Raw genomic sequence first — 106,794 nt, forward strand, 5'->3', positions numbered from 1 at the left:
AACCTAACTAGCATAGGCAGGTGCAATTAGTCAGTCGTCTTATTCTGTAGTAACTCAGCAATAACGGGAGCTGTGGAGAAGCCAGGCTTAACCTCCTATCTTTCATGTGCTTTTCAATGCTGCTGTTGCTAGACCATGCCTGTGTATCGTAGTCCCACCAGTGGGACTCACCACTGCACACTAGTGTTCCTCCTCCCCTTGTAGCGGTTTGTGTCGGTGCTGTTCATGTAACCCATTGAACCCCAAATTTGGTCATTGTTTAAGCCCATGGAAATTGCCACTTGGCATGCAAATAGATGACCTGATTCGGGCTAGGTGAAAGATGATCGGCGTGTTTGGTGTGGCAGTATCAAAGGATTTATGCCGAGTGGCAGAAGTCCAGGAGATTCCTTGTTCAAACAATCAGAGGCCCATATGTCAACCGCTCTATTTTGGGCCCCTTTAAGCCCGTGGCAGAGTCATCCCACACACAGGGAGCAAGGTGCCCAGCATCTGCTCTCACCATTTTGGACACCGCTCGTCTTTTAATAGCCGTGCCTGCATTTATAGAGCTCCAACCAAACAGAGGTAAATGGCAGGTGCAGAGCGGGAGTGGTGGCACTTCACACTGGGTTTATTTTTAACCCAGCGGGAGGTTGTTGTCTGCACGGCCGTAGAGTAGACACGTGGATCACTTCTTCTTGACCTCATGTTGACACTCTGGCCGCTGCAGAGTAACACCCTTCCCACCGGCCAAGAGGCAGGCAGGCATCTGCGAGGAGACGTCCGGGTGCCCGAGCATGCACATGTGAATAGCTATGCAAGAAACAAAGTGTCAGCACGCTCCTAAGGGTAACAGCAACCCAACAGCGTGTCAGTACAAGGTGTGATTTGCAGTGGGAGAGAGTGATCTCATGCTCCCTTCTCCCTGTGTGTAGTCGGTTAGGAGTAATACTGTAGTCCCGTCCAGCAGGGCCGTGCCTCTCCATAGGAGAGAGAGAGTGTTGGAGTTGAATGCTTATACTACTGAAGGATTTTATGTGATGTGATAAATTGTGGCGCTGTCACAATAATATGATACTGTGATCAAAGGAATCCCTGACATTGCAGTAGGGTAGAGTTGCCGCCATGCTTGCGATATCAATGGCTAGCACTGATCCAGCGGCCGGCATGCTTTTTATACAGCAGCCTGATAGGCCACGTAATGGAGGACGACTTCCCACTCCAGCACCCAATCACCCCAACTTGAACTAGCCGCTGTCCAGTTAACAAGCTCCACAGTAGAGGGTGACAATATAACTTGAGTTATTTTATTGTTGTGCAATGCAACAGGGACCAATTCTGACTGGAACCATGCTAAAAGCATGCTTTTACTTAGATTTGGGAGAATGTGTATGCTATTAAGTGACATATTCTAAATCCCTCTGATCAGAAACATGTATCTTGTATAGCAGATGAACTATATTTGATTTGCTCCTCTGAAAAAAATACTTCTGTGCTTGTTTCAATAAAAGTGCAGCATAAAAGAAAACTTTTGCAGAAAATCTTTACAAATAGAATTTTGTAGTGGCCCGAGATGATCAGCCATAAGAATCTCCCTTTTTTTTCTTTTTACCTTGCAATATGGCACTGTGTTAAGTAAAAAAAAGAACATGTCTTACATTACAAGCTGTGTCTAAGTGTGTAAATATATCAGCGTCAATACAGTAGGTTGCCGAAATACCATTGAAAATAAAGTATGCAGCGCCCTGCTGACTACTACCTCATTATCATATTGTCAATATTTCTCTTATTCAACACGTTCTGCTATTTATCATCCTCACATGTCTGTGACATACCTGAGCCATCCATGTTTTCATCAAAAAACTGTCTCCCTCAGTGCTTCTGCCAAAATATTTGTAATTGTAGTTACTGATCTTCACTTCCCACTCATTCTTCATAGATCTGTTTGTAAAGGTAAAGCATGCTTCACGTTGACCACACGACTTGGCCATCAGTGGGTGTGACCCCCATTTTGGTTACTAAGCGGGTATGTGTTTTTATGAACATCAATGTGTCAGAATTGGTCCCTTGATGATAAATTGCAGACAGGGGCAGGTAACTGATTTCCTGCTTCTGTGCTATGAGTATTTATGGTGTGAAATATATCATTTGGCAATGGTGTACATTGATATCTCTGATCGTCGAATCACCAATATCTGTGTAACTTTTACGTTTTGATTTTCAAAAAGGTAAAGGATCAATGAATTAAATACTACCTGAACTCTGTGATTATTTTGTGTTCCAACTAAAAAGTCTGTTGTAAACCAAGCTGATGAAAGATGAGAAGTTTTATAAATCACATTCAACCAGTACAAGTCAATAATGTGTAAGGTAACAGCTTTTAAACAAGATGCAAGCGGCTCTATGAGGCTGCTAATGTTAGCATGCTAACACAATGACAATGCTAACATGCTGACGATTAGTAGGTACAATTGTACCTAAGATTTGCTAAGTAGCACATAATACAACTGAGGTTGATGGAAATGGCATTAGTTTCAAAGGTATTTGGTCATAAACCAAGGTATTGGACACATTGAAATGTTAAAGGAAGCATCAAAGTCACATGAATGTCTGTAGCCAACCAAATATTCTGGCAATCCATCAAATAGCATTTAGACGTGTAAAAAAAACTACAAACGTCGACCTCATAGTGGTGGTAGAGATAAAGACAAGGGATCACCAAAGTCATTTGGATACATCATCTGGATAACATGAATGTCTGTACACAATTTTGCGCCAATAACCGATAGTAAAGATGTTTTACCTGCTGGTGAAGCTACAGAAAAAGTCAGAGATCACCAAAGTAATTTTAATACATCATCTGGGCACCATGCATCACTGTACAAAATGTCCTGCCAATCCATCCAATGGTTGAATCAAAATGATGGGCCAAACATTGCCATCCTTCAAAAAATAAACACCTATTATTGTAGTGTAGTAAAAAGCAAGAGAAATACAGAACTATAGCACTAAAAACATGTTCTCTTTACGGTGTTAAGTATCGTGTTTCTACTCAGTCATACACCCAGTAGAGCAACCCTTACTCTAACCCTGCCCTCTGCTCAGTGTATTTACCCATTCTACTATGGCCAGTCACGCACACACACTGACTGGGAGTTTAGCGATGGGACAGAACAAAGAGCAGACCAGAGCTCCCAACAGACTACAGATGGGTGCCAGTAAGCGAGGTGAGTCACGCAGGCCTTCGACCATCCAGCCATCACCCGCAGCCTCTGCAGGCCCAGGAGCTGTTGAAAATGGATCCGTCACAGGAAACAGGCAGAGAGACATGCTAACGCTGATGGAGGTGGGGGGGGGGGGGGAAGCGAGGGGCTGTCGCTCCATTATTTCAGGAAGCTGATATTCCAGGGAGTTAAAGTATTCCCTTCTCTATATAATTATAAGAGCCAATTTCCCTTTTTGAAATAATGTCTTGCTAACCAATTAATTGTAATAATCCTCTTTGTGGAAACAATGGCATCACAAGACAAGATGACTTGAGGATGAAAAAGAAAGGAAAAAGGAAGCCCACACAAATAAAATGTAGAGCACGGTCGCTGTGTTTTTAAAAGCAATGTGCTGCTCGTTTCTCATGCAAATCATCCGGTTGGACCAGATATTGCCATCAATACGTTTCCCACAGATACAGTAGCAAGGCAATCATTTACCTCCATTGGCAGGTCAAAACACCTTTCATTAGAGTTACGAGGCATCTCATCAAGATGCGGCCCCGCTCGCAGCTGTATGACTGCTGTGTATTGCTTAAGTGTGTTTCATTATTCCCAAAGCAACGTTGATGATGGTGAGGGAAAGGATTACACGTCAGGGTGAGTGATTGGGTTTGAACAGAGCTGCTGCATACACTTTGTATCAACCCAGGGCTCAAATTACACTTAGGTTGAAAACGGAGCACGCAAATGCCCAGGAGAGCTTGTGGCACAGAAATGAAGAGTGGGCCACCATCTCTCCCTCTGTCTCTCTCTCTCTCTGTTCCCTTCACACACACACACACACACACACACACAAACTTTTCATCTCTTTCCTTTGTCAAATTTTCTTTTGACCCCTCCTCCCTCTCCCTTCCCCCCCCCCCACGCTCTCCTCCTTGTTTTTGAGGCACAACCACCCTTTATGGGCATTCTTATTGTTCCACTGATTCTGTTATGTGTATTTATTGCTCCATTTGTGAAATTGGAGGCACCGGCCGACAAGCCTATTACTATTCAATAACAGGAGCTGGGCATTTTCACAACCATGGGCTATCAATGTCCCAGACAGAAACATTACGTCACATCAATTTCAAACAACAGACAGATTGCTATATTGTTGTTGTGCATATTATATTGGAGGGGAAATTTCACCCATGTCCACAGAGCAAACTGTGAGTGCCAGCAGTCAACAACACGTCTGATCTTCAACAAAAGGACAATGCAACCGGCTCAAAGAGTAGATTTATTTCCTACTAGATCCTGGTTACTGCTGTCCCGTACCTGTCCCACTAGCAGTATCTGAGCCATGCATCCTCACACCTCTGACCCTGCCCAAGACTGTTTGGCTGATCAATAGGCTGTCAAAGTGCCTAGCAGGCACACAGGCCGGGGCCATCTGAGATTTCGCCCTCTCATTGTCCATCTTCACTGTTTTAAGTGCATTTATCAAGTTACACGCCTGCTCTGCTCACCACTTAATGCATGGCTGTGCTGCTGTCCTAAAAAAAACTGTAACCATCAACGAACCTTTGTTCCAGTTTGTCAAATTGCTCTGGTTACATTTTTCATCAGACCATTATGCAATCCTACAGTGAAAGGCGAGCCGTTCGGTATAAGTATCGTTTAAACATCCATTCATCTATCAATCTCCTACAGGTGTCAAACAAAAATCTGAGCAAACAAAAAAAAACAAGTTAAGTTTCTGGGCCAAACTGTGGTTCTGGTGCTTCAGGAGGAGCTGCATGAAAAAACTTTGCTGTTTCAGCTGATAAGAAATTCAGCAAACCCACAAAATCCCCTGAGAACAGGTCCCAAAGGATACAGAGAGAAGCGCACCAGCGGGGCGCCGCCACACAGGACGCCTGTTGGGCTGAGACCACACTGACCCTCCAGCGATGCGGAGGAAATACTGCTTTTAGCTAAAAAAATCACTTGTTCCCTAACGCTTGAACATCGTAAGAACATGAGCGCTGTGAGAGAGCGGGCAGGTAATAAACTGTATACACACAATGCACACACACAAGATAACTGCATGTGAAGGGTTTTCTTCCTTCATTTCAGATTTATTTGCCCAACTGTATCTTTATCTGTGCTGCTCACTGATATGAAGCTGTGGGGGGAGCAGAAATATTTCCAACTATCTGCTGAATGTATCTCCCTCCACCCAAGGAAAACACTGTTGTGGGATGTGGGGGGGCCTCTTTTCCCCTACTGTTTTATTGCCTCTGCCATGTATTCACGCGTTCTTATGGGCTTTTCCAATTTAACCACTGGTTTGGAAATAATGAAGGGAGATAAGGAACATTGATAAGCATGGATACGTCCATCAAATGGAGAAAAACTCACACTGGGTGCTGTGTGTGTGCTCACTTCACAGGCGTTTAACACAATTACCCTGTTATTACTGAGGGTCGGGGCTACGTTTTGAATTATATTGAGACATTTGCTTCATCTCAGTGTACAGGTGTGATTGCTCATATTTTCTGGGCATGTTTAGATTTAAAATAAATCTGAAAACAGATATTAGAATTGCTTTTATTTTGTATATTTGGCATTACTTTTCCCTTTTTTCTTAATTAATTCTACATTTATTCATTTGAAAAATACCCTAACCAAGACTTCAGGATCTGTGAGCTGTTATTTAAAGACACGTTTTGTCACGTGTCATTTGCTGTCTATCTGCACTATAGCTTGTTGGTCCCGTGGATCCCGGGATTTCCTGAGGTTCAAAGGAGCAGCGAGGAAATGGTCAGGCTCAACTCCGGAGGGAAGCCACGGATGGGCCTGACCTTTTCGGCATGTCAAGCAAAGGTTAGAAATCTCCACTGGCCTTAAAGCAAATGCACTTGTTTGCCATAATGGAGGAGGCCCCTGCCTTTTTTCAGCTAGAGACCAGGTCTGGTCCCGAGAGAGTTCCTTCTGATGGAATTCTCTCTGCGCGCACACACACACACACACACACACACACACACACACACACACACACACACACACACACACACACACACACACACACACACACACACTCACAGTACTGTCTTCATTGCTGCCTGCTTTGCCGTATAATTAAGTTCAAGTAAGTGTCAGGCTTTCTTGTATCAAACAAACTAAACTCCAACATGTTTCATAACAATAAATCACACGGCGCATTTCAGGTCATAAAACACACTTTATTGTGATCATCCTTGTTTCCATTTTCCTGCCATTTGCATTTCAGAGAGAGATGAACAGGGAGTCAAACAGTCAACAGCACGACGAGACCGCACGCGATGTGAGAAATAGATCCGTGATCAACCACGTAAGACCCCGGCGAGGAAATCACCCATCCCTTATCCTCTTACGAGATATCCTGTAGAAATCTCATAAATATTGGCAAGACACTCTGTCTGGGGCCTATAGACGTATTGTACATCATATAACACATATGACCGCTCGTAATTCACACATTTATATTCATAAACGTGATTTTGTATTTAAAATATGACTCATAAAGCATGATATATGGAAATTGACAGATCATATGTGATTCCTGAATTAAATATCGTATAGATCACATGTTTTATGTCCTTTGCTCTGCTCTCTCCTCGCCTGAGAAAGGAGCCTTGACCATGCAGGTAATTTACAGTGTTATGGGATGAGTGCAAAACATGCTGTAAATAAATAAGAGTCGACTCATTTCATTTTAGGACGTGGGGAGGTTAGCCAACCCCCCCTACACCCCACCCCGCTGCCCCTTTTGAAACTGTGATGTCCCATCACTGGGTGCATCTGTATATCACCCGGAGAATGGGGCAGCAAGCGACACTATGCAGTCCATTTGCTAATTTCAATATGGTGTCCGTCTGTGTGGGTATGGCCTTGGGCACAGTAGCAACCCCCCTCTTAGTTCACCCCCCCCTCGTCTCTCCCCTGTGTCCCTTTGACCTTGCACTCAATCACAAACACGCATACACACATATTGACTCCATAAGAAACTAAACACAAATCACATCTGCTTTCCAGCCCTTGATATGCGTCCACAAACACACACAGGAGAACTCTCAGATACATTTTATCTTACACAAATCATACAAATGTATTCATTTCGGTGTCCAGTCGTCTCCCTTTGTAGTGTGCCCTCACATTGTCAGTCCACGCCAGACACAAAGGTTGCCTCTGTGGATGCCTGACAAGCATCAATACCTTCAGTGTACAGCTGCGGGACTCTTCTTATTGTCTTTGTGCAGTAAAAGCTCACATATCGGCAGGCATTTTGGGATACTTTTCAGTGGAATTAACACTGTCAATGAGCATAGTCAGAGGATGGATTATTTTAGAAATCCCAATAACGACACCCGGTGTGTGTACACGTGTGTGTGCTTGTGTGTTCTATAGCTCGTCTCTCAGCCCCAGCAGCACAGAGATACACTGCATATGGCCGCGTTTGAATGGCTGTGATTTGCTCAATAACTCTCTACAGTGATATGGCTATGATCATTGCCCAGCTGTACAGTGTAATATCAAATGAGCAAATTAAGTGCTCCTTTGTTCTAATATTGTTCTCCTGTGTCACCCGCCCACCTTCAGCTAAACTGTTTATCCGGAACCTTCCCTCAAACTTTGAGGAACTATTAAAAGAAAATGTGTAATCATTTGAAAAAACAAAGAAGAAGCAACTTTATTTATTCCACATGCTGCACTCTTTGATCATATAACACTGTCATTGTTTGGTCCTTACTGCCCAGCAGCTCTGACTGACGGCTGTTTAAAGGTTTACTGGCCCATGAATCGTGATTAAAACATCTCCCGTGAAAATGTTTTACGGTTGTTGCAGTTTGTGCCTATCCCCAACCCTCTAACACCTCCGTGTCTGCATGCCTCCTCTCCCCCTCCCTAATCATTTCATCTGTGTGTGCGTGTGTGTGTCTGTGTGTGTGTGTGTGTGTGTGTGTGTGTGTGTGTGTGTGTGTGTGTGAGGGATAGGTGTTAGAGCAGAAGCAGAGGGAATATTACACAATCCTCTGTGCATTATTGTAATTAGATTTCCCAGGATAGCTCAATTAAGTCATACTGCTCCGGGGACCCGGTGGTTTGTGGTTTGACACTCGCTCACAAGGGGTCCGGTGTGTTAAGTAAGGCAGAGAAACACAAAATTAAAATGGTCACTATATCATTTTAAGACAAAGTTAGATTTGTCTCAACATTTCTCCCTCGACAAGGGGGCCTTTTTCTGCTTACACAGAGGGCAGCTAAAGGTAGAGCCCATACTGCAGCTCAGCTCTGTTGCTGTTGAAGAATGAAGGACAGCGCACACAGTTACCAGAGGACAGCCTTGTAATGTAATGTATATTCTAATGAGAAGAGCTCCATCTATGGACCACCTGTTGAACTGCATTCATGATAAAAAGCTTTAAATCCATCTGAGAGGAAGCTCTAGTGTGTTAAAGAAAATGCTTGTGGGTGGTAAATAATATCTATTTTTAGTAGCCATAGGATGGACACTCAGTATAACTGTAGAGGTCAGCTTTAAAGGGCTGTCCTGGCTTCCTGTGATTATTTATTTGTATGAATGGCAACAAAACGTGAATATGTTTGGAGGAATTGCATGTCATGTGTGGTGACAAAGGGAGATTCAGCACTTTTGATGATATGTGGTTACATTACTGGTCTCAAGGCTGGCGCCGAGTTTGAATGCTCCAGTAACATTTCCTTTTATTTATATCTGCAGACCTTGGCTGAAATAAATGAGTTGAGACAAGTGTGAGGGGCCGATGTTACGAACAATTTCTTCCTGACATCGGGAAACGAGTATGTGCAAGACATTCAACTCTTTCACTGCCAGTGGCTGACAGGCCGTCCCGGCGCGGCAGCGGGAGGCCTCTTAAAAAGATTCAATGTCGGCATCAACGTGAAAGTCGTTGTGTCATTATCTTAAATCTTAACTATCCAGCAGGATGGAAGTGTGAGAGACAACCATATCTGTCAGGGGTCGGCAGGAGATGTTTTATTCTCTGTGTACAGTGAGTGCCCCTCTCATACACCGAGATTAGAAGTCCCAACCGAGGAAGTCGCTCTGCAAGGGTCATTCTGCAGCCTCCCTTCAATTTACTGCCACTTTTAATATTCTGTCATAGTTAAACATTTTATTGCCCTCTTTTATGACCATATCCTTATGTCCCGTGCTTATGAACTTTTCTATGCAAATCACTCACTTGAATCAAAAATGGAGTCCTGTGCTCTTTGTTTTCAAGCAGCTGAGGCGTCAAGAAAATCAGCTGCCGGCTTCTGTATTTCTTGTCATCTAACACTTCTGATGCATTTTTAAGCTACTGCAAACCTTCCATCCCTTGTTTCTCAGTGTGTGTGTGTGGTCCGGTGGATGGAAGGGCACAGCTGTCCAGACAAAACAACTGAAGGAACAGTCTCAGACATGTGGAATTCAAAATGACGTCAACTCGCCGCTGTGTTATGCACCAAAAACTATTCAGAACAGAGGAAGTTTCTCCGTGTATGTTAGAAAGTGGGCGAGTCAGCTGTGAGAACAAACAGCAAATCCTGAGCTGAATGTAATGATACTCTCTTGTGTTTTTTGTAGCGCTGCACATGGACTCACAGGGGACTAGTTTCTGTGAGCTCAACATTTGTACTTACTTCACCTCGCTGTATTTTCACACTCTTCTTTCTCCCTGCCGACTGCCCCGCTCTTGTTTTCTCTTCCTCTGAGGCTTGACAGGCCAGCGGGCGTTGGCGGAGAGAAAAAAAAGAGAGGAGAGGAGAGGAGAGGAGAGGAGAGGAGAGGAGAGGAGAGGAGGATGAGACGGAGATTTACGACTGTATGGACCTGCCACTTTGAGGATGGAGTTTATGAATACATTTAGATTTTGTCCTCTGACGCTGCTGTCCTGTGCGCTATAGGTTACACTGCTCTATGCAAAGACACAGAAAGCCATGCCTTTTTTAATCTGCTGCAGTATGGATCATCCAGCCGGCCAAGTGGGGGAGGAGGGAACAGCAGAGGCTGCTGGGAGACTGACCAGTGGCCAGCAGGACTGGACTATTGTCCTGATGCCATGGTGACTGGAACCAATCAATATTACATTAGTATGATCGCACTATATGGATGCAACTAGCTTGGCGTCTGAGTCTCTGCCACACACACGGACATATGGGCTTTTAATGATAGTTATTTGATTAGTAAAGGTGCATCGAGGAGAGGGCAGACCTGACCGGGGTGATGTGTGGATGTGCAGGGGGCCTCTAAGTGCTCATGAATGGCCCTAATGAGGGAAGAAAATGGAGACATAAAGAGAGAATGGGTACACTTTTCACTTTAGTCTGACATACCGTTGCTGCCCCCCGAAGCCCTTGAGGGGGCATTTGGAGTGGGTGCGACCATGCTTCAAATCCTCCTCCTCCTCTTCGGACTAATTGTTCAGGATATTGACCTTGGGAAGGAGGAGAGAACGAGGCGAGGGAGGGGAAATCGGGTGAGGGGTTGAGGTGGCTCACAGTTCACGCCGGTTGTTTGACCTACAGAGAATTTATTCCTTCCTCATAGCGGCCAACACTCATACACAGTTTACAGTCTGTATGCTGTTATGTGGCCATTTTGGAAGGAAGAAGGATCGACAAGGAGAGTAGCGCAAGAGGCATCAATGAACGTGGCATCATAACTGCTGGAATCAATCACTCCAATTTCAGGCCTCATTTTCACCCCATGTCATTGATTTGGAGCACACACAGCACTATTGGATCCATGCGGGAGAAAGCGGGGGTGTCTCACACACACACGCACACACACACACACACACACACACACACACACACACACACACACACACACACACACACACACACACACACACACAAACAAACATTCCCATCCCTTGTCCCTTGCCCTGACCCTGATCTGTGTTAGACAAGTTCACCATCCTGTTCTTCCTCAAGTCCCAGTCAATGGGTGTCAATAAGCTGGACGACAGGGGCTAGAAAGGGAGTCGATGAGGGGCTGATAAGCAGCGAGAGGCTGCTTTGTTTTAGTAATGACGGCTTAAACGAACGCCCACTGGCCCTTCCGTTAACCCACAGCGCCACCTCGAACAACAAGCTTTCATCAATAAAAGGGACAGGCACATAGTGTGTACTAGAGCTGTGGGATGTGTGTGGATAATGCTGAGTGTCAGGAAAAATACTTCCTAAAAATGTAAATGACGCTTGTTGATTGTTGACGTTTGTTTTGTGCACTTTGAGTATTTGCTGTGTACAACTTCACTTCACAGAATCTTCTTAGCATTAGAGGCTCTGCAGGGTTTCATTTCTCAACACTGAGTATTGTGAAGAAATTAGAAATCTATAGGTTTTGCGGCAGTAAAACTTCCTTTTTTTATTTTTCAAGCTGATTAATTGCCAGCTTAATGGCATTTTATAATGTTACATTAACACTTTAACGATTTAATACTCTTGGTTCTGCAATGTAATATCCAAAGTTCATTAGGAGTAAATCATAGCTCATTACTGACGGCACTGTGGTTATTGAAATTGTAATTCTGATTTATATCTCAACAAGATTACGTAGTATCGCAGAAAATCAGGGATGCACCAAATGTTTTATCTGAGGTGACTACACATGAGGTTTTGGTCTCCAAAGTCAAAGTCAGTGCTTGTTTTGTGTCTGTTCCCTCATCCTCCTCGCTGCAGGAAGTCATGACTGTACGTTCATACCGTCAGCACAAACTAAAATAGTCCAATTCTCACTGCTCTGCATGCTTCCCTGTTTTTAACCGATAGTTTACAGGTTACTTGATGCGACAGCTCTGCTATAATTCACCTGGTTTGATCTTATGCCACTCTCCTATTTCAAAAAAAGCTCCCATCATGCAGTTTTTCCCTAACTGTTATTGGAAAGATATTACTGGCACTCCAATGTCATATCACAAGACCTGCATTGTCATTTTAATCTTTTAATTGACTCCTGCTCACAGTGTTAATTTTACAATATGTAGACAGGGGTTACAGGCTAAACAAAACACTACAATCACTACAGTATAAAAGAGAATGTGATATATTTATTACATTAATATGTGAGGTGGTAGAAAATAAAAGAGTCATGTTTTCAATGGCTCATTGCCCCTGTTAACATTTGAGCATAAAGGCTGTTCCATCATTGCTTTGACCACTTGCTGTACCGTATGACTGCAAACAATAGCCTTTTTACTAGAAAGCCCTCCTCCTCTCCTATGACAGGCTTTTATGGCGTGACAGTTGCACTATACCTCCACAATTACTTTTCAATTAGCGCGATGAACATTTCCAACACTGCGGCGCAATTATTTTATAGCCCAGTGTCTTAGCCCATTAATGGTGCTAGCAACAGCACGGGAAGTGATAAACCATCTGGCCAGGCTCCCAAAGAGATAGAGCACACTTAATGGAGTGAAAAAGTAAAAGCAATTAATGTCACATTAATATAATGATAATAATGCCTTCCCTTACAGCTCTGGCAGGCAGTGCAGGGGACTGGGACAAGGCTTTCATAAGCACCGCTAAGCTGAGGAGAGGAACTCTGCTGGGACTCTGCACAGGCCCCCAAACAGCCTGCAGGACGGTGGAAAACAAGCTCACTGCTCGTGCTGCTGCAATGTGAATGGAAACATTACTCCAGCCAGGGAGCAAAAGACTGAATGGTGAATGAATCGGATATGGGAGGAAGTGGTCGATTCTGTCAGACAACTAATGTGTGTGCACCTGGATTCAGAAAATGGGCGGTGGGTTTAAATACTGATTCATAACTGCAACGTTACAAAGGGATCCCACAATGTGTTCAGATATGTCAAAGATAGCATGTCCTTGTAGTGTAATGACTTATGTAAGCATGTGTGCCTGCAAATATGGATGCACGATATATATTGGGAAAAATGGCAATTTATATTGACATTGTAATATAGATTGGAAATGTATAGTTATTCCTATATACATAGCCAAAATATTTTCATTGACAAGCACATCATCTTCATACTGCGATGGCAGTATCATATGCACCTTTAAAGTTGGTTTGCGATCCACCAATAAACACAGAGGAGAACAACAACAAGCGCAGCACTCCGACTAGAGAGACATGACGAGACATGACGTCGCTGGTGTGGACGCTTTTCACAATGTCAGAGAAAGACAACACGACTGCAATACAAGATTTTTGGTGCACTTTACTAAAGAAATAAATAAACATTTGTAGAGTCAGAACTGTTTTTGTTGTGTTAACAATAGTGATGTCAGTTAGATTTGGTTAGGTCAGAACTATGGAATATTAAATCATACATCTTTGCTCACTTAGCCTTTCTTACCCTCAGCCAAGTGTGCAATAACTACAGGTTATGAATTCAACACAAAAATGTGAAATTTATCTATAATCTTATCAGGATCAGCCATGAGAAGAAGGTAATTGTCGGCTATCGGCTGGAAATAATCCATATTGTGCATCTCTACCTGCAAATGCATGCGTATCGATGAACTGCGTAAATAAGTAAGAAAGTATGTATGAGTATGTCTGTGTGTACACATGCTCAGCAACATTTCTGTGTGTTTCATTTTATTTGAGCCTGTGTGTGTGTGTGTGTGTGTGTGTGTGTGTGTGTGTGTGTGTGTGTGTGTGTGTGTGTGTGTGTGGCAGCGCCTGTCTCAGGAGTAGCTCCCCTGTCCTATCTCCTGACCCCTCTGTGTTCCCGCCGCCCTGCTCTGTTTGTGTTAATTCCTCTACATCTCCAGGGTGGCTTACATTAGAATATCTTAACCACTGGGCTGCATTAGCATAGCGTGATGGATGCCGCTGAATCTCCATGCCAGATAATGTCCACATTTTGCATTTTAAACTAAGCTACGCTATGGACGTGCTATCCATTTTCACAGGGGGAAATTAGGTCCTGGTGGGAGAGCGCCTGGCACTCTGTCATCCCAAGCAAAGCTCCTTGCCCAGGTTTTATGACACCTCTGGGGCACCATACAGAGACAGGTTGAGGGTCATTGTCTAGCACTGGTCAGCTGTGATGTCACATAAACACTTAGTAAACTTGGGTGTCAGTTTACCGCACTTGTTTTTTAAAAGCTCGCCAAAGTTGGGGATGGAGCACTTTCCATATTCATGCGTTTCTGTGAGTCCACCTGTCCGCCAGTCTTTCTGCAACACACGTTCTATTCCTTGTCATGGAGTTACTTTCGAGTGAAGCGTGTTAAATCATGCATAATTTCCATTTTAATCCGTATAGTCAGGCAGACGACTTGTGTGCATATGTCTCAGTGCAGCCAGACTGCCTTGGCTGTGAGGGAGTGTTGATTTCCGTTACAAGGCTGTCGCGGCCCCCGGCAGTTGATCAATAGGAATAAATCAGTGGGCTCCTTTATGTGACATGAGATAGTTGTACATTTATAAGCCTCTTTATGAGATAAGATCTCAACACTTGAGCTTGCATCATACACACTGACACACACTTACGCGCAGAGAGCTAGGTCCTGGATGCTTATTAAGCAACAGAATAACAGCGTGTCTGTATACTTCGCCTGAGGTGGGATGTTCCTCAATAAATATTCACATACAGGTTATTATTTTTTATCCTTATTGGCAGGGATAACTGTACTCAGATGGGGGTATAACCAAGTGCAAACCTTTAAATCTGATTGTAGGAAACAAATGAAAATGACAAGGCTATTGTATATGAAAGCACTGTGTTGTGTTACAGTAAAAGAGCCGGAAGGTTTGCAGTATATAAACACTTTCTGTATCTGTAGAATTTTAGGCTCATTGATTTGTCGCCTCCTTGCTTTCTCTTCACACAAGCATGAAAGGCATCGCTGTGCAGCCTAGTAATTCTGTAATGTTCTGCTAATTACGTTTGACTAATTATGATTCTTTTATGTGGCAATATAAGCTGGGAGTTTCCCCCCTTATTACGATATAGGTCTTCGCTCTGCTTCATTGATCATGATTTGATACCAAGGCCTCCGTTTTCTGTTTATTTTCTAATTAAATATTAGCTTTAACCACTTTGGGGGGAGATAATTAAACTATTACACCATTGACCGCTCCAGAATGTGATCAAGTGAAACTCAAGCTTTAATTTGATGCTTGGACATTAGTGGGCTTTTTTTTTTTCCAGGTTAGGAAAACCAGGCAGGATGCTTTCAACACCAAGCACATTGACTGAGCTCAAATTACATCCGCCTTTAAGTAGTGGATTGATTGGGGAAGGGGAGGCTGTCTTTACGAGCTAAGTGTTTCTGAATAGAGCTGCAGCACATACCTCCTCTTCTGTCCTTTCACGTGGCCCATAAAGAGAGCTCCCCTGGAATGGAGTGTGGAGTATGTGAAAAACAGGAGGGATAATTTAACAACACACGTGTAGATGAAAAGGAGGGGGCCGGGTGCGGTGTGGCAAAGACAGGATGTCTCAACAGAGCGAAAAAGAGAGGAGTGTGCAGAGAAAGGTGTGTGTGTGTGTGTGTGTGTGAGTGTGTGTGTGTGGGGGGGGGGGGGGGGGGTTGGAGGTGGAAAGCAAAGTGCCACTGCGCTCTCTTTCTCTTTCTCCACACATGATGGATAGCAACAGTGGGGAGAACAAAACCAAGCATTCCTCATGCTGTCACCACAATGAAACAGGGACATAACAGGATTTGGTCACAATGCGAGCGGAGCACTTCAGAGAGATGCCAGGCCATCATGCCACTTCTACTGGAAGTCAAAGACTCCATCCATCACGCATAACATCCCCTTAGCATTTGACTGGGGATAGCGCTGCTGTCTTCCCTGGGACTTCCTGCTCTAACACACCAGTCTGCGTGATGAATTTATTGCACCGGCTATTGTTTTGCTGTTGTTGTTATTCCGTTGAGTACAGGGTTGCGAGTGGGGCCGTAGAGCATTTAATATAATGTATGTATTCGGAAAGAAAACATATTTGGTTATTTCCTCAGGGTGGCATGAACAAATTGTTTGACATTTTAGAAAATACACTCATTTTCTTTCTTACTGCGAGTCAGATGAGAAGATCAATAACACTCTCATATTGAAGTGAAAAATAGAGCCTTGTTTAAAAAATACAGGAATCTTTGATTTTTGATTATCTTATTTAAGATTCTTTGTTAAGAAGACAAATTTTTCTGTTTCTTAACAAATTGTAATGCTAAGTGCTTCCAGCAGTGCCATTTTGTTTTTTTGTTTTTTATATCGGCCCATGCCTAAAGCCAACAGCTGTTTAGCTTAGCGCACAGACTGGAAACAGTTAGCTTGGCTTTGTCAAAAGAAAAAGAAAATATTCAAGTCATTTTTTCAACCTCAGTTTTTGTACAAGAAACAAACAAGAATTAGTATTACGTATTCATTTGTAATCTTAAGAGGTCCTGGTGGGCGGATGCCAGGCTAGCTGTTTCTCCCTGTGCCCAGTCTTTATGCTAAGCTAAGCTAACAGGCTGCTTAGGATAACCAGAGCGATCTTCTCATCTAAATATTTACTAAATGTATTTTCAAAAATGTAAAACTATTCCTTTAAAGCAGACATCAGATGTCAAAAGTTGCACATTCAATTTTTATTATATAAATTGTATATATATATATATATATATATATATATATATATATAAGTGAATTATTTCTTGATAATCTTTTATTGACCTTCAAAATAAAGAGTATATTGAGCCCCTCACTTTTTTCAGTACATCTTATTGTATTTGTTGTATGACTCCTTTCTATTGATGAGTCCAGTCTACTTCCAGGAAGCGCAGTGCAAGCAGTTGTTTTACTCTCCTTCCAGAGCTAAAATATCAACTCTATCTATAGTGGTGGGCTGTGTTCCTGTCTGTAATGGGAAGCCCCCCCCAGTTGCACTACACAAAACATGGACTACGGGGGAGGACAGCATTTACAATCAGGCTATTGAATGGCTGGCACCAGGTGATAAACATGGTTGTGTAATGCTCTTGTATGTGATAATGTGAATATTGTGCTATGAGGAGCGGGGGGGTGGAGTGGGGCGACGACTAGAAAATGAGGGATTGGAGGAGGGGAGTGTTAAAGGGGGAGTTGCATTCTCAAAATTAAAAGTTGTAGCCTATTAGTTTGTGTTTGGTAGCTGAGCACGCGCCCATGCCTAACACGGCTGCTAATAGGAAAAGATGTGTGGAAGTGTATGATTTATGGTTGCACGCAGGCAGGGGTGGAATAATTTGGTGCAGAACGGGTACTTACTGAACGGCAACAACTCGGCTACTTATCCGTACTTTCTGGTGATAAATTAGCTCTTGTTTAAAGTAGCCGGAGACCCATTTTTCATTTTGATTACTACACTTGATATCTCTTTCTTTCTTACTCTCTCTTTGTCAGCAGTGGTTCTTAGCATTTTTTGTGTATGGTTTGGTATATGCGTTTGTGTGTAGTCAGCCCTGCCTCTGGTCCAGTGTTAACCCATCATTGACTGGCCACTGCAGCACACTCCCATGTAAAAACAAGGTAACGTTGTTAATTGTGAGGAGACCCAATATGGCCAGAGTGACATGGCTTTTCTCATTGACCGTGAGTTGTCCTGCTGCCAGCTGGATGCAGGGCTCCTGTCAATCAGCGGCCGACCCCTGCCGGGACCTTCCCCTGCTCAGACAAGGTTCCCATTGATCCCTCCGTCGCCCCTCTGACAGGAAGCAGCCTCAGTGGGGGAAATAAGCAGGTGAAATATTAAGTTATAAGTCAGCTTCCAATCAATAAACAGAGCGGGGAGCGGGAAGGGGCAGGGCCAAGTCCCCACAGCGATAGCCCTACTAGCCGGGGGGTAATGCGATTGAGGTCTGTGGATCACCCCAAAGACCTACAGGCGGAGCCGAAACCATCTCTCCGATCCCTGACTGGGGCCACAACACCAATTCCACTGCCAAGTCCTGCAGCACTAGCTGGCACACGCTCTTATTGTCCTCTATTTGGCACTCATGCCAGCCATGCCAGTGCCCAGGCAGAGCTGGACACTCTACAGACGGCATAAATAAAACATATGAAAGCTGTAATGAGAAAAGAGCTGCAGGGCCAACAGAGCCGGAGCGCCCATTGATATACACAGATAGACAGCTCCAAAAGGAGTCCAATACAACTACAGTAACACAGGGCTATAGAGCCAACAGCTCCACCCTTAGTTCTCACTGAGAGCTGCAGTGTGACATTGATCACACGTCTGCATTTGTCTCAACTCCATTGTCCTGTGTAGTTTGTTTGAATCAGTGAGTCTCTGGCCCTGGGGTTGGATAGCTTGGCAGGTGTCAGCGGTTATCTTGGCCTGTCTTCTGTGGACAGGACAAGTGAGGAGGTGGTGCCGAGCCCCTGTCAGCCCCCTCCCTGTTAGGCCTGGAGGGGGCAGGGGCGTGGGGGCAGCAGGGCAACTCGGCGAAGGCCCTTTTTTCCTGCAGGGCTGCATCTCCAGGGCCTGCTCCTCCAGCCCCCTCTCGACTCCCCTCCACGCTCGTGCTGCTGACTGACAGCTATCTTCCAGCTGCGGGACACGCACCCCACCAACCCACCGCTGATAAAATGTTAATGTAATTAACAGATAATGGCTGTTGTTTTTAGCTGTCAATACTCGGACTGGGAAGGGATAAAGGATAGGAGCTGCACAAAGTCACATTCAGATATCTGCCAGCCATTGTAGAATTCAATTATTTGGGCAACACTACCCCCACCTGTCTTTAGCTACTAACCTCCACATCCCCATCACAGCCCCCTCCACCTTGCCCTTATTGCAAAGAAGCACACATCTGATTGTCTTCATGGGATATTGACAGCATTTCTTCCGGCCTGCTGTTTGAGCCAGCTGTGGAGGGAAGACAAGCTTTCTGGCCAGCCATGATGAACTTTTTTCATATTCAGTCATGTCTTCCTACTTGCTGCTTTAAGATCATAAATCATGTAACTGAGGCAGGCAGCCATAAGGCTCCTCTCACCTCGGACAGCGCGTCGGACACAGACGCACCCAGCCAGCCAGCCGGCCCGCCAGAAGACAAATGTATTTATATTTGTAACCAAAAACACAACGCATATCAGGACATGGCCAGTGCTGCTTTGGACATCGGCTGCCTGACTATTCTGGTATTTTAATAAGTATCAAGCCCAAACAAGATTAGGCGCTTCCAGTTTACGAAATGTCAGTGAAGGCAGCGCTATCACTCATAATAAATGGGCTTATGCAAACACTGGGGTTTTTGCCATGCATAAGAGCTTGTTTGGTGTGCACCACGGTGATGCTGTATGCTGATATGCAATTATTCTAAAGAGTATCAAAGTTCAGGTGTGAGTCTACCATCTTGTTGTAGCAGTGGGGGGATGCTCTGAGCAGCTACAGATTACCACAGGAATATTCCATGAATAAAAAGGAAAAGACTTGGGACGATAAGGGGCAGCCTGAGAGTATGATAAAATACATTCCATAATGGATGGTTTCTCTGTGTATTCATATTTTGTTTTTGGTCCGGCTCTATAGCTGATATGAGTGATTGTTCCGCGGCCCTACCCTCAGCTGGATTTAGGTTTATTGATGTCACACTGGAACTTTGATCAGTCCATCTCAAGTGTTTGTGCTCCTGCTCCCTAATTAACCCAGTTTGTATGTGCTAATGACACCTAATTATCATTTGTGTAACAAGATTGCGCTCATTGCCATAATGAGAAAAACTCCTTCAAATGTTGCACCGCTTACAAGCGGGTTTCTGCCGTTATTAGCGGAGTGTTTATGCAATCACATCTAATTGAAGTGTTAATTAAATCAGGAATACCATTTTGCTAAACAAAGACGCTAAGTAGTGGGAGTTGTGCTAAAAGCTTGAACATCCGCTTCCCCAAAGCACAACCATCACTGTAGGTACCCTTCAAACCACAACGCCCTCACCCGACCCCCCCCCCCCCCAGCAGCATCCACACCAGAGGAAGAAGAGCCAATCAGAGCTGATTGGCTCTTTGACTGGCTAGTGAAATCAGGCCCCTCCCTCCCACTGCTTCAATGTTAATTGCCATGCACAAGAAGGTGGGAGGGCCGCTGGCTCTTGACCTTGTCCACCCGTCAATATTCACGCAGCTCTGGACGAGGGCGATCTCAGGTGACCAGATACACACAGGACAAAAGGAATTATCAGTAGTCAGCAGGCAGAGAGACAGAACATACTGTGTAAGCATATGTACTAGATTGACAGGTTTGGATTTTTTCTTGGATAAACAGTGTTGGGGATGTAACTAAACGAGTAGTTTAACTACATTTTGCATTAGCCTGCTGATAGTTTAACTACAATCATATTTGTATTGTGATTCAAGTAGTGAAATTATATCTTTGTTGCCATTTCTTTTTTAAATAATGAAACTACAAACTTCTTTGGGCCATTAAAGTAAAGGAATGATTTTTTCAATGTTGCCATTGCTTCTTTACTGTAATTAAACCACTTAGATTGTTCTGACAAGTAAAAACATAGCCCATTGTTTAGACCAGTGTTTGAGCTGTTTATTCCTGTCTGAAAAGGTGAAAGTTGAAGACTGTTTCAGATGTTAGGATTACAAGTCTGAAGATACAAAACTAACGAGTAAGACAAAAGGGCCCTTTTTTTTGTTTTCACACACACTCAAGTCGGTCTAAAAAGGTGAAAGTTAAATCATTTTTAGTGGGGTATTTCATTATTTTGGTTCATGTATGACCTGTGAACAAGTGGGCACTTTCTGAAATAAACTCTTTTTTTTCCCCTTCCTTTACTTTAGTAAACTATATTTCTCCCTAGTCTAGTTTTGCTGTAGTTCAACTTCTTCCAGAATGAATTAATTGGCACCTTGTATCTTCACCAACACTGTGGATATTGCTCGTATAATGACATATATTATGACTTCTTTGCGCTGAAAGAAGCTTGACGCACTTGTTTTTGTAGACTGAGCGGGAACTTGACTCGCATGAGAACACTGATGCCTGCTTCTTTCAAATAATTGCTGAAGTCAGAGTAAGGCAGATTATAGGTTATGAATTGATATGATATATTATCATATTATAAATGTTATGAGTCATCGTAAAATCCTTTTCTTACCAAATAGAGGCATAAAATAATATGTGTTTTGAAGATACTGACTGGTGGGTTTGCAACCTTCCTCTAAAGGAAGAATGTTTGTATTTGTAGCAAGTAGAAACATGAGTACAGGGACCAATGCAAAGATGATATTATCAGCTAAATGTATGGTAGCATTAAAACACAAACACAGAAATCAATTTGAAGATACAGATGTTGTGTTTGTCAAAAACATATTTAACGAGAATCTATTTTTATTTGTGGTATAACACATATATATAACACATATATATATAGCACTGGTGTGTTCAGTGGGTAAATCTTGAGATGCACTAAACAAACTATTACTGGAGCTCGTTTTGATCAGCGTGTCCGACTAAAAGTACCTAATCACTGAAATGTTGTTGTGAATTGGCCAGATTAACAAAAATTGTCAAAATGCAAGGGTCAATCACAAGGCTAGGTTGAATGAATGAATGTAAATTTAAAAGTCAAACTCTGAATTCTTCCATTAACTTAAATATCAACCATTTGTCTTTCATTTTACAACAAATTGATGTGTGTTGCATCTCCATTATTAGTTTTTTTGTTGCTGCAAACAAAAATTAAAAATGAACAGCTAATATGTTCCCGATATCGCCCTGTCTGCCCACATAATATGTAAAAACAGAATGAACGGTAAGTGTAACTGCTGCATTCAGTTTGCATACTCATTCACGGCTCTGCTCTCACCTTTCTCTGCCTCGGTAGGATGATACATTTCTCTCCTCTGTCTTTACGTTCCTTTCCTCCTCCTCTCAATCTCATTTCATACCCCAGTCATTACGTCTCTCCCCTTCCATCCTGCTCCTGAACAGGACCCATTGGCCCTGATTAATCTGCTGCATTTGACTTAATGAGAGGTCATTCACATATCTGATCACAATGGCTACAGGAATCAATGATAGATGGCCACTTGGCAGAAATACTGAGGTGCTGAAAAAACCAAGTGAATCTGTTAAGACTATATTAGATATCCCTCTTCTGCACTGTGTACCTGAGTGTGTTGTATTAGCTTGTGTAAAATATCTATTTCTAACCTTTAAAAAGCTCTGAGATTGCTTCTTTTCATTTCTGTGGTATTATTGTCAGCGCCTGCAACTCAACTGTGCTATTTAGATTCTCAGTTCAACACTCTGTAGTTGGATAAGGTGAGCGTTGTAACTGAAATGTGTGTATGTGTGTGTTAAGACTAGATACACAATAGGTCATTCAATAATATAGCATCTTGATACACGCATCTAGAAAGAGAAAGATATGGCCGGTGCGCACGCACGCAGAAAAAACCTTCTGTTCGGAGATTATGAATTGATTTCTTCCGCCCTATAAAGCCCATGTCTTCCTCACTGGAGGCAGTAATGTGTCCACTTGACCTTTCTTGGTGGGCTCCTTTCTGGTGAATTGACTTCTAAGTGTTTGGCCCTGGCCTTTTCAGCACCGTGGGTGTCCTCCGTCTGCAGTGTGGCCAGGCTGGCAGACATCAGCAGCCTGTCAGCACATCGCGCTCGCCGTACGAATGCAAACGCGCTCCCTCTCGCGTGCGCAAACACAACTGCTGAGACATGACAGAAAAGGCCTCAATGCAGAACAGTGTGTCCATCTAAGGCTATGACAATGCATTCAGTTTTACAGTCTTGCCGTGTAGGCAGATGGAAAACAAGATGTTGCATGAGAGTACCTTGTGACATTTTACTTAATTGACCTATACAGCATGTATGTAGCCTATTAAACTGTACTGTAGATATAGTTCTACACAGCAGCCTGTCAGTGATCCATTCCACCACATTATGCAGAGCGAGACACGTGTATAGAGTATTTGCTGCCATCGAATTTCCTGGTCTTTGTCCAAGTGCCATCTCAGGTCCATGGAGTGTGGTGGCAATGAGACTGGTCAGTGACACCGAGGTCCCGGGCATCTGAACTAGCATCTGTTGCAGACGGGAGCTGCACAGCGGCCTCCCTGTCCTCGCTGTTGGCCCGACACCATCCTGCACTATCCACTGTCTGTCACACCCGGCGCCCTGCAAAGTTAATTGTGAACTGGAGTACCGCGTTGGGGCCCTCTCGCTAAGCAGCCCCTAATGACAGGCAGAGAGACAGCTACACATGTTCGCTGGCTCTCCCTCTGGAGGAGGCTACAGATAGCGCTCCGGCACAGACACTGACCTGTCACAAAGCTGTCAGCAGCCAGCCTGTCAGCCATGCAGCCCAGCACGCAGCCCAGCTATCCCAGGTGCTCGGCTGACAATCTCCACACCCTGTTCTGTCGGCTGCTCTGCCAAGCCTGCTGCCGCTAAGATTCATTAAGGCTTTATTCAAAGCGGCCTTGGCCACTTCATTATGAACACACCTAAGAGTTTGTGGGACACACATAAACAGCACTTTCCATGCTTTGAATTGCTGTCCTGAGTCTTCCAGAGTCGATGTTGTTCAGTCATCTTGTACTCCGGTGTTACATTTCCAGAAAACTCTCACTATGCTGTTCCACTTGGTCTCCCTTGTTAAGATGACTCCTGAGGTGTGCGTTTTGTGTTTATGAAGGATTCTCCTGGTAGTGTAATGGAGCTCAGCACAGACGTATGGAACACATGTGCTAATATCTCCTCATAGGAGCCCAAATGAGCCATTACAGGAGCTAATCTGACAGGCATACTGCATTCAGTTCCCCATCTGCCAGCCGCGGTGCTGAGAGCCACGGTGTGTTCCTCCTGAGTGCAGAGCCGGGATGGATGGGCCAGATGGAAAACACCCTACTTTAGCAGCAAGCCACTGACCATGGATGCAAAGAGACTCAGGGAAGATGATGACTGAGAGCATGGTCACACTACGGATGAATCACCTGGTGAAGTTTGTAAGACCATCCAATTCAGCACGGAAGTTGTTCTGTGAATTACTTTTTCAGAAAGCTCTGGTACCCTATCTACTCGGGTATGTTGGCCCTCGGCCTTTTCCCCTTCCATACAGTTTCTCGGTTTCTACCACACTCTTAACCCATGGAGAACAAGAGGGGAAAACGTGGATGGAACAAAGGGGCAATATAGGCTGCCGCCTACCTCTTGGGGAAGAAGACATATAACATTAATGGTATCCGTTAACATCTCCTTAACCCCAATCCCCCTTGCTTGCCGAGCACCTCCCATCCCCTTCTTTTCCCCCTGCAGCCAACCGCAACCCACTCACAACCCCACCACGGTCCCCTCTACCTCCACCCCCTCAGGCTCTGCTCCCTGGGGGCCTGTTTGTTTCCCTGCCAGGGGCACAGGCGGCGGAACACTGATGAGGTGCTCAGGCCACCGTGAAATGTGCCATAACCTGCCAGCGCAGGGGCCTGGTGAGATTGCCGTATTTACTTTTTAATCTGGCCGCCTTAATACATGCGATAAAAACTTTGTCACATTAGATGGTGACAGATGGGCCCGGAGATGTTATTACTGGTCGGGGGAGGCAGAGGGGAGAGGGTGTTGGGAGGTGCGGGTGTGGGCTGGGGAGCACAGGGCGGCGAGGTGGATGAGAGGGAGAGAGGCAATGCCCCCAATCACGATAATTTTTCATCACCCCAATTACATTGTTGAGTGCGTCTCGGCGGTGGCATGTGCACACCCAGTCCTGCTGCTGGGTAAAGAGCGAGGCAGAGAGACATAAATAAAGATAAAATGAGGTGCCCTAGGTCTTCTATCCCGCTGACTACTCCTCTGCCATCTCTCCAAACTGATGGAGGCCCCGTTTAAATGAAGGGTAAATCTTATTTAGATAAGAGAACTGAACTGCTGCCCGGGAACGAGAGCATCATTGTTTGTTACTGATGGCTGGAGAGGTGGAGAAGAGGAGGAGGAGGAGGAGGAAGGGGGACTCGGGGAGAGTGGCTGGTTTTTGCATGTTCTTATGCTATAAGAGAGATTGAATGTTGTTTGTGTGTTTGTGTGTTTGCAGGAGCGCAGGCATACAGACCACATGCAGAGAATATCTGTCACTATACAGATAGACAGGTATGGTTTTTGTTTTCTTAGTGTGCATTTATGAACTGAGTCCCATGGTAATAAAATCACATCGTAGTATATCCATCCTAATGTCGTTTCCTATCTCGGAGCTCTTTGGTCGTGTATTGCATGGAATACAATATCAAAATATAGCTGTTGTTTATACCTTTTCTTTATAGCTGAACATCAAAATGTGTGTGTGTGTGTTTGTTGCACAAACACAGCACTCTCAGCTGCCTCAAGCAGCACAAGTTTAGCAATTGTTTTCCTTTTTTAATTGTTGTGGAAATGAAATAAGAGTGTTTGTGACATGAGCGTTGTAGGTAATGAGAGCCTGAGAGCAGCTGGGAGGCTACGGGCCTGCGTGCGCATCATTAGGAGCCCAGAGGCTCCCAGGCTCCACGCTAGCGTAAGCCACTAATGAAAAGAATGTAGTCACAGATCTCATTTTTCAGGCAATTCTTGTGTAAACTGGAGATTTTCCAGTGTATGCACAGTGGAACAGGGGGCCCCACATAAATCACACAGGCTGGCTGCCTCCAGTGAAAGAAAGAGGGGGTTTCGAGCACATGCTAACCACGCAGGCATATGCTGCAGGAAACTGGAAATCTGCAGTGGCACAGCTAGAGAGAGCCACTCTCAGCACCTACACCTGTCTACACCCCCACCCACTTCTCCCCATCTCTTCTAGCTCTCTATCCATCTCCACTGTGCTGTCCAACAGCCCAACCCCCATCCTCCCCCCACTCTAACATCCCCTCCTACCCGCAGGCAAACCAACCAGCAATGCCTGCATGCAAGCCATTGAAATGGGTCATTTTTTAATTAAATACAATATTAATTACTGCGAGCATCATTACCGATATGTGAGATTTGACTAATTAGTGTAATAGTTTTGGAGTCACGCTCATTAAATATGAAAATTACAGCAGTAGAAAAGATTGGTTCCGTGATCAATCTTGTATGGACAGAGAGGAAATGATTTAGAGAATAGCTTTTATTGTACAATTAACTCCATTACAACCTGCCAGACAAGAATAAAGAGAGCAGGGAATTTGGTCGATGTTAAGAGTTTCACACAAGTGCTGCCTTCGGCTGCTGGCTCTCCCTCACTTCAAATGCAATCTTTTGCCTGTAACTAGATGAGACACTTGCCAAAGCATACAATACCCTCCAGAGAAGCCGTAGCCTCATCACCCACTCAATTAGGACAGCTGCTAAATGGAAGACTTGTTGATCTCTTCTAGTTGACACCCTCAGAGTTCATTCTACTTTAGTTTGGCAGCTTTGCACTAATAGAAAAGCAGGTCATTGTCAGTTGACAGGGCAAGATTGTTCTAGTGAGCTCATTTTGAGCTTCATCTGAGCTCAGAAGCTGTCACTGGAAATGACAAGTTGACCCTCCAGTACTGATTTATTTTACCATATCAAACACAGGAATAGAGCACTGATATAAGAGAGTATTTAGTTTTCACAGTTTGAAAAAGGCAAAAGGGAGAATTGAAGTATTCCAACAGACATTATTGTACAAAATGAAAATGTCCTCATGCTAGAAATAGAGTATGGATGGTCTCCAAGGTGGCCAGTGGGCACTGAGCTTCACTGTTGTTTGTGTGTATCAGGGTCTCTCTCCACTGCTCTGGTAAACACATTGCATAGGAACACAGCCAGTGCATAAGAGCTGAACAGAGCTCCTCTATGTCCTCACCATGTGTACGACTAAACACTGAGCGACAGAAATTGGCCCCTTTGCTGGAGTGGGTTTTGTGTGTTTAGCATATCAAAGCTGTGAAAATAACCATGTTTGCGTTGCCTCTTCTCTTTCCAGGTGGTCTATCATATCTGGGCCCTCAGACCGGATGGCACGCACTGTGTGTGTTGATCACTGTGGCATCTGGGTAAGGGGAACACCCCTGGCTGGCACGGCAAGTGTGTTAGTTTTAATACAAGTGATGGCAGCCATGACAAAGCAAACAAGACGCAAACCTCATTCAAATTAGGCTTCTTTTTTTTACACAAATGTGAAAATGGTGATAGACAAATCAGGTACAGTCATGAGCATGCCCTTGTAATTATTATTTCATAAATTATTAAAACAACAGATGAATTACCATTTGTATTAATTAATAAAATAATATTTGTAATGCATTGATCCCTCTTTATTAATACCACTTAAATTGTAAATGGATCATTCATAATCACTCTTTACAGGGATTGAAATATTAGTATTGTTAAGTGTACATTTGTAACAATGCTCTTTATTTGCATCACTTCAGATCCATCCTGTCATGAAACTCTCCATTGTTTATGACCTTGTGCCTTGAATGTCTTTGTGAACCTCTGCTTGTATACGTATGTACCATAAACATTTTCCCCTCTTTGAATATATGCAATAATCCTATCTCCAGCCACATGAATACCGGCCCTCCATATTATTGTAATGCTAACCTCCAGACTGCATGCCTGATAGCCAATACTTTATCACAGCTTTGCCTTTTTTATGGGTCTGGTGTCTCTTTAAAATGATTGCCCCTGTTTTGATCTGATTAATTTTGTGTGAGCACAAACAATTACTTTTCATCTTTATCTGCTCAAGGAATCACCCCTTTTTATGGGTATCATTTATTACAGGTGGACAGCTACTTGTTTATTAGAATTTCAAGCAGCCTATCGCAGCTGAGATCTCCCGCGGTCTATATTTACATTTCAACTTCAGCTAAACAGGCATGACAAACACACATAGCACAGGGCCAGCCACGACCACACTTCATTTTCATATTGCCTCCTCCCAGGCCAGACGGACTGGACTTAATGCAAAAGTTCCTGACATGGTGGCAGAAGGTGCTGAGCAGGAGGGAGAAGAGAAAAAGAGAGATGCAGACAGAGAAACTGAGTGAGCGAGGAAGCAAGAGAGAGAGACAGAGAGAGAGAAGGGGATGGTTAGAGCAGGTTGACTAAGTATGTATTTGAGCTTTCAGGTGAGTGTCCATCATTCAGGGAAAGAGGATGGGATCATGGCCTCTGAAATCCATCCATGGCAAGGGGGTCTTCACAGTGAATATAAATATATGTGTGTGTGCCACGGCCAGGGCCACTCTTGACAAGCCAACAGCTGTTAATTATGAATTGGCCTGCAGAGAGGGAGACAGGCTGGTGAATATGCAGAGCTGAAGGTGCGCGCAGAGCCCATGCAACACAAGTGTCAGACCCCCACTGCACCCGGAGTGGCAGAGGTTGACCTGGGTGTCAATCACTAGCACCAGCCAAGCAAAAGGACAGGGATTGCTTGGAATTGACCCAAAAAACTGCAGTTTGACTCATATGGAAATTAACTTTTTTTTGATGGTAGCACAAAAAAGTGACGTATGATCATCTCTTCCTGACAATGATTGGGATATTGAAAATAAAGCTTAAGGGTTTGTTGCGAGGGTTTTTTATTCCCCGTGCTTACTTGATGTGTTAACCTGGTTCAGGTTAGCCATGGCCCCAGTGAACATGACTTGGAACCACAGTTCATCACAATAAAATACAGTAAAAAATAAAGGTTTCATCAATGTCAGTAAGATACATCCTCTGGCCATCATTAATGCCTGTACAAAACATCATGGTAATCCATCTACTCAGTTTTGAGGTATTCAGTCTGAACCAAAGCATTGGACCGACTGACCATTAAATTATTTGCGCCATGCTGCTGTTCATATAACTTAACGAAGACTAACAACCACAAAGCACGATTAGAAAACCTACAGGGACCGATTTAGCTAATATACAATATTACCTGTGATATCAAAGAAGACTTTTATGCTACAAAATACATACATTAACATTTCAACGAATACACATCACAACAAGGTGCCCTTATGGCCAAACCATATAAAATGTTATATAGACAGCACTTGCAGCCTATGCAGACAACTTCCTGTGTGTATCCTTGCTAGAATTAACCAGCAAAGACACAAAATTCAGACAATTAAACAAAAATGACCGACACTAAATAAAAGGTCTTTGAATACCGCAGCGGGTGCAACAAACAATATTAAGCCACATAAATTAAACAACTGACACTTCTTAGAATCAACAGCGGAATAAAACATCGCCACAGCAGACAACACAGAGTAGAATATAAACAACGCAGCAGCTGGAGCCACAAACCCACATATTATCTTCTCCTCTGGGGAGCAAGTTTGTTGTTGTAGCCTACTCACCTGTCTGCGATTCTTGTTCACCGGGAAGTCCTCCTCAATCTGCTCCAGGTTCAAAATATTTGCTTGATTATTCTCAAAGTAATACATCCAGTCCACCCAGACTGTCCCTGTATTCAGTCCCAGTTTCTTTCTCCCAGTGCGAGCTGATCCTGAAAGGTCACAACTGTGAAAGAGATGTCACAAACAGCAGAAGGTAAAAGTTCCTCAGTAAACGCAGAAGTCATCGCTGGAGGATCCACCATGAGCATGTTAGCATTAGCATGTAAGACCAAGCACACACCTGTTGGGTGTGTTTGATTTGGATAACCTAGCAATTAAACCATGATTAAGGTAGGCTTAAGGTATAAGCAAAGTTCTTTTTTTTAAACAATACCAAGGTACAATAATGCTAAACTTAAGACATGATCATGCAATTACTTATTATAAGCTACTGACTACTGCCCGGTCCAGATGTGACCACATCCACCACAACTAGCCCCTTTTCACTATCGTTGAGCCAGTGGCCTTAAGCCACAAGAGCAAAACCCATCTGTGTTTCCACTTTCGCACCGATATGTTTTTCCCTAACATTCCGCTTCGGTGAAAACCCGTAAACCTCACACACCCTGCCCATTTCACGTGAGTAGGGAGTCGGAAGCAGAAACTCAAGTTCAGCTCTCAAACTATCATGCAATGTACCAACAACCTACTGCAGAAGCTTTTACGAAAAAACAAGCAGCTGCTTGTTGCTGTTGCTGTCCTGCGCTTGGTGGAGAGTGTTGGAGGCTCGACAGTTATGTCAAAATGTATGTTGGCTGCACGGCGCAAGCAATCCAGGGATCCAGCGAAAACACAAACAAATGGTCATTTCTTATCATAATAAAATACTGTTGAATATTAATAATATTCATAAATAAAGCTGAGTTAGTGCTTAACTAACATATCCAATTGTAAGAGATATGAGTCTGTATTCAGATCCTTTACTTAAGTAAAAGTATTAATACCACACTGGGAAAATAATATACAAGTAAAGTCCTGAACACCTTTGTGTCACAGGAGTTCTGCCCTCCTGCGGCCGCAGACACACCAGCAGCTTCATCTCTGCTGCAGCTGCTGACTGTCGTTCCATCGGCTCCTTTCTCCCTCTCTCCCCCGTCTCTTCTCTCCTCTTATCCTCTCCCTCTCTCTCCCATCTCTCCCTCTCTCTCTCTATCTCTCCTCTCTCTCTCTCTCTCTCTCTCTCCTCTCTCTCTCTCTCTCTCTCTCTCTCTCTCTCTCTCTCTCTCTCCCTCTCTCTCTCTCTCTCTCTCTCTCTCTTTTTTTTTTTCGTTTTATGAACAGTCTGAACCCCACCCCCCTATCTTATCTGGGGGACATTGAACAAACAGAAACTAGATTTTCCACAAAATGCCTTCTGCTTTAAGATATAGAGTCTGACTTGTGTTTTTTTCTATTAGAAGAAAAAGATTCCAGCTGAATTAGCATGTGAAAAAACAATACAAACTGCAACATGAAGGAGGAATGACTACTGAATAACACTTACGTGGAAGTCATTGGCTTTATTGTAGTGCATGTTCAGTGCCCGGAACAGCTCCGAGTCCCTGCTGACTGTCATGTCTTTGACATCACTGATGCCATCAACGATGGACTGGCGGGCAAACTTCTCCATCTGGATGTAGTAGAACTCCCTGAAGTTACTGAACCACTTGATCAGCTGAGAGGTGATGCAACGGTTGAACTGGAGAGAAAGAAAAAAGAAACCCGTCTTTAGACCATTCATATGTTTACAGCAGACGGGCAACCGAAGCCTCTACATTGACAATAATTTGCAGCTGAAGTGTCCTTGAGCAAAACAATGAATCCTCTAGCAGCACCAGAAGTGCTTTTCTGACCTTTGATCTCTCTGTGAAGAAGGCAAATGAAAGCAGAGATCCTCCTTTTCGGGCTAAATTAAAAGTGTAATTTTAGAATTCAATTTTGGACTTCAATGAGAGCATGCAGAAATTAAAAAATATGAATCTCTATGCTTTTCAATTAAAAATTAAATGGCCGTCTGACGCTTTGACATTAGCCACCCTTTCCATAATTGACTGAAAACCAGCATTTGGTACCTGTAGGGCAAAATGCCACCAAATGGTCTGTCAATCTGCACGACATTAATTGCTCTGAGCTTTTCCCACCGATGTCCGGGGTGAAAAAACATCTGTCAGGGCTCTGTATTTCTAAACTCAGTCTTGACATTAGTCTTGTTATTCTATCTCCTCATCCAGAAAGACAGAAAAAAATGCCTAAGGGCTGGGCAGGCATCAAAGACGCTTCTTCTCTCTGGTGTGGTGGGTGAGAAAGCGGCAGCATAAGGACAGAAGGAAGCTTCCCTCTCATTGACTCGGGCTGATAGGATGGAATCAGACACTGGGATTAGGAGCTCTTTTGTTCAGTGCCACTTCCCACCACAGGATTGTAAGCAAGGAGGAGACGTTCGCAGGGCTGCAGCACAGCATCCTCCCCCCTGACCCCGGGGGTCAGAGCAGATTGAGAGGCAGGGGCCCGCACTGGCTCAGAGATCCAGGGCCGTGGTGGAAGGAGAGAAGATAGGAGAGGAGATGGAAGAGAAACTCAAGAGAAAATTGCAAGGGAGGCGTAGAGAGTACGTATTAGTGTGAGCTTGAAACATAAGCAGGAAGGATGTACTGTTCCTATTAGAAAAGACTAAAAAGAAGGAAGCAGTGATTAAAAGGATGAATGAGAAAAGCTAACGACAGGAGACAGATAAGGAGACAAGAGAGAAGACAAAAAGAGGAGATAGAAGAGGAGGCATGACACGAGCCCAAGGCCAAAATACACAGGATGTTGTGTTTAGAGCCAGCTCATCGCCGCCTGGTTGCTGCCGCACAAGTCTCTAATACCAACTCTCTGTTGACACTCAATAGCAATGCCTTGCCTACAGAGTCCTTTGTCACTCCATTTGCTGACTGGAGTGGCTTTTTTAAAGAGAGAATGCCCCTGTATCTCCCTCTGCCCCCAGGACATACTAGCAGCTCAGTGGCTTTGTTATTTAAACCCTCTGCGTTTTTGTTTCTCTCCTCCGACACACTGCTGATTTTTCTGTCCCAAACACACACTGACAAGTAGATACCGGGGAGTTAAACGCAGGACAAACAATCCTGCAGGTTTGTTTGACACGTTAAATGAAAAAAAGTGAGATTTTTTTTTTTAAATGAATTACCTTGACATCAGGGAAGAAGGTTTTCAGCACATTGGAGCTGGGGTAGCGGGTGTAGAAGAACATTAGCTTTGCCTTCTTCAGATGACTCGGGGTGAGACCCTCCTGGATGTTCACATTTACGTTAAGGCAAAGAAACTTGACAATTAAATACAACACGCAGCATACAGTCCTGTGCAAAGTGATAGCAGACCAGAGTATTGTGTTGCCTCAATCTTCAGCTAAATTGAATTTCCCTAAAGAACAGCTCGGCATTAACCAGGGAGTCAATAATGACCCTAACATGTGCTTATTGGCAAAACAGAATTACGAATTAGATTAGGGATTTTTAATTAGAGAGCAAAGCACTTCATGCCTGGCAGTTAAGACGGCTTGTTTTGAAATGTTTTGAAAAAAGGAGCTGATTTTCTGATATAATTAAGTTGATTTAAAAGACGACATATGGTGTTATATATATTTTCATCTACAAAGAATACGCACAAATTGGAAAAACGTTACAGATAATATGTTTTCTAAATTGTTTCTTAGGTTATGTGGTAGGCTTATATTAAAAAATTTGGAATGTTGTAAAAAATGTTTAAAACATTATTACATCCTTTATTGCCAATATTAAGAAATTCAATACCTTTTCAAGCTTACCCCCTGTGGCAATACAGAGGCTCAGGAACATTTCCTCTGTAGTCCACCACCACGCCTTAGGTCATAATATTTCCTTATCAGGTCACCACGCCATACATTTATTAGGGGAACCCTTCCTTTGAAATACGGAAGTTGGGATGAAAGATTTATGTGGTATTGTTCAAAGAGAAGCAGAGCTCTTTGCTCTGTAAAGATAAAGCAAATCCTGAGAGGCACTACGTAATATTCCTCTCTTATGCCGTGCGACAAGAGAATCAACAACACTTCTGTCACTATGTTAGAATCATTACTTATAAAGAGCGATAGCAAAGTAAGTGTTTATTTCAATTAACTTAAGCAAAGAATGAAGAAATGTAGATATTATTTGAATCCTATTGATTGTGGATGACAGCAAACACATAATAAAAAAAAAAAACAATCAACATATTTTTCTCTGAATCGAAAAACTTATCCCAGAGGGATTTTCTTTGAGTTCCTATGAGAATAACAAACTGTCATCTCGCACTCTATTTCAATCATGTACATTCTGACAAAGGTATCCAACAACAAATGCTCAAGACAAGAGCTCAAGTGTTATGGTTGGGAGGCACTTTTGGTTTCCACCAGCACTCAGATGTGACCTTTTAGATGCACCCCTATCACTCTGATGATGGAGAAATAGATCCTGCACCTTTTCAAGTCTTAAAAAAATGACGCTTCCTGAAACAGAAACCGATGCTTTCTCTGCCTTTGAAAAATTGGCTTTTGTTCCTGGCAGTTCTTATCAAAGCCTTGTATTCCTTTTTATTTGTCTTTTTCTAAACTTAAAGTCATTACTCTGCTCAGATTAAAGAAGACGCTGTAATTTTCTATGGGGTTAGCAAGATCAAAGAAAAAATTCTCCTTGAAGTTTGTTACTGGAACTGCCCATGCTGCAATGAACCTCAACCAGCCATTGTTCAAATGGAAGAGCTGAAATACAGGGAGTTTGTATAAGATAAAAAGATAAATACAGCATGTATAAAATATTACGAAACATACCCTGCTGAAGTGGGAATATGTAGAATAATATGATGTGACTTCAAGGTTTTCACTGCAAATTCTGTGCAAGTAGATTTTTTTTTGTCTTATGTCAAAAGATTTATAATAAAATGTAATCATTCTATTATAGATATTTTGTATTTAAACAGAATTTTTTTTTTTTACATCACTGCACTTTAAACCTACAAACAAACATCTGACTATTGTCTCTATTTTTTTATCATCATTATTAAACAATATAGCTCTAAATCCTGCATCAAGACAAAAAAAACAATGAAATATTTCTTTTTAGGTGAAAGGATATGTTGAGTGACATGTAGGGGTTTCGTTCCGCCATGCTCTGCAGTTCACCGCACTCGATCTTGACGTGAGGGAGACACATATTGTCGACTGTCACTGCCCCCAGGGTGGAGGCACGAGCGTGGTGGCCGAGGTGGCTGGATGTCACCTTGGACCTCATGGCGATGGTGTCCCAGGGCAGATCTACTGAGTCTGGGGACGTCCTGTCCATTGAGGGGGGCATGCAAGGGAGACCCCCGAAACTGGAATGTGGCCCGTACTTAAGAAGATGCTCTAGGATCTGACTGTCGTGCAGAGGGGTGCTGTAACTGAACTGAAATGGTGTCTGGTGCACGGGATAGGGCCTCTTCACTGTTGGCGTGACTGAGCTCAGAGGGGTCATGGCTGGCTTGCGGACCACCAATGAGAGCGCCTCCGTCTGGTCCTGTGGGCTTTGAGCCTCGACGCTTTCATAATACTCCAAAGAGCGGGGCTTCACTGCAGCCTCCTCAGCCTGGGGCTGTTCCTGGGTGGAGCCGGCCTGCTGGCTCTTCCTGTCTGCACCCACGCTGATCTGCATCTCGGGAGACGAGCACATGCGCTGCTGAGGGGACAGATCCAGCCCTGTGGAGGACACCTTCTTGAACACTCTGTCCACACAGTCATTCACAGCCCTGGAGAGCTCCTGCTTCAGGGTCTCCTGCAGGTTCTGATTTTCTCTCTGGTGCACCAGATACCCAACTACTTTCATTCGGTCCTTACACTCTGCAGTCACTCTGCTATTCTTCCTTTCATAATCATCTTCTGTGCTTGCGTAGCGTGACTCTGTGCTTTCTCCCAGAGTGTCGTGCTCAACAACTTCTGTCTCATCTCTGTCATTGTGTTCAGGGTCCTCCTGGTTGTAAACTTGAAGGAACTTTTCCTGGAGCTGACGCAGCAGCCTCTGCATGCTGTGGAGCTGCTCTTTCAGCTTGTGACACTCCTCATCCTTGTTGTTGCAGTTATCACTATTTTTGCTGCTTCCAGGTCTTCTGTTCGCTGGTCCTCCAACACTGTGTTCCTGATGCTGAGGCAACCGCTGCTTACGTTTGTTCTCCCTGTATGCTTCTCTGGCCTCTCTGGTGTCTCTGGCATCTGTGTCAGACCTCTCGCTGTCTCCATGCTGCCTGCTGTTGGGAGAGCCCGCCATGACCCTGATAATGTTCTCCACTCTGGCCCTCTTGGCCTGCAGGTGGTCAGTCATGGGATGCTCCCCCTCCATGCTGGCTCCCGTGGAAACGTGAGCGCTGGGGGAGGCAGCTTCCACCGTGCTGTCCTTTGAGGAGACACTGCACTGGTCCTCCTGACCGGAGTCAGCGGCAGTCGAGCTGGAAAGGTAGAAATGGCTTTCATCTAGTGCCCTTTTATTGTGGATTGTCTTGCGGAGGAGCTGAGAGATGATGGAACCGCTGGAGTACGAGGCCAGAGGCTCGTCATACATATTTCTGCGGAAGCAAGGCAACATGACATCAGGTTTGTCATCCTCGAGGCAGCCTTCACTGGAGTTGTGCATGTTCTGGTCGGACAGACTGAGGTTCATGCTCACTGAGAAAACTGTCTGGGGTTTCGGCTACACACGTTGCAGAATCAGAGTTATTTAATATGCAAGAATCTGAAAAGACAGAACAATGGAACACAGTTAAGACAATTGATAATGAAAAAATAAAAAATGTAAATACGAAAAAATGTGCTATAGCCCTTTATTGTTCTAAAACCCTGTATGTGCATTCTGATATTGTTTATTTACTTTTACATTTTAAAGAAAGAATGTCTGCATCTTAATGTTTTTTTGTGCCTCTGCCTGTTGTTGAACAGTGACATTTAATTTAAACAGTTATGATAATAGCATGTAATGTCTCTTTATGCTTTGGTATAACAAAGATAAATTATATTCATTTGTTAAATGATTAAACTGTACATTAATCTAAATACAACTTTCGTAGGTAATTCCGACATTTTGTTAAGAAAACCTGAAATTACACTTGTGATTTCAAAATGATGACATTAACAAGCAAATGTAGAATTACGGTTACATAGGATAGAAAATCAAAGAACCCTACGCTATTTCGAAGATCCTCAGTACTGTGAAAAAAGAAGAAAATATCCTTGATCTTATGCAATAAGAGAGTGCGTTCTTTTGTATCATTTCATCTTGGGGTTGTAATAATGGATGACACAAAAGATAAAAAGAACAACTGCATTACACCCATGAATGGTAAATTACAGCTTTTGGAAGCAATAGACCACGCACAAGAAACGGCTCTGTGTATACATTATTTACAAAAGAAAATATCGTGAAAACCTCTTTATTTTTTTTCTGGTTTTCATCTTAAGGAATGATCAAGAGATGATCTTCAGTGTTAACTGATTCTATGCTGGCTTTAATCTCTTTAAGTGTTTATTTTATTTTTATTTTTGTGCTGTAGTACATTAACTCACACAATAGGCTGCAAGTGCATGTTAAATTAATTAATTAAATACTTCTGTATGAACGTATTGACTTGAAAAAAACATTGTACTTTTTACTTCTAGACAGTAGATCAGACGCACTTTTGTTTCTATTTCCTACTTTTAATATCATTAAACATTCTATCAGAAAGATCAAACTCCCTTATGTAAGAAAAACTCTGTTATCCCACAAAACAGAGTTGTTCGAGATAATCTAACTATCCTATAATTTGTGGACAGTATGATTCATTGTAATGGTTTCTTTACTCTTTACTGTTTTAAATTCCCCTGCAATATAACAGGCTGTAGACCTTCTGTTTGTGGATAAATGGTGAAATAGCTGACGCTCACTGCCTGAATAAGAACATAAAATGGAATTATTATTTTTTAAACTAATTTGAATATGAAACTATATAAACTATACATAGTCTCAATACGAAAACAATTATATTTCTATGTATAAATAAATAAATAAATTAACAGTCAATAAACACTTTATAATTAAATTAAAAAACTCACCAAACATGTGATTATAGTTGTCAGCTGTACTGTAAAAGCATGCGTGAGAGTGTCAAAAGCACTTCTCGTGTAAAACCACTAAACTCAAGCTCAAGTGATGAGGCGGGGTGAGCTGCAGGCATGCACTTTGTCACCCTCAAGGCTGCAGTTTCACCACGGTGCACAGAGACAGAGTGAGCGGCTGTGATGGGACCTTACCTGTTGCGCCGGGACGTGCTGCCGAGCTGATGGCCTGCGCAGACTGTGAGTTGGACAGTAGGAGTGAGAGAGAGTCGAGCCATCAGACGGAGCTGGGGCGTGGCTATGTGAAAGCACATCACCCACATAATGTCAAGAGGAAGAAAGTATGTGTAAGGTGTTGGAAGGAATAGGTGGCTGAAGCCTTTTGAATTACTAAAAAATAACAATGGTAATTTGGAGATACGATTCAAATGCCAATAATTCTGATATTCATCTGTAGCTGTAAAATGTGCATGCATACATGATGTAAGCATACATAAATCAAAAAAGGATACTCTATCGCTATTCGTCAATCACTCAATCATTTGATATGTCTCCAAAGGGCAATTGGTGGACCAGAAGTGAAGAAAAAAACACAACAAAAAACAAAGAAAACTGAATGAAATTAGTGAAAACTAAAGTACACACGTTAAATAAGTTAATACAATAAATTAATTATGAATGAAAATATAAATCATAAACTTAATAAAAAGATAATATCCTCACTACACTCTACAGGACTACTGTCCACACTATATTTGGAGGTAATAGCCTACTCAAAGATGATTTATTCAGTCTAAAAAGTCATCTTAACTTAAATGTTCGCTTTCTATTCCATTCCTACCACCTTTATATACATTAAATGCTCGCACCTGTATGCATTCCCTGATCTTATTTTATATTATCTTACTTATATTCTATTCCACTCTCTAGTTTAACGTTGTTATATGTCTGTAAAGGTGGTTGCAGGTGTAACGTATTTACACTTTATTTGTGGATTATTATTATTATTAAGCAGAGACAGTAGTGTAGAGGGGGTCAGAAGGGACCACAGTGAGGACTCCCCCCTCCTCCCCCCCCCCCCCTCCACTTGGAGCACATGGTTTATCCCACACTACTTCCTTGCTTCTTGCTCGTCCGGCTTGTCGGTGTGACCGGAGTTCCCTTCCGCTGACAGCCTGCTGTCACACAGCTATCATGTTATCCCATTCCCGGTGTCTCACCAGGAAGTTTGGCCGTTCCTTCTCTGTCATCCACCAGGTAGGCAACACGCAGGTACAACGTTGTCGTTGCCACTCGCGACAGGACTCTGCGCTGTATGGGCTGAAGGCAGCTCCTGTGTGTTCAGCTCTACCAGAGCTAGCATTAGCATTAGCATTAGCTGTAGGCCACGGTCAAGCCGTAACATTGCAAGCCAAGGACAGTATGACACTTCCCTTCTCAAGTCCTTGCTGCAGTCTGTATTAAAGTTAACAGCAGTGCCCTCTGTGTTGAGTTGGTCTCGCAGTTTGGCATAAATGTTGAAAGTGTTTGACCTACGCAGGAAGTGTACTGTCTTTGTTCAGTTACGCAAACTCCTCCAATAATGTTTTGGTAGCTAGTAAAACATGCTAGCCACACTAAGCTAAACTAACGGGTAGATTGGCTAGGTGCTAGCTATCATGCTGAGGTCATATTGTGATTTATGAGCGAAAACAACGCTCCGTTATCTGACTTTCTGTAAGTATTATGTTAAGGGCTTTTTTGTTTAGTTTAACTTTCTGTAAGTAAGCAAAGTCTAATATCAGCAAACACCTGGCGAATGTCTAATTATCAGCTTGTCAGTAAGATCAGTAGTAGATCATTAGTATTTAATGCAGCTGTTAGCTGCGCAAATATAAATCTATTTAATGCACAAACTGGTGCACTTCTTATGCAAATCCATACAACCTGTTTGCCAGATAAATGTATTGATTGTGTCAAAGGTCATCGTCTAGCTAGCGCAACGAAGTAACCTTTGACCGACAGCACTGACTTGTCTCTCTGTTGTTGAAACCATTGTTGTCACAACTGTTATTTATGATCATTGTTACACATCATTGGCTAGTGATTGACCTTGAAGTCAGTGTTTCAATGTTCCAGACACGGTTGAGTTGTTTTTCTGCTCAGATCACATAAACAAATAGCAGATGTTTTGTAATGCTTATCTGTATTTTGTCACAGGGGAGTAATGCATTAGCTCGTCGGTCCACGGCAGGTATGTGTGGTTACTGTTCAAGCATGAAGTCTTAAATGCCAAACTTTGTATTGGGGAAAGTCCTACTGCAAGAAGTTATTAACATAATGCCCTTGTCCATTTTCTTACAGCTCTACCAGCTAGCCATTCTATCACTTTGAACAACCATGTGTAAGTACATTAACTCTTAGGGATGAGCACATTTACTGTCAATAATTAAATACACCATTCACACCGTAGATGTGATAAACAACGTTCAGCTTACTGAAAGCATGTACATTGCATATGCTCTATACGCACAAGCCAAATCTGAATCATAAACTTTGTTGCACTCTTTGAAGTCCATTGAAGTCGTTTTTGTTTTTTTGTTATGGCTTCTGATTTTAATAAACATTTTCTGTGCCGTTGTTTTTTTTTCCTCCAGAAAATCTGATCCCCGGTCCAGCGTCTTCCAAATCCAGTACTTCAGGACGTCTGTAGCCCACAGTATGTTGGAGCCATCATGCCTTTCATTTCTAAACTTATCTGAATATGAATCACGACCACTGATGTGTGGAGTGAAGTAATGTATCTCCTTTGACTTTTTTTCTCCAGGAGATGAAGTTGTCACAGTCAAGACCCCTGCGTTTGCAGAATCTGTAACAGAGGGAGACGTGAGGTGGGAGAAAGGTAACTCCTTTTATTAATAACGCACATTAGTTGCTTCTGACCCTGTAAAGGATAAGCGGTGATAGATAATGGATGGCTCAACAGTTGCTTGTTATTCAGATACCAGCCAAATCACAACCAAACTAAACAAACAACAAAGTTAGTCAATTTGCGCTCCGATACTAAAATAGAGATTTCTCCTTACAGCTGTTGGAGATAGCGTCTCGGAGGATGAGGTGGTGTGTGAAATTGAGACTGATAAGGTAAAACGTTAGTTAATGTCATAAAAATTCACCATGTTTGTTCTTTTCCCAAAATAGCATTACATTTAACCTTTTTAAAAATTCCTACTTGTTGGTGCTGGTGTGAGAGACAAGAAAAAATGGCAAATCCCTACTAGTGTGTCATTTTTTCCTGACCTGTGAATATTTAAGTTGACACTTGACTACATACAGTCGTTACTTTGGCTCCGTCCAAATCACAACATATATTCTATTTTTTTAACTTTTGAATATTTTGACTCTTGTTTTTTTTCCCCTGCCATCAGACATCAGTGCAGGTTCCCTCTCCTGCTTCTGGGGTGATCGTGGAGCTTCTGGTCCCTGATGGAGGGAAGGTCGAGGGAGGAACTGCGCTCTTCACACTTCGAAAAGGAGGTTGGTGGTTTATTGTATTTTCACTGAAAGTTTTACTATAAAAAAAGAAATAGTATTATTACAACAATACTTTAACCCTCTAAGACCTGCGAGATCGCTGGCGGCCGACTTTACTGTCTTTAACAGACTATAGCAAACACATTTAAGCAAGAGTGAAGACACTGATATCATATGAAAGTAGAAATACTAAGTAATCTATGATACCATGTTATGTTAGCTTGTCACAAACAATGGTGTATTTGAATATTTCTGCATGCTAGGGTCACTAAACAGTGTTGGAATTGCATGAGTTTGATATGACTGGAAAGCTGAGACTCTTGTGGATCCAATGAGCCCAACTGTTTTCATCTGTGATGATGTTAGTCCCCATAGTAGCCATTTCATGTAATGAGAGCATATTTTGAAACTTGACCTCACTATGAAACGAGCTGTTGTGATCTCTAGTATAATGACGGCCTCATGAAACTTTACAACTACAAACTAGAGACTGAGGGCTTTCACAGGATGTATGAACATTAACAAAAAGGGGGATTCTGAGCAGTTTCCAGAACCGAAGTGCTCGTCATTCGATCGCAACAAAACAAATGCAATTCTTGCAGAAATCTCCAATTGTCAAAAGTTTATGAATGCAAATCAGAGCACACCTTTTTCTATGGTGTTCCTCGAGGTATTGGTGTCTTAATGTGGTATTTGAGGACTTTGTGACCATTTTTTAAAATCAATTCTCAAGCGGTGAAATATGTTTAGAATTGGCACCAAATCTCTGTCACAAATGGTATCAACACAAACATTTCTGCAACAACTTATGAGACATAACATAATAGCGTTGATCATAATGTCCTGAGCCCATATACACTCTAAACTGCCTAACTAAAATGAAATGTTGTGTCTCTGAGGGTTGAAGTCTGTCTTACACTAACTGTCCACTTCTGTGTCTTTAGCTGTTGCTCCCAAAGCTGCAGAAGCTCCAGAAGCCGCTGCAGCCCCTCCACCACCTTCTGCTGCTCCCCCTCCACCGCCTCCCCCCTCAGCTGTGGGCCCCATTCCCACCACTATGCCCCCTGTGCCACCTGTGCCAGCACATGCTATGGACACCAAACCAGGTTAGTTGTCGTGAGACAGACGGTCTGTGTCATGTGAGAACTGGTTTGCTTGACATCTGCTCTTGACCTCTAGCTTACATGATTAATCATCGTAGGCAGTGGCTTTCACCAGTTCCACTAAACCGACGTCCAGAGATACTAACCGCTTCTTTATGTCTTTCTAATAGTTTCAGCCATCAAGCTCACCGCCGCTCCTGCTGCACCGGCGGCTCAAGCTGATGGAGCGACTAAAGGAGCCAGGACAGAGAGCAGGGTACAACACCTAAATAACATTTAGACTTTTAGAGTAAGAGTTGACAACTGTTTTCTGAATCTGATCATTTTTGGGGTTTTTTTCGTTTTAGGTTAAGATGAACCGCATGCGATTGAGAATTGCCCAGAGACTGAAGGAAGCACAAAACACCTGCGCTATGTTGACCACGTTTAATGAGGTCGACATGAGGTAGGAAATTCTATATCAGTTGACCTAAAATATTAAGCCCTCAATGCTATTTTAGCGATCAGGTATGAAATGTGCCCCGTTGCTTGAAATTGAATTGAAATCTGCTTAAATATCTATAAACATGTTTGTAAGTGTGCATGCGTGTAAAGGGTACACACACACTGCCTGTTAAAAGCCAAAACAACACTCACACAAATGGTTATAGATTGGAATCTGCCCAATAGGAAAAGCTTTTTGAAACCCGATATCCTCTTAAACTCTGGAATGTAAATATTTGGTCGTAATGCCATCTAAAACGAAGATAAGAATTGTTAAAACGGGTTTTATTAATTTACAAGGAAATGTTATTGTCTGCACTTGCCCCCTGTGCTGAAGAGGACACTTTGAGGATTTCTTTTCCCCGCAAATGTGTGGTGTCAGCTTTCGGCTATTCAGGGTTTTCTATGTATCCTAATTAGATTGACATTGACGGTCTGGAGGAAGACTTCCCATGCTAGGGCTCATCTGGAGCCGAAGGAGCTAGTCAGAGCAGGAGGCTGGAGCATCTGTAGGGCCCACAGAGACCTGCGCTCTGAGTGGAAGAGCTGCTTCAACCGATATGGGCTTTTATGACAGCCCAATAAGATTTACAGGCTCTAGAAAGTGAAGATTTTTATCGCTTCTTCTCTCCTTTCTCGGAGAGTCTGTGTCTTGGGAGGGGCTAATTATGTTAGCGGAGAAACCCTAGAGCTTCAACAGGGTTAGAGACAGGAAAACAAACAATTAAAAAGAGAGATACACGAGAAAAATGAGCAATGATGAAACGATTAGCAGGCCAATTTCGATAGCTTTAATTCACCAACATTCTTTTATAGCCATAAAAAGGCATCGTGTTTATTTTCCTTAAAGAGACTTCAGATTGTTTTTCAAAACATTGTTAAAATGTTAAAAAGTATCTCTGTTTATTTTTCTATCCTGTTATTAAATGTGTTTCTGTTTCAAACTAAACGGGTCTTATTTTAATAAATAAACTTTTATTTTTTTACGAAAAATATAATTAGTTCTATACTCTGCTTCTTAAACTAAAACTTAAAAATGATTTGAATACAAACACATCAGCTGTGTGACACGATAGTCATTCTTAAAGCACCTTTTGTATGTTCCATGTTTGGTATGAATGTGTATTCATTTTCTCTTTTCTCTTATAGAATTTCTGCCTTTTTTAATTTTCATAACTATAATCACATTCAGATGTCATTATATGCTTGCTGTCTTAATGCCAAATTGTTAGTTGATTTATGAATTTTCTTTTTCCATCTTCCTGCAGCAACCTCTCAGAGTTGAGGAAGACTTACAAAGATGCCTTTCTGAAAAAGCACAATGTCAAGTTGGGATTCATGTCTGCATTTGTGAAGGCTGCTGCCTACGCTCTGGCTGACCAACCTTCTGTCAATGCCGGTATAGATAAAACCTTAAAGGAGTGAGAAACCTCACTTTGTGGTGTCAGTTTGACTGTGTCTTTGCACGTATGGGTACAAGTCACTGCAAGAGTGTGTGGTGAAGAAAATGATTTAAGTTTCAGTATATGTCACTGGCAAACCTCAAAGCCAACACTAACTTATTTACTGCCTTTAGACCACCCTGACCTACTTAGACCCCAGTAAGCAAGGGGGAGGGGGAGGGAGGGTGGTCTGTTTGGCTGCCAATTACAAATCTGAAATAGTGTGTGGGTTTCACCTTCAGCTTTTTACTTTCATGTAGCAGAAACTGGCACACGTGAAAAGGAAATGAATCTTGGTGAAGAATGTAGTGATAACATGTATTATAAATATATTTCTTCTGTGTTTTCAGTAATTGATGACACAACCAAAGAGATTGTGTACAGGGACTACGTCGACATAAGTGTGGCTGTAGCCACCCCAAAGGTGAGACAAGTGCATTATATTGTAATGCTAAGTGCTTCACTCGTCTCTAATGTGAAGGGAGAAAATTGAGTCATATAACTTCTCTCTCAGGGTCTGGTGGTTCCTGTAATCCGAAGCGTTGAGGGAATGAATTTTACTGATATTGAGAAGGCCATCAATTTGATGGGAGAAAAGGTAATACTTTATATTGTGTATTATGACACATTTTGTTTGTTTTTTCCACTTGTGAAAGGTTTTCATTTAAAGATTTCCTCATTATGCGATTGATCTAATTGTGGATGTTTGTTCGTAGGCTCGTAAGAATGAGCTGGCTGTCGAGGACATGGACGGAGGAACCTTCACTATCAGCAATGGTGGCGTGTTTGGGTCCATGTTCGGCACACCTATAATCAATCCACCACAGTCTGCCATTTTAGGCATGCATGGCATCTTTGACAGGCCCGTAGCAATCGGTGGCAAGGTTTGTTTTCTCAATGTTAAACATAAAATACACAATAAGACAACTTATTTAGCAATAAAATAGTCTCATTGAAAATAAATGGTGAAAGTGATTTAAATAATAACTTCAGTAGATCATGGAATAATTAAATTGATACATTTGCTGTATTTAATTTTAGGCAATGGGCTTGGTTTGTCAAATCTCTCGTACATTACAGCTGTGTGCCTTCACTAGTGTGAGTATTTCTAATGTTGCCTCCTTGTCTCTTGTTTAGGTGGAGATCCGTCCCATGATGTATGTTGCCCTGACCTACGACCATCGTCTTATTGATGGAAGAGAGGCCGTCACTTTCCTGCGCAAGATCAAGTCAGTGGTGGAGGACCCCAGGATGATGCTCCTTGACATGTAAACAAACCACCAGACACAAACAGTGGCTGTACTCGCCCGGTGAACATTACCCTAACTGCAGTTGTTGTATTGTTTAACTATAAAAAGAGATTTTTGGAGAACATTTGAGTAGTACGATGGACATTTGTAAGGCTGGCAGTGATGAAGAGTTTGGTGCTGTTGTGGAGAAATGTCTGGGTGCTGGTCTCGAGATCAAAAAAAAGGATACTCCATCTATTCGTATGCACCATATCATTGTCTACGTGCAACTGAAAAAATCTCAACTCCTTGTGAGATGAATGACAAAGGTAGAAAAACTAACTGGTATAATGTAATTACTTTCGGTGAGAGAAGAACAACGAGCACTTATTGGGCCAGAAACCAAGAAACACTATGTTCTAAAAATGTCCAAAGAGAAGAAATCCTCTGAGAATATATGCCATGTGTTTCACAACTAATAAGGACACTTCTCCTTATGCTGTTTAAGACTATTTAGGAAAAAATAAAGGTTTAAACAATAAAAGTTGCAATACTCTACTGTAGTTTGTGTTTTTTGTTTTAGTTTTTTTCGTATTGAGAGCGGAGCTAAATGTACAAGAGTAGTCCCGGGCGGTTCATCTACAGCTAATGCACAGATGAGTGACAGATTACAATAAGAAGAAACATTAAGTTAGTTTAACTTCCTTAGTAAGGTGCTGGTATGTGATAACTGCTTATCCTGCAGTATACCTTGATTTCAGGTGTTTTCTTGAACTTGAACTTGTTTGTATGTAAGTTGCTTTTGGAATAATGGATGAAAACTAATAAAGTGGTGAGAAGTTTTGCTACCTTAAATGAAAGTCCCACCCTGCAGTGATCAACTTAAAAAGGGTCTTTGAGTCACAGTCTGTCCTCTTTAGGACCATGCATAGCCTATTGAGCAATTATAACACACATTTCATAACAGTGAATGAAATGCCAGGGATAGAGAAGAGGTAACAATTTATTGCCTAATATCCTTGTTTTTCTACAATATTTATATACATTTGCAATTGTAATTGTCAGACTTTTGTCTAATGTGATGTCAGTGTTCATGCATGGTCATAATATGCATGGTTACTATCAAACTTAAATTTACCAAAATTGCATCAAAGGTATCTAAAAGGACAATCGTATATGAAGTTAAAATAGTTGCTTCATGTTTTGTAGGGGACATGGTTCACCAGTCTTGTTCATGTTTCAGGTTTTATTGTCATTTTTCTTTGGGAAGCACAAAGTGCAAAGAAAACCCGCCTTCTGGTGCTGCATCCACACGAGGGTGGGATTCCGTGTTCAGCTTCAATTCCAGCACGGGACCACAGGGTCAGGTGAAGCAGCTGCATCTGCTAGCAGCTCAGAGCTTTCCAGGAGACACTGCTGAAGAAGGGATGACACTTGATGTCACTCACGCCTCCACCTCCAGAACCCAAGCGATAGCCAGCATCAAACTGAAGCAACTGTGAAGCAGCATCATGTAAAGTGGAGATACTGTAAGATTAAATCAATCTGTGTGGGCATTGCAAATGTATAACACTGAGCATGATATTTAGAACAGAAGCCTGAAATCTAACCTCAGTGAGCAGAGATGCAGCTGCAGCGCTCAGGTGGTCGGGGATGAGCAGCTGGGTGTGTGAGTGGATTCCTGCCGGGTGGAGCTGCCACAGTGGCTGGAGGCACAGTGAACAGAGTGTGTGAGAAAACCTGACCCATGACACTTTGCAGGAATGGTCCAAAATCATAAAGTTGCAGGCTTTATTTTGTAAGACTGAATGTGCTTGTAGATCATTTGCTTACCATTCCTGTTAGGAGTTCAAACAACAAAGCCCCAAGACTCCACCAATCGCAAGCCTCCGTAGCCCTGGACACGCCCCCGATTTCTGTCAACATACAAGGAGCTGAGTTTAGTTGTATTCATGCACAACAATTATGGAAAGGTTGTTGCGATCTTCATATTCCCATATAATGTGCAGTACTTGTGACATCTTATTCAGAGTAAAGTGGACTGACTTAATGTTGCCACTAGGTGGCAGGTTACACCACGTAACAAGGATCCGCCAGTGATGGAAAAAGTATTCAGATCCTTTACTTAAGTACAAGTACTGATACCACACAGTGATACTCCACTAAAAGTCCTGCTTAAGTAAACGCATGTAAGTATTATCAGCTAAATGTACTTAAAGTATAAAATGTTAAACTATTCATTGTGCAGTAAAATGTTCCCATTAGTGTTTTACTATTACATTTGACTTTGGATTAATATTATTGCTGCATTAATTTAGTTGCATTTTACTGCTGTAGATGTTTATGGTTGTGGAAGATGGTATGGTTTATGGAACTCCTTTTATATACTGTTGGATAGTTAAATATACAGCAATGCTATTCTATAAGATCATCATATGTTTGTAGCGTTGCTGTCCTTTGACAACCACGTGTCTCTTAAAAGTCAACAGCCCTGTTTGTTAGCTTTGTAATGCATTCTGCAAGTGACCCAAGAGCGTTTTTAAATAGTGTATTTATCTTAGTAAGAGGAGAATTTGCTCAAACCATCAAGGAATACTTCATCCTTCAGTTTATCACAAACATTTCAAATGACCACATCTGGAGATACATGGTTTTCACTGGACAGGAAGTGGGTATGATATGTTTTATTTTGAAAAGTTACTAAAGCTGTCAGACAAGTAAAAAGTACATTATTTCCCTCTGGAATCTATTGTAGTAGAAGTATAAAGCTGCATACAATGGGATTGCCCAAGTAAAGTACAAGTACCTCAAATATGTAATTAAGTACAGTACTTGAGTAAATGTACTTATTTACATTCCACCACTGGTTTCAGTTACACTAATGCATCTTTACCTGGAGCGCAGTACATCTGATCCATGGCTTTGGAGCTGATCTCTGACTGAACTTCACTCCACTGTCCGAAAAATGTCAAACACACCTTCCCTGTGAAAACATTACGTTTGATCAAAAGTTTCACAGTTTTCCACGAGCAATCTTTCACAGGTATTTGTTGAACTCACCGTTGCTGGTGAGCAGAACATTTCTAGGGTTGAGGTCCCGACACAGGATGCCTTGCTGATGTAGACTCTCCAAAGCCAGCAGAATCTGAGCCCCCCAGACGCGCACCTCTGCCTCTGAAAGCCCCCAGCAGGTCTGCATGGCCTTATCTGTAGAGCCGGAGGACTTCACAGGGAACCGAGGCAGGTGGCACCATCCATCCACCTCTATGATCTGGTCTTCCCCCTGTCCCTCTGAGCATTCGGATTTAAGGAACGCATCCACATCCTCGGCTCCAGTAGGGCCGGAGGAGAACCAGCTCACAAACGATGGCTCTTTTCCAGATGCCAATTTCTCCCCAGGACTCAGCAATTCACAGGCCTCCTCAACACCTTCACTGAAAGGTGTTTCCCCAGTAAATGTCCCCTGTTTTGCTGCAAAACTGTGGCAGAGAGAAGCAGATGAAGACCAGGAGCTTTCTGAGGTGATCCTTGTGTCTGTGTGGTCAGAAAATACTGCTCTGTCTGTGCTCCTGATGACCACCATGCCATTTCTTTCCTCTGCGGTGGGACTGCTGCTGTCCTGCTTTAAGTCTGTAACCATATCTGCAGAATTACCACTCAAAACAGGTACTTGGTGGGAGACAATATTATCCCATGATGCCTTGCCACGGATCTGGGTTTGGCAATGGAGAGGAAGATGCAAGATGGCAGGGGAGGAACTCAAACCGTTATTTTCACCGTTTCCCGCTTTTATACATGAGGTCTGATATGTATGAGGTGGTGTTTGTACCGGCGTGCTATTTAGATGACAGTCTGTCACTGCATAAGGGTTTATTTGCTCACAGTTCTGTGCTGGATCCGCAGCTTTCCAAGCCAATTCAAACTCCGAGCTGCACTCTGTCAGTCCCAATCCAGGTTTCTTTTTTTGGAGTTCTGACATGACACCGAGAGCTTGACTGACTCGAGTGCAGGAGAGAGGAAGAGCAGGCTGTTCCTGAGTTTCACTGGATTGCAAACACAAACTAGGAGCTGGTGTATGGATGCGGGTGTTGACCTGTGTCCTCGTCGTGCCCGAATTCAGAGTCAGCCGATCGAGCTTGGTATAAAACGATGCTGCTGAGCGTGTGTTCTGCAGACAACCCGTCTCCTCGATGTAGGAGTGAGTCCCGCAGCTCTCCAGTCGCTGCTGAGTCTCATCCCATGAAGTGGGGAAGTCCGTGTCTGGGCTCTCATCGCTTAATTTCTCTGGTATCACTCCTGTGCTCCCTCTGCTGTTGTGCTGGTGGTCTGTGCTGATAGTGGGTGAGGTGTAGCTGGTCTTCAGCTTGATGCTGTGCTGGCCAGAAGTGATGCATTCTGGGTGTTCCTTGGCCTTTTCGTTCCTCAGCTTGTGCAGCTTGGAGAAGAGCTTCCCACCTAGGACAATGGGGGGAGAAACACTAGATCAGATATACGAGCAAGTGCACTTCTTTAGGGTAGACACATTTAACTAATAGATATTAAAATTAAACTTTCCTTAAATTCTTCAAAATTGTTGTCATATTAGACTCAAAGGTTTTTACAGAGGTATTTTTGGATATCCCTTGTCATCCCTCCATAAATTACTGTCAACAACCATAAAACAAAAGAAAGAAATTGCCATGTTTTTAGGAATAAAATGTGATAGAAATCAGGCTTTGACTGATATATGAACAAACCCCTCTGTATAAACCTTCATAATACAGATAGGAATGAAGCTGGAAAGTTTGGTGTATGAACGAGCTACTGAAATAGAGATTTCTGGCTCAGAGTAGAGAAAACTACTCATTTTGAAAAAATAACGGACTTTAAAAATATGTATTGTAAAATGCCATACATTTTGCAAGACTGGTAAATATGGTCAAATTCTTTTACTAATGAATGTTATTATTACATTTCCCCAGTTGATGACTTACATTAAAACACTTATTTTTGTAAGACAAGTTTTCTGAACTGTTATATTTAGATATGTAAATGAGAAAATATCTAATGCTAACATTTAGTGAATTCAGGGGAAATCTACAGACACAAATAGACAAAGTGTAGTAAAAATATCACATCCTAACTGTTCCACTAGTCTGAAAGAAGACTCTCACAATTGACCAGTGTATGAAAAAACAAGGTTTTAGTCTGTAGTGTCTAAGCTTCAGAAATCCATCCACAACTGCCCCAACAGCACTGAGGACAGAGCTAACAGCTCACCTTTGACATGCTCGAGATGCAGGTACACAGCATCCTCACTGACGTAATATCTTAGCAGCTTAACCATGTATGGCACCCCTTGAGGAATGATGGTTGGCTGGTCCCTGCTCTCCCAGCTCGACTTGACCAGACTCTGCAAGAACACACACACATACACACACACATAATGACTGATCTTCTTAGAAAATGCACGTAATAATATGGAAAAAACTAGATTTGACATCAGACATGGTTAAAGAGGAAAAAGGACTGCTTGGAATGCCCCTTTAGAGTTCAGAGCCTGTCTGTTACCATGTCTCTCTGGCCACTGAAATGTGAGGTGCACTTACACTGGCTAAAAGGGGGAGAGCTCTCAGGCAGATCAATGCTGGATGAAACTCAGGGGGGACAGGAGGGAAAGAGCTCCCATCGACTGGCCTGCCACATAATACATGGACTGGCTTGCTACCAGACGACAACCCCCAAAACATGTCCGCTACCAGTGGATAGATGTTGATGATAATGATTTAAATGTAACAGAGGAATGCCCAATATTGTTTTACTCTTGACTGCACTTCTGATTCCCTTCAGTGTATACTGAACACTCACCTTTACAACAAATGTCTCCTTATTGACCATACTTTGCACAATCAGGACCTTTGGGATGACAAATAACATCAAGGAGCATCAATACACAAAGCACACACTGATATGGAAACACAAAGTGTTGAGTGCTACAGTCTTACCTTATCAGTCACTCCCACCACCTTACACATCTCCAGGTCTTCCACCGGCGAACTCAAGTGTCTGATTGGACGGAATCTTAGACTGCTGTAACCCTGGTGATAGAATCACACAGGATGTTAGCTGCAGAACAATGAAGCACATTGAAAGCGAGACATTTCTTCCCCACAGTGTTTGAGATGAATAAGGCTTATTAGTGTGAGACTGACAGACACTAAATGTTTCAATGAACAAGCTAGGAGTGCTTACGCAATATCAGGATTAAGTGATCACTGAAAATGCCTCGACCCTACACTGGAATTCACTGTGCATTTAGAGAAAATGAGTGACAATAGGATTTACTTTTTGTAAATGATAGTGTAAAGAATGATTGTCTTACCCCTAAGTGAGAGCTTCCCTTCCCTAAGTTATCCTGCAGATGTGTTATGAAGATTTCTTCAGCTCTCTTCAGATACTGGGTTGTCTTCCTCTTCACAGCCTCCCGACGTTCCTTGTTTGGGTCCACTGTAAGACAGTTAAGCTCTATCAGACACCAATAAAGAAAAAAAGAAAAAAACTGTAGCCATGTGAGTTGATTAAATCTAATAGACAACACCCTGTCCTGACAAGGGATTAAGGGTTGGTTACACACAGCTAACTACTCACACTGTGGGGGGAAATCTGTGTTGAACCTTTGATTTGTGACTTCCTGTTTTTATAACGGTCCACATGTTCCCATCACATGTCTTGTGTAAACACGCCTCTTCAAATTACTCATTATCACATAGCTTTAAATACTTGTGTAAAAGACCAAATGTTGTCCACTTACACTGAACCCCATTCAGCAGCAAGTCCACCCCGTTCTTATAGTAACTGAAAGCTGCCTCATAGTCCTCATTGACCTCACTGTCCAGTGCCATGTGGATCTGCTTGGCCGCCTCCACCAGGTAATCTCTCTTTGCCATCGCTGCCTTGTTTTGGACCCGTCAAGGACCGGATGAGCCTGAGCACAGCATGAAAAGTTAGAAATGACTGTTGACTCAGACATGGTGGAAAGTCCAGTTATTAATAAGCTGTCATGTTAAATTAGAAACTGAAACTGAATCTTAAGCTGTTGGAAATGGAGCATACTTGAGTGTACTTGGTACTCACCTTTGCTCCCTTGTCTTATCAACAGAAGAACACATCTCGGTCTTTTGTCCCTGGGCTCTGTGTGTGTCTGTCCCCAGTGACTCCAAGGCTCAGGTCTTTGCGGCAGAGCATGATCATCTGAGCCAGTGGAAACAAAGAGTTAACCTCCAGACCAGCACAGGAAGTGAGTACAAGCTTGTGTCTACTATTTCTGATGAATGGAAAGAAGCAGAGTGGCAAACGTCCAAGATGACAGGGAGATGACTCAGAGTGGCACATTGTCGTAGGTCTTCAGGTAAATTACGGAGCCGTGTATCTCCCACAGGATGGTGGAAACCTAAAGATTACACTGGTGAGGGTGTCGACATCCAAATCTGACTATACTATCCCAATAATATATGCTATAGTGTAGACACGCTGATGTGGTCTAAAAACACCAACCTACACACTTGTGTAAATCACATGAAGTGGATTATTTCCAAAAGGAAAATACATTCTTTGCTGACACAAATGTTATGAATAAAATTATCAAATATTATGAAATTAATCTTTGTTACATTATACAAATGTATTGAAATGTATTAACAGTTAGACTGGGAAGGCTAATGGTGACTGAAAAACCTCCTTTTGATGTAAAACATAATGTATTTTACCACTGAATTGGCCTACAGACTGAAACACAAATATCACACACACCCCATCCTGGTTACAGTCATGGAGGCGACAGCATCTAAGCAGTGTTATGAAACACACAAAGCCATCTTCAGTCTCCTCCATCATCAACTTCTCAACATGCACTTTCATAGCCGATGAGTTAGCAATCTACCATGATAAATAAATGAAAAAATAGCACGGAAAACAGGCAAAAACACACTGTACTGTACCTGATGTGAGGCGAGCATGCCCTGGACCCTCCACCACCCCAGCAGCAGCATCAGCAGCGGCGGCAGCGGCTCGTGTCTTTAGCAGCCTGAACCCACTCCTCTCAAGAGCACGGGAGGAGGAGAGAGCTTAGGCGAGGCTGCCGATTGGCTGAGCATGATGTCACTCTAAGGTACCATTTCACACAAGGCGCTCACTTCCCCCCCTCTCATCCCGACAGATGCTGGACGATTTAAAGAGACAGTACTGTTTTTGTGTGCACTGACTGAAAGCCATTTTCAACCTTGACTTTTACTTCCAAAATGGATTGTGTTTAGCTTTTATTGTTGCCTGTTTGACAAATCCCCTATGCAAATTGCTCGATTTATAAAATAATTACAGTATTTCTTTGATGTCTCTCATCCACTGTGAATGGAGGGATCACCCTTCCCAGAATCCATAATCTGCTGGGTCTTGGTGCTCAGTACCAGATGGAGCCAGGCTCCAGTCACAGCACAAAGGAGAGTAGTTTCCCCCCAAGGGAAGGCTGATTTACATGGTGGGGGGGGGGGGGGGGCTCCAGCATCCAGCATCCAGCAGGATGGTAGGAGAGGAGGGAGGCCTGAGATGTATCAGATGCTGTAACCTTATCCAAAAAGCAGGAAGGAGGGGTCTGATTTAGTGATTACTTTACACCCTTTGGGATGAAAGCTAACAATATAGTCATACTTCCTCTATAAATGCTTAATATAATTAAAATATTCCCCCAATGTTTTCCTTCTCTGCGACAAATGTAAGTTCCAAGAAGCCACTGTAACATACAGTTGTGGGCTCTGCCCCATAGACAGCCGAAATATAGGTTTATCTTTTTTTGTGAAGTGAAGCAATTAAACTTTTTTTTTTTAAACATGGTAACCATTTGTATTTATTTTCTTGAACAACAAACAAATTAAACAAAATTTTCATGGAGTGCTGCGGGGAAAGGGTGGTGTGACGGGTTCATCCCCCCTCCCCCCTTTGTCCTTCCTTTCTTTTTCTTTTTGTTTTACATCATTTTTGGGAAACATTGTAATAATTAAAGCCGTTCCATATTCTGTAATCATTTTAAAGATATTTGTACAAATGCTTCCAATTAAAATGTCTTCAGATCTCCTGGCCTGATGGAGTACATAACTCCACACACCATAAAAGTATTCCCTGCTAGAGGCTTGAACGTCGATTAATCCTCAATACTTAATGATTTCTCATCTAACTTGGTGACAACAATTGTACCCTTCGCCTCCTCTGTGGCATACATTACCCACAATCTTTTCTCATCAGCTTAAAAGTCCAGATACTGGTTTGGTGATTAAGTGTAGGTGAATCTCTTGCTTGCTTTAGTGCTTTAACTGGCAGCCTGGTAATACATAGCATTACAGTGGACAACGTGATTGTTACCACTGCCTTCGTACCCTTGTTGCAGGCCGTGGTGTGTGAAGGAGGATGTCTGAATGAGTTTGTCGCAATCAGAGTACAAGTAGAAGTCATACACCGAGGGACTGCTGTATACCAGCTTCAAACAGGTTTGGAGTCTTTTCCCCAGTCGCCATATTGGTATCCTGGCTTCAAATGAGCATTCAGTTGGATGACTGTTGGCTTGCTTACGCTCAGGATTCCTGTGTGATTGCAGTTGTCTGGGAAGAAAATAAAAACAATCACTATCGCATGCAACCTGCTGATCAGCTACTACAAAAAAAGCACAGGCTGATGAGCCTTACCAATATCTGGCTTGATGAAGTCCTGCTCCTTCTGTCACTCCTCCAGCTTCTTCTGCAGCTTAGCTAACTCAATGCGGGTCACCTCCAGGTTGCCCTTGTCAAACCTCTCCAGTTGGTTCGCGATGAGGGTTGTGAATCTGGCTCAAACAAACACAGAGTTGCCATCTAATCAATAAAAGGATAGAAGTGGTGAAGTTGATTCTTGGACTTGTCTTCTTACCTCAGTGTAAAATCTGTCAAACACGGGTGAGTTGAAGTCGAGGGAGTCTTTGAGCTGAGACACCAGAGCCTCAAACTCTCTAAACTCAATCCTGAGCAGCTTAGTTTGATGTAGTTGTCAGGACTGCTCTCCAGCTTGGCCACTTTCACAGTCAGGTCCATCAGTTCCTCTAAGAAGATATCCAGTTGGCCTTCGTAGTGGACAAGCTGAAAAACACACACTCATCAGTTTTTCTATTGTAATACAAATTTGTCACATGTAATACAGTGTTTGTATGTGAAGTGAGGAGACTATTCTTCCTGATTATACTTTATCTCATCCCACAGTATGTACTTCTATATGTATGTATGTAGTATGTGGGTGAGGCCGTCTTCCTATTTTTGTGTCACATAGGGAACTATGTGACACAAAAATAGGAAAACGGCCTCACCCACCTTATGATGCTGAGTGCAAACATGTGGCCTGAAATGACACAAAGCTTACAAGCTCACTATACAACCGACAAGCAACAGAAAACAATAACTGCATGTTGACCCAGACGCTCTGTTTTGTGTGGCACATGGACATAAGCTCTGGCAACCTTTACCCTTGGATCCATTATTTAATTTGATTTCAAATCCTTATCAACCTACTATCCAATGACAACTGTACTCCTATTTTAGATTGATAAGTGTGCTGTCTAGACTGTTTTACTCCAATCAACCTTAACCAACTAACTTCGCTGCGGAGTTGCCAGTTTTGGCGGTCTATCAGCACTACAATGGCAAATGTGCTCTTGGACGGGTAGATACATGGTGGGCTAGTATATAAATAAATAAACTTAAGGTCATAAAAATATGTTATCATAAGCATGTTTATGAATATGGACATTTGCTAAAAAAAATGGTATATCTCTAAATTGGAGGATACTATGACCAACCTGGCACTTCATACTTCATACCTGCGTTAGTTTGGCTCCGGTTGACTCGTTTTACCATTTCATGCTAGTTAGCGCGTGTTTCTACAGACGTAAAACGGATCGATTTCTTATTAAAAAAAAGTTGTACACTAGGGGGACATTAAGATTTGGCTTTGGAGCATCCAACCACCGCAAATCGAGAGGAAGATGCTGGAGATGGGGTTTGTGGACAGACTGCTCCCGTTATAAAAGAAAAGTACGAGCCATACAAGACGAGCAAAGGAAAATTCAATTCAAGTGGACAGGAATTTGTATTTGTCCTCCACGAGTCGAACCCTTTGTGCTCAATGTGCAAACACACCCGCTCTGGTTTCAAGAGAAGTCACCTGGAGCGGCATTTCTAAACGACGCATCCAAAATTCAACTAAATTTACGCACCTGGAATTGAAATTAGGAAAAACAATAGAGCCGCTTTCTTCTTCTCTTTCTGGAAAACAAAGGCTCGTACATAGGACAACTAATACAGCTGAACGATTAACTGAGGCATCTTTTGAGATCGCATGGATTTTGCGGTCCTTCTCAGACTCAAAAATTGTGACGCTTTTTGGCTTCAGCAGAAATATTGTTTGCAGAGTTTGACAACATCATCCCATTATTAAACTAATCCTGCTTTCACTGAATGTCTTGGCTGCATTGCATATTGTATGTTATTGGTGAGATGACAGATTAATAAACAGACAGGCTTTTTATGACTGGATGTAGCTTTTCATACTTTGGGGTAAAAGTGGCTCTCCTATTGACTTTGTCCTGTCAATGCGGCTCTCATCTAAAAAATAGTGAAGACCACTGGTCTAAGCATCAACCTGTCTTTTAGACCCGATTCCAACTAAACTGTTTAAAGAAGTTTTACCCTTAATTAACACCTCGTTATTAAATATGATCAACCTGTCTCTATTATCTGGCTACGTACCACAATCCTTTAAAGTAGCTGTAATAAAACCACTTCTTAAAAAGCCTAGTCTTGATCCAGAGGTTTTAGCCAACTATAGGCCGATATCTAACCTTCCCTTTCTCGCTAAAATCCTTGAGAAAGCAGTTGCAAAACAGTTGTGTGACTTTTTACATAATAATAGTTTATTTGAGGTTTTTCAATCTGGATTTAGAGTTCATCATAGCACAGAGATGGCACTGGTGAAAGTTACCAATGACCTTCTATTGGCATCAGACAAAGGACTTGTCTCTGTTCTTGTCTTGTTAGACCTCAGTGCTGCTTTCGACACTGTTGATCATGACATTCTACTACAGAGACTGGAACATTGTGTTGGCATAAAAGGAACCGCACTAAGCTGGTTCAAGTCCTATTTATCTGAGCGATCTCAATTTGTACGTGTTAACGATAAATTCTCCATGACAGCCAAAGTCAGTCTTGGAGTTCCGCAGGGTTCTGTACTTCACCTTATATATGCTTCCTTTGAGCAATATTATAAGGAACCACTCTATAAACTTTCATTGTTATGCGGATGATACCCAATTATATCTATCAATTAAACCAGACGAAACCAATCAATTGGCTAAACTTCAAGCATGCCTTAAGGACATAAAAACTTGGATGTCGAGCAACTTTTTGATGTTAAACACAGACAAAACTGAAGTTATTATACTTGGCCCTAAACGCCTCTGAAACGCATTTTCTAATGACATAGAAGCTCTGGATGGCATTAATTTGGCCTCCAGCACCACTGTAAGGAATCTTGGCGTTATCTTTGATCAGGATCTGTCTTTTAACTCCCACATAAAACAAATCTCAAGGACTGCCTTCTTTCATCTACGTAACATTGCAAAAATAAGACACATCCTGTCTCAAAATGATGCAGAAAAACTAGTCCATGCATTTGTTACTTCAAGGCTGGATTACTGCAACTCATTGTTATCAGGTTGTCCCAAAACGTCGCTTAAGACTCTTCAGTTGATCCAAAATGCAGCGGCACGTGTATTGACAAGAACAAGGAAACGGGATCATATTACTCCTGTATTAGCTGCTCTGCACTGGCTCCCGGTAAAATACAGAATAGAATTCAAAATCCTTCTCCTGACTTACAAAGCAATTAATGGTCAGGCTCCAGCATATCTTAAAGATCTCATAGTACCATTATAAACCATCTAGAGCATTGCGCTCCCAGACTGCAGGGTTACTTGTAGTTCCTAGAGTCTCTAAGAGTACAATGGGAGCCAGAGCCTTCAGCCATCAAGCTCCTCTCCAGTGGAACCAGCTTCCAGTTTGTGTTCGGGAGGCAGAAACACTCTCCACATTTAAGAGCAGGCTAAAGACTTTCCTTTTTGATAAAGCTTATAGTTAGGGCTGGCTCAGGTTTGCCTTGGATCAGCCCCTAGTTATGCTGCTATAGGCTTAGACTGCCGGGGGACACCTCCCTGCTCTCCTCCCCTCCCTCTCTTCTTCTTCTCCCTCTCTATCTGTATGCATTTATGTAAATGTATGTTACTAACTCATCATCCGGGGTATCATCTGTGTCTCATGTGGCAGGTTGCCACTGATAAAGTTTACGTCAGGATCAGGAATCGTGACAGCGCCTGCTGCCCTGGTCCTGCTGGACACCGGGAAGCCTTTTTGACATTTTCCTGGATTCATCCATACTTTATCTTTTTCAACACATAATTTCTGTCAAATGTTGTATTTGTACTATGTTGTTTATCCTGTACACACGACATCTATTGCACGTCTGTCCGTCCTGGGAGAGGGATCCCTCCTCAGTTGCTCTCCCTGAGGTTTCTTCCATTTTTTTTCCCCCTTTAATTATGGAGTTTCTTTTAGGAAGCTTTTCCTTGTGCGATGCGAGGGTCTAAGGACAGAGGGTGTCGTAACCTGTACACTCTGTAAAGTACACTGAGACAAATGTATAATTTGTGATATTGGGCTATACAAATACATTTGATTTGATTTGATTTATGCATTTGCCTTATGTCCTTGTCCATTTTAAATTATATGAAGTTACAGATAAACAGACAAACACACTGGGTCTTACGTTCATTAATGTACAATTATATTAACTGTTTTAATTAGATTATTTGCAACTAATTTTTAAACCTGGTGGCGTACATGACTCCACAGGCCATGAAGGCGTTGACAGCCGACCTTTTGAATGCACCTGTGTTCCACTCATTCTCGATGCCGAAAGATTTCTCATCTATTTTAGCAAGGACAATTTTACCTTTGCTCTCCTCCGAGGCATACATTACTCACAAGCCATTTTCATCCATTGAAAAGTCCATGTTCTGATTATCTGAGTAACTGTATGAGAACGCTGTACTAGCAGCTGGGATCACTCTGTAGTCATATTTGGAAGTGGTCAGATTCATAGTGTTTGAATGAAGACCTCAGAATTAGAATTAATTGGTAGCATCATGTCTCAGTTTACTTACTTTACTCAAGTGTCCCCTTGGTGGCCTGATTGTACTCTTTTTAAACAGATCTCTTATCACATCATCACAAACACCTCTCTTCCCAGAGTTGTTATCTGAGCTGTCTGGAACTTCAATGTAAGGTGAGCGGTTTATGATTTATGGCAATTTCCTTGTTTGCTCACAATAACTTTGGAGGGATCCTCCACGTCCGGTTTGATCTGAAGATTGGGGTGTGGATGAAAAAGATGGCCTGTTAACTGAGTGGTGTATGTGTTATAGAAATAGGTCATTATATCCACAGGAAAACACTGTTTCAGGCTGTATAAACAAATTAAATGATTTATGATTTATCCTGCTTATCAGATTGTGTATGTTTGTATAGTCATCATGCTGGATGTTAGTTCTCACTATAATGTGCATGAAAGAATCAAATTGCTTCTTTGTATTGTTTCCTCACCCACATGGTTAATTGCATAATCTTATGCATGTGACCTGGGGGGGGTGCGCCTTTGAACAGCGTGGCTCATAAGAAGGAGATACTGTGCCACAAGTGAACTACTTTTGAGGGAAATGCTGACTCAAACAGCAGAAAATCATTATGAATCAGCAATTTGTATTCACTTCAATAACAACACTGAAAGAAACAATTGAGTTGTAAAGAGTTCAATTTGCAGGTATGACCGTTATAAACATGAAACTCTAACATTGAACCTCTGATTTGTCATTTAGAATCAGATATTTTAAATGTTTCCATTGAAATTAGCAAATATATTCAATTATCATGTAAACAAAGAACTGTCTGTCTTGAGCATAAATCATTGCATACACCTGCTGCATGTCCCCCTAAATCTGCTTCTAAGGCACAGGTGTAATTAATTAATGAATTATGGGTGCATTCAATTCAGGTGTGCTTGTCCCTGTTATTGTGCACGCTGGCTCTCTGGAATAGCTTACTGTGACACTTACAAGTAACTTTTTATTATTATTATTATTATTATTATTATTATTATTATTATTATTATTATTATTATTATTATTATTATACTATTGCAATTCTTCTGTTTTATTGTGATTTCTTTTTAAATATCATGTAGTATATTGTGCTGTAATTTTGAACAGCTGCTACCATGCCATACTCTCTTGTAAAAGAGATTTTTGATGTTATTGGGATTTCCTTGGAAAATAAAGGTAAAATTTAATTAATTAACTAAAATAAATTGATATTTAAAATATATATCAAAAGATATATTGCACTGCTTTGTGCACTTTAAAATATGTACTATATGTATTATGTTGCAACTCCAATTGTAAAGTGGTAGTTTTTATAGACTCATTAGAAAAACAGAGAAAGCAAAAATCAATACAGTAAATTGATTTTTTTATCCTGCTATCCAGCATTTAGAATAAAGTGTATATATACAGTATATACCTAAAAATGCTCATTATAGTGGAAACACATTCCTCCTTTTGTATGGATGTTTATACTTATTAGATCGAATAAATAGGAAAAAAGGTCTTGAAAGTTACATTTTCCATTATAAATCAGAATCTTGTTCTTTATGTCTACTTTCTTTCAGTGTCAGAACAAATGTAAATAAACAATACTTCAGTTTGAAAATGTAGAATGAGTGGGTGAAGGGAGTGAGGTGAATATTCATTATAAAATAATGCACTCTATTCATGAGAATATGAACAAGGACACACTTGACACTTTTGCGATGCTTGAGATAATTTATTAGCAATCAACAGGAAGGATAATGGATGCACTGCATGAACTACAAGGGGAAAAAAAGAAAGATATAATCATCCTTCATAAGATGTGATACTTCAGTACGCCGCAGATCAGGATTTAGAACAGGAAAAGTGATGCTTTCACAGCGGCTTCAGCAGTGTGGTTGAACCACAGATGGTAGTTAACATAGTAGCCATCATTGTACATGTAGAGCTTCTGGTCAGTGGGATTGTAGTGCAGGTTGGAAAACCTATCCTGGAACCTCTCAATGGGAACACTGACAAAGCTCTCTTGCTTGGTTTTGGTGTCGTACTTGTAAAATATCTTATTTTAGATTGATAAGTGTGCATTTGCTTTATGTCCTCATCCATTTTAAATTGTATGAAGTTACAGATAAATAGGCTACATATTGGATTAAACACACTGGATCTTACGTTCATGAATGTACAATTGTATTTAAAAAAAATTTAATTAGATTATCTGCAACTAATCTTTAATAGTGCAGTTTTTTTTTACTATTGTATCAGTAACTTTGCAATGGCATTATTTATATGTAAAAAAAACTTAAGGCAGTTTACACAATTTGAATGCTTCCGTTAGATTTTATTCAGGAAAGACAGAAACTACAAAGGCTATGTGTTACAGTACATATCTATAGATCTGCAGTGACAAAGTGATTACAGATCAAGTGTATCAATCACAATACGTAGATCACAAAGAGGTGGCATCATTCTTTGTTAAACCTCACATTGTAGGACACATAGAAGCCGTTGTTGTACATGTACAGCTTTTGATCTGAGGGATTGTAGTGCAGGTTGGTGTATGTCTCCTGGAACTTCTGGAAGTGGACGCTGAGGTGTTTCTCCTCGTTGGTCTTCGTGTCGAACGAGTAGTAGATCTCCTCTGTGTTCAGACTCACTGACCTGGTGGCGTACATGACTCCACAGGCCATGAAGGCGTTGACAGCCGTCCTTTTGAATGCACCTGTGTTCCACTCATTCTCGATGCCGAAAGATTTCTCATCTATTTTAGCGAGGACAATTTTACCTTTGCTCTCCTCCGAGGCATACATTACCCACAAGCCATTTTCATCCGCTGAAAAGTCCATGTTCTGATTATCTGAGTGACTGTATGAGAACGCTGTACTAGCAGCTGGGATCACTCTGTAGTCATATTTGGAAGTGGTCAGGTTCAGTTTGCTCATGCTGAAAGGTGAGTTGTGCTGGTAATATATGGTGTTACTGTGAACAATGTAATTGTTACCAGTACCTTCCCACCCTCTTGGTATATCATAGTGTTTGAATGAAGACCTCAGAATTAGAGTTTTATAGTCGGTGTACAAATAGAAGTCATACACAGAGGGACTGGTGTATGCACCGTAGAAGTACATCGATTCATAGCCTCTCGTAGGTTTGGAATCTTTCCCCCAGCCCCCATATTGAAAACCTGCATTCAAATTAGCATTTAGGTGGACCACCATTGGCTTGCTGATGCTCATGATTCCAGTGTGATTACAGTTGCCTGGAAAGAAAAGAAAATGTTGGCTGGAAATATGTGATCTTTAAGATATTATACACAATCTTCTGAATATAGTTTCCTTACCAATATCTGGTTTGATGAAGTCCTGCTCCTTCTGGATCTCTTCCAGCTTCTTCTGCAGCTTAGCTAACTCAATGCGGGTCACCTCCAGGTTGCTCTTGTCGAACGTCTCCAGTTGGTTGACGATGAGGGTCATGTTGCTGATCTAAGAATAAACACATAAATGAAAAAAAAAATTTTTAAATTATGATGACAGTCATGTTATTTGAAAGTGCTTTTTTTATTTTTATTGTCTCTTTTTACCTCAGTGTAGAGACTGTGAAATATGGGCGAGGTGGAGTTGAAGGATTCTTTGAGCCGAGACACCAGAAGCTCAAACTCTGTGAGCTCAATCCTAAGCAGCTCAAAGTCCAGTTTGATGAAATTGTCAAAACTGCTCTCCAGTATGTCCACTCTCAAAGTCAGGTCCACCAGTTCCTTCAAGTAGACCTCGAAAATACCCTGATAATTTATCATCTGAAAGAGTGAAGAATGAATCAGTATGATGATGTCTCACCAAAATGTATTTATTTGTATGTATTATGTATAAATGCTGTGGAAGCCCTCAGTCTTAATAGGTCTTACTGCACCTTATTTATCTGAATTTCCACCTCCAGGGTCAGATCCTTGCTGACCTGCTGCAAGTCCTGAACCCGGTCGGCAGGGAAGGTGGTTTCAGGCAGATAAATGTGACAAACGCACTTACCTGACTCCCCCACTGATGAAGTCACATTGACAAACTCCAAGTCATGTCCCGGCTGAAAAATAAATTATAATAATAATATCACCAGTTGGTTATAATAAATGACCGATCTACCGGCATGTTTTAATAGAAAAGAAGGGTCACTTACAATCCAGGCTGAAGCATGACTGAGCAGCAGGAGCAGCAGAAGAATTGGTAGCATCATGTCTCAGTTTACTTACTTTACTCAAGTGTCCCCTTGGTGGCCTGATTGTACTCTTTTTAAACAGATCTCTTATCACATCATCACAAACACCTCTCTTCCCAGAGTTGTTATCTGAGCTGTCTGGAACTTCAATGTAAGATGAGCGGTTTATGATTTATGGCAATTTCCTTGTTTGCTCACAATAACTTTGGAGGGATCCTCCACGTCCGGTCTGATCTGAAGATTGGGGTGTGGATGAGAAAGATGGCCTGTTAACTGAGTGGTGTATGTGTTATAGAAATAGGTCATTATATCCACAGGAAAACACTGTTTCAGGCTGTATAAACAAATTAAATGATTTATGATTTATCCTGCTTATCAGATTGTGTATGTTTGTATAGTCATCATGCTGGATGTTAGTTCTCACTATAATGTGCATGAAAGAATCAAATTGCTTCTTTGTATTGTTTCCTCATCCACATGGTTAATTGCAGTCATGTTATGCATGTGACCTGGGGGTGGGGTGCCTTTGAACAGCGTGGCTCATAAGAAGGAGATACTGTGCCACAAGTGAACTACTTTTGCAATTCTTCTGTTTTATTGTGATTTCTTTTTAAATATCATGTAGTATATTGTGCTGTAATTTTGAACAGCTGCTACCATGCCATACTCTCTTGTAAAAGAGATTTTTGATGTTATTGGGACTTCCTTGGAAAATAAAGGTAAAATTTAATTAATTAACTAAAATAAATTGATATCTAAAATATATATCGAAAGATATCTTCAGTGGAAAATATATATTGCACTGCTGTGTGCACTTTAAAATATGTGCTATATGTATTATGTTGCAACTCCAATTGTAAAGTGGTAGTTTTTATAGACTCATTAGAAAAACAGAGAAAGCAAAAATCAATACAGTAAATTGATTTTTTGATCCTGCTATCCAGCATTTAGAATAAAGTATATATACAGTATATACCTAAAAATGCTCGTTATAGTGGAAACACATTCCTCCTTTTGTATGGATGTTTATACTTATTAGATCGAATAAATAGGAAAACAGGTCTTGAAAGTTACATTTTCCATTATAAATCAGAATCTTGTTCTTTATGTCTACTTTCTTTCAGTGTCAGAACAAATGTAAATAAACAATACTTCAGTTTGAAAATGTAGAATGAGTGGGTGAAGGGAGTGAGGTGAATATTCATTATAAAATAATGCACTCTATTCATGAGAATATGAACAAGGACACACTTGACACTTTTGCGATGCTTGAGATAATTTATTAGCAATCAACAGGAAGGATAATGGATGCACTGCATGAACTACAAGGGAAAAAAAGAAAGATATAATCATCCTTCATAAGATGTGATACTTCAGTACGCCGCAGATCAGGATTTAGAACAGGAAAAGTGATGGTTTCACAGCGGCTTTAGCAGTGTGGTTGAACCACAGATGGTAGTTAACATAGTAGCCATCATTGTACATGTAGAGCTTCTGGTCAGTGGGATTGTAGTGCAGGTTGGAAAACTTATCCTGGAACCTCTCAATGGGAACACTGACAAAGCTCTCTTGCTTGGTTTTGGTGTCGTACTTGTAAAATATCTCTTCGGTTTTTATATCGACTGTTCTGACAGCATACAGAACGCCACACACCATGAAGGCATTGCTAACTGCTGGTTTGTAGACACTAGTCTGCCACTCCTCCTCAAGCCCAAAAGACAGCTCGTTTATTTTAGCAATAGCCATATGACCACTGGACTCCTCTGTGGCGTAGGTCACCCACAGGCCGCTTTCATCAGCCGCAAAGTCAAAGTTCTGATTAGGGGAGTTGGGGTAGGAGAATCTGGAGCTCGCCCTAGGAACCACCCTGGACTCATATTTCATGGTGGTGAAATTCAGCTTGGCCAACGCGAACGGCGTGTTGATCTGATAATACAGAGTGTTGTCACGGATAATGAAATTATTCCCTGTGCCAACCCAGTGGCTGTTTAATTTGTGATGCTGGAAGTAATTTCTCAAAATTAGGTTCTTGTAGTTGGTGTAGAACCTGATGTCAACAATGATGCCTCTGCTGTACCCCGAGTACCAGTACATAGATGCTCGGTCAGGAACAGGCTTTGAATCTTTCCCCCAGCCTCCGTATTTGTAGGCCGTATTAAGATGGGCATTCAGATGACTTACAATGGGCTTGCTGACCTTGATGATACCTGTGTGTGCACAAGAACCTGCAGAGAGAAAGAGGGGAACAATTAGAGTCCAAAGAGGGATTAGATTTAGATGTGAATATTAGTGGCAAAGAGTTTACCAATGTTGGGATTGAAAAGCTCCTGGTGGCGTCTCTCGCACTCCTCTACTTGCAGCTGCACCTTGACGTACTCCCGACGCAACATCAGAACCACGTTCTTGTCGTAGGTCTTCTCCAGCTTGGTCAGGGTCTCCACCATGGATGTGATCTGGGAGTAAACCCATGCTTTGCTTGTGTAGATTTGCAACATGTCTGTTGATGTGGTGACCACCATCAAATGAACTTACCTGTACGTGCAGAGACTCAAAGACAGTGATGGAGCCTCTGGTGGAGAGGTGCAGCTCTTTAATCAGAGCCTCCACTTGTTTGATCTCCACCTTCATCTCGTTCATGTCATCTTTGTAGCCATCGGGGTTCTTCTCCGTTTTTTCTATTTCTGCTGTCAGCTCTATTATCTTTTCTGCATATGCTGTCAGCTTTGTCTCGTAATCGTCCAGCTGAAATAAAAGGAACATTTTACTAATTTTTCAATATGTTATAATTTATTTGCACATGCTTCTAATATGCCAGAGCACCTTGCCCATCTCCATGTCCAGTTTGTGTGAGATCTCCCCTGATGTCTGCTGTACCACCACCAGGTCTTTAATAGGAAAGGTAGAACTGGGCAAAAAGGCATCACAAGTACACCTGTCCCCACTTCCACCTTCTGTCTCATTCTTTGGAATCCCCTGATTCCACAGGCCTACGAGCTGGGGGCAAAAGAAAAAGGGTCACATGCTGATACTGTAGCTCAGATTAACTTTTAATGTGAGAGCCACAAAGAATAAAGATGAATCAGTTGATCATGCCATACATACCCCGGAGGCCATCGTGGAGCTCAATAGTGCTAAGAAGTACAGAGTGCCGATCATTCTTGGTGCATTCAGAGTTTAAATGATTGAGATAGCAGGAACTTCTGGGCTTATATAGTCTGTTTTAACCTCGTGTAGGTTGCATCACCTGTCCTAGTTCACTGCGCAGTTAGCTAAGGACAACATTTAACACTTGATGTTATCTTCAGCAAACAGAAATTAAATACTGGGAGGCTTTGTTTCACCCACTCCTGCTTGGGTGTGCAACAGAATACAACATATCACTGATGGGTGCACTGCAGCTCGGCGAATGAAAAGAAAAAAAAAAAAAAAAAGGTTCTTTGTATGTTGCACTTATTCTTGCTGTTTGGAGTTGTATCCTCATGATTGTTTTTTAAGTTGCTTTGGACAAAAGTGTCAGCTAAATGAACTGTAATGTAATGTCTACCATCTAACAGTTCTAACTGTTTTGTCTCCCCAGATGGTCTGAATGCTGAATATACTGTGCACACTTTAGAAACAAGATACATAATTCAAATCTATCTTTATTCAAATAATTGTGTGAAACAAAGTAGCCAATAATGATGACATTTGAAATCATTTTTACAGAGTTTTACAATCACTTGACAGTTTGACTCTTTGAGTCTTTATCCAAATGTTTTGTGGTTTTCTTTTTCTTTACTTTCTTGGTTCTGGCTTTAACCACTGGCTGTTTGGCATCAAGAGCAGGCCTAGATCTGGTCAGCTGGTTAGCAGTGTGGCTTAGCTTGCTGTGGCCCATCTCTGGATCGGAGCGCATACCCTGGGCCGAGACGGACTTGCCTGGAGCAGAGCGAGGGGAGTCATCCAGCAGGTTTGGCTGGGAGTAGGAACGCATAGCTGGGGAACTGGTGGGACGGTAAGGCGTTGTGCCTCCTAACATGGGCAGGTGGATATGCTCATTGCTCAGATTAGAGACGGAATAACGACTGCTGTTGGACATAACAATGTGGTGCCAAGAACTTAGAGGGGTGGCAGAGAAGGGCTGAGGGCCACTTGAATCATCTCTGACACCTCCTGGAGATATGACCATGGAGCTGCGTGGTGTTACGGCCTCCACTGCACTCTGGAAGGTCTTGAGAATGCGGTCGCTCTTCTGCTTCTCTTTCTTCTGACGGGACTCAACCTTCCTCAGCTGGCGGCGGTGATCCCTCATCATCTGTTTCCTTGTATCTGCCAGTCCCCTACACAGAAACATCAGATAATACACATACATCACTTTTTTGCAATGTCACTCAAGGTGAACATCTCGACAAATTCCAAATTCGTAACTAAAATACACTATACCATTAATCAAACGATGATAAAACTGTATAAATTAACAGCAGTGTCATCACTCAATGTTTTGCATCTATAAACCTTTACACACCCAAAGCCTACTCTGTGAAACCATTTAAAAGGCCCACCTGTGAGTGTGATTAAACAGTAAGAGACCTGCTCACCTGTAGTCTACCATTCCTGTCCTGTCGCGATCAAGTCTCTGAATCAGCTCCTCAATCTGGTATCGATCCAAAGGAATACTTGATTGCTATCATGGTTTCACAGAACAGACAAAAGAATCAGTCAGTCACAAAGTTTCTTCTTTAAACGATTCACCAGTCCCTTTCAGTAAGCTTTTATTGATTCACTGTGTATGAAGGACTAGAGAGCTCATCATGCATGATTTCAGAGGACAATGTCATGGTATTCTGCCCTGCAAATGTCACTGACTCTGCACATATAAGTATATCAGTTTATCTGGAAACCTGCACCGCCTTTCTGAAGTCAGCAACAGGGACTCGCATGGTGCCATCTTTGTCAATATTCCGAAAGAAATCCCACAGGCGTAGCTTGCGTTGATCCAAATAATCCTTCAAAAGAGAGAGAGAGAGAGAGAAGTGATTTTGACTATTATAAAATACATGCAGAATCAAACAAAGAAAGCCTTCATTCGACAGCTTTTCTGATTTAATATGTCATTAAAATACTTATTCTATACTTTGAATATGAGATTACTTAATTACTTCTGGAATATAACCAGATTTTTTTAGTACTACTTATTCTCAATAGGTGACTAAAACGGACCTGGATGACTTTCATTGGATCAACGCGTTTTGGTGGTTTCTTAGCGATAAAGCCTCCGACACCTCCAAACTGTACATCCAGACCGGGATGCTCCTGACATGTCACCTCCAACAGATGCACAAAGGTCTCATTTACCAGCACATTCTGCTTGGTAAAAAGGTGGAAAGAAATGTTGATGGTGCAGACAAGTCATACAGGGTATTAATTACGCTACATTTCACATGGAAAGGTTTGTTTGAAATATGATCAGATGATAAAACTGAACAATCAGATCAGGACGGGAGACAGGCAGGCAGACAGACAGAGGCACCACAATAACTCACACATATGTTGATTTCCTCCAAGGCAGTTCTAGGTGTGTTCTTCACCACATTAACCAGGGCCAGTGCTCCCTCTACTGTTAAAGAGTTGTAAGCCAGCTACAGGAGAATAAGAATAAAACATCACATTCTAATGTTGCCTGCGTCACACTGACGATGCATGTTAGCGTAACACAACCTCATCCACCAACCAGTAGGACTCGGAGTGTGTCATTGAACTCGAGGCCCCTGCACAGCATGCCGACGCCCTCATTGGTGAGGCGGTTGTTGTTGAGGTTGAGGTGCACCAGAGTGTTGTTGAATTTTAGGGCCTCTCCCATGGCAAGGGCACCCTCATTCCCAAAACCGTTCCATGATAAGTCGAGGTGTTTTAACATCATATTCACCTAAATACGGAGAATGTGATCAGGTGTTGTTTACCAAGTCATAGATCAAATGGATTGCTTATACATCCAAACCTTGAGTCCAGCAGAAAAAGCTACAGCCCCTTTCATTCTGAGATGGTTCCAGCTAAGATCCAGCACCTCAAGACCCTCGTTGTTTGCTGTAGAAATGGAAGGTAAAATCAGAGAATAAGACTTCCCTGGTCATTTCTCTTGTTGGGCATTACATTCATGAAGAAAAGCAATATCTTTATTCACATCTACAAAGACATTAAGATTAGTAAATGTTACCGTACCCAACAGTTGTCCCAAATGTTCCCCTCCTTTTCCACAAAACTCATTATGGCTCAGATCCAGTTCCTTTATTCTGGAATTGCTCTAAACGTAAACATTTTGGCAACATTATAATTGCAAAAGTAACCAAATAACATACCGTTACTTAATAACGTAAGATTAATAGCTTAAAGGTCAGTGTTTGGATGACTTACCGACAAGACATCTGCAAAATATTTAGCATCATCATCAGAAAATCCATTTCCTGTTGGGAAAAAATATAAATATGCAAAATAAGTATACTCATGACTAATAATAATAATAATAATCTTATGACTGTTATTTTACTGATCTTGTGAGATATTTTATATATCCACTACCACCCTGTACTTGTATCCATCATTGTTTGTTTGCCTGGTTTATGTTAATGTGCAGATTACCTGAAAGTTTTATAGACTTTAATGAAATATTGTCCAGCAACACTTTAGCCATACACTCAGCTCCTGCAGACTGCAGATAGTTGTTGGACACATCCTGAAAGAAAAACAGATGCTGGTACACTTTAATAGTCAAGAGAAAAGGCCACCTGAAAAGCACTTGTGCCCTCTAGTGGTATGTTTTCACTCCAACGTACCAGGTGCTGCATGGTGAAATTAGCCCTCAGCATCTCCACAAGGTATTTGGCTCCCTCAGCTTGAATGTGATTATCTGCCAGTTCCAGAGTGTTGATATGCATATCAGCCTAAATAGATAGAGTTTATCATAAATGAATTATTTAAAAAAAGTCACACTTAATAACATACATTTTAAACTCACCACTAAAGCAATAGCAAGTGCCTTGCACCCCAAAGGTCCTAGCCCATGGTGGCTGAGGGTCATGGTTGTAGAGTCGAGGTTTCGTATAAAGTAGGAGACTGGCACCACACCGAGCAGCTTGCAGGCCTGGAGGTACACTTCAGATATAGACATCTCCTTGTTGCTCTCCTCTTTTTCTAGAAATGAGTATGAGTAACACTGTATGGGCCCTTACATACGCTATACATACAGTAATTAATGTGTTTTTACAGCAACACAAACAAGCCATTTATTTGCATTGTTTTTTTAATGTTTTATTTTATACCACATGGTTATGAATTAACAGTGTACATTTACAGCTTCACAGTAAGAACAACAACATGGCTTATACTATATTTACCCAGGAACTCCAAGAATTAATGTAATGTACTTACCATCCGACTCTAAGTCTGTGTCAAACTCATCCTTCGTGCCCTGTTGTTGGGTTGGGGATGGATAATCATCATCTTTTAAGCAGAGGGACTCAAAAGACAGCGTCAACATTGTTGTATGCTGTCAGAGTATATGTCCTGTTTTTAAACCATTTCCCGGACTCAAAGGGAATGCAGTATTCAGGTTATTATTTGTTCATTTATCCCTGTGTGTTCTGTATGGGCTAGCACTGTGAAATGAAATAGGCCTGTGCTGTCCAGCAGGTAATTCTACCCCTCAGATAATGTCTCATGTGTAGTGACATCAACAATTTATGCATTAGTGTGGTTACTATGCTGTGTTTTGTTTAGTTACTCCAAGCAAAACTGTACGTAGACCATTTAAAAATTATAAAAATGCATTTTATAGGATGCTGTACATTTTCATATTATTTTAGCCGCTCCTAATCCCAAGTAGGCTACCCCTCCCTGCAGTGTGACACATGTAGGCTTTGTGTAGGTAATGGCTGTCAACATCAACTATACACATTCAGAACCAGAACATTACAGTGAGGAAACGCAACAAGGCTTGAAGCAACACAGAAAACTGTATGTGCACAATTGCACACTGCAACTAACAACTTCACAACGCGCATGCGCTGATTTCACTTCATAAACATGATCGGCAGTCTGTTGTACTATGCGCTCTACCCACTGTCGCGGTACGTGACCAGTCGACACTCAGGTAAATCTTACAGCACGACTGAAAAGTTGTGGCTTGAGGCAACACAGAAAAGTGTATGTGCACAATTGCACACTGCAACTAACAACTCCACAACGCGCATGCTGCGCTGACTTCATAAACATGATCGGCAGTCTGTTGTACTATGCGCTCTACCCACTGTCGCTGTACGTGACCAGTCGACACTCAGGTAAATCTTACAGCACGACTGAAAAGTTGTCCGTGTTTGAAAGTGACTGTGTCACTATTTGCATTTCAGTTTAAGAGCTATCGGTTGTTAACGTTAAGTTTAGTTGGCTGCTGACTGAGCAATTTGTCTCGACATTAGTTGGCGCGAGCGTTAGCATGGTGATTTAAACTAAAACTCGGTGCACGCTTTTCTTGTGCTTCCACAATGTGAGCTTATATTTACTCCTTGAAAACATAAATGTATGGCACATTATGTTATTGCTATTCCGCTAGCTCTACCTTTAGCTCGTGTAACGTGTTTTGGCTTGCACCTGTTGTTTTTTTAGCTCGCACTTTCTAGACGTCCCACGTGACATCACAAACTACCCACGTGTGACTGTTTTGTTTTTATATATTTAGTAAGACCGCTTTATGTATCTCATTTAACACTGGTTGTCATTAATTTAGCAAACCAATGGCACAAGCTAAGAGCTCCGTATGTTTCAAGTTAGTATGAATGCATCAGTGTCTTCCAACACTAATCTTGTTTTACAGAGGCCTCAAAGAAGAGTCTCCCACCTGCAGTGATTAATGGCAAGGCAGTGTGGGATGGTGGTGCTGTTGCAGCCAGAAGGTTCAACCAGTCTCAGAAAACCATGCTGGACCAGTGGCTCAGCCCAAGCAGTGGGACGAAAGAAAGGATGAAAGAACCAAGCCCAGAAAAGAAAGACACAGGCAAAGAACAGCTGATGGCTGGCCTGCATGAGGAAACAAAGAATGAGGTTGCTTTAAAAATGAGTAAGGTCAAATCTGCAGCTCCTAAGCAAGAGGATGGGGAAATAACTTATCCTTATGAGGTGTTCCATTTGAAGCAAAACACAGAGGATTGGAGTGTTTTTCCATCTGTGGACATTAGTCCAGAGCAAACTCTTATGCCACAATTAGAGTGCCTGCAAACTGAGGACGGCATTCAAGAAACCCAAAGTCAATTTGGGAAAAAGATAAAGATACCAAGCTTGGAAGAGTCAGTAACTCCAGCTGAGCCAAGCATACAAGAAACAACCCGTTCAGTACAAGAACAAATACAAAGCTTGGAAGAGTCAATGCCTCCAGCTGAAGAAACTGAGTGTTGGGATGAATATGTGGTTCCGACTGCTGATGGAGATGGTGAGGAAAGCAGTTTGAAGCTGGGAGTTCTCTCCCTTCTCTCAAACACTCCAACTCACCTTAAACTCAGTGGGCAGCATGATGCACAAGCTGGCTGGCACTTTCCTGCAGGACCTGGCCTGGCAGAAGAAATGCAGTGCCCACTGTGGCAATTTCCTGCCGTGAGCTACTACCCTCCAATAGAGCCGACAGTGCCATTTGAAGGTGAGAATCAGATCTCTCCCTTTGCTGGAACAGTTTAATTTTTGGCTTTCTCTATTGTAACATTTCCACTGTAGTGAGATTTGTGTAAACTCGCCAGTAGTTCAATATCCAGACTTGTATGCATGTGTTTTTTTTCCACCCAGTAATGTGGAGAGTATGGAAGGAGATGGATGAGAGGGCCACTGCTGCAGAGTCCTTCACATTCACAAAGGCCTCAATGGCGTTCACTGTTATGTCCTACAACATCCTTGCTGATGACCTACTAGAGGCCAACCAGGAGCTGTACACACACTGCCCCCTGGAGGTGCTCGACTGGAGCTACCGCTGCAGCCTACTACTAGAGGAAATCCAGAAATGGGAACCAGATGTGAGTCAAGTGCCGGCTGATTCAGAATGTACTGTACATGTGTCTTTTGTTTCATTCATAAATGCAAACTGGATACATTGTAATATTTAGGTGTCTACTAATAACTTGTGTGTGCTCTCTGTAGATTCTGTGTCTCCAAGAAGTTCAGGAGAACCACTACCATGAACAACTGTATCCAGTCCTGTCTCAGATGGGTAAGTCATCTGAGTAAATAAAGTGCAACAATCCTGTTGGCTTATGTTATTACAAAGACGTTACATATATTGTCTCTTCATGTTGTCACTCCAGGCTACACCTGTGTGTACAAGCGGCGTACAGGGACCAAGACAGACGGCTGTGCTACATGCTACCGTAGCAGGTGCTTCTTTGAAGTATCGGTCACCATGTTGGAGTTCTTCAGGCCTGAGATTGAGCTGCTGGACCGGCACAATGTGGGCATTGTTTTGTTGCTTCGGCCAGTGGTACTGCAGGGGTCAGAGGTCAAGGCAAAGGGCCCACCCCTCTGCGTGGCCAACACCCACCTGCTCTTTAACCCCAGGAGGGGTGATGTGAAGTTGGCTCAGCTAGCCATAATGCTGGCAGAAATTGACAGTGTGGTGAAGTCCTGTCAGGCCAAAGGCGAACACTGTAACCTTATATTTTGTGGGGACTTTAACTCTGTTCCCTCTATGCCTCTATACCAGCTGATTACCACCGGAAAGCTCTACTTCCAGGGTCTACCTGCATGGATGGTGAGTAGAGCTGCAATGATAAGTCCGTCGGAAAATAATCACCGACTATTTGGATAATCGAGTAATCGTTAAAATCATTTGTTTTCAGCCTCTCAAATATGGAGATTTCCTAATTAATTTTTTCTCTGTTTTTGTATCATAATAAACAAAACAAGACATCACTCTGGACTTTGAGAAACTGGGATTGACATTTTTCACTTATTTTATTATGATTCATTTTATAGACTAGAGCAGGGGTCTTCAACGTTTTTCAGGCCAAGGACCCCTAAACTGGTGTAGCGTGGTGCAGGGACCCCCTACTGTATATATTGTATGGAAGAGGTCCGTGCGACGGGGGGGTCCACCCCCACCCCCCTGCAGTACCTCCGCGGACCCGCTGTTGAAGACCCCTGGACTAGAGTTTAATCAATAATGAAAATAATTGTTTGCTGCAGCCTTATCGGTGAGACTAAAACTGCAAAAAACAATTTAGCATCATTGCCTAGAAAAGTCATTTCAGAGAAGCTAATCTCCCAAATGTGGACTTATTTGGAATAGTTATATTAGGCTTTTTGTTTCAGTTGTTCTGCCATGATGCTTGCAGAAATGACCTCTGTAAACCTGATGTATGTATTCACCATGTCCAACAGATATCAGGTCAAGAGGATCTGTCACACAAAGCCTATGGTCACAGACTGTTTGCCCCCCTGTGGCCCAGCTCTCTGGGTATCACTGACAGCTGCCAGTACACTACTGTGAAGGACGTATTGAAGAGCCAGAGTCAGAAATCAAGTCAGTGTTTGAAGTCGTAGCATGTTGTTGTACCTTCTGTTGTTATCTTGATCCATAGTGAGTTTCAGACTGAGTTTCATTTCTTCTCACACCTCACTTCCTATCCTATATTTGTTCTTCCTGTGTAGGAAAAGGTCAGTACAGTCATGACTTCATGCGCCAGCTGCGCTTCTGTCCTGCTGCATGCGTCCGTCCTCTGGAATTAGAGACGATCCCAGGCGTGACTGACAACACACCAGGTACAGGCTTACAATACACAAACCCAACATCACTTCTTACCGTAGTGGTTTGAATACCTGGGTCTTCTTTCTTTTTATGCACAGAGGCTTCAAGGGAAAATCTGCCTGATAAAAGGTTAGTTTAAAATGTAAAGCTACCCTAATCAATAAATATGAATTCTTTATGTCACCTATCACACAGTGAATGTGATTTATAAAACGACAAGATGCACAAAGAGGGAGTAAAAACTCAATTAGGTGAAACTTGAGATGAGATTTTAGTCATAAGTTTTGTGTCACAGGTTCAGCCACACCATCAGTCATCGGTTAGCCCTGGAGTCGGTCTACAAACATCTTCTTCCAGGCTTTGGCAACTCAGAAGTCACGACCCAGCACTCTGACGGGGCAGCTACCGTCGATTATATCTTCTACAGCCCAAGACGCAGCTTAGTGTGGGATGAGAACGGTATGAGGACATGACACGAAGGTATACAGCTCTGAATCAATTTGCTAATGTAGATAACTTATTTGTTTTGTTTGTTTTCTCAGCTGGTGACTTTGTGAGTGAGGGTCTGAAGCTGATTGGTTCTCTCAGCCTCCTATCAGAGGATCACTTATGGTCGTTGAGGGGCTTGCCAAATCACATTTTCCCCTCCGACCATCTCAGTCTTCTGGCGAAATTCCAGCTGGACCTGAATGCTGCATGATGGAAGAGACTGAGTGAACTCAAAGTGATATCAGAATATGAGCATATTTCCGTTCAAAAGGGTTCAGGTCTTGCTCCGTACACATTTGGTTTTGTTCGTATGAATACCGTTACTTGTGGTTCACTTATGGCATCAAAGGATTAAAGTTTTCTAACTAAATAGAAGTTTGTTTAGTTTTTTTTTGTTCAAAAGAGCCAGAAAAAATAATGGAAGCCAACATTCAGTCTTGTTCCAGATAATTGACTGAGATATGACTCATCTTATTAAGGATGCTGTAATGATACTTTTTTATTTTTAAATGCTAAAGTGCTTTAATTCCACTTGGTGTGATTAGACACTGACCTGTTCAGCTTCTGTCACTTTTTAAAATATATTTAAAATTTAATTTTCAAAGATTTCTCTGAGTCGGTGGTATTTTCTTAGATGTTAAAATATTGAATAAATATTTTCCATCAAATTGTGGCTCCATAATTTTTTCTTGTCAACACATTACATAAAACCCAAAGATGCCTCCAGGTGTGTTAAGCTCTGTCCTGGATCTATAATGTAGCAAAGTTAAACGCATCCACCAGCATTAAATCCTCCAGTTGGTGTCTGCCTCTCTGTGTCTCCTGCCTGGTCTGGTGCTGAGATTGTGACCTGAATGTTGGCTCGGCCCCTCCCATCCCACTACACTGAGGCACTCAGTTTGTCAGGGAGAAGACGTCTGGTTGATGCATGGATGAATAATTCATTAAGATATGAGTGTTCATGCATGATGGAGCTCAGTAAGAGCTTTGTGTTGTGTGGGCTATAAAATGTCTGCAGAGGTGATTACCATCAGTGAGATGTCGCTCGCTCTTGTCAGTGCGCTATGTAAATATATTTGCCATATAATACAATAACCCATGAGTCGAAAACTTTAATGGATAGAGGAATAAGATAGGATGGGTCTTTCTTCCCCCTTCAAATGCACCCCCCCCCCCCCCCAAAATAGATCATTATACCTTCTGTTTCTATATCTTACAAACACTAGTGGACAAAGTGTTTGACATCTGGAAGGGTGGAGAGGGATTTGTTTATATTCATAACGATCTCCTCATAATTCAGAGGCAACGGCCACAAAATGAATAAATGTTAGTTTTAAGGAGCTCACAACTCGTCTCTTTCTCTCACACGTGGTTTTACAGTAGTGCCTTGTGACGTGACAGTATTTTAACTCAAAGCCCTTTCTGAGTTCCTATACTGGCCTACGCATGAAAGTGGCTCCTTGCTGACTGGGTTTCATTGAATGCAGCTGCAGTGTTACTTTTGTCTACAGAGTTTATCCTCCACATATTCTGAGATCTAGAAGGTGAACAACTTGCCCCACTTAAGTGTTCTAATCCAGTGTCTTGCTGCACACAGCGGCTTATGCTTCCCTTTTATGGAGTTGTTGGCCTTACGTTTCCTTTGTGTAAACTTAACAGGAAGTGTTAAGAGATCTCTGGAGTCTGCTCTCTTCATCATCTGCCTTAGTGCCAAAAGCCTTGAACTGAAGCCACCCTGTGCTCAGTTTGAACTATTGGTCGACAGAGAACTGGCGTCATTCCCTGCCTGACAACTAATCACAGCTGACTTACTGATTAATCACTGACTTCTTTTGGACCCAGACTGCTTAAATAAGAACAAGGTAATTAAGTACATAATGAGTTCGTACCAACAAAAACAAATCCTATTCTCACAAAATTGAAATTGGAAAAACAAATTGTGTTGCCACTTTGCACCTTTTATTGTGATCCTGGAAATCAACTTTTGGTACAAAACATTTGTGTTTATATAGCACTGAAATGAAAATGGACAACACCAAATGTACACTTTAAAATGTTGACTGTGGCAACATGTTCAAAACAGTGTGTGGTAAATATTGGTCTACTGGTGATCACCAACACTGAGGGAAGTATAAAATGACAAGAATTTCCAATAATAAAATACAAAATGCAGATAAAAGTGCTGTAAACAAACATCTTTACACCTTAGCTTAAGTGGAAGTCATACCACTTAAGGCTAGTGAAATATCAGATAAAGTTGCTACAAATAAAAGTTATAAACAATGTATATATAAAGCAGTTACATCGTTCATATAAACCGACTTCTTGTTACTTTACATCTACAATAAATGCGGATGAGGTCAGTCACCTTGATACTCGTCTTGGTTAATGTGCCAGAATAACTGCTTCTCATATTATCACTACAGATGACTTCATACTCTTAAATATACTTTCGTATATTGTGTATTCAACCCTCGATAAGGTAAATAGCGTGCTTAACATGCTAGCATCTGGATATTCATTAACTTTCAGTATTTTGTAACCTCTGTTACACTGCTTATGTGATTAATTAGACAATGAGAATAATGGGGAGGTTATAAAAAGTGTTTTTCCTTCTCTTTGAGTTTTCACACAAGGCACAAGGGTAGTGGTTTGCAAACGAGTCACTACACAAGCAATTGCTGCCCAGCAGAACCTAAATGGATTTAAAAGGACATTACATGTATTTGCACACTTACAGTACGACTTTACAGATTGCAGACGAGCCTTAAGAGCTTTTGTTGAACCACTGTAACCTTTGATATGTCCAGCAGCACATTTACACTGAGTGGTGGTCTCGCCCAGCGTCGGGGGAAGAGTCATATTTCTTGTTGTGTTGAGTTTGCAGTTATTTAAAAATGTTTACAAAGTACTGCACTTTTGTCCCCTTTTTATAATTTGGGAGCTTTGCCAGCACCAATTACTATGCACAGTAACTGCTTCAGAAAAAGCCTTGAACGACGTAGACATAGGGAAGCTGAATGAGGCATTTGTTTTGAGAGGAAAAGTTGCTGGTGACCTATTCAACATCGCATCCCGTGAATAGGTCAATGGGTACAAAGAATTAAGCCATAGAGTGGGTCAGTGGCTCTGTGAAACAAGTGTGTGGTACCTTTTAACTTCACAAGCTAAAATTCTTCTTCAGACTCGAATCTGGTATCCATTAATTTCTGCGGCCGATTTTTGCTCCACAACCTTCTTATCTCCAGAGGGACTGCAACAGAACAGACAACAAAGAGATGAGACAAGAAAACGGTGACTAATTCATTAACTACTTCTCCAATTTGTAGGAGCAAAACCACTATGAGCACATGATTAATCATACCGTCTCTCAACACGGCTGATCCTGCGTATGGGGCTGCTCGGTACTCTGAGGGGTGAACCCATGCTGTTTCTCCTGTCTTTGGTGGGAGAGGGTGGTGCAGGCTTTCCTATCTGCGAAGACAATTCGCACATAAGAACATCTTTACAGAATCACATGTATAATAATCACATGGGTGAGTCAACTGTGCTTGTGTCCTCGCTGAACAGGGCGAGGCCCAGTATCAGTGGCTGAACTATCGGTCTTTATTTCTAACGTGATTGTGCAGAGCACTCACTGTAAAAGATCAGCTATTGATGGATTGCGCCGACCGTGCATGAAGCAAGGCAGGGCAGAGTGAAGCCATCACATTTAGTTTTATTATACACACAGCTCAGCATCAAGGCTGCCTTCATTATGATAGCACGAGAGGTGATGAGAGAGCATCGTTTGAGATAAATCGCTCCTCAAATAGCCGGGTCAACTCTGTGTCACCGTGCATGAAGAGGCAGCACGTCAAAGGAAATCTAATGAGCAGCATCATCATTGTCTGAGCTCCATCCGCTTGTACTGGTGTCAGCAGCAAAATGAGACTTCTGCACTGCCAATCATAATGCTTAAGAAAGCTCCACTACAGACAACCTTTTTGTGATTACTGTGCCGTACCTTCAGCCTCATGTCCCGAGTGTGTCTCTCCAGCTCCTTCCGTAGCTCCTCCTTGGTCAGCTTGTCTACGTCTAGAATCGAATGTTTCCAATCAATCTGCTCCACGCTGTGAGGGTCGTGGGACACGTACTGGCCGATCCTGACCTTGCGCAGGGTGTGCCAGTAGCCCCTGTAGGCTCCTTCGTATTCTTGCACCAAGTCCATCAGCGTCCGGAACTCCAGGTGCTTGAACATGAGGTCCTCCCTCCGGCTCATGCCCAGCGCGCCGAAGCGTCCCCCGCTGTGAACTCCCAGCACGATGTGGTGGAAGTGGTTCCCTGAGAAATTAGACTGAAAGCTGAGGGGGAAGCGCTCCACACCAGGCATGTTGTTGGTGAGGTAACTAAACGAAGGTGGGTCAAGGAAACATTTGGAAAGACAATGTACTTCAGTCATTCTGCTAAAAAACACATCACGCCCCATTAACAAACCATGTCAGCTCAGTGCACATAAAAAAAAGCTTTCAGTCTCTACGATCATTGCAATTAAATATACAAAACAATTGGAAGATTCATAGCATATAAAGGTTCGTGCAACATGACCTGCTGCTGTAAAGATACATCCCCAGGATCACCGCCTCCAGGCATTTGATTGGCAGAGCCTCCCGCGTCATCTCTTTAGCAATGTCCATCAACCTGCGTAGGACAATGGAACAAGAGAGTAACACTTTTAATGATCATCTGTGATATAAGACACCACTGACTGCACTACAAATGCATACACACATTTTCCATGAGCCAGGGAAAAAATAAATATATATAATTAATCTAATAAAGCGAGGTCAGGAAAATTGTGTTCCAGGCCTCGCACTGCTTGACGTTAGTTTCTGCTCACAGAGCCCTGGGGAGATACAGCTGATCCACACGCATCAGGCATTAGCAGCGCAGGCTAAGACCATAAAAAATCAACAAACATCGTCGCAGACATCCTGTGACTGCTGACATTAACTTCTATGAGTCCATCACTGGTGCTAAGTCTTGGGTAAAAGAGGAAAATGTACTTACGCAGTAAGAGGCCGGCTCTTCTTAATTTCAAAAAACTGCGTTCCTGTGTGATTGTACCTGTAGGACACAGTTAAGGTCATACCATAATAGATGATTTGGGAGAATGCTCTGCTTTGTGCAGTGGGGAGAAGAGACAACCACTTATAGTGCATTGTTGTTGGTTAATTATGGATGAATTGACTGAACATAAAGCTTAATATTGAATAGAGTATCTACAATGGCCTACGCTCTGATGTTTGACCCATAAAGTGTGCCAAAAACAGTGGGTCAGTAGAATTAACAAAAAGGTAGTTTGTACACTATTTAACATCCATTTCATTAATATCAAAATATATATTTCCAACTATGTCAAAAACATTGAAACACACTAAATAATAACGCAGTCAAAGGATACTGCAATTCCCTGATGTATTTCTGCATGGCTTCCAGGCGCTGTGGGATAGTGGTGGTAGGTTGGTATGTAGGCACACTTGGTATTGGAATCTGTGGGACAGAGCATCCAAACAACTGCATCACTATTGTACAATCCAATTATTCATCGAAGCTGAAGAATGTCGAATTGTGTGACCTCTGTGCTCTTCACTATTCAGCTAACTAATGGCAAGAGCATCTTAATGGCTCTTTAACCACAAACATGAGAAATGAATTAAAAAATGCCATTCTTCTGCGTTTAGAACATCCATAGTGTGCAATTGTACCATGCAGGGCGGACTGGACAAAACATGCATTTTATTTTATTACTGTGATGGAAAAAAAAATCATTTACAGTGGAGTATTTTAAGTCCATTTAGTAACACATCTATCAGTCATGTGGGACTGCGTAGTAACACAGCCACTCAAAATTTCCCCACATCACATGGGTGTAAATTGTTTCTCCACCACGTGTAAGTTTCACAGACATAGTGTGGCGTGCACTCCTGTAATGTATAACCAGCTGCAACTTTACCTTGGGCAGGTCAGTGGCACCCCGGGTCTCCTTCCCCAAAGCTTCACCGTTGGGGTGTATTCGAGCCACATGACGCCACATCCTCTCCCAAGTCTCCTCATCCACCGGGAGGCCTCCTCTGTTCACATAGAAAGGCACCCCTCCATCCCTCAACTCTTCTTCGGCTTCATCCTCCTGCTCCTCATCTCTCTGCTCCACTGAGCACATAGTGGCCCTCAGCATCCCTCTTATTCCTCCACAACCAGCAGGAAGCCAACTGAGTCCAGGCACAGAAACGTCCAGACTGGACCTTTCACTGGTTATCTGCTTGCAGGTTTAAGTAGGTTCCCACAACAGATGGCCAACTCATGACATCAAACAGCTTGTGCCACAAATATATAAAACAAAATGTCAATGCAGTGGAGGGGATCTGCTGTAATAAAAACGCACCCCTGTAGTTAGAGCCAGTTAAGAATTAAAAAAAATGCATCCTTTTTGGTATAAAGAATGGCTTTGCTGTAACTATTCAGCTCTTTGGTCAAATCTAGTAGACTGTAGGCCATTCAATAACCACATGTCCATGTAAATAAATAAATAAAGACACTAAGGTAATAAAGCCTTTGGATGTGTAGCCTATTTTAATGACTATACTGTGAAAGTTCATCAACAAGCCAACACAAGCACGCCATTGTAACGCTCACACCCTGTAAGAGGATTGACTGTGCAGACAGCAAAGTATTAGAAATTACTAATTCTCTGTACCGTTAGAGGTCATTCACAGCACAGATATCCAGAAAAATCAGTGCCGTTTTACAATCCCATCACCTTGTTCATCTCCGTTTCACCAAATCATTTCCGTCCAAGTCAGCCGGTTCATTGTTCATGCAGATGCTCCCGGGTTCAGCGACTGCGGGTTGGATTCACGTCTAACGAGCCGCTCAGACACTCCCAGACCGCCGTCCACTGCGCATGCTCCATACTGAGCGGATGATCTCAGCCGTGACAAATGGTGCATTCAGGTGCTCCCCCAAAAGGTGTTAATCGGAGATCCGCTTGTCATTTATTCAGTTTCCGCTATTCAAGTGCTTTGGGCTATTAACAGTGCAAGAAAAGCACCATTTTGGGGTTTTCAATGTACTTATCTAACAGTATAGTGTTTGATGCTTTGGTCGAAGGATGAACAAAGTAAATACATTTTTTCTTAATGATAAAATTACACTACAAAAAGGTCATGAAAATAGACATCCTGCAATCCAGCATGCTCTTGTCATGTTGATTGATTTAGTGATTTATTTGTTATTAATTTGTCAAGTTATAGTAGTGCAAGATTTATATTGACCTATTCGTTTTTTTCTACATCTGAATAAACAACATTGTAGTAAAAAAACAAACATAAAAACCTCAAAACAAGACCTCAAAACAAGATAATTAAAAAGATTGACACAGCTGTGTAAAAGTATATACCTGGAATTGCTCCAAGTTATCTTTCCCATAGTAAATTAGCATCTTTGTTCATATAGCAAACAGGCCTCTACACATTTGTGGTGTTGAAAAAACTGAAGACATGAGCATGGCAACAATTCATTTATTCTTGTAACAAAATAAAACAAAAGAACAACAAAACTTAAAGTATTTGCAGTATAGATCAAACTACAAAACAATATTTTGATATACACAAAAGGAAAATTATAATAAACAGGAAACGTGGTCTATTTACAGGTCTAGCCCAGTTGTAAAATTCTTAAAACCTTGGAGCACCGTAGTCATCAGGCATCCGTTCAATGTTGTACCTGTATGAAATAAAACAAAACAAGATGAAGCTTGTACTGCGTCCTGAATTCAAATTTCACATTGTATGCAAAAAAAGCAGACATAAAAAGCTGCCATATATTTAGAGCAGAATACGGAATAGTGTTACCTGTGGTTTGAGATGTACATGATGGGTACCCCTGGGATCTTCCTGATTCTTCTCTTTAGATCTCTGTCCACAGTAGCCAGGATGTAACACTTGTGCTGCGGAAATATATTTATGTTATTGATATCTACCCGTAAGTGCCAAAACTAAACAGTGTAACAAGACGTACATTTACCCCCTATAATGATATGATGACTCGTTTAAAATGTTATCATGTTATGATGGGAAAAAATGTTTGCTGTGAAAAGGCATATAACTCAACATATTGTGGTGTTAACCATGAAGTAAATACTGATATATTACATGTGTGTATAGCTACAACTATATATTAAAGCACATTACCTGTGTTACCCTTTGGACCAAACAGTCATCGGCATATGTTCCCTTGTGTGTGCACGGCAGGCGCTCAAACCTGGGATCCTTGGCTATCCTGCAAAAAACAAAACAACCAAAACATGCAATTAGAAACTAACTGATGAATAAACAGAATGAGTTAGTGCCCCCAGTGGCGTTTTTTTATATTCAGCAGCTTGTACCTGAGTGCGACTCTGTACTTCATTCCAAGCTTTTCAATCTCAGCCATCACACAGTCCGTGATACATGGGATACCTGGATTGGATGAAATTGCAGAAGAAATTTTGAATTACTATGATTCATTATATATAATAATTGTATTGAGAAAAAGGTTATTATCCTTATTAATATTAACCACTCGGCAATTGGACATACATTTTGCATACAGGCAATCCATCATAGACTGAACAATGTCCAGTTTGGCCTTGATTGAAAAGTTGATGAAATTGGTGTCAACCAGAACGTGGTATGGGGGGCCAAGCTGAGTATTGTACTGGAAGAACAGGCATGATGGGTACTTTGTCCTGCAAAAAAGTTAAAAGAAATTAGGTTACGGAACCATCCACCACAAGTTCTTCACAAAATAAAATCAAGCTTTTGTGTGCCAAACTTACACTTCTCTCTCCTTAAGCGCTGAGGGATCTTTCTTCTTTTTCTCTTTTGCTTTAGACCGGTCTTTCTCTTTTCTAAAAAACAAACAAAGAGTTCTAGTGCTTGCACAGGCATTTAAGATACTTAACTATTAAATGTTTAGTTTTGTTACATGTATATGCAAGATTGAGCTGGATTAATAAGGTGTACATAGCTGACAAATAAGATGGTTAAACCAAGGTTGAATTTGATGGTGAGAAATGATTAAAACTCACAGTCTATTATCTTTCAGACTGATCATTCGCTTCATTGCGGCAAACTTCCTTGTTTTCTGCTTCCCCTACATTGAACAAGTCAAAACATACAGAAATGGATTACAACCAAGATATCACAACCAAAGGTATCTATTGTTTTGTGGCAGGAGTTGACGTTGTGTGAGTGGAAGGTTCGAGTCCAACTCATAACACAAGCTCTTTACTGCATAAACAAAATATCAAAACCAGTATCTCACAGCTTAACAATCAATCATAGAAACACTAAATTAAACTTTACTGTCATTACTGTCATAAGCTGTTCTTTGGATAGTAAGTTGACTGATATAACGTTAGCTACAGAAGTTACAACACAAACACTGAATTGCTTAGCTAAACACTGTAAAACTAACTCATGATTTTAGGGATATCACTACCGATTGAATTAAAAAAAATGCTGTGACCAAGATCTTTAAAATTGAAAAATTCAAATTATATATTTAGACGAATATTCATTCCTTCAGCGGCGAAAGCTGTACGTGGTAGCGTACTTTACGTTAGGTGCTAGGCTACCTAATTTAGCTCAGTGGCTTGCCTGCTAAAAAAAACCTTCAACGCCCAATGAATTATACAAAATAGCATACTATGACGGATAACTACTAACAATAAAGTCGTGGTGTAACTGTAACACAGTTAGAGATGCCATACCATGGTTTAAATGTGCGCACACAGATCAGAGTGGAACCTTCTCCCCTTCCCCTCGTGTGTCGATGCGATGTCTGGTGACGTAATCAAAAGTTGACACGTTTTCTGCGCATTTTCCGGTTGCTAAGCTAATGCACAACAGACGAAGGTAGATGCAGTTAGCTTAATAACATAGATTAATGAAAACATTTTTCATTTGCAGTTTTGCTTTGTGTTGGTTTTATATTGCAAGCCTCGTCTTATGAACGTGTTGTGATATGCATCTTGATAACCGCCATGGGTTGGCGAGGAGCTTTCTGAATTGACGCTGACATTGTTGGCTAACTTGGCTAGTTAGCAGTTAGCATTGTGCTGTCGTTCTCGACTCAACTACAGTAGCAGTTTGTCGGCACGATGCTAACAGTTGTTAACATTAGCCTCCAGCTTTACCTTGCGCTGCAGGTGACAAGAGACCAGAGAAAATTGATGATATTGCAGTTAGCCTGTGTATGTTCCGCTCCCGGTGTATTCTGCTTTTTCAAAACGTAATTTAAGCAACTGTCCGGTAAAAGTGACCGTTTGGATAGGTTGTTTATTAAGCTATGTGATTGTTTATAACAGTGGCAGCGGATGACGTTTGAAAACCTTATGACACTTGAGCTAGCAGTACTAGGCAGCTCAAAATGATCAGCACCAACACCTGGACTGTTGTTGGTGGATGGGATTTAGAGTGTAATTAGACTTTAACTGACCTGGTTTCTTTTACGTTGACACGTGTACGGAGGCTGGTGAGAGTTTTATGACCATTCTTTAGCCAAGTTGTTCATGCATATTTCAGTGCTGTAGATTACATGTAATGTTATTCTCCCTTCAGAAAACACTTTTCCAAGGTGACACTTAAATATTCATGCTTTATTGGCAGAGCATGGTTATTGTGTCCTGTCTGTTTGACCAATGTTTCTCATTAGAATCCAGTTGTTAAAAACTTGAGCTTTTTTGTTCCATATCTTGGTCTAGCTGTTTTGAGCCTAAGCAGTTTCTCTCCAATTGTAGGAAACTTGATTAGCCCCCTGGTGAGTGGCAGTTTTCCTTTGAGTACGGAGGGGTCTGATTGAAGGCTGAAAGATGGTCTGATGGACCGCCGCTTCTTCCTGACCTTCCTCTTCTGCTCAGTGTCGTGGATCTTCTTCTGGGAAGTGCGCTGGAAGAAAGGAAAAGAAAGTCAGATTGAGGAATGGCTCCAAGGACATAGCCTCTCTCAATACAAGCACTTATTTGAAGGTCAGTGGCTTACAGTCATATCTTCATTTGAGAAGTACATGACCATTACAGCTTAAAAGTTTGGTTGATGATCTAAACCAGGCTTAAGTAAGCAGGTGTGGCTTTAGTTACCTGCACAAGGACACTTCTGCAAGATAGGTTATTATTACCTGCAATTTTCTGGTTAGGATGGTCTCTCGAACCATGTGTTTATCCAGCACCTTTCAGAGCTTTTGAAGAAATACCATGGATAAGTGTCATGTCTAACTGCACTTGAACTATGTTTTAATCCGAGGAGATTGTGTTGCTTATTGCTTTGACCCTGGTATTTTGTTTTGTTTTTGAATAGTCAGGCTTATGAGATGCATGGACAATCAGCTCAGGCTTAAATACTTTTTATATTAGACTTTAGGAGAGATCATTTAAGCCTGTGCTGAGGCATTACTGATGCAGATTTGTTGGCCGGTATGTGATTGAGGATTTTTATGTGCTGTTCATGTGTCATCCAGATGTACACACACTGGAGGAACTGAGTCTGAGTGTACTGACTCGTCTTGAAGAGGTGGTGAAGGAACAGCAGCGCTGGAGGGAAATTGCAGAGGCCCACATCCAGCTGCTCCGAGACTTTGCCTTCCAGGAGTGGCTTTGCTCCCAGAAACTGGAGCACTATTACCATACGTAAGCAATGAATGGTCTTAACTTTTAAATTTTTACACCAATCTGGCAAACAATCGCGAGCAGCTTTTCTTTTTCAGACTCGGCATATTTTTAGTCTTTTATTGGTGATGTGGTTATGATCAGGTTTTCTGCTGGTTAACACAGGATATATTTATTTACTGTGTGTCCACATTTATTGATGTCCACTTGAGGGCGGCCTCTCCATTCATGGCTGGTTGAGTTTGCTGACGCTGAGCTGTGGAGGCTGCAGTGTTTCAGAGGGTCACTGCAGTAAAAAGTAATCTTTAGAGACTGTTTGTGTAAGACCCTGCAGCAATGCAGGTGCTTGTGTGTGTTGGGTATTCTTTATTGATGCAATCAGAACTGGCTATGATAACTATTTATTGCAAGTTTATTTTTTTTAAGTATAAGTTTATTTATAGAAAGTCAATTCTAATGTTTCTAAAGGTCGATGGTGATTCTCAAATTTACAGTAATTTCATAGTCATCATGTTTTTTTCTAGGAAACGGTTTGATATTTCTAAAGGGACACGGTGTCACATTTCTGAAGGTCATAACTGTTATCGCCGCCTACATTGCCATTTTGATTGACTGGACTTTAAACCTTGATAACATTGATAACTTATTTAAAGCTTTAATGTAGTGACTAACTGTGTGGTAAGAGAAGATGATATTTGCACTTTTGTTGGCTAAAAATATCATACTGTAAATGGGGACGTTTCCAATTTAATTGAAAGCCATTACTTCACAGATAAGTAGTTTAGTGAGATTAGTAAAAAAAGATACGATTATGTACTAAAAAATAATGAAAGTATTATTTGAATCGGACACAGCAGCATGTAACAAATTCACACTTTGCATGCCATTAGATAAAGAATGCAATGTCAGATACTTGACAGTTGCAAAAAGTCACATTTATTTTTCTGTACAAAGTTATTATTTTGATGCTTTGGATTGAAAATGTGTTTTTAAAATTGGAGAAAAAAAGGTTTAAGAACCAGGCCCTCCGGTCGAACCTGGGGACCCACAAGTGTGTTTTTATTCACTTAAATTTGGGTTAATCCTGCTACAACATGTTAATCTTATTTCAGTAATGGAGATACTATTGTGTGCTGGCATAATTTTGAGCATGATAACCACACCACCAAGGGGAATTGCAGCACAAGCAAGTTCCTAGTGTTATCAGGTAATAATACAATGTTGTAGTGCTAGTATATTTACAATGCTATTATGTTTTGTTTTTATTAACAGTTTCATTTTCCTCTGCTGTGTTCGTTATGAAGACCTTTCCATGTGAGAAAGCTTCACCGCTGTAATAAGGGCGGATGCAAAATGCCACACCGTCTCGCTGCTCCCTGTTGACATAACCAACGAGTTCAGCTGATTAGATCGAGGTTACGCTTGTATAGAGTTTCACAAAAACCAGTGTTTGTTTTGTGTGCAGGACAACATGGTGTGTGCAGTCAGCAGACTTAGTCAATAGACGTGAAGTTAGCAGTCAGGGTAGTTTTGTATTTCTAAAGGTTATACTTTTACAGATATTAAGCATCACTACCACATTGTCAATTATCTACTTCATCACTTTCACTTTCCACTGCAGACTGAAGACCTTGCGTTGCATGAATCTGGATGATCTGTCTCAGTTCGACAATCAGCTGCAGCTCTCTCTAGCTGCCTGGGGATATTACTACGAAGACTACATAAAGTTGTCTACAGGTATCAAGTTCCTCCAGAACTCCAGGGGGAGACGTGACCAGGACTACGAGATCCGGCTGGTGCACAGCCTTTCTGTGCGCCGTCTGAATGAGAAGTGGACAATTGGTGAGATCCTGATCATTTTCTGCCTTTAGGCTGGTTTTTAGTTTGGGTTATTTTCCACAGCTGCAGAGTATTAAGAGGCATTTAGAAACGAGACGTAAACATAAGATGGATTGTACTGTTGATAAGTGCTGCGAAGTGTTTTCACAAGTGTTGTTACTACAAGAGTCACATATCATTTGAGTGTAGCTCAACAAGTCCAGTGTTGCTTCATATCTGTGTACTTCATTTTATTATTCATCGGTACAATGTCCCATTGTCTTTTCAGAGGGAGCTCTTATATTTGGCTGTACTGTGGCGCTGTGCTTCTTGATAAGGGACCTCATGTTTTACGTGATTGGTGAGTCTATTTTGAGCTGCTTGTGCGGATATGGCTAGACCTGGCATTGCTGCTACATGACTAGTTTCTTTTATTTCTGTTAGCACTGTGAAGCGGTATTACCGGTTTAACAAATGGCTCTAGTGTGTGTGTGTGTGTGTGTGTGTGTGTGTGTGTGTGTGTGTGTGTGTGTGTGTGTGTGTGTGTGTGTGTGTGTGTGTGTGTGTGTGTGTGTGTGTGTGTGTGTGTGTGTGTGTGTGTGTGTGTGTGTGTGTGTGTGTGTGTAGCCCAATGATTTGTTGTAAAGTTTTGAGCCCATAAAAAATTTGTCAAGCTTTAATTTTCGCTCTGTTTTTAGTGATAAATCAACTTATTTCAAAACCCAATAAATACCTTGCATTTATTGCAACTACATGTTTCAATAACTTGTCTCCTGTGCTTCTCCCCTTCTTGCGGCAGGTGGAATTACTGTTTCCATCATAGCGTTTGTCTTCACCATCAAGTTCCTCTGTGAACTTGCAGCGAGGGTTGTCAGCTTCCTGCAGAATGAGGATCCAGGGCGACGCGGTGACCGCAGCATCTACGACTATGTCCGGGGCAACTACCTGGACCCGCGTTCCTGCAAGGTTTCCTGGGATTGGAAGGAACCGCAGGAAGTGGGGCAAACTATGAGCTTCAGAGTCCAGGTGATGATCGATTCCTAATGTGCTCTTGTTTCGAGCACTATTGACCTTAAGTGGCTTATGCATGCAGCAGTGTCAAGAATATTTGGTCAGCAAAACTATGTCAAGAAACGTAAAACGTACTTGTGTGGTCTTTGTAATAAATTATACAACTTTTTGTACTTCTGTCAGCTTTTCTATAAGAATGGCCAGCCTTTTCCAGCCCACCGGCCTGTGGGCCTGAGGGTCAACATCACCCACATCGAATTGGCTCTGGACATCCCTGTGACACAGGAGGTTCTGCAAGAACCAGAGTCCAATGTAGTCAAAATGACCTTCACAGTGCGCAAGGCCGGACGCTATGAGGTTGCTGTCAAACTCGGTGGTCTCAATGTGGCCTACAGCCCTTATTTCAAGATTTTTCAGCCAGGTATTACTTCCAGCCCTATCTTGCTGTGTGTAATTATTGATTTTATAAGTTTTTATTGCTGATTTAAGTATTTGTTCTGTTCTTTTGTTCAAATCAGGTACAGTTGTCCCATCCAAAACCAAGATAGCCTACCATTTCTCCACCCTGGTGCTAACAAATGGCCAACAGCACACTTTGCAAATTGAGCCCAGGGACGAGTATGGAAACCCCACCAGTAACTCCACATCTCTCACAGATGAAGACAACTACAGCATCAATGTGCACTCTGTAAGGAGACAAATCTCTTTACTATTATCCAATGCACTGTCATTTGAAAGATTTACTTCTTATGTTATGTTATGTTATGACCGTTAATAATGAAAGCCAGCGATTCTTTTCATCCTTCTGTTCCCAATTGCACAGTCCACTAGCTTTACAGCGTAGCAGAACAAGGTTCTGAGCTGGGATTCATTCTTATTTTCCCGTTTTCTTGCAGCTGGGCACGGTGGATGACGACAGCATGGAGCAGTACTACAGTAAGTCAGTGTCACTCAACAAGCAGCAGTGCCAGGTTCTGCTAAAACTGACTCTGAGGAAGACGGGCTGTTTCAGGGGCCGCATCTCCTACACAGACCAGCCGCTCAGCAACGGGGAATTCGACATTATTGTTCTCAGTGGTGAGCTGCCTTTACATGCTGAAGAAAGATACACTGCTATAGAGGAAATGTGTGCTTTTCTAGCCTGTGTGTTCAAAGCCTAATACTCATATTCTCATTGCATATTACAGAGAATGAGAAGGCATGTGTGGAGAAGAATGTGTCCACTCCAGGCATAAGTATCTACTTTGAGGCATACCTTTACAGCAACGGGAACTACAGTTCCTCATGGCAGTTACCAGCCTCCTCTCTGCTGGCTCCCCAGAGGAGGCCCTCCATGGGAGAAGAGGAGGATGAGCATGACTCTCCTGTGGAGGGACAACCTGAGAAGGTCAAGAAACCAAAAAAGGTCTACTGCTACATATCGCCAAAGGTAAGTGGCCAGTGTATAATGGTTTATTAACTTGAAAGAAAGCAAAAGAAAGAACACTTCCTGACTGCATCCAATGAAGGAGAGCACAGTATCCATTCAGGGGAAATTATACTTTTGAAAAAAAAGAGGGTAAGGAGAAATAGGAAAAATAGATGTGTGACAGTTAAAGCTGCACATTTATAGAATAGTTGTAACAAGGAAGCAAAAGATTGTGTTGTTATGTGTACATTTAAGAAAATGTACAAAAACATTACATTTGAAAGACACAACATGTGTGACAAACTGAGAAATGACTCTGATATATTTCTTGATTATATTTGTGTTTCTTTATTATACTTTATGTTAAAAATGACTCGGAAATTGTTTTTATTTGCTTTGTTTCACTGCTTTAGAGTAGAGTTACAGTAATTGTTAGTTAAGTATTAAGGGTAAGCACAATAATCTCAGCCTTTTATTTGTGATATAATGATTTAGTATTATTTAACCACTTGCATAACTGTATTTCTTCAACTTTTGGGTTTGTGATTATAAGAAGATCTTGTATTTGAGAGGGTAGAACTCGACACATGTTAATGCAAGATGACTTGGACTTCTATCACCAACAGCAACTATCCGTGAAGGAATTCTACCTGAAAATTATTCCGTGGCGCCTTTTCACCTTTCGAGTATGTCCAGGAACGAAGGTAAGCAGGAGTGATAACGTGAGAAATCCCTGGAGAACAGGCCACCTTTGGTTTGGTTTATTCAAGCTAACGTAATCTTCTGCTCTCTTTTCAGTTTACCTATTTTGGTCCTGACCCCGTTCACAAGTACCTGACTTTAGTGGTGGATGATGGGATACAGCCTCCTGTGGAGCTCAGCTGCAAAGACAGAAACATCATGGCCGCCACCTTCATTCGCTTCCTGCACAAGAACATCGGTTTGTTTGAGTCTAATGTGTTTAGGTTAGGCTGCACTTAGTAAATACTGTCTTTCAGAGACTGTAGCTGTAATTTGATGGTATTGTCCACAGGTGGCTCTGAAACGTTCCAAGACAAGGTGAACTTCTTTCAACGTGAACTCAGGCAAATCCACTCCAAGAGACCTCGCACCAAGACCTGCCTGAAAATCACTCGACACTCCATTCTGGACTCGGTGAGTGCTGCGTTACTGCATTATATAAATCTGTTTCATAAGCTGTGTATTAAGAAAATTCTTGATATCATGACAATCATGTGGTTATTTAGACTCACATTTGCGTGTCCCTCTTGCTGTTGCTCAGTCCCTGAAGGCGACCAGGAACTTCTCGGTGTCAGACTGGAGTAAGAACTTTGAGGTCGTGTTTCAGGATGAGGAAGGTAAACATTTTGCTGTTAAAAGCACTGAAAACCAAAAAACGTCTGCATCAAAATAACATGAGAATAAAATGTACAAGTACGGTAATGCATTAAGGGTGACCACTCTGCTAAACATTTCTCTGCAGCTCTGGATTGGGGAGGGCCTCGCAGGGAGTGGTTTGAGCTGGTGTGTAAGACCCTCTTTGACACCTCCAACCAGCTGTTCGCCCGCTTCAGCGACAACAACCAGGGTCTGGTAAGTTAGTCTCTCTCTCACGCATCAAATTTACTGAGAAAATAAACGGTTACAAAGCTTTACTACATTATGGGTCAAAGAATTAGGTCAACACACGTCTCACTTGTTTACCCTTATTTAGTTATTTAGAGCTCTGGAAGTCCCTGTTGAACTGGAGAGCATAATTGATGCTTTGTTCCTTTTTATAGTTTTGTTGTAACTTCACAATAGTTGTGCAGAACTAAAAAAAAAGCGTAGATAACGAAAGGAAGGTTCCTCCATTTTATGTCCGATCTCCTCAAAAGCCACAAACCATGCCTTCGATATTTCCACCAGACACGAGAATTGTTGATCAAATAAAAGCTTTCCTCTTACGCATGAAGGCTATTTTGAACTGCGCAACAGCTGCTAGCCTATACTACAAGGGTGGCCTGATATTAGCTATCCATGATTAATTAACCACTGGAAGTCAAGGCTGGTGTGGTTTTATTTCTTTTATCCAGAAAAGTGCCATGTGATGAGGGCATTACGAATCAGGAATCAGACACTGGATGTTGCCTTAATGTCCTCTTAAACTACATGCTGTTTAAAACTCATTATTCTTCATTTTCAGGTGCACCCAAACGCTGACCGACAGGCCCACCTCCGTCTGAAGATGTATGAGTTTGCAGGTCGCGTCGTAGGGAAGTGCCTGTATGAGTCCGCTCTGGGTGGGGCCTACAAGCAGCTGGTCCGAGCTCGCTTTACACGGTCCTTCTTAGCCCAGATCATTGGCCTCAGGATGAACTACAAGGTATGGAACACAGTACATTTCCAGAGAAAATACGTTTTCCTCGGATGTTGGAAGGTCGTGTTTTCATTGTTTACTCTCTGGTGTCAGCTGGTCTGTCTCATCACGCTAACATTCCCAACAAAGCCAAGAAACCTGATTTTGTTTCATGGAGAACAAGCCAGCGTGTTTTGCTGTTTATCCAACTTCCTAAGATTTTTGCAAGCTGAGAACTAAAGCCGACGCAATCATCTTTTTATCCTTCCACCGAGAAGATGAAATGCCATGTTTATTTAAAAACGTCATTTCCCTGTGTTTTCCTTTTATGTTCCACACGCAGTACTTTGAGACAGATGACCAGGAGTTCTACAAAACTAAGGTCTGCTTCATCCTAAACAATGACGTGAGTGAAATGGACTTGGTGTTTGCTGAGGAGAAGTACAGCAAGTCAGGACAGCTGGAGAAGGTGAGGCAACACTTGGGAAAAGAACCTCCCCTTTTATCCCTGATGTACTTTCACTGCAGATGAGAGCAACAAATACAACAAAATAAACCATATTACAAGTTTGGCAAGCGAGTTCAACTTTGTTGCTCAGTTATAAAATGTCACACAATAATTCCCCATACTTCTTTTTAATTGGATATGTATGTTTTGCTCCAAACTGTTTTTTCTTTTTGTTTTTTTCCACTTTTAGATTAATTGCCCATTTATACTAATGATGACAAATGTGTGACAGCCACACACAAGTGTTGACCTGTATAAATGGATTTACCGGTCAGGAAAGTTCCTGAACTCTTACTCTGCCGTCTTGCCTTTACTGGCCGTTTCTTCGAGACCCGCACCTCGATAGAATTTTAAACTGTTTAATGCCTTAGGCTGTTTTGCTCTTTTATGTATTTTTATCTGACATTTAAATCTTGACACGTGTTCTCTTGAAGGTGGTGGAGCTGATATCAGGGGGATCTCAGATCGCTGTTACCAATGAAAACAAGGTGCATTATCTCAACCTGCTGGCCCAGTACAGACTGGCCAGCCAGGTGAGAGATGAGGTGGAACACTTCCTGAAAGGTAAAGAAACCAGCACAGCTGCAATCTTGACTTCTTTTCATTTTTTGCCAATTCCTCTCATTTGACATTTCCAGTAATGTGCACATAATTAGTTTAATTTTCTGCTCTATTGCAGGTTTGAACGAACTGGTTCCAGAAAACCTGCTAGCCATATTTGATGAGAATGAGTTGGAAGTATGTGTGATGTTTATAATATAAATCCTGTTGTTCTTTAAAACACTGCTGGGTAATTATAATTTGTTGTCCTTTTTGAATCCCTTCAGCTCTTGATGTGTGGCACCGGTGACATAAACGTGCAGGACTTCAAGGCCCACGCGGTGATTGTCGGAGGATCGTGGCACTTCAGAGAGAAAGTATGTCGTGAGAATTCCCCGTTTTCTTCCGACAGCAGGCCACTGATCGCAATGTCTGAGCGTGTTGCTTTTCTGTTGCCACAGGTGATGAAGTGGTTCTGGGCCGTGGTGTCCAGCTTCACCCAGGAGGAGTTGGCTCGTCTACTGCAGTTCACCACCGGCTCCTCTCAGCTTCCCCCTGGGGGATTCAACACCCTTTGTCCCTCCTTCCAGATCATTGCTGCCCCCACACACAGCACCTTGCCCACTGCACACACGTGGTGAGTAGGAAAACACAGGCAGCCTAAAGGATGAGATTCAAAGTTTTGGAGATTGCAATGTTGGTCCGTTAATCGATTCATCGTTTATGGCAATTCATCAGAGGTTTATGGTCCCCAGAGGATGAATCCCACGGATATTTTAGTAAATACTGACTTTTCATCTCGCCCTACCAGCAGATGAAAGTCTTCGTTTTTTCCTCTTTAATATCTAAATATTTACCAGATGGATTGGCTCAAAAATTCCTTTAGACATTTATGGTTCCCAGACGATGTATCCTAATAACTTTGATGAACCCCCTACTTTTCTCCAGTGTCGTCATCATCAGGTCAAAATTTGTTCCGTCCCTTTTTGAGTCCAGCAGTAAATCTATATTCAAATCAAATCAAATGTATTTGTATAACCCAATATCACAAATTATACATTTGTCTCAGTGCTTTACAGAGTGTACAGGTTACAACACCCTCTGTCCTTAGACCCTCGCATCACACAAGGAAAAACTTCCTAAAAGAAACCCCATAATTAAAGGGAAAAAAAAATGGAAGAAACCTCAGGGAGAGCAACTGAGGAGGGATCCCTCTCCCAGGACGGACAGACGTGCAATAGATGTCGTGTGTACAGGATAAACAACATAGTACAAATACAACATTTGACAGAAATGATGTGTTGAAAAAGAGAAAGTATGGATGAATCCAGGAAAAGGTCAAAAAGGCTTCCTGGTGTCCAGCAGGACCAGGTCAGCAGGCGCAGCCACGATTCATGATCCTGATGTAAACTTTATCAGTGGCAACCTGCCACATGAGAGACAGACACTCCGGGGATGATACCCCGGATGGTGAGTTAGTAATATACATTTACATAAATGCATACAGATAGAGAGGGAGGGGAGGAGAGAGGAAGAGAAGGAGGAGAGCAGGGAGGTGTCCCCCGGCAGTCTAAGCCTATAGCAGCATAACTAGGGGCTGATCCAGGGCAAACCTGAGCCAGCCCTAACTATAAGCTTTATCAAAAAGGAAAGTCTTTAGCCTGCTCTTAAATGTGGAGAGGGTGTCTGCCTTCCGAACACAAACTGGAAGCTGGTTCCACTGGAGAGGAGCTTGATAGCTGAAGGCTCTGGCTCCCATTGTACTCTTAGAGACTCTAGGAACCACAAGTAACCCTGCAGTCTGGGAGCGTAATGCTCTAGGTTTATAAGGTACTATGAGATCTTTAAGATATGCTGAGCCTGACCATTAATTGATTTGTAAGTCAAGAGAAGGATTTTGAATTCTATTCTGTATTTTACCGGGAGCCAGTGCAGAGCAGCTAATACAGGAGTAATATGATCCCGTTTCCTTGTTCTTGTCAATACACGTGCCGCTGCATTTTGGATCAACTGAAGAGTCTTAAGCGACTTTTTGGGACAACCTGATAACAATGAGTTGCAGTAATCCAGCCTTGAAGTAACAAATGCATGGACTAGTTTTTCTGCATCATTTTGAGACAGGATGTGTCTTATTTTTGTAATGTTACGTAGATGAAAGAAGGCAGTCCTTGAGATTTGTTTTATGTGGGAGTTAAAAGACGCCAAGATTCCTTACGGTGGTGCTGAAGGCCAAATTAATGCCATCCATTGCGTCTCTATCCCTCTACTAAAGGCATAAAATGTCCCAAAAATCATTTTATTTGCTCAATGCTTTGGTTTATAAACAACATTTTACCCTCAACTGTTCTTTGTCTTTAGTGCTAATTAGTTAATTTAAGCATGCTAATAAACTTTATCAGGTTTACATCATTATATCGGATGAACAAGTTAACTTTGTCATTTGAACATGTTAGCATGCTGACGTTAGCATTTAGCTGAAATCATCACTGTGTCCAAGTGCAGAACTGCTAGCATGGCTGTAGATTCTTCTCCTCTGTTGTTCTCATTATTTTCCTAAAACAGCTGGCCACTGTAGTTTTTCTCAAACATTACTCAAAAACGAGGAACTACTGCATGTCTTAGGGACTATTTTCAGTGGCGGATTAATACTGCTCTAGTGAGTATTTGCGGCATGACATGACATGTGGGATTAACTCAAAATAAACTACTTTTGCTGTGTTTATGTTAATGACGGAATATGTCAGCCAGCGCAACAGTGTGGCTCATTGATGCGTTTTTAATAGTTCTTGAATAACAATGGCACAGAGAACTATATCAGGCTAGTAAATACTTACAAGAAACTCATGTTTGTTTGGTCTTTTCATTGGTTTTGTTAAAAAGAAAAATATAGAATATCAACACTTTTTTTAATGTTTAGATCCACAAATGTTTCGTTTTCACGTGAGAATGAATGTGATGTATAAATGTTATATAAATGCTTTATCACAAAGCTAAACATTATCTAACTCCCTGTTGTCCATTTTTCTGTCTAGTTTTAACCAGCTGTGCCTCCCGACATACGACTCGTACGAGGAACTGCACAAGATGTTGAAGCTGGCCATCAGTGAGGGCAGCGAGGGCTTCGGCATGCTCTGACTGTCCCGTCACCGGCACTGTGGTTCCACCTGTACCAGGGAGTCCAGCACTGCCCACTCTAGTGCACCGGTTTCCTGCTTTCACCTGCATTTAACTGTGTGCTTCTTGGTAGGGAATCACCCAGACTCCCTATAAATACTCTCTCAGGGATGAGAGCGCATTTCAGGAAGTCCCAGAAGGCTGCCCTGAAACTGGAACTCAGTCATATGAACTCTAGTACTACTTCATGTATATAAAATATCTCGCTTTTGTAAAAAAAGGAAACCAGGAACTGCTGGAAAAGGTGAGACATGGGCTAGTTGTATTTCTTAATGCTAAAGTTTGCTTAGTTTTATATGTTTGAAAGACAAATGATGCTAGAGCGAAGGCCTTGAGTATTACGTTATAACTGCTTCTTCATTTTGCAAACTGAGGAACACTTAAGTGCAACAGCGGCCTACATGTGATGTGCGTGACGCGTGCACCTACAGCACTTTGGCCTTAATCGATCAGGGACTGATGTGTGTGTTTGTAAATATATAATATCACTCTTTTATTCCAATACTTGTACATACTAGTGTGTATACATAGTTTTTCATCTCGTAAGCTCTTTGTTCAAGGAGAAGGGATTTCTTTATTGTTGCACGTTTGATGGGTTAAGAGTTTATATAATTTCTATAAGGTTTTTTCCTCCTCAGAAAGAATGGGTTTTAAAAGAAGCCAAGTTATTTCTATTGTTTATACATGTTTTTAACTTATTGTGTCTTTGAAAAAACAATATTTGGGTTGACCCATACTGTTGAAAATATGTTTGTCTGGAGTGGTAAATGTTTTTGTTATGTTTTATAACCTGCCTTATTCATGCCCTTTGCCTCTGATTGTATCCAGAGAGGTGCGTAGGTGAGAGAAGCATAGTGGACAATAGTAAGTAATAAGTATATTATGGCATTTCTACTATCACATGCAGGGGTCACTGTGTATGTTAGGGAGAGCCCATGTATAACAAACATGTTGTTATATTTGCTGTATCCTTCTTACTTTACACAGCCTTTTTATGGGTTTACCTCAGAATCTCCAATGCCACATATTCATCCTCTCATACCGGTGTATATGTGCTCATGCACACACATTGTAAATCATACACATTCAGTTCATAGCTGCCTCCTTCCAGTCCTGTAACCTTCAGGTATATTCTCCCACATCCTCAGTAAACTGAAGCATTATATCAAAAGAGATTACGCCCTGTTTGTTTTTCTTTGCTATTGTAAAACTATTTATTTGTAATGCGAGTACTGTCCATATCCAGAGCCAACAGAGCTGTTTCCTCCCTTTTTGCTGTTCATAATTGTAGCAATTCTTACATGTTCATTAGCCATTTTGTACTAGTTTGTGCTGCCAGTCAGTGTTTGCAGATCGTAAAATAGGAAAGTAGGAAAATCTATGTTTAGACATTGTTTTGTTTTTTTAGAAAGAAAACGTTAATGGATGATTCTTCTCAATCATATGTTGATTTGAATATGTTCACGTTGCCCACAGAGCACTCTGTGTCAAGTTTCACTCCTCGCATAATTCTTACAGTATCAGTAAATGCTTGACTCGGCCACTAAGAGATTGGACTTTCTTATTGTCGAATGGCAAAGATATCACATTCTGACTAGTTGCAGCAGGTTGAGATGTACTGCGTTGGCTCACCAGAACCAACACTTTGGATTTGATGAGCATTTGCTTGTGCTTTCGTTGGCCTTTTACAGTGTTGAGAGGTGTTTAAGAGGGTTTATGGATTTGTGTTTGTTTGGGTTGTGCAATGTTGACCTGATGAACTGAGAACAGTGAAAAAAAAGTTCTTAATAAAATGTTTTCAGCACCAGTACCAAGGGCTGATATCATATTTACCAGAAGTAAAAGTAGTTTAAGTATTACATGTGTTAGTTGTTCCATTAGATGTGACCATTATAAACAAATATGAAGGAGGTCTGTCCTGTAGTTTTATGTTCTAGTTTAATGTTTTGCTTGTCATGAGCATCTACTACTTTTATTTGGCTATGTTTGGATTGTTTCTGGGGTAGATGGCCTGAGTGTGACTTTTAGCAATGTAGATATTGTGAAATATTTGCCTATGACTTTGAAGCTGCGATACTTTTTGCTTTCCTTTTTTTTTTTTAATGGCAAGCCTCTGCTGACGAATGTTGAGGTCTGCTGAGGTTCTCTGCACTGCAGGTCCTTTGTTTATGGGAATAAAAAATGATGGACTCAATTCTTATCACCGTATCTCACTTTTTGTTTATCACATTTGGATTCTGCTTAGCAGTGTGATTACACACCCTTTTTACACTTTCAAACCTGGATTTGGACTTGGAGGGGGCTTGTGGTGCTGAGCATGCAGACAAACAGTCCTTAAATTTGGTTCTGAAAATTGCCAAGAGTACTTTGAAATGGACATGAAGGTGGATATGGTTCATAATGTGTTTGCCTCAAGGTTAAGAACAGAAGTAGATTTATGACACTTAATCACTGGTGGCACTATTTTCTTAATACACAGAACAAAATCTTAATTAAAAAAGGACGTTCTAACCCTATGAATACACATATAGACATCAGCTAACCTGATTTGTATAGGTTCCACTTCATTTCTTGGCCAGCAGTTCATGTTTTAGACACAAGTGGGCAGTGGCTCTACATGTGACATGAGCGGAGGATACATGCTTCTCTTGCTGTCATCCCGCAGGACGGCAGCAGTAAATGATGAGGTGCTTTCCTGTCTTCAGCGGACCCTCCACAAAGTCTTCAACACACAGAGTATCCCCTCTTTTACAGGCATTTCTCATTTCCCCACACACGTACAATACATACCTCACGGACCTAAAAAATAAACAAAGTTCATTTAAAGCTGCTGGTTTCACGTCAGCTGAATGCTTAATGGAATCAACTGTTTTTCAGAGCTCTGCTGTGTATGAAATGTGATCGCATCGAACTGGAAAACAAGGGCTCCCTTTTCCTTTCCTCATATGGAGATGGTGGCATAACTGACAGCCGTATCAGCCCAAGATATGATAGGAATATGCTCTAGCGTTGAGTGAATGTTTGCTTACTGAGTCATACAGTGTCTGACACTAGACTTTTTTAATTGCTTTGCTTGAAGGCCGCGGACATGCTGGCCCCATGGCACTCCACGCTCCACCACGTGTTCCTGGCGTGTCTCCTCATACTGTGGTCTGAACACTATCAGGAGCACTCTGAAAGGCATCTTGAAGTACTTGGAGTCAGGAGTCCAGTTATTTGGTCTTGGCAGGCACCTGTAGATTTGCATAATGGTCTCTCTCAAATTTCCCCAAGGAATGCTTGCTAAAGAGGGACCACAAATCAGAAAGTCATCGTCTGGCCCTTACCAAGAGTAATATACCATATTGGAACGCTTGTCCTTCCCCAGAGAACCTGTGGGAGATCGCTCAACAACAATACTGTGCATTTTTGTAAATTCATCTGATGATACTAATTCCTGGGGAAAACATGTTTCTCTGACAAATTTCTCATGTACTATTCCATAAACATCTCCAGACCTGACTGCCGCTCGGTTTTGAGGTTCGGGGTTGCCAAGTTCCTGGGGGGAGCCAATTTATGGGTGGTTCTCCTCAACCGAAGTGCCTCATTTCCCATCTCTGAGTCAGACACCCTGCCTCTGAGGAGATACTCGGATCAAAGCTATTCGTCCGCAGACAGTGATCTCCACAGGGCAGAAGCCCCAAATGTGGCCCGCCTTAAGTATCTTTAGATTTTGACCGCTCTCCCTCCTTCCTGCTAAACAGCCATGGGGTTGTCTGCTTCCCATTCCAACATGCAGGTCCTCATTACCTGATTGGATGCCGCTGATTAACTGCCAACTGGATTGGCTGCAGATATTCATCATCTGCGATGATTGGGCCGATTTTAGAGGCCAATCTTAATCAGGGTTGTTGAAGGACAGGAGAGCATCGCTCCAGCAGCCGGCCTGGACTGAAGTTCTCGTCAGGAAGTTTACCCTTCACTGTACAGAGTTCTGACTTCATGTTACATGTGAAAGGTCCTTCAGGCCTCCGTCCAAAACACTGGCAAACATCAAGTCTCTGTGCGAGACAGCTCTGAGTACAAAAGAAGAGTTCTCTCTCTCCTTTCACTAAAATGACTTTGGCGTTTTGGGGGGAATTTCTGCCTCAGCCGTGCCTTCTGCAGATGCCCTATCTGGGTCTTAACTGTCTCCCTTTATGACTGGTGACATTGTGGTTCTGCAGTCAGCATTGTTGGGGTTTATGTGGAAAAAGACTGTGAGAAGTGCGCATCATAGTGATGACAATGGTCTGGCAACTAAGCGCAACAAAGGAATGTATGGATGGGATACTGCTGCTGATTAAAGAGAATTTTCCACCCATCTCTTGATATTTCACAGATTTTGCTCCTATCAATCCTCTGTGATTTAAGTGCTGAGACCTGGCTCTCAACACCCAAACTGGGATGCTGCGAGTCCGCACCAAACAACATGTCACGCAGCCACACATAGATGAAAAGACTTAATTTAAATTCTATCAGAACAAAAAGAACTGCCAGCACATGATTCTTTTGTTTTGAAAATGATATAAACGTCCACACGTATAGCTGAGGTCAGAGACAAGCAGGAGCTTACAGCCGCGAGCGGTCTTGAAAAACTGTGAGCATGGAGATTAAGTGTCCCCTAGCTGATGGCTGTCAATGTTTTATATGATGTTGGAGGGAGGCTATTGATTCATGGGGTTAGTTGTCCTTCTGGCAAGTGCAGCTGTTTTATATTTGGTGTGTCGGGGAAACATTTCAGTCCATATTTCCTCTGTAAAGACGAGACCTCTAATGCAGACTGTCCCGCTGTTTGACAAACACCTCTGCGCCGCTCCACCCTTGTTGTCAGTATAGTTGTGAATAGGCTGTGAAGTGAGATTCATCCTGATGTCCTGCCTGTAAGTGTACAGAGTAAGTGCAGACTCTAGAGATAGCAACGTCAAGTCATTTTGATCCAGACTAAAAATCTCTGTTTCATAGTTTGCCATGACATTTTGTTCAAACATTTGAAGAATCTTACTCACTTTTGTGATCCTCTGGCCTTTCCTGTAGCGCTACAAGCAGGTCAAGGTTCTCACTTATCCTCTGAAATATCTCAACATCTCTCAGGTGGACCGGCACCACATGTTGTTCAGACATTCATTGTTCCCAGAGGATGAAGTTTAATCACTTTGGAATCACTCCTTGACTTTTCCTGTAGCACCACTATGACATTGTGTCTGAAATGTGTAAGCAACTATTGGATGGATTGCCATGAGTTTTTCCTTCCAGACGTTAATGTCCCTTAACGTTTGATCTAGTGCCGTCATCATGTAAGCATTTTAATGCTGTGGTTTATGACCTATTGACAATCCCGTCAGTCTCAGATGTACTACATACTGTATACTTGCTAAATATGAAGGTAGTAGTATGCTGAGCATTTAGTTTAAAAGCACTGCTGTGCCTGATTACAGCCTCACAGAGCCAAAGACATGGCTGTAGACTCTTAGTCTTGTCTGCCTGTCTCCTCATAAAATTCACCATGTCAAATTATCCCTTTTAACTGTACATGCATGTAAAATGCTTCATACAGTTCCTGAACCATGGAAAAGAACAGCGTGGTTTACAAGTTCTCTTCTGATGTGATAGCTTTGGCTCAGGGTCACAAGGTCAGCAGCAAAGTCACTGTCATTAATCCCGACTCCTCAAGTTAAACAAATAGAAAAATAAGCAAGACGTGATGGAATGCGTGCCACCCTGAGGGTCTTGAAATGTGCCAAAGCCTTGGCTGGCACTGGCCGGTAATGAGCCTGGCATTGGCCTTTTTTCCAACCGCAGCCACTGCGAGCCAGCACGGATCCTGAGCACTGTAAGTCCTCACCAGGCCAGGCTCTGTCTCCAAGCAAATCCTGCCCAACAGAGTGGCCATACATCTACATGGACCGAGCCAGGATGCTATGTTTGTAGCACTGTCCCGCCGCAAGTAACCTAAAATGTAACTAGATTCAAAGAGTGTAACTACGGATTTTACTTTGTGTTTTTATTATATTTAAATGTAAAAGAACTTAACAAGCCTGATGTTACCTTCCTGCTGCGCCTGAACCTAACAAAGTAGCTGGAACTAGAGTGTTCCACCCCACAATACCTAAACCTCAGTATTTGTGAATGAACCACCGTGTTGGTCTGTGGTTTCGGCCACGTACACCACAACAATGTAAAAGTTCCACAGCTTTTAGTCACCTAAGAGGTTGTCAACTCAGTGGGGAATTTACTCATTCATACTTTCTCCAGTTACATGATGAGGTTTGAAATGAGTTTCACTGACCACAGCCGTGCAACCGCAACAATAGTAGCCACATCTGGCCGCCACATTTGCCATCTCCTTTTGTGTACAGATCAGCAATGGCCAGCTTATAGTGTGTTTACAGTGCAGAGCCACACATCACCTCCACATTCACTGTGCTTTGAAGTCCAATCTGTTGACAGTGACATCAAAGACGGGATGTTAATAGGTTTTTGCAGTTTGCGCACTTTTAGCTTGTCTCAGAGATGCTGGTGTGTGAGAGTGTAGGCTGGCACCACGCACCACACTACCTTCTGGTACATTTATTTAAGGGGAACTGCCAGGAACCCATGAGTTAGAGATGTGGATGAAAGAAAAGAAGGTGCAGCACACCTGCTGGAAAGTGCTGATTGAGGGGAAGCGTGTTCTTGTACGCTGCCAAGGCATCCCGAATGGAGATGGTCGGCGCAGGAGGGACCACCCCGGTGAGAGAGGGGAACAGGGTGAGGCTCTGTTCGGACTGACAGGAAGATTGACTGCATCCCAAACGCGCCCAGCTCTCAGTTAAGATAATGACAGGCTGCCGCCTAAAGCCTTTGAGAAGGAGACTGCTTGTTTTCAGCCTGATTTCATTTCAGTTATGTTCTCATAAATATCAGATTCACATGACTCCTCTGGACAGTCATTGCTGCATGTAAAAGTCTGATTCAGTGTATGTAATCATGAGGAATAAGCAACACGACACAAATCGTTTCTCCTGCAGGCCCCCCCCTCTCATAAAGTTATCAGGTTCCAGGTGCAAGGCAGCCTGAAGAGGACATGATGTAACTCATCCAGGCTCCCCTCTGCTTTCTGTGTTAGTATTGTGGGTCATGGCAGGAGTCCCTTCCTGTTTAAGGGTGTCAGCCACCCAACGGGATGATGAGGATACCATCCAGGACACTCTGGGGAGGACGTGAAAGGCCAGAGACAAGTGAGGACATGAGAGAGGCCACGGACATGGCAGAGAGTGTTTGCTTTGCTCCGGGTGTGAGCTATGTGAGGATCTGCCTGTATATTTGTCTTTTTCTGGTGACTGGTTGAACAGAGGAACCCACATTAAGGGTCACTACACTGCTACACCAAGAATATCAAGAGAGAAACATGTATTTTTTAACTACACTTTAAGGCATGTGACTTTAAAGACATTTTGCTTCTTCTCATTTTCTGAACTCATGACTTCACACATTTGTTTACTTGATGAGAAATATGACTCATTCTCTTTGAATAATTTCAAAGAATAGAGAGTTTTGTTTTATGCTATAAGCATGAGAAGTTACTGGGGGTCTTTGTGAGCAATTACCCAAAGATAAGAGTCATGTGGCGCTAAGAAAACAAAGAATGCATTTATGCTTTGCTGTTTTCAACTGACACATCAAAGTAAACCAGATCAGAATGCAACAGATTGAGATCCAAAAGAGAACTGGCTTGAAAGGCCTTCATGAGGTCAGTCAAAGAAAATACATATTCCTGCTCTGGGCTGATGGACAGAGGAGAGACACGCTGACATGCCTCTGATTTGTTTGCTTCATCTGGACAAACCTGGAGAACGGGGAAGTAGGCCCGCCGGTGACACTGCCCAGCCGTGAAACCCTGTGAACACAGAAACCTTTGATATTTGTCGAATCTTCTGCTATTACACTGTCATCATAATCAATCTGTTAAAATGTTGCAGCCCCCCCCCCTCCCCCCCCCCCCCTCCCCCCCTCTGGTCTTTGTTTCTTTCCCAGCATCACTCCTGCCAAACATATCTCACAGATCTGATGGAATCCCCCAACTTTTTGAAGCCGTCTGTTTCAGACCGCCGTCATCATTTCAAAGGCTGTTCCCTTTGCATAACAGGCCAACCGCCTCACAAGGACATACACATTTCGTCAGATGCCCAGCATTGTCCATGGGGCTGCGGTTGAGATAC

At 42.0% G+C, this 106,794-nt stretch overlaps 10 protein-coding genes and 1 pseudogene across 19 annotated transcripts; 3 read left to right on the forward strand and 8 right to left on the reverse strand.

Moving 5' to 3' along the window:
• Positions 1–30,817: 30,817 nt before the first annotated feature.
• Positions 30,818–37,904, reverse strand: prox2 (prospero homeobox 2). The gene is made up of 5 exons (XM_029461192.1): positions 37,826–37,904; positions 34,647–36,272; positions 32,687–32,794; positions 31,004–31,198; positions 30,818–30,826 (listed from the first exon to the last, which is right to left on the reverse strand). Exons 2-5 carry the CDS (start codon positions 36,198–36,200, stop codon positions 30,818–30,820), a joined length of 1,866 nt encoding a protein of 621 aa, XP_029317052.1. The 5' UTR covers positions 36,201–36,272; positions 37,826–37,904.
• An 832-nt stretch (positions 37,905–38,736) lies between these two features.
• dlst (dihydrolipoamide S-succinyltransferase) lies at positions 38,737–45,958 on the forward strand. The gene is made up of 15 exons (XM_029461267.1): positions 38,737–38,887; positions 39,830–39,863; positions 39,974–40,013; positions 40,267–40,328; positions 40,437–40,511; positions 40,698–40,753; positions 41,038–41,146; positions 42,088–42,249; positions 42,417–42,502; positions 42,594–42,691; positions 43,998–44,128; positions 44,522–44,595; positions 44,686–44,769; positions 44,888–45,055; positions 45,309–45,958. The coding sequence occupies exons 1-15, from the start codon at positions 38,825–38,827 to the stop codon at positions 45,441–45,443; spliced, it is 1,377 nt and encodes a 458-aa protein (XP_029317127.1). The 5' UTR covers positions 38,737–38,824; the 3' UTR covers positions 45,444–45,958.
• A 427-nt stretch (positions 45,959–46,385) lies between these two features.
• Positions 46,386–53,472, reverse strand: rps6kl1 (ribosomal protein S6 kinase-like 1). Of its 4 annotated transcripts, none has more exons than XM_029459904.1 (12): positions 53,377–53,472; positions 52,514–52,630; positions 52,191–52,364; positions 51,762–51,886; positions 51,385–51,477; positions 51,248–51,295; positions 50,660–50,792; positions 48,461–49,855; positions 48,294–48,383; positions 47,234–47,316; positions 47,011–47,106; positions 46,386–46,816 (listed from the first exon to the last, which is right to left on the reverse strand). In XM_029459904.1, exons 3-12 carry the CDS (start codon positions 52,324–52,326, stop codon positions 46,739–46,741), a joined length of 2,277 nt encoding a protein of 758 aa, XP_029315764.1. In that variant the 5' UTR covers positions 52,327–52,364; positions 52,514–52,630; positions 53,377–53,472; the 3' UTR covers positions 46,386–46,738. The 4 variants fall into 4 exon arrangements, with proteins under 4 accessions (XP_029315764.1, XP_029315760.1, XP_029315763.1 ...); XM_029459900.1 differs by having other exon boundaries at positions 46,386–46,896; XM_029459903.1 differs by having other exon boundaries at positions 46,386–46,896; positions 52,514–52,829; positions 53,377–53,399.
• Positions 53,473–54,389: 917 nt separating this feature from the next.
• Positions 54,390–59,480, reverse strand: LOC115027716 (olfactomedin-4-like; annotated as a pseudogene).
• A 2,627-nt stretch (positions 59,481–62,107) lies between these two features.
• Positions 62,108–63,863, reverse strand: LOC115027706 (olfactomedin-4-like). Its single transcript, XM_029461182.1, has 5 exons — positions 63,810–63,863; positions 63,549–63,716; positions 63,223–63,435; positions 62,983–63,124; positions 62,108–62,901 (listed from the first exon to the last, which is right to left on the reverse strand). The coding sequence occupies exons 1-5, from the start codon at positions 63,861–63,863 to the stop codon at positions 62,108–62,110; spliced, it is 1,371 nt and encodes a 456-aa protein (XP_029317042.1).
• Positions 63,864–65,243: 1,380 nt separating this feature from the next.
• Positions 65,244–67,004, reverse strand: LOC115027717 (olfactomedin-4-like). The gene is made up of 5 exons (XM_029461193.1): positions 66,951–67,004; positions 66,669–66,842; positions 66,381–66,590; positions 66,154–66,301; positions 65,244–66,073 (listed from the first exon to the last, which is right to left on the reverse strand). Exons 1-5 carry the CDS (start codon positions 67,002–67,004, stop codon positions 65,244–65,246), a joined length of 1,416 nt encoding a protein of 471 aa, XP_029317053.1.
• Positions 67,005–67,563: 559 nt separating this feature from the next.
• lrrc74a (leucine rich repeat containing 74A) lies at positions 67,564–71,390 on the reverse strand. Its single transcript, XM_029460752.1, has 13 exons — positions 71,253–71,390; positions 70,840–71,015; positions 70,658–70,765; positions 70,464–70,557; positions 70,239–70,288; positions 70,047–70,128; positions 69,826–69,911; positions 69,559–69,753; positions 69,371–69,466; positions 69,048–69,191; positions 68,729–68,833; positions 68,426–68,511; positions 67,564–68,167 (listed from the first exon to the last, which is right to left on the reverse strand). Exons 1-13 carry the CDS (start codon positions 71,359–71,361, stop codon positions 67,564–67,566), a joined length of 1,935 nt encoding a protein of 644 aa, XP_029316612.1. The 5' UTR covers positions 71,362–71,390.
• A 455-nt stretch (positions 71,391–71,845) lies between these two features.
• On the forward strand, positions 71,846–76,760 carry angel1 (angel homolog 1 (Drosophila)). Of its 2 annotated transcripts, none has more exons than XM_029460747.1 (10): positions 71,846–71,973; positions 72,694–73,509; positions 73,653–73,876; positions 74,001–74,070; positions 74,165–74,607; positions 75,237–75,378; positions 75,507–75,617; positions 75,702–75,732; positions 75,899–76,062; positions 76,146–76,760. In XM_029460747.1, the coding sequence occupies exons 1-10, from the start codon at positions 71,907–71,909 to the stop codon at positions 76,301–76,303; spliced, it is 2,226 nt and encodes a 741-aa protein (XP_029316607.1). In that variant the 5' UTR covers positions 71,846–71,906; the 3' UTR covers positions 76,304–76,760. The 2 variants fall into 2 exon arrangements, with proteins under 2 accessions (XP_029316607.1, XP_029316605.1); XM_029460745.1 differs by having other exon boundaries at positions 71,936–72,160.
• A 1,269-nt stretch (positions 76,761–78,029) lies between these two features.
• Positions 78,030–83,029, reverse strand: vash1 (vasohibin 1). 4 transcript variants are annotated; one of them, XM_029460750.1, is made up of 8 exons: positions 82,829–83,029; positions 82,088–82,393; positions 81,536–81,624; positions 81,142–81,198; positions 80,698–80,772; positions 80,099–80,480; positions 79,457–79,566; positions 78,030–79,345 (listed from the first exon to the last, which is right to left on the reverse strand). In XM_029460750.1, exons 2-8 carry the CDS (start codon positions 82,307–82,309, stop codon positions 79,273–79,275), a joined length of 1,008 nt encoding a protein of 335 aa, XP_029316610.1. In that variant the 5' UTR covers positions 82,310–82,393; positions 82,829–83,029; the 3' UTR covers positions 78,030–79,272. The 4 variants fall into 4 exon arrangements, with proteins under 4 accessions (XP_029316610.1, XP_029316609.1, XP_029316611.1 ...); XM_029460749.1 differs by having other exon boundaries at positions 82,088–82,496; positions 82,892–83,013; XM_029460751.1 differs by having other exon boundaries at positions 82,088–82,370; positions 82,892–82,977.
• Positions 83,030–83,635: 606 nt separating this feature from the next.
• fcf1 (FCF1 rRNA-processing protein) lies at positions 83,636–85,994 on the reverse strand. Its single transcript, XM_029460574.1, has 8 exons — positions 85,886–85,994; positions 85,202–85,266; positions 84,950–85,021; positions 84,711–84,859; positions 84,518–84,590; positions 84,324–84,411; positions 83,985–84,079; positions 83,636–83,856 (listed from the first exon to the last, which is right to left on the reverse strand). Exons 1-8 carry the CDS (start codon positions 85,886–85,888, stop codon positions 83,808–83,810), a joined length of 594 nt encoding a protein of 197 aa, XP_029316434.1. The 5' UTR covers positions 85,889–85,994; the 3' UTR covers positions 83,636–83,807.
• arel1 (apoptosis resistant E3 ubiquitin protein ligase 1) lies at positions 85,936–100,769 on the forward strand. 3 transcript variants are annotated; one of them, XM_029460571.1, is made up of 22 exons: positions 85,936–86,030; positions 86,915–87,142; positions 87,631–87,799; positions 89,400–89,620; positions 89,886–89,957; positions 90,396–90,622; positions 90,791–91,028; positions 91,126–91,295; positions 91,504–91,684; positions 91,795–92,036; positions 92,642–92,719; positions 92,814–92,955; positions 93,049–93,170; positions 93,298–93,373; positions 93,499–93,608; positions 94,201–94,380; positions 94,697–94,822; positions 95,296–95,425; positions 95,541–95,599; positions 95,689–95,778; positions 95,863–96,038; positions 98,434–100,769. In XM_029460571.1, exons 2-22 carry the CDS (start codon positions 86,995–86,997, stop codon positions 98,534–98,536), a joined length of 3,060 nt encoding a protein of 1,019 aa, XP_029316431.1. In that variant the 5' UTR covers positions 85,936–86,030; positions 86,915–86,994; the 3' UTR covers positions 98,537–100,769. The 3 variants fall into 3 exon arrangements, with proteins under 3 accessions (XP_029316431.1, XP_029316432.1, XP_029316433.1); XM_029460572.1 differs by lacking the exon at positions 85,936–86,030 and adding an exon at positions 86,120–86,323; XM_029460573.1 differs by lacking the exon at positions 85,936–86,030 and adding an exon at positions 86,427–86,649.
• The last annotated feature ends 6,025 nt before the right edge of the window (positions 100,770–106,794 follow it).

This window comes from Cottoperca gobio, chromosome 22, assembly GCF_900634415.1.
Source record: "Cottoperca gobio chromosome 22, fCotGob3.1, whole genome shotgun sequence".
NCBI classification, from domain to species: Eukaryota; Metazoa; Chordata; class Actinopteri; order Perciformes; family Bovichtidae; genus Cottoperca; species Cottoperca gobio.

Bases quoted from the DNA above. Each gene is read 5' to 3' on its own strand.
- fcf1 (XM_029460574.1), bottom strand. The intron at 84,412-84,517 runs GTACAAGCTGCT...TGTTTTTTGCAG, and splicing joins AAGTACAGAGTCGCACTCAG to GATAGCCAAGGATCCCAGGT. The intron at 83,857-83,984 runs GTAACACTATTC...TATTTCATACAG, and splicing joins ATGTACATCTCAAACCACAG to GTACAACATTGAACGGATGC.
- vash1 (XM_029460750.1), bottom strand. From the start codon at position 82,309: ATGCTGAGGGCCACTATGTGCTCAGTGGAGCAGAGAGATGAGGAGCAG. The intron at 79,567-80,098 runs GTACGGCACAGT...TTGTCTTCGCAG, and splicing joins CTCGGGACATGAGGCTGAAG to ATAGGAAAGCCTGCACCACC. The intron at 79,346-79,456 runs GTATGATTAATC...GTTCTGTTGCAG, and splicing joins ATCAGCCGTGTTGAGAGACG to TCCCTCTGGAGATAAGAAGG.
- LOC115027706 (XM_029461182.1), bottom strand. From the start codon at position 63,863: ATGCTACCAATTCTTCTGCTGCTCCTGCTGCTCAGTCATGCTTCAGCC. The intron at 63,717-63,809 runs GTAAGTGACCCT...TTTATTTTTCAG, and splicing joins GTCATGCTTCAGCCTGGATT to CCGGGACATGACTTGGAGTT. The intron at 63,125-63,222 runs GTAAAAAGAGAC...GTTTATTCTTAG, and splicing joins TTCACAGTCTCTACACTGAG to ATCAGCAACATGACCCTCAT.
- prox2 (XM_029461192.1), bottom strand. From the start codon at position 36,200: ATGAACCTCAGTCTGTCCGACCAGAACATGCACAACTCCAGTGAAGGC. The intron at 32,795-34,646 runs ATATCCTTTCAC...GTAAATGTGAAC, and splicing joins ACCCCTACATGTCACTCAAC to ATCCAGGAGGGTCTCACCCC. The intron at 31,199-32,686 runs GTAATTCATTTA...CTTTCTCTCCAG, and splicing joins CCTTCTTCCCTGATGTCAAG to TTCAACCGTTGCATCACCTC.
- dlst (XM_029461267.1), top strand. From the start codon at position 38,825: ATGTTATCCCATTCCCGGTGTCTCACCAGGAAGTTTGGCCGTTCCTTC. The intron at 44,129-44,521 runs GTATAGATAAAA...CTGTGTTTTCAG, and splicing joins CCAACCTTCTGTCAATGCCG to TAATTGATGACACAACCAAA. The intron at 44,770-44,887 runs GTAATACTTTAT...GTTTGTTCGTAG, and splicing joins TCAATTTGATGGGAGAAAAG to GCTCGTAAGAATGAGCTGGC.
- LOC115027717 (XM_029461193.1), bottom strand. From the start codon at position 67,004: ATGATCGGCACTCTGTACTTCTTAGCACTATTGAGCTCCACGATGGCC. The intron at 66,843-66,950 runs GTATGTATGGCA...TTTTGCCCCCAG, and splicing joins GCTCCACGATGGCCTCCGGG to CTCGTAGGCCTGTGGAATCA. The intron at 66,591-66,668 runs GTGCTCTGGCAT...CTTTTATTTCAG, and splicing joins TGGACATGGAGATGGGCAAG to CTGGACGATTACGAGACAAA.
- angel1 (XM_029460747.1), top strand. From the start codon at position 71,907: ATGATCGGCAGTCTGTTGTACTATGCGCTCTACCCACTGTCGCGGTAC. The intron at 71,974-72,693 runs GTAAATCTTACA...CTTGTTTTACAG, and splicing joins CGTGACCAGTCGACACTCAG to AGGCCTCAAAGAAGAGTCTC. The intron at 75,379-75,506 runs GTCAGTGTTTGA...CTTCCTGTGTAG, and splicing joins GAGCCAGAGTCAGAAATCAA to GAAAAGGTCAGTACAGTCAT.
- arel1 (XM_029460571.1), top strand. From the start codon at position 86,995: ATGGACCGCCGCTTCTTCCTGACCTTCCTCTTCTGCTCAGTGTCGTGG. The intron at 87,143-87,630 runs GTCAGTGGCTTA...TGTGTCATCCAG, and splicing joins ATACAAGCACTTATTTGAAG to ATGTACACACACTGGAGGAA. The intron at 89,621-89,885 runs GTGAGATCCTGA...TTGTCTTTTCAG, and splicing joins GAATGAGAAGTGGACAATTG to AGGGAGCTCTTATATTTGGC.
- lrrc74a (XM_029460752.1), bottom strand. From the start codon at position 71,361: ATGTTGACGCTGTCTTTTGAGTCCCTCTGCTTAAAAGATGATGATTAT. The intron at 71,016-71,252 runs GTAAGTACATTA...ACTCATTTCTAG, and splicing joins CACAGACTTAGAGTCGGATG to AAAAAGAGGAGAGCAACAAG. The intron at 70,558-70,657 runs GTACGTTGGAGT...TTTTTCTTTCAG, and splicing joins ATTTCACCATGCAGCACCTG to GATGTGTCCAACAACTATCT.
- rps6kl1 (XM_029459900.1), bottom strand. From the start codon at position 52,326: ATGGCAAAGAGAGATTACCTGGTGGAGGCGGCCAAGCAGATCCACATG. The intron at 49,856-50,659 runs GTGAGCTGTTAG...CCATTGTCCTAG, and splicing joins GCATCTCGAGCATGTCAAAG to GTGGGAAGCTCTTCTCCAAG. The intron at 47,317-48,293 runs GTAAAGATGCAT...GTATGTTGACAG, and splicing joins TCAGATGTACTGCGCTCCAG to AAATCGGGGGCGTGTCCAGG.